At 40.8% G+C, this 133,646-nt stretch overlaps 4 protein-coding genes and 2 long non-coding RNA genes across 56 annotated transcripts; 4 read left to right on the forward strand and 2 right to left on the reverse strand.

Moving 5' to 3' along the window:
- Positions 1-2,135: 2,135 nt before the first annotated feature.
- Positions 2,136-50,632, reverse strand: cast (calpastatin). Of its 50 annotated transcripts, XM_034239621.1 has the most exons (41): positions 49,747-50,005; positions 48,971-49,057; positions 26,908-26,976; positions 25,032-25,151; positions 24,643-24,747; positions 23,559-23,657; positions 22,918-23,043; positions 22,531-22,575; positions 22,358-22,447; positions 22,179-22,259; positions 20,814-20,852; positions 19,033-19,119; positions 18,397-18,522; positions 18,222-18,308; positions 18,006-18,110; positions 17,732-17,848; positions 17,539-17,616; positions 17,331-17,423; positions 16,222-16,323; positions 15,971-16,075; positions 15,721-15,837; positions 15,524-15,601; positions 15,000-15,086; positions 13,915-14,001; positions 12,465-12,542; positions 11,941-12,027; positions 10,840-10,926; positions 8,498-8,614; positions 8,059-8,142; positions 7,810-7,914; positions 7,135-7,251; positions 6,855-6,968; positions 6,624-6,731; positions 6,404-6,526; positions 6,212-6,292; positions 5,255-5,293; positions 4,526-4,666; positions 4,024-4,110; positions 3,721-3,750; positions 3,250-3,353; positions 2,136-3,167 (listed from the first exon to the last, which is right to left on the reverse strand). In XM_034239621.1, exons 1-40 carry the CDS (start codon positions 49,774-49,776, stop codon positions 3,258-3,260), a joined length of 3,654 nt encoding a protein of 1,217 aa, XP_034095512.1. In that variant the 5' UTR covers positions 49,777-50,005; the 3' UTR covers positions 2,136-3,167; positions 3,250-3,257. The 50 variants fall into 50 exon arrangements, with proteins under 50 accessions (XP_034095512.1, XP_034095515.1, XP_034095521.1 ...); XM_034239624.1 differs by lacking the exons at positions 48,971-49,057; positions 49,747-50,005 and adding an exon at positions 50,342-50,632; XM_034239630.1 differs by lacking the exon at positions 25,032-25,151.
- Positions 42,472-49,159, forward strand: LOC117561941. The gene is made up of 4 exons (XR_004571462.1): positions 42,472-42,552; positions 47,536-47,601; positions 48,087-48,168; positions 48,950-49,159. It is a non-coding gene; the product is annotated as an uncharacterized LOC117561941 (long non-coding RNA).
- A 10,404-nt stretch (positions 50,633-61,036) lies between the features above and the next one.
- pcsk1 (proprotein convertase subtilisin/kexin type 1) lies at positions 61,037-75,795 on the forward strand. Its single transcript, XM_034239477.1, has 14 exons — positions 61,037-61,531; positions 62,684-62,788; positions 63,337-63,459; positions 66,415-66,561; positions 67,588-67,664; positions 68,245-68,333; positions 69,107-69,279; positions 69,515-69,727; positions 70,477-70,577; positions 70,674-70,907; positions 71,804-71,961; positions 72,200-72,333; positions 72,427-72,588; positions 73,645-75,795. Exons 1-14 carry the CDS (start codon positions 61,343-61,345, stop codon positions 74,047-74,049), a joined length of 2,310 nt encoding a protein of 769 aa, XP_034095368.1. The 5' UTR covers positions 61,037-61,342; the 3' UTR covers positions 74,050-75,795.
- On the reverse strand, positions 69,407-73,376 carry LOC117561896. The gene is made up of 3 exons (XR_004571459.1): positions 72,692-73,376; positions 70,640-70,861; positions 69,407-69,708 (listed from the first exon to the last, which is right to left on the reverse strand). It is a non-coding gene; the product is annotated as an uncharacterized LOC117561896 (long non-coding RNA).
- A 1,221-nt stretch (positions 75,796-77,016) lies between the features above and the next one.
- On the forward strand, positions 77,017-79,576 carry LOC117561882 (globoside alpha-1,3-N-acetylgalactosaminyltransferase 1-like). Of its 2 annotated transcripts, none has more exons than XM_034239514.1 (4): positions 77,017-77,175; positions 77,322-77,366; positions 78,029-78,091; positions 78,333-79,576. In XM_034239514.1, exons 2-4 carry the CDS (start codon positions 77,333-77,335, stop codon positions 79,256-79,258), a joined length of 1,023 nt encoding a protein of 340 aa, XP_034095405.1. In that variant the 5' UTR covers positions 77,017-77,175; positions 77,322-77,332; the 3' UTR covers positions 79,259-79,576. The 2 variants fall into 2 exon arrangements, with proteins under 2 accessions (XP_034095405.1, XP_034095404.1); XM_034239513.1 differs by having other exon boundaries at positions 77,325-77,366.
- Positions 79,577-83,703: 4,127 nt separating this feature from the next.
- Positions 83,704-102,594, forward strand: ell2 (elongation factor for RNA polymerase II 2). The gene is made up of 13 exons (XM_034239579.1): positions 83,704-83,799; positions 85,747-85,986; positions 89,431-89,478; positions 90,316-90,440; positions 90,529-90,692; positions 93,447-93,706; positions 94,617-94,741; positions 95,451-95,523; positions 95,608-96,304; positions 98,019-98,253; positions 98,568-98,739; positions 99,852-99,896; positions 100,036-102,594. Exons 1-13 carry the CDS (start codon positions 83,704-83,706, stop codon positions 100,150-100,152), a joined length of 2,397 nt encoding a protein of 798 aa, XP_034095470.1. The 3' UTR covers positions 100,153-102,594.
- The last annotated feature ends 31,052 nt before the right edge of the window (positions 102,595-133,646 follow it).

Below are 133,646 nucleotides of genomic sequence, written 5' to 3' on the forward strand. Positions count from 1 at the left end.
AACACTGGTGGTTTATTTGGAGTTAACGGCCGGAGGATTCACATCACAAGTCCAAGAGTCAGAGGTTCTGACTTCACGGTAGAGTTGCCACGTCAATTCTGGAGAGCCTCTCTCTTGCCAGCCCATCTAACTGGTTTCGCAGAGAGTAAACAACATATTTGAGAAGATAGCCTAAACAGTGTGGGAACACTGAGCTACTTGCGTCGGACACTTATGACCTCGAAGATTTCACCTTGGAGTCCACAAATACAGAGAAGGAAGTGTCCCAGTGTACCCACAACACAGACCATCTGTGACCCAGTATTGACCGGTCACAGAATGGGAACAATAACATTATTGGCTAAGCAGCCTGTGTCCTTAAAGAAGGTAAACAGACATCAAGGTTTGTCCTGTATGTTACAAATTGGCGTCTATGATAATTATTTCCATAACAGTAGACATTATTCTAATCTGAATTTTAAAGCATTACTTTAGATCCCCTCCCTCTAAATATATCAATAAACATTAGAAAATGATGCTCCTGACTACCATACAAGTTTAAGAAGATAATATTGGTTTTAAAGAATTCAAAGCTATAAATAAACAGCAACAGGCTCTTTAACCAAGGCACTGTTAGCCTAACATGTAAACTAGTTGTTCACACTAATCCTAATATTATCACTTAATATTAGCAAATTCTATTTTATTTTTTTAAAACATATTGATACACATATCGATTTGTTGTATAAATATTGCAAATCAAAACCTTTATTCACTAATAATTACCAAAAATCGTAGTTCTATCTCCTGTTATCAATGCATTCACATTGCCCGCCATGAACTTCCGGGGAACGATCCTCGTCTACATGAACCACGTGACGATAACCGTTTTTGGACTTCCGTTGTCGTAACTCTTCTATTATACGGCTCTGGGTTTGCGGCCTGCCAGTAAACCCAAAGCAGAAGAACAAGTGACGTCAGCGGCTTCATTTGCCTAATCCACCCCCAGGGACTTTTTCCAGTGTGAACGCGATCTGTACTTAAAGAGTTCACATGAACTAAGTTCACATGAACCTTTGTGGGAAAAGTACCGCAGTGTGAATGCGCCTCTTGTTTATCCCACACAGACGAGTGATGGCTCCTGGAAAACAACTGATGACCAACAGTCATGTTTGATGCAACAGCATTTTTTTTATAGTGTTGTTTTACTGTCTTATTTCAGCTTAATCACATTCATGGTCACTCCTTTTCTGCTTAAACATTTTCATTGTTTTTGATAGTTAATAAAGAAAATGTTCAGTTTATAAATACTTTCAAATATCTTCATCGTTAAAGTTTTACCTGCATTGATAACGACAATAATGCACTGCTTTCACATTTAGATCGAACTCTAATTGGAATAACTTGAAATGAAATGTCTATTCATCTGAATATTGATCATAAAACACACTGAAGTCCTGAGAATTTTAGAAGTAAGCCTAGATATGTTAATATTAAAAATGACGTTTTTTATATAATTAATTTTGCTTTTGTATATAGCCATGTGACAATTTTATTATTATTTTTTTTTAAGTAGAACGGCACCTTCCTTTACTTATAAAACAAAATATATATAACTAAAGATATAAACATAATTTGCTATTGAACATTTTAGAGTTTTATTTTTATTTAGTAAAATATTTCCCTTCAAAGTAGCATGTTTTGTAATGTCGTTGGGTTCAGAGTTATCAGACCTAGTAAAACTATTTGATTTATATATTTTTAATTGGATGTACAGTTTGTGTGAATTATCCTACTTTTTAGATTTGTTGTAACTTGAAATTTTGTACAAATAAAATATATTGTCACTCAATCAAAATTGTGTTTATATTCATGTTTATTATTTTATGTATTGTTTTTACATTTGCAACCCCATCTATCATTTACGGTCTTGGGGCATGAATATTAAGTTTTACATGAAGTTTGAGCAAATCATTTTTGTTTGTGAGCCCCTCAGAGTCAAAAGGAAGTGCATGCAGAGTGAAAAACCACAAAGTCAGGAGCAAAGAAAAGTAAAGAAAGATCGTTTTATAAGAGATGCGGTTCCCGTTCAGTGCGTATAAATGTCCTGTTGTATTTTTTCACATATTATTTCACACACCAGACTCTATACAACACCGTTTTTACATATTTTTATTTATTGAATTAGCATTCCCTCATCTAAAATACATCTCACATCTTATGACTCACACCCACACAAAACCTTTGCCATGAAAAAATTAAAACAAGGGTGCCGTATATTGATTTTGGACTTTACATTTTAAAAGCCTTTTAACTTTTACAGTGTTGTCTTTAATAGAGCAAAAACTTTTTTTTGTTTCTTTTTTTTTTTTAACAGTATACAAACAAAGGCAGTTAAAAAAAGCTTGGAGCCACCTCAGTTCACTAAGTGCACCTCTGGACACAAGCAATTATTTTTTCTACAAGGCCAAATGCATACAAAAGACCCTTCTTCTTCTTCTTCTTTTTTTAAAACAGATATTTCTCTGTAGAAATGTAAAAGTATTTGCGAGAAGCCCTAGGATATATAATTAAGCTCCTGGAAACCTCCACATATGTAAACTATGTGTTGTCCAAAATAGAAAGCAAACTAAGCTGTACATTAGTGACTAGTGTATTAATGGCATCTGATCATGATAGAAAAATGTGCTTTTCTGTGTACATCAAGATTGCACAAACATCCCGATACGATACACCCCCCTCCGCTCCAACCAACATCACAACAGTTGTAATATTAGTGTGTGAACAACTGTCAGCTGACATGTTCATCCAGGACTCTGACAGGAGGCGCCTTCCTCTCATCAGCACGCTCAAACCACCAACCAACAAAAACTAAAGATTATCACCTGACTTTCTCTCTCCTTCCCACCAGTTTCCCCCTCTGTCTTTCTCATTCTTCTATTCTCCATCTTGTTTCAACAGTCTTTTCATATTCTCCACAGAAAACCAACATCTTACATACTTAAATACATGTGAAACCAAGCAAAAGAGGCGCCACATGCAGAGTGTGTGAGTGTGTGTGTGTGTGTCTTAGTTTGTCTTTCATCCAGTATACATTCTAGGCGATTTAGAAAAAATAGAATCATTATCCAGAGAGCAGCTCCCTCACTGAAGTCCCTGTGGCCGGGGGGTCATATTGCTCTGACAACCTGCAACACATGTTCAGCAGTCAGCACTTTATCCTCAGATTTTATCAGGAGAAATCGTGCATAAGATGAGAACAATCCTTACCCAGTGGTCTAGCTCCTGCCTCCCTTCCTTGTAGATTTGGGCACGACGTCAGAGCTTGGCGGTGCTGGGAGCTGGTCAGAGTGAGGCTCCTCTGCATGGTGCTTCTGAAATATAAGATTGACGTTTTACAACAAAATATAGAAAGGAAGAGAAGACGCAGCGCCGTTGCATGCAGATTTCACAACATTATTTGACGAATTCACATCGGCTAAAGAGACAGGAGAGTACATCACATGCAGATTTCACAACATTATTTGACGAATTCACATCGGCTAAAGAGACAGGAGAGTACATCACATGCAGATTTCACAACATTATTTGACGAATTCACATCGGCTAAAGAGACAGGAGAGTACATCACATGCAGATTTCCGCAGGAATCCACCGATAGAGATTTTTTCAGAATCCTTTGTACATTATCATGCAAATCGAACGTCATTGTTTTCTTCATGCAGCGAGCAGTTTGCTTACTTTGGACTTTGACTTTGACTTGCTCTTGCCCTGTAACAAAGTTGACACCTTGGTTAGGCCCAACACTCCTCGAGCTCCATGAGGAGGAGACCTCTGATACGGTTTAATGCTATTACATGACCGACAGAGGGCGCCGTGTCACAGTGAAATCTAAAAGTGCCCAACGTCAGTGCTTATAAAATGCCATTAGTCAAAAGCAGATTGATACCATTAGATGTCAAGCTTTACATTTGGTCTCTAACATTTACTTAATCATCTGATGGAGTGATCTTACATCCTGACCTCTCACAGATCTTATTTTACCTTGGGTTTGTCTGACTTAGGTATGAACTCTGGGGCGTCTGGGAGCAGGGTGCTGGACAGGGTGTCCAGGACAGCGCCAGCCATTGGCTAGGAAAGAATGATAAATAAGGAAAATGATAAACAAACACAACAAACCAAACTAATAATACAGTTGTTTAAGATTTCTGCATAAATTAAAATCCAGCTAGCCATTTTCAATTGCTAATTTCATTCTGGAACAACTATTGCACATTATTCCCTACATTGCTTGATTTTATGAATTTTTCAATTTTTTTGATAATCCTTTATACACTTTGGAAATATTATCTTTGTAACATGTCAAAAAAGCACATTTAATTGATAAAGTTTGTATCCAAAAACAGCAGAAAATGCAAAAAGTCTGGTGCAGTACTGAAATATGACAGCACACCACATTGTACTTTAATAGCAAACATTAAGATTTCCATAGAAGGAGGAACTATAAATGTAAATATTATAAATAACAGTGTATTTCCCGTGATACCTTCAGGGGCTCTGAGTCCAGCACAGGAGGTTCCAGCTTTGTTGTGGCAGCGCCTGAAGCGACGGGTGCTACAGGTAGAGAGGCAGCAGCAGAGAAGTCACTGGACAGCAGGTCCAATGCTGTCTTATCATCCATAGACTTCTGCAGAGAGACAGGAAGTGCATGTGGTTTATACACAGTGAACTTTACACCATTTAACAGTGCTCGATTGTCTACTGTCACATTCTGAGACTGTGTGTGTTCAAGGTTCTTTATTGTCAAACTAACATAGCGACAGAGTAATTATGTCGTTGAAAATCTTAGGTCATAGGCTTCTCCAACAATGCAACACAATAATCCAGATAAGCAGACAATATTAAAATATACTATATTAAAAGTAATACAAAAAGAAAAATAGTTGAGTGGAATAGTGCAATACGAGTCTATATACAAGTTATTGGAATGATATATTAGATAATAGATAAATAATTACTAAGTAGCAGATGAATGTTATGAAGTTGTTTCAGCAGTTCAGTTGTTTAACAGTCTTATTGCCTGCGGGATGAAGCTGTCACTGAATCTGGTTGTTTTAGTCAGGATGCTGCGGTAACGCCTGCCAGGGACGGTGTGTGTGCGTGACAGATGTGTGTGTGTGTGTGTGTGTGTGTGTGTGTGTGTGTGTGTGTGTGTGTGTGTGTGTGTGTGTGTGTGTGTGTGTGTGTGTGTGTGTGTGTGTGTGTGCATTCCTACCCCCTTAGGTTTTGGTTGTGCAGGTACTTTTCCAATATCCTTTAAAACAACATTGGTAAACATTAGACTAATAGTAAAATTACTACACGCTGTAAAAATCATATATCATGCATATCAAAGTAGATATTCAAATCAACAAACCCACATAGCTCTGTTTTAAAGCAGGTAGTTAAGGTAGGGACAATGTCTCTTCTTTATTACATCCTCTATTTTATAACTAAATAATATTTCACTGTTGAAACTGTATTTCTAAAACATGCACTAATACTTTGAATTATGCTCCAGCAGCTGCTTACTTAAACCTAAATTGTTAATCAACCAGGCTGATGGGCTCTACTAAGTGGAGATTTAGTTTCTGGGATACACATGTCTGTTGAAAATGTAATGGCAAACAATCATACAGGTCTTTAGATATTTCAGTCTGGACGAAACACTCAACACTTGGCTAGAAACAAATGAAGTACGAAATTGCAACATAAAAATGACTATAGAACTCCTCAGATGCCAATATGAAACAAATTCTGGTGACTTTTTTTTTTTTAAGTCTGATCGATATAGTTTTCTAATGTTTGTGGCTTTAAAATTCTAAGTTAGCTTATTTTACTTATTCCATTTGTTAAAACAAGTAGACAAGTTATGGCCTGTCATAGAAAAGTTATTTTGTGTCTGAATTATTGTCAGTGTTTGTTACTGTAGTACCAATTGTGACCACAAGAGGCTGAAGGGCAACATTACCCATGTTCCAAATAGTAAAAATACATAGTTTTCTTACAAGTTAGGTTTTCATTTCTCCATGCATTTTAAACACAAAGTCCACATATTGTGTGAGAGCCAGTCACTACCTTTCAAACCAAGAACTATCAGGCTTGGATAGTTGATCAATACATGTTTCCCTACTGGCCTCTCAGGGCTTCCGTACTCAACAGAAACACAGGGAGATATAAGACTGTTTTTTACCCCAGTGGGTCGATACTCTGGTGGCAACGTGTCGTCTCTCTCCCCCATCTTAATCAGCCTTTCTTCTTTCAGCTTCTCCTCCTGCAAAAACAAATTGAAATACAGATTACAATCAGAACAGCTAAAGTGACTGGGCGACAAATAACAAATCATTCTCTCTCATGTTGGCTGTGCTCTTGAAGGCATTATTACATTGACGAGGTCTTTGGTAGGAACTGGGGCGGGCATAGGGACGGGTGTGATGTCCTTCAAGGTGTCTGACAGAGCATCCAGAGCATCCAGGGCCTCCAGGGCATTGTCTGCTCCTGCGGCCAGCTGAGGGCACAAACACAGACAAAAAGATTCCGATCATGTTACTGCAGGGATTAATAGAGTCCAAAAAAGGCTTGAGATGTACTCGTGCTGTGTTTACATCTGCGGAAGATTCTGTGGGAGCACATGCAGAGGACTTCACCGTCGAAGCAGCCCTGGAGGAAACAAATTCTTCCGCCAAGGCGTCCAGAGCAAAGTCTGCAGAGGGCTGAAGGAATGACAAAATATAGGGTGTTTAATTTCTATAGGACTTTTCAAATGCATAGAGGTACCTTTGCATCACATTGTATTCTTTAGAGCTACATCAACCAGTGCTGGATCCAGTGTGTACCTGTGCAGGGGGGGCTGAGGGGGTGATGACAGGAGCCTGGACCACAGGAGCTGATGAGGAGAACGCAAAGTCTCCAGATAAAAAGTCCAGAGCATCACCAGTGTTGATGGAGGGCTGCAGGACGAGGGGAAAATCAAGGAAAAAGATGATTAAAGTATGATATTGGGAGATAGATATAAGTTGAAATAAGCGTGAGATGTCTGATTTATCAATACTACCAAGGTAAAGAGTGTTAACCTATCATTAAAGAAAATATATTGCAGACATTCATTTTTCTCACCTCAGGTTTAGGAGCAGGCCTTTTTTTGCTTTCCTCCTCATTGAACCTGTATTCTGGAGGAATGGAGTCATCCCTCTCTCCTACAAACACACCCTTCTCCTTCTTGTGTTTGTCCTCCTGTGAAAACAAGTTAAAGAAACAATTGGGGACATTATTTACTACCAGGCACACACTCAATCCAGTCTGCCCATCTAAACAAAGAATTCAAAAGCATGTATGTATACAGGGAATTGTGCCAGTATGGTCCAAAGTAGGCAAGTTATGTGATTTGCACAAGAATGATTATAATTGGAGTTAACATTTAATTTTTTTACAAAATTAAATGTTTTGATTATCTGTAATTCTTTAATTTATATGTTATTTTATTTGTATCTGCACTGCAGACAGAGTGCAGATCTACCTGGACATACAATAGCAGACAATAGCAGTGTTTATAATATTCATCACATCTTTGCAATATATGTGTCTAATTTAGTATCTATCAGTAATCGGCTACCCTGGTCTCAATATTGGCATCGAACTTTCAAAAAACGTACATCTGTTGACCCCTACTATATCTACCATTGATCATGTAACACATGATAAGGGAACACAATCGTGTGGAATAAGTGAAGCAAAAACCACAGTTTGAGTTTTTTTAATGGGAGTGATTGTGTGTCTGTGAGTGTCCCATACCGAGATGATGTCCTCAGGTCTGAGTTTGGAGAGTTCAGGTTTAGGGAGGTCTTTTGGCAGCGTGTCACTGAGAGCACTGAGAGCATCCAGAGAGAAGGAGTCACCCTGAGGAGACAAGGAGAAGAGGAATATAATGAGACTGTCGTAAAAAAAATAGTGAGATAAGTAAAAGAAGATACAATTTATTTTACTTTGTATGCAGTTTAGACGCATATATAAAAATATGCATTGTAGTAATAGAAGCAATACCTTATCAGTCTTGGGTTTTGGCTCTCGTGGTTGTACATGGATGACGTCAACTTTGTTAGGGCGCTCCAGAGGACAAACCGTTCTCTACAGGAACACAGGGACATACTTTAGGACATGTAGGTGAAGCCGTGGGGTGACCCAAGGACAGGCACAAAAGACCCCGCGATACAAAATCATTTCAATTTGTCATATAAAACACACACACACACACACACACACACACACACACACACACACACACACACACACACACACACACACACACACACACACACACACACACACACACACACACACACACACACACACACACACACACACACACACACACACACACACACACACACACACACACCACACACACACACACACACACACACACACACACACACACACACCACACACACACACACACACACACACACACACACAGCTTTACCTCTGGTGTCTTTTTCTTGGTTGCAGGAGGGGCAGGTGCCTGAACTCCAGAAGCTTTGGTTGTAGACACAAAGTCTTCAGAAAGCATATCCAGAGCTGACAAGTCCTCTACTTTGGTCTGAAAAATAAAGACCACAGCTTTCAGCAACGACAAAGCAAACATATTGGTGAGATTGGTATCATTCTTTTTGTATGACTTTTTACCACAAAATGCTACAAACCCTACAGTTTCTGTATACATGACAGGATCGATGAATACAAGTGGAGGGCCCTCACACCCAATGTGTGCTCATGTGTCTGCACGAGGAGCGTTGACATCAAACTTTACATGAATGGCTATCAGTAGATGTATCTGTTTTCATATTACGCCATCATCAATTTAAAAATTGAAATATGTCCAGTTTGATCAGTAATGTCATTATCAGCCTGGTCTCTTCTTTGTGTTAATAAGCAATTGGGAGAATGCTGACATGCATTATAAACATCATGTTAGCGTTGTTAAGGTGTGCATGTTATCATGCTGATGTTAGCATTTAGCTCAAAGAGTCACTGTGCCGAATTACAGTCTCACAGAGCTGGGAGCATGACTGTAGCTAATCTACATGCTGCTCTACTGGTAGTTTTTTGATGATGTCCAAATGCATGGACATCCAGTTCACGACATGAACTTTTATCCTTAATGGATAAAACGTATAAATATGAAAAAGTGATTTGGCCAGTCTGGAAGAACTGTGGTCGCCCAGTTGACTTGCTGAGGACACACCGCATCAAAAGAAAGTACGTTGGCTTTCTAAACCAACCAACACTGACAGCAGTTGAAAAGAAAGCGTGATAATGTATTTCTTGTACAACTCGTAATTTGTTCTGCCTGTCACAGTAACAGATCCACACTGTAGCTGTAGAGCAGGGGTGTCAAACTCAAATACAAAGTGGGCCAAAATAAAAAAAATCGGTAGGCTACTAGTCGAAGGCCGGACTGGTTCAATGTTTATTGTAAAACTTTTTGAAATAAACTTATTGCACATATTAAACCTGGAACTAACAAAGCCTACATTATTGCCTATAACATCAACATTAAATAATCAGTTGCATTCATTTCTTATGGCTCTATCTGCAGCTTTTCCGGAGTCATTTCTTATGATTACATTTTTCCACAGGCCAACAACAGCTTCAAAAAAAATATTTCCCTCAAAGAAAAAATCAAACATGCCCTGTTGTCTCAAGAAAGAAAGTGCAGAAGGAAACATCTATTGAAACTCAGTTTGCTGCTCTATGATGCTAGTTCAAGCCAGATACTTGGCATCTCATCTTGGGTGCAAGTTCATCAATGTTTGGGCTCAGGCTCTGAGCGAAGGAAACCCTCAGGATGGAGTGAAGGTGTGCGTGCAATATACCGGCGCGCCAGATCTAATAGTAATTAGAAATTATCCTGCGAGCCGAAATTAAATCCACCACTGGCCTGATTTGGCCCCCGGGCCTTGAGTTTGACACATGTGCTGTACAGGAAGAGCAGGAGCCATGACAGCAGGTGGAGGGCCCTTACACACAACCAAAGTGTGCTCAATTTTCTACACCAGACAACAGAGATGACATCAAACGTCATAATAATGGATTTCATAAAAATTAACTCTGTGGATATGCCAAAAAGGCATAAACATCATATAGAGGAATTTAGCATGGGATGTTAGCAATGAGCTCTGAGAGACAGTGTTCAAAGCTACAGCCTCACTGAATCGCTAGTATGACTGTAGACTCTTTGAAGGGATAACAGATTATTTTAATTTTCTTTAATTTTCATGTATGTCCGCTGATAAGTGTTTCACACTGCAGGAACAGGAGTGTGGACAGGAGCCATGACAGCAGGTGGAGGTCCGTAACACACAACCGGTTTGTAATCAATTGGCTATACCAGACAACAGGGATGACATCAAGCCTCATACTAATGGTGTTCTGTTGCTGTATTCATTGTCTTTTTACAGATTCATCAGGTGGTCAAAATTGTAATTTGTCCAAATCTTGGTCTGTGATTAAATATGGATATCATTATCAGTCTCAGCTGTATTTTCTGATGATAAGCAAATGGTATTATGCTAACATGCTAAACTAGGACAGTTGAGGTGGCATTATAAACATCATGTTAGCGTTGTTAATGTGATTATGTTAGTATGGCAAAGTTAGCATTTAGCTCTGAGAGCCAGTGATCCAAAATACAGCCTCACAGAGTAAAGTGAGTACTAAATTACCATACAGCCGCTAGTGTGACTGTAAACTCTTATTTTATTTTAGGTTTTACATGTGAAAAGAAAATATATACTGTTATTGTTTAACAGATCCTAAGTGTACCTGTACAGGAAGACGAACAGGGGTGTCGAGAGGAGCCATGACAGGACGTGTGTAAGGTCTCTCACACATCCAAGTGGGCTCAAGTTTCTATACCAGATAACAGGGATGACATTACACTTTATATCAATTTCCATCAGTAGCTGTGTATGTTTGCTTCTTAAGCTGGTCCTCATCAGGTCAAAATTGCAATTTGTCAAAATCTTGACTTGTGATTAAAAAGTTTCAGCCATACTTTGTGATGATAAGCAAATGGTAGAATGCTGACATGCTCAACTAGGGCAGTGAATATGCCCAGTGGGCATTATACTGTAAACATCATGTTAGCATTGTTAAGGTGAGTATGTTAACATACTCACCTTAACAATGCTAACATGATGTTTTTTAGCATGGCAAAGTTAGCAAATGTAGCTCTGAGAGCCAGTGTTTAAAACTACAGCCTCACTGAGCCTGTAGTATGGGTGTAGACTCTTTAAAGGGATAGTGGATACAGTGTTTAAGTGGTATTCATAAATTGTCCGCTGTTAAGTGTAGTAGTTTCACACTGTACCTCTGCAGTAAGAGGAACAGGAGTTTCACTACGAGGAGCCATGAGAGTAGGTTCAGGTCCGTAACACACAACCGGTTTGTAATCAATTGGCTATACCAGACAACAGAGATGACATCAAGCCTCATATTAATGGTGTTCTGTTGCTGTATTCATTGTCTTTTTACAGATTCATCAGGTCAAAATTGTAATTTGTCCAAATCTTGGTCTGTGATTAAATATGGATATCATTATCAGTTTCAGCTGTATTTTCTGATGATAAGCAAATGGTATTATGCTAACATGCTAAACTAGGACACCGGATATGCCCAGAAGCAATTATAAACATCATGTTAGCATTGTGAGTGTGTTAGCATGGCAAAGTTAGCATTTAGCTCTGAGAGCCAGTGTTTCAACAGTGTTGAACAGTGTTTCAACATCTCAGAGTAAAGTGAATACTAAAGTGACCACAGTCGCTAGTATGACTGTAAACTCTTATTTTATTTTACTTTTATATGTGAAAAGAAAATGTATTTTGTTTTTATTTTTTGCCTAACAATAACAGATCCAAAGTGTACCTTTACAGGAAAAGGAACAGGGGTGTCGAGAGGCGCCTTGACAGCAGGTGGAGGTCTCTCACACATAACCAAAGTGGGCTCAAGTTTCTACACCAGACAACACGGATGACATTACACTTTATATCAATTTCTATCTGTAGCTGTGTATGTTTGCTTCTTAAGCTGGTAATCATCCGGTCAAAATGTCAATGTGCCCAATTCTTTGGTTTATGACTGAATAGGGAATATAATTCAGCTTGTGTTAATCATGGTAGAATGCTTCCATGTTTGTGTTGTCACGGTGAGCATGTTTACAAGCAAATGTTAGCATTTAGCCGCAAGAGCCACTGTTCCAAACTACAGTTTCACAAAGCCGCAAGCAGGACGGCAGAGTGTCACAAATCTGCATGCTGCTTTATTGCTTAGGTCATATACTGTAGCCACAGGTGAAACTGCAGTGGCCGAAAGAGTTAACAGTTGAAGAGATAATCTGTCATATTTTTATATTAGTGTCTGCTCTTAACAGTAACAGATCCACACTGTACCTGTGCAGGAGGAGCTGATGAGGAATCCGAGAAGCCTCCAGACAAAAAGTCCAGAGCATCAGCAGTACCCATGGTGGGCTGCATGTGGAGGGGAGGAGGGAAACATAGGAAGGAAAGACAAAATAGCTTCAAAAAAAATATTTCCCTCAAAGAAAAAAATCAAACATGCCCTGCTGTCTCAAGAAAGAAAGTGCAGAAGGAAACATCTATTGAAACTCAGTTTGCTGCTCTATGATGCTAGTTCAAGCCAGATACTTGGCATCTCATCTTGGGTGCAAGTTCATCAATGTTTGGGCTCAGGCTCTGAGCAAAGGAAACCCTCAGGATGGAGTGAAGGTGTGCGTGCAATATACCGGCGCGCCAGATCTAATAGTAATTAGAAATTATCCTGCGGGCCGAAATTAAATCCACCACTGGCCTGATTTGGCCCCCGGGCCTTGAGTTTGACTCATGTGCTGTACAGGAAGAGCAGGAGCCATGACAGCAGGTGGAGGGCCCTTACACACAACCAAAGTGTGCTCAATTTTCTACACCAGACAACAGAGATGACATCAAACGTCATAATAATGGATTTCAGTAGCTGTATTTGTTGTTATTTTACATAATCATCGGGTCAAAATTCTAATTTGTCCAAATCTTTGGTTTGTCACTGACTTTTCATATCATCATCAGCCTCAGCTGTTCTTTGTGCATAAGCAAATATGAGAATGCAAACATAAAAATTAACTCTGTGGATATGCCAAAAAGGCATAAACATCATATAGAGGAATTTAGCATGGGATGTTAGCAATGAGCTCTGAGAGACAGTGTTCAAAGCTACAGCCTCACTGAATCGCTAGTATGACTGTAGACTCTTTGAAGGGGTAACAGATTATTTTAATTTTCTTTAATTTTCATGTATGTCCGCTGATAAGTGTTTCACACTGTACCACTGCAGGAACAGGAGTGTGGACAGGAGCCATGACAGCAGGTGGAGGTCCGTAACACACAACCGGTTTGTAATCAATTGGCTATACCAGACAACAGGGATGACATCAAGCCTCATACTAATGGTGTTCTGTTGCTGTATTCATTGTCTTTTTACAGATTCATCAGGTGGTCAAAATTGTAATTTGTCCAAATCTTGGTCTGTAATTAAATATGGATATCATTATCAGTCTCAGCTGTATTTTCTGATGATAAGCAAATGGTATTATGCTAACATGCTAAACTAGGACAGTTGAGGTGGCATTATAAACATCATGTTAGCGTTGTTAAGGTGATTATGTTAGTATGGCAAAGTTAGCATTTAGCTCTGAGAGCCAGTGATCCAAAATACAGCCTCACAGAGTAAAGTGAGTACTAAATTACCATACAGCCGCTAGTGTGACTGTAAACTCTTATTTTATTTTAGGTTTTACATGTGAAAAGAAAATATATACTGTTATTGTTTAACAGATCCTAAGTGTACCTGTACAGGAAGACGAACAGGGGTGTCGAGAGGAGCCATGACAGGACGTGTGTAAGGTCTCTCACACACCCAAGTGGGCTCAAGTTTCTATACCAGATAACAGGGATGACATTACACTTTATATCAATTTCCATCAGTAGCTGTGTATGTTTGCTTCTTAAGCTGGTCCTCATCAGGTCAAAATTGCAATTTGTCAAAATCTTGACTTGTGATTAAAAAGTTTCAGCCATACTTTGTGATGATAAGCAAATGGTAGAATGCTGACATGCTCAACTAGGGCAGTGAATATGCCCAGTGGGCATTATACTGTAAACATCATGTTAGCATTGTTAAGGTGAGTATGTTAACATACTCACCTTAACAATGCTAACATGATGTTTTTTAGCATGGCAAAGTTAGCAAATGTAGCTCTGAGAGCCAGTGTTTAAAACTACAGCCTCACTGAGCCTGTAGTATGGGTGTAGACTCTTTAAAGGGATAATGGCTACAGTGTTTAAGTGGTATTCATAAATTGTCCGCTGTTAAGTGTAGTAGTTTCACACTGTACCTCTGCAGTAAGAGGAACAGGAGTTTCACTACGAGGAGCCATGAGAGTAGGTTCAGGTCCGTAACACACAACCGGTTTGTAATCAATTGGCTATACCAGACAACAGGGATGACATCAAGCCTCATATTAATGGTGTTCTGTTGCTGTATTCATTGTCTTTTTACAGATTCATCAGGTCAAAATTGTAATTTGTCCAAATCTTGGTCTGTGATTAAATATGTATATCATGATCAGTTTCAGCTGTATTTTCTGATGATAAGCAAATGGTATTATGCTAACATGCTAAACTAGGACACCGGATATGCCCAGAAGCAATTATAAACATCATGTTAGCATTGTGAGTGTGTTAGCATGGCAAAGTTAGCATTTAGCTCAGAGCCAGTGTTTCAACATATAGCCTCTCAGAGTAAAGTGAGTACTAAAGTGACCACAGTCGCTAGTATGACTGTAAACTCTTATTTTATTTTACTTTTATATGTGAAAAGAAAATGTATTTTTTTTTTATTTGTTGCCTAACAATAACAGATCCAAAGTGTACCTTTACAGGAAAAGGAACAGGGGTGTCGAGAGGCGCCTTGACAGCAGGTGGAGGTCTCTCACACATAACCAAAGTGGGCTCAAGTTTCTACACCAGACAACACGGATGACATTACACTTTATATCAATTTCTATCTGTAGCTGTGTATGTTTGCTTCTTAAGCTGGTAATCATCCGGTCAAAATGTCAATGTGCCCAATTCTTTGGTTTATGACTGAATAGGGAATATAATTCAGCTTGTGTTAATCATGGTAGAATGCTTCCATGTTTGTGTTGTCACGGTGAGCATGTTTACAAGCAAATGTTAGCATTTAGCCGCAAGAGCCACTGTTCCAAACTACAGTTTCACAAAGCCGCAAGCAGGACGGCAGAGTGTCACAAATCTGCATGCTGCTTTATTGCTTAGGTCATATACTGTAGCCACAGGTGAAACTGCAGTGGCCGAAAGAGTTGACAGTTGAAGAGATAATCTGTCATATTCTTATATTAGTGTCTGCTCTTAACAGTAACAGATCCACACTGTACCTGTGCAGGAGGAGCTGATGAGGAATCCGAGAAGCCTCCAGACAAAAAGTCCAGAGCATCAGCAGTACCCATGGTGGGCTGCATGTGGAGGGGAGGAGGGAAACATAGGAAGGAAAGACAAAATATGTATTAATAACATACTCATCACATTACGGTGAAACTATAAGAGCCGTAAACCACATTTGACTCAGTCTCACCTCAGGTTTAGGAACAGGCAGCTTTTTGTGTTCCTCCTTATTAAACCTGTATCCTGGAGCAATTGAGTCTTCCCTCTCTCCTACAAATACACCCTTCTCCTTCTTGTGTTTGCCCTCCTAAAAAAAAAAGTTGAGGAGATAATAATGCCTGTTGAGTCTTTCTGTGAGAAACTGACACAAATGCTACCGATATGCCAACAGCAGAAGGTGTCCTCAAGGCTGCGAGCTCTGAGAGTGTTTGTGCTCCTACCGAGACGATGTCCTCAGGTCTGACTTCGGGAAGTTCAGGTTTTGGCATGTCCGCTGGCAGCGTGTCACTGAGAGCGCTGAGAGCATCCAGAGAGAAGGAGTCACCCTGAGGAAAAAACAGAGATTGTGCTTTATTGATCTCTCATACACAATTTAAATATCAAAGCAAAAGGTCTCTAGCACACAAAAGGCGACTTGGAAAAACACAAAAGATGGAAATGAATTAAGGGGGAACATTTATTTTTCTCTCACCTGACCACTCTTGAGCTTGTCCTTTCCGGCAGCGGTTTTCTCTACTTCGGCTTTCTTACCAGCAGGAGGACCGCGACACACGGCAAAATTGGACTCCACTTTCTACACCAGACAAAAGGGGTGAAATCAAACTTTGTATTAATGTATTGGTTTATTACACAAAGATAACTGGGGTCAAATGTGTTCCAGCAGTGGGTGTGGCCTACATCGACAGTTAACTCAAACATTAACCCAAAAAACGTTCTAAACCTGTGTGTTTTTGGCAATGCTAACACCATGACTCTATGGATGTTTGGTGAACCCCTGACGTTTTGTTGTTGTGCAAGCAGCAGGTCAAAGGTTTACCTGATTCTGACAAATATCTCAATATCAACTGGATTGCACAACATTCTGTAAAAAATCCCAAATAATCTCTTAATTTTTCTATTTAGGACATCAGAAGTTCATTATCATTTATATTTCCTCAAATACTTCGAAAACAAAATATCATCAACCTCAACTGTACATTTTCATTAAAACCTTGAAAATGAATACATTTCGGATTTGAACGGATAAGTAGCACTATGTAAGCTTGAGAGTGTTTAGAAGTGTATTAAATATGACATTTTAGAGAAAATGCATGTGTTTGTGAAGTAATGAGAATTAAATGATACCTCTAAAGTGCACAATTAGTTTGAGAGTTTGGAAATAGATGTTTAGATATTTTTGCTGTTGCCCCCATATAGTTATATGCATCAAACCTTAAAGGCTTGAGAGAAAATATTTGTCTTCATTAATTCAAGGTATCACAGGTTGAGTAATTGGCTGGGTGAATTATTACAGAATTGTTATACCTGCTTGATAACAGCATTTTAGCGTTTCTATTGTGAGCATGATGTTATCTCCAAGAGCCACTGGGCCAGAGTACAACAAAGCTGTTTTTTGCCAATCTGCATGCTGCCTTATTGCTTCTAGTTTCTGTTTGCATGGGGAACACTTTGATACTTTCAAAAAAGTACAAATGAGCCAAAGTCTGAGTCATAACAATCCTCTTTTTCTTTGTCTTGTATCCTTGATGAACGAAGATGATCAACATTACACTGGATCAGAGATATGTGAGTGTGCTGTACCGTGGCAGTTGCAGCCTCCAGAGAGAAATCATCAGGGATTTTCTCCTGCATGAATTTGTTAGCAGGAGGACACACAGCCACAACAGGGGCTTTCTGCAACAACCAACAAAGACCACTTTAAAGAGATAATGTAAGATACTGTATTCCTGCAATATTTGTACACTACTTTACTCAAAACATATGCATGTGTGAGATATCCACACTGTACCTGTGCAGGAGGAGCTGATGAGGAGTCCATGAAGTCTCCAGACAAAAAGTCCAGAGCATCAGCAGTACCCAAGGCGGGCTGTGAGTGAGGGGGACAATGCAAAAATATATTGTAAATAAATATTCTGCGTTCACTGTATTCATATCACATTTATACTTTAAAGGCCTCAACGGCAACATCTTCCCACTCTCACCTCAGGTTTTAGAGCAGGCACTTTTTTGAGGTCCTCCTTCTTAAACCTGTATTCTGGAGCAATTGAGTCATCCCTCTCTCCTACAAACACACCCTTCTCCTTCTTGTGTTTGCCCTCCTGTAAAAGGAAAACAATAGGAAAAAGGGCATTGTTGTGTTGTCTGTGTTTAAGAAACTGCATCTGGGAGGAGATACAATTGTGTCTTGACTGTACTGTTTATTAGAGAGTCAGAGATAATATGAGGACGAGGCTGTGTTGCTGCTTGTGCTCCTACCGAGATGATGTCCTCAGGTCTGAGTTCAGGGAGATCAGGTTTTGGTAAATCTTCTGGAAGCGTGTCAACGAGAGCGCTGAGAGCATCTAGTGACATAGAGTCACCCTGGGGAGAGAAACAGAGAGGAAAGTTATGAATCTACTTAAATGTCCCTTTACGACATAAGAAGAAGGGACATGGTTTCAAACGATCCACATTAACTCCTGTTAATCTTACCCCATCCGTCTTGGGCTTGGTGTCCACTTTCTTGGTTGTTTTATCAGCAGGAGGAGCTTTCCATGAAGACACAGGAGGAGCTGCTTTCTATCAAATCCGACAAAGACAACATTGAAGAACAACAACCTTTCTGACCGGTCAAGAAGAAAGAAAAGCAGGTGTGAACATGCTGTACCGTGGCAGTAGCGGCAGGAAGGCAAGACTCCAGGGAGAAATCATCCTTCTCCATCTTGGCTTTTTTATCAGCTGGAGGAGGACATACAGACACAGTAGGAACTGTTGCAGACATTTCAGTCATTACCTGCAACAGAGACACAGCATTAGACAATAGAAGTCTTTGTTCTTTCAAACAGAGACTTCAAAGTTAATTTTACAGGATGTGGCGCAAAGTTAGCAGGACCAGCAGATGAGGCTGACGCTGTCAATAAAGTCATTTTTATTACATTACATTACATGTTACTTGTTAGACGCTTTTATCCAAAGCGACTTACATACTCAATACTGTGGACAATCCCCACAGGAGCAATTTGGGGACCCAGGGACACAACGACATGCTGACTGCAGTGGGGTTTGAACCTGTACCAAGGCTCTATCCACTGCTCCACACACCTCCATATTTTGTATGCATATTTCATTAACAAAAGAGCAATTTGTTGGACTGCCTAAAAAGCACAAAGTCTTCAATTGATACTGTCCACAGCAGACATGGCAAACTGGGAATTTTAGTTACAGACTTTTGCCATTTAGGCAACGAGGTGTAAAGGTGGAGAATGGACTAGCAGCTGAGTGCTACGTGTTTAAAGACTCTGACCTCTTGCTTCTTGGGTGCAGCTGGAGCGGCTGGAGACGTAAATCCAAATGAAAGAGAGTCCAGGGCCTCGTCCGTGCTCAGTGGTTTCTAAAATGGAAAACAGACAATGCATCACAACCAAAGAACAACACAATACCGGCAAGATTCTTTAAAATAGTGGAATAGCTCCAAATGATAGTCTATCAGTCACATGATCCTCCACTAGAGGGCATGCCTCGCCAAGTCAAATGCAAACAAAAGAGCAAAATAATAAAAACCAGACCAACAGAGTGGGAAGGAAAAGTACAGACACACCCTTTGCATTCCATGGAGACTAATAATGAAAAACCCACTTGTGACACATACAACTGTTTTGATTTAGCATCAAATATGATAAACATTTACACTAAAAACACAAAACTCACATTGGAGGAAAGTATCTTGCTGAGAACTGATCATGAAACACACAGCTAAAGAAGCCTCTGGCAATATGAAATGCGAAGTGGGAGTACGCTGTGATGCAAGACTGGGTGTGTTGATAGTGTGTAAATAGTAACCTCCATATGGGCGGATATCAAAGTGTGTGACAGATGTATCAGTGTGTGAGCTGTCGTGCGTGTTTGGGTTTGGTCGGACAAGAATCAACGAGCTTGAATAGAGAAGGTGGGTCTGAGCTGTTTGCTGAGACAACACCCGCCATTTAATGCAACATTCCCCACTCTAGAGGAACCAGGAGATCATACAGTGGAAACAGGGCTGCAGTCGAATAGTCCATTTAGCTTAGGAACCTTCCTAACCGAGTGAAATGACCCGGAAGTCCCTCAGTGGCAGCCATGATAAGAGCCGTTCGAATTCTCTAGATGATAGGAAAGGAGGTTTCAAACTTCCTTTATAACCTCCTTTAGCTTAGGAACCACTGGACCTCCCTAACCGAAAGGAGAGGAGAAAATGCTGCCCCACAATGCATTGCAGCCGCAGCATTTGCGTCACACAACAGTCGGCCGTTCACGGAAACAACCGATTATGACCGAGAAATTATATCATGAAAGTTATGGTGCTTATTAAGCATTTTAAAACGTATGTGGTAAGTTGCCAAAGTGCTTTGTTTTGAACGTTCATCAGTATTATAATCAAAAAGAGAAATATGAACGTTAGTTTTTACTGAAATGATCAAATAAAGTCAACATCTCACAGTCTTTACTGAGCTGTGTGGAGTTTGTTCAACTTTTAAAAGATGTTTGAATGGTGATATACACAGTGATAGATGTTAAGGACTAACGTTTATAATAAATACATTTATTTTAAGATATTTTCATAGTTCATACAATCATACGTATTGGGATCATTTGTATTAATGTGGACCGGAGGGAGAGGGTGACGAGCATAAGTTTCACTTTCCTTTTTTATTTCAATTCCAACTTTGGTCATGAAGAATATGTTTCTCTGTTGTCCACTGGCGCATCATAAAAACGTCGGATAGTGAAAGTGCAGTCGGATTCTCTAAAATACCGCAGTCTCTTCTCCTAAATCCTTTTGAATTCTCCTATCCACTATCCCTTAACCCCGTGACGTTTCACTCAGAGGTCAAGGAATAGGAGATAGGGTTAGAATTTAGGAGCTGATTTTTGGATTATCGGAACGCAACCCAGGGCTTCCTGAATGTGTGTGCAACGTAAGTGTTTACTCATTTGCTTAGATATGTTGGAGAAGTTTACATGAGTCTATGTCTGATCTGTAACAAAATGTGCGTAATGCAGGACGTTGTGACTCCACTAAATATGAGTTAGAAAAGATTCACTTACAGGAACATCCTTTGGCTTGTAATCTGCAGGAACTGGAGGCTAGAAGAAAAACAGAATTCATATTAGATTGGAAGATAAAAATGTAAATTCTGACATAACTCCGGGAGTCAATATTTACTGACTTAAAGGTTCAGTTCTCCAAACAAAAAAATCCTCTGAAATGATCAAATGGTCCTCAGATTGTTTTGATTTTATGTGCTTAGTATTTTAAATCTCGGCCTCTCGGGGTGAATATCATTTAAATTTAAAATGCAATACGTTTGCCAATATGTTACATGACTTTCGTTGGCTGGATAAAATAAGGTAAAATAAATCAAATGTATTTAAAAAGGTATAATATTATGTTTATTTCGAGGTCACATATCAACATGCTATAATAAAATTATTTTCCTTTTACCGTCCATATTATTATAGCTGTATTCACCCTCTGTTAGGGAATACTTTGCTTAGGTATTCAACATTTGACACAGCTCATAATTTTTTCTCTTTACTGTCTCCTTTCCCACGGCATAGGTCTACGGCCGTGGGTATTGCTGCTATCTCTCTGAAGGAGGAGCAGCTTGGGCGCATTGTTGTTGCCAGTCTATGACAGAGCACAAGCCGCCATGAGATAGTTTATTGTTCAGGGACATCTAGAAGCCCTTCTTTTTAGGAAGGTAGGTTCCCTGGCGCACATTATTTTCTATGGACGAGAGCTCTAGTTAGATTCAGGGTCCATATTTGTTTAGTCTCGCTGATGAAGAATGTTGATTATTACACTACGAACTAGTTAAAACCTCGAACTACAGAAGAGTTCCTCAGAATTGATTGTGGCATCTCAACCGTGTGGTCAAACCGTGACATGTCTTGTGAATTCTCCGGCCGAAGCTCCAAATAAACCGTCAGTGTTTGCCATCAAAGCTCCAGCTCTCCTCGTGTCTCTCTGAGTCCTGACTCCAATTGCTTCAGAAGTTTCCCCCACACCCTCTGCCTGAAACGCTCAGTTTTAGCGCCCAACTCTTTAAGACTCCATCCAATAAAATCCCAATCTGCTCTGATGTGTTGATGGGGGAAATTGCAAAGATATTTCTCAAACTGTAGATGAGATACTCAGAGGGAGGCCTGGAGCTTTTTCATTTTAGAATGAGTAAACCAGATTATGAAACTTTTGATACCATCTCTGATTTCTTGATAGTTTTTTGAAAGTGCATAATGCATATTTCGTAACCAAAAATGTACAATGTTTGACCCTTATCATCTCTGCCCAATTCAATCAAGGGGATTTGAGTTCTGTTTGGCTGCTTACAGCATTGTCTCCATTACTCTAGATAATCACAAGCTTATTAGTAAACCAGAAGACGTGATGAAGAGGATGGGACAACTGACCATATCATCAAATCTGTAGCCTGGAGGCAGCGTGCTGTCTCTTTCTCCGCATTTCAGACCCGTCTCGGAGATGATGTTATGCTGTGACACATGCAACACAGTTACTCAAAGCAGAGCCATGCTGCAGCTTCGTGTTATCATACACCTGCTCAGATTATATACACACACACGAGCTATACCTCCACGACCTCTGGCCCCGTGTATACAGGCAGGACGGGTGCAGGACCAACTGATGGCAGTATGTTGGCCAGGGCATCGAATGGATCAACCTGCACATGCAACACAATTCAGCACACTGCAGCAAGCACCATGCTTTTCAAATCAACCTCTTACTGCGTCAGTAAGTATCTACCTCTTTGGCTCCTTTAGCTGCTGCCGGAGGGATCTCCGCCTGCACCTGCAGCGAAGATTGAGAATCAGTACACAGATTGAAACAAAATAAAGCACGCAACACACAGATGTTGTTAGCTTAATGGAGACTCAACTGCAGGAGTAAGTTGTTGCAAATTGATAAATCGCAGCAGATGAAACGTCACTTTTCCTCATGATAATATAGTCCAGAAAGAAAATAAATCCCAAAGTTTGACACCAATGAAAAGTCTCACAAGGCTATGAAGTCTATTCTGTCAGACCACCATGAAAATATTTAATACAACATATCCTCTAATATTGTACTGACAGAAAATACACCAACTAAAATTCAGATAGCTTCCACCAAAGTTTATCCAGGATCGTCTACCTTGATTTCTGTCACTTCTTTCTTCCCCTGCACAGACACATTTCCAGCCGTTGCAGTTGGCTTTGATGGTCTAGCCGTATCAACTTTAGGCACCTCGGCCTTGACTGTTGTGGTCGCAGTTGCACTCTAAAATACAATACATTGCAATCTATTATAAGCCAAGTACATGTGATGTAAAACTATAGATCGACTGTATACAAAGTGTGTACAAAGTTGAATATATCCCCAAAGAAACCAATAAAACAGAGGACAGCGATGGACTGTCTCCAGCAGAAGTCCTTCAGCATTTTGATGAGACATTAGTTCAGAAGTTTGTGCAATGAAGTAGAGCGAAAGGACAAGACAACAAACTGTGTTCGTTTGGTGTTGCAAGTGGGCAAGATGTGCAATATTTTCAAATACAATAACAAGTGTAGGCATGCTGAGCAAAGGACTGCAGAAGGAATGAACAAAAGTCCTTTTTGGATGGTAAAAAGGAAGAAACTCCAAAAGTGAGTAATATCCAAAGCCAGAGTGTTCCCAGGTAAAGACAGGAACAAAAACCTGATAAGATCGCCCCACAGAGATGTTGCAGAAGGAAAGCTTTGAAAGTAAACCTCCAGGCAGTCAGGTTACAGAGTCTGAGGAGCAGTGGAGTCTACCTTAGCTGAGCCTTTGGGAGACTCTTTAGGTTTGGTCACTGCAGTGAAGCCAGCGGCAGGAGAGGTAACCGTAGCTTTGACTTGGGAGACGGCAGCAGTCTACAAACATGTCGCCAAATGATTACTCAAAAACACAAGGAGGACAGAATCACAGCACTAATAAATATAAATCCTGTAACATATTTAAAAGAAGTATGAAAGACATGTTAGTGGAAACAGAGCAGGGGAAATGCACATTGATCTCTGGTCAGAGTGCCACTGTAGTCCAACTAGAGCAAGGTTGCTGAGACTAATCTGACCATCGATCAATGTTATTGGTTAAATGATTGTGCTTTTTCATGGTTTAGAATAGATTATATAAAATAAACACATTTTACAGCACTGCTGACCTTTTTCCACACTCCGAAATCACTCACACAGAAATGTGAAGTCAGCTGCTTAGTCTTGTATTTTTATTGAAGCCCTGAGAGGCACCAAAATAATTCGATAATAATCGGATTTCTGATCTATATGATTTTTTTCTCCTGTATTTAATTTTTAAGAAAAGAGGAAAAGTAGGGATGCACTTTAGCCTATTGTGGCCAAAATGAGTATTACAACACCAAACACACAATGATCCCAACAAAAGGAAAAGAAGGACATTTACCAGTCTAAAGTTGTTTTCACAGACAAAGAAATGAAGAGTGAAAATCCCTGCAAAACGTTTCTCACCTTTTCTGAAGTCATAAACACAAGAGAGAAAATTGATCACAAGATTTTTTTTTATGTCCCTTATGGGGATCCCTTGCAACAATCGTAACAATAAGCAATCACAGGTTTCTTGAGAATCATGTGTATCACGTGGATTTACAAAGGCTGGATTTAAGCAGCTGACACATTGTGTATGTCGGAGTTTCCCACATGGCTTGACCAACAACCAAGTGTGTTTACAAGATATTACAATCTGAAACCAATCAAACTATTAAGCTTGCTACACTTTTATATATACCTGCATGCTGCTACCCAATTGGTAGAACATATATCAGTCAAATGATCAGCAGTAATGTAAATAAAGAGTAAAGCACAGATCAGAGGACACCATTACCTTAGGCATCTCTTTAGGAGCAGCCCTCGCCCCAGCTGATGTCATGTCAACAAAGGTAGACCCAGCGGACGACATGTCAATAACAGTAGCTGCCATAGTGTTAGTCTACAAACCAAGGAGCACAGGTTTAAAAGAAAGGCATGGGAGAGTTATTCAGTCATTTCCAAGCATGATGATATGAGAGCTCATTAATGTGAGACAGCAAGTGTTCAGCCTCAGAACGGTCAAGATGTGAGAGAGTTACCGCAAACAGAGAGGAGGTAAACAATGTTTCACAAAGATGAAAAGAAGATGAAGCCAGTGACGTGTAGAGGGAGGGTTCTTGTTATGTGACACCAAACAGCCAAAAAAAAACTCCACTTTTATTTAGGCATCCAGGGCCCGTCTACCTCTGCTTTGGCTTTTCCTGCTGTCCCAACTGAAGCACTTCCTCCCGCCGTCATGCCACTACGAGTGGCTCCACCCGTTGCTGTGGTAACCCCAGGCATGGCGGATCCTGACGCTGCCTTCTGCAAAGCACGACGTATGGGAAATAATCTACCTTTATCACAGCTTAATGGATGCTTGCCTTGCCAATGGATGCTTGTTTGTGGCACTTGCTCTTACTATAACTGGTAAAAAGGGACAATCCACTGATTTTACACACAATGTTATTTATTTTACTAATACTACTTCTGTAAAGAAAGGTTGTTAATGTTTTCTGTGGCTCCAAAGGCAGCTGATTAATTATTAATAATACTGATGATGACATCGCCACAACGTATTCGGGAGTATCTCGGGTTGGGCTTATACACAACACTAATGATGTGTTACATAATTAGATGTTTTCCAGGCAGGGAGCATCAAGCTAATCTATGTTATCAGTTGCATTGTGGGAAATGTAGGATCTGGTGATAGCAGTCGGACAAACTACTGGCAACGGTCATTTGATCAGTTTCCTGTGACATGGGCTTATAATCATATACTACACGGACCCCCAGATGAACGTATAAGGACACAACTTTAAAACGGAATATATCTTAGTTAGCATTAGCAACATGAAGTTAGGAGACAAACCCAGAAATGTAACAGGCCACAAGGTGAATACTGGAGACTAAAGTCAGGATATCTTTGCCTCTTCTGCTTAGATTATGAAAATGGGGCTTCAAATGACTCTCTTGTCTTTATGGAAGTGCAACATTCAAACACTGAAGTGCCACTTTAAGTTGCACCCTACATAGTGGCTGTCTCTACTGTATGCAAATACACTGCGCCACTACTTCACTCTGCCACTGATACATGAGCAGCTGAACCCCACTGTGGCAGAGCAGAGGTATGGAGGGGGCACAGAGGTCAGCTGCTAACGAGAGTCATTTAAAAGCTAAAGGTTGATCCCCGAGTAATACAATACTCTATAAATAACTTGGTTGAAAACCTACCATTGTCTCACAATGTGTTATTCTAAATACTGCAACACCTACTTTATTTCCACTTTCAAACTACAAATATCCCACCAAAGCCTTTCTCTAAAGCCAGTTCCCAAAATAGACGATGTCAAAGTGTTGGAGGCCGAGTGAAAACTCTTCAGGCCGGCCCTGCTGATTTGTCATGTCCAAACTGTCTGGCCTTAAGGAAGTTAAAGATTAGCCAAAGGACTCAGTGAAAGCCCTGTGTTTCACAGCTGTACTACTGAAGTAAGACAAGTATAATTTCTTTATAGTCACAATTCCTGAGTACCTCATTAACCTACTTTAAATCATTTTATTAGCCCACTTCCATAAAGTGAGTCTCATAACTAAATGTGTTTTAATTTATCCTCTTAAATGGCACATTTTGCACATGCAAACTTAAGAAAAATGTCTGCCTTTTGAACTCAAACATTAAGGTATATCTATTCTATTCAAGCCAACATTTAGTAACATGTGAAAAACAGCTACACATTGAACACAAAGCAACACTCACTTTGATCCATTGTTTAGGAGCAGCATTAATGGGTTAAACTGGGCGTTACCTCTCTTTGGCTTGAATAGAAGGAAAAGGAAAGTGTTTCTTGCTTGCTACTGTATTGCTTTTAGGGCACAGTTTTATTCCTCCACTCTATTTAAAACTACTAAAACATGGAACCGGAAAAGGATCTAACAATTCGTTACATTTTCCAGATAATGAGCAGGTCAGAGGTCGGTCCATCTGCTGATTGAACAGAGGAAGTTTACATTTCTCCAAGGAGAAATAAGAATAAGCGGCGCGAGAAGAGGTTAAAGGGTGTTAGAGAGGAATGTGTGATACCTCGAACTGTGCAGGCTTCCCAGTGGAGACCTGGGTGGCCAGTTTGGGTGTGGCCCGGCTAGGCTGCGACTGGAGAGAGAAAGAGACAAACAGAGAGACAGAGATAAGTTAAAATCTGACAAGAAGAAACCATCATAATCATTTCAAGACTCACACAGAGCAACATCTCAGTTTCACAACTTCAAATATTTATGGTGAAACAAAACATTCCATGCAATTCATTTCTGAATAGAGGAGGAAAACAAGCGTGTCAACACAGCTTCAAACTGTGTCTTTTAAGAGAAGGATAGATAAACACAGGAACAGTGACATGATGGAGGTAAAGATATACATCCATAGAGGTGGTTGATTCAATCGCTGTATTCCAGACTGAAGGGTGTTGATGTTGTTTGACGGCAGAAAGCAAAGAGGCCGAGTATTATTGTTTTCTGCAGGTCACCATACTGTAGTAACAAGGTCAAATCATTCAGGAGTCACATCATGTGAAGTTAACACACAGATAATTCACAACAGGCGTTAAAGAGGCCAATCATGGTTGTACATGTGTCACAAAAATGATGTAATGGTGTCAGTGGAGCTTATATTTCCTTTTGATAAGATTTGAGTTTCTGTGGACAATGCTATTTTCTGTACAGGTACAAAGGTTATCATATTAAAGATACATTTTATCTACTGATAATTTACCTAGTCATGTAATTGCTGCAAAAAACAGTATTTGAACTCAGGTGATACCCATATAAAGGAAATCATGACATATTTTATTTTTAAAATGCTACACAAAAGATGTATTAACCTTAGTCATTTTTTCAAATGTCACATTTTCCCAAGAGCCATTCTTCTGTAATATTGTTAAAGTTTACAATACATGTATTCTTGGACGTGTTCTGTAAGCTTTCTTATTTTTAAGGAAATCACAATTTGGTATAACTCCATTTACTTCTAGCCACAAATTCAATTAGAGACAAGTGGAAACAGATTAAGTGTCCATCATTTACTTTCCACCCTACTTTGGCAGACAGCATTTATTTTTATATTTAGCATGTGTTACTATACAAAACAATACAAAACCAAAGCATTTAGGACCAGGGTCTACCCTTTTATTTTATATGTATTATCTGAAGATCTCAAAAGCAATGAATGAAAACACTCATGGATGTTATTATCTTTATAATGTGAACAATAAGAGCACATTATGTTCTCTTTTAATAATATGAATAACACTGAATAAATTAAAGTTATTAAACAAAAACACAGATAAATTATGAGATAAATCCTAAACACACAACTCCAAAGTGTACTCTGCTTGGAGGATTAAGTGAAAGAAATGCATTTTTTGTTGTACACTCACAAAAAGTGTACCAAGTAAACTCCTTTTTTAAAGGCAGCAGTGCGTGCAGTTCAGTATTTTTGAGTCAGCGGTCTCCAGGTGGAGCCCAGTGTGCCTCAGAGCCCAGCCCAGTCTTTTCAGGTGGTGGGAATAAAGCACAAAGAGCCACGCCCTACTGACACCAGGACCCAAATACGGCAGTAAATTATACATCCAACCCAACACAATGATGGTGTTGAATCCAACCCAGCCAGTTAGAGCAGCGGTTCCCAACCTGGGGGGCGCCAAAGATCGCAGGGGGGGCGCCAAAGATCGCAGGGGGGGTGCCAAAGATCGCAGGGGGGGCGCCAGGCCTCAGATGATTTGAGGCCAAATATCATATTTAGACTTTTTTTTTTGTTTACATATTATTGTAACTCAATACATGATTGTCACTAAAAGCCTCGTCTCTTCATTACAATACAATATAAAAAATAATTCATTAATTCATTTGAATAAAAATTCAAGTTAGTAGCTATTAAAGGCATAAAAATACAAAAATGTATAATTTTTTCTTTGATAGAAATGTTTCTTCTGCCCATAAAGTGTCCAAATCAGGCTTTGCTGGATAAGCGCATTTTTAAAAACATAGTCATTGTCCATGCCGGTTTCAGTTGGATTATTTGTCACAGTTGCTCCGACTTATTTCCGACTTTTGAACACATCGGCAAAATCCGGCTTACTTTGAGCATGTGTTTTAAACAGTTTAATCCCTTTGTGAATTGTTTCCACTTGTGCCGTCCTTTAATTTCTTCATACAGCGGGAATCCAAATGAATTAATCCTGAGTCCAATAACCATCAAAGTCACTCCAATAGTGCTCCTTAATTACGCTTTCATCCTCCTTTAACAAAATACTTCACATTCATCCAGTTTGTGACAGTAGTTGTAGCATTTTTGAGACTTTTAAACTTTAATTACCGCTGTTGCGCGCCCCCCCCCCGTGAGTGTGTGTGTGGGGGGGGCAGCCCTTCCAACAGGAGTCATTTGGGGGGGCTCTTGGGAAAAAAGGTTGGGAACCACTGAGTTAGAGGACATTGCTCTGCTTTTCCTTCTGTTCACCAATCTTAGTTCACAGATTAGTTTTTACATCAGTTTGCATGCTTATTGTATATTTCAAACTATTCTTGAGAGGTGCTACAGAGACAAGAAACGATGTCAAGCAACTATCATTATCCTCTGTTTACATACCTGTAATCCTGTGAGTGAGAACACCTGTCAAACCAGCTGTATATTCCAGTCAGCTTCACAAATACAGAATGACTACAGTGAGTGAACAAGAACCACAGAGGTAGAAGAATTGCACCACGCTGAACCATCTGTAATCTGGGACCTCTTATGATTGCGGCTCAATGATTGCCTCACACACTGGTGTTACATTTCACACAAATAAGGTCACTACCCAGCTAAGTGTATGCATCACCTAATGTGTTGACTCTAGCTTTGCCTCAACTACAGGCCAGCTGTGAGGGTTATTGTTTCTTTAAAAACTATATTCTGTATAAGAAAGGAATTCATTTGGAGAAAAAGTGTGAAGAAAATTTGAATAAAGTAAATAAAAAAAGGGTGTTTCAAGAGAGCATAAGGAGGAAGTGGCACAAAGGAGGAAGTGAGGTCCCAAGCAGCCAGGGTATCCCCCTGCCAGGGGAAGTCATGTTGCTCCTGCCACTGCAGGAAATGTTGATTGTGTTAAACTCAAATAACATGAATAACTGAAAGAAAAGGAAGCATAGTTGTCCTGCATGCTTGGCAGGAAAGTACATGATTTGTCACATGTGATTTGCAGGTTGACCTTGCAAATAAAACAGAAACTAATATTTATATCATACAATTATTAAATATTGTTTGGTTATGTTTTGAATTGTGCCAGAGTTTGTGTGGTCCCAGGTAATGCTCAAATGTTGATAGCAGTGCTGAAATACCTGGAATAGAGTATAATAATAATAATAATAGATGTATTTTGTTAGCGCTTTTACAGGTGCTCAAAGTCCCTTTACAGAGATAGTGAAAATAAATACCAAAGAGTATCAATACCCAAATATTTACATTGAATATATAAACAGTTATAAAAACTAAGCTTTTGTTGTTAAGCAATAATGCAACATTTGAGTAAATGTGACAGTCTTTTTGCCTTAGCTTAGCTTAGCCTAGCTTAGCTAAGCATATAGACTGGAAACAAGGGATGGATGGCCTGGATAAACCCCTCCTTGGATACAGCATAATTAAAGACGCGATTGTAAGGTAATGTTATTTGATGAAAGGGATCTAGGTCACCGCAGTACGTCACCTTCTCGTCTAAACATGATGTTTCAATGGAAATAAGCACATCACTCTTCAGTGAGCGAATGAATGACATCATCACTGTGCTCTATACTTTACATACAGTGGCACACCGAAAGCTCTCAACATTTCTATCCAAAATACATTTTTAACCCGCAAAAAACTATGTGTATGTAAATCTCAGGAAGTTGCTCAAAAAGCTTTGTGACTAATTTGCCTTTCTGTCATATGAGAGCAGTCCACACACAGAGTGGAAAACCAAAGCCTTAGCAGCATGTGTTTACTTGCTGATCATGAGGTAACGACTGCGGTCAAGCCAGCCTCCTCCACTCGGGAAAACCTAGTCAAGCCAGCCCGCACGTGATATTGCGGTGCGCGAATATCCTATGCATTACGGTAGAGTCCTGGAAACACTGCCGTCAAAATAAAAGCACTTACTCGGTCAATAACATATACACCAAAATAACATACCAAACATATTAAATTAAGAAATATGTACTATATAATGTGATCAATAATGATTTAAAACAAACTACGTATAACTACCACATTATAAATGAGTGAATGTAAAACTTAAGGAGTTTCAAAATAAAAGACCTTTGAAATATCTATTGTATGAGCTATCATCCCTCTGTTTTTAGATGAGAATAAAACAAAAACTGTCCAGTATCAAAGACTCATCTCACTCCAGAGTGATAGCAGGACACCCCATCTAGTCACTCAGAAAAAATCAGGACATTCTGATGTACAGTTTCAAAATAAAAGACCTTTGAAGTCTCATATATGAGCTATCATCCCTCTGTGTTAAGATGAGAATAAAACAAAAACTGTCCAGTATCAAAGACTCATCTCACTCCAGGGTGATATCAGGACACCCCATCTAGTCACTCAGAAAAAATCAGGACATTCTGATGTAGATTTTCAAAATAAAAGACCTTTGAAATCTCTATTGTATGAGCTATCATCCCTCTGTGTTTAGATGAGAATAAAACAAAACTGTCCAGTATCAAAGACTCATCTCACTCCAGGGTGATCGCAGGACACCCCATCTAGTCACTCAGAAAAAATCAGTACATTCTGATGTACAGTTTCAAAATAAAAGACATTTGAAGTCTCATATATGAGCTATCATCCCTCTGTGTTTAGATGAGAATAAAACAAAAACTGTCCAGTATCAAAGACTCATTTCACTTCAGGGTGATAGCAGGACACCCCATCTACCCAGATACTTTTCCAAAAGGCAAACAAAAAGGCTGCTCATTTCATTCATGGGCCATTAATGGAAACAATGCATTGTAAATGAGACAGGAGGGGCAGCGTGTTTACAAGATGACTCCATCTGTCATTACTAAATCATAATAAAAATGGTTATGAGGTCTGAAATAAGGTGATGAAGTTCAGCTGGTATTTTTATTTGGCCAACATTGTTCACACACAATACAATTAATAGGCTACAAGTAATGTATTTACGTGACAGCAAGCAAAAATATTAGACTGTGAGAAGCTTTAATATTCATGATCTGCTCCTTTACTTGAAGAGTTGTATCTGTATGTCTAAAGCTAGAGACAGGGTTTGTTATGTCAGCAGACTGAAGTCTCTGCACTCACCTGAGACCCACCCAGAGGTTTGCAAAGTATGCCGTGACTCCAAACTGCAGCATTCCTACATTCCTCGTGCAGATGCTCTCTGATTATACAAAACAGACTGTCCATCCACAAAACATGAAACACAATAAACTGTTTTACTTTGATAAAACAAGCCAAAGAATTTTGCTTAGAAGAATTAGAACATGCCAATATTAAACAACGCAATAAATCTCACTAAAATGTATTATTTAAGCTTCTGTTATTTACCTTTTTTCCAATTTTACTTGGTTTTACTTGGATTGTAACTTATAAGTAATATGTTATGATAACCAGCCCTTCCTAAGAGGGTTATCCATGCAACTGCTGCAATGCCAATGCTATGCTAGCGTCAGAGTTGGTCATTCCTAAAAAATAATGCATTTCTGACGTTTGAATTTGGACAAAACGTCATTTCTAATGCCATTCCTATATAGCTTTTTTCACAAAAAAACAAGAACAGAATCTAGCCCCAAGTGGTGCCTGACTTTGGCTTTGTGTAGAGGATTTCTGCAGGACTTTTCTCACGCAACCATGACGAGTGGCCTTTCACGGGGTAGACAAAGTAACAGGAACACCATACAATCCTGAGGTAAACACAAGCTGTATGCGGCTTTTATAGTTTTGTCTACACAGTGACAGTCAATTAAATATTGCAGAATGAGATGTCACTGTGTTACGCAGCATTGTGAGGTGTTCCTGTTATTCTGTCCAGCCCTGCACACAGACAAAATCAAAGAGTGCAGACGGTAGAAATCTCACACGGCTGTACCTGGTAGACATTTTGTCGGGGTAAGGGAAGGGGTCGATACCTGCCTTGTTTCTGTTATCGGGAGGTAAACAGCTGTTTATTAGAAGATCACAGCTGACAGACAGAAACCAATAAGTACAATGAGAAATGTGAATCCACACATTCACACACATGGATGCACAGAGAGCATAATGTATATTCCAACAGTACCATTACAAGACACAGATTCCATTCAGGGGCTCATACAGACCGAGCAGTGCTTGCCTTTTGATTGTAAATTAGTCTGAAGAAAAGGTTTTCAAATTGTTGATATAATATGTCTATGAAATGCAAAAATAAATAAGATAACTGTCCGTCAAAACTTCACAAAGCTAGACTTGACGTCAAATATAGCAAACACTTTGCTCTGTTCCACCAAAAACTCCAATACCCAAAAATATTGCCGGATACCATCTAATTTAGAGGCTGGAATCAGAAAATATGGGAATTCTTCACCATTTCTGCTTAAAAAAATTACTGAAAATATAAATCTATTGCAGTCTTTACCCATAGAGCAATAAGTCAATAGTTTTAACAGTGACAGTTATCAGAAAACAGCCAAGTGTTTATGTGACTGACAGGCGGAAAGCTACTCAGATACGTTTTGAACATCTGCTAAACAGTTTTTGGATAGAGTTGACCATATCATCTCCTGTGGTGAGACACAGGACACACACACACTCACACACACCCTGCATGCTTATGGACAGATAGCTTTGACAGCGAGGACAACACTGAGCGACGGGGTTAGGAACAGGACACTGACATGAAGAGCGTGATCAAAATAGACGCATGATCCTCGAGTGTGTATGATGGCAGCAGAGCGCCATCTGAAATCACTGCTCATTTCAAACTGGCATTTGTTCAGTTTGATACGTCATCTCAGACAGAAACTCTCGGTGCGCTCAAGGTTTTGCCATTTTAGTCCTTGTGGAGTTTGAGACGGGTATAATGCCGGCAATACAGTAACATCACACCATTGTGGGACCTGATCTCTGACATGCGAAACATTTTCGTTATAGAAAAGAAACAATGCCGTATATCCAGGCCTTACCCCACAACAGCGATTCAGCCAGTAGCTTGTGCCTGTATTGAAAACTGATGACTAATGCTGGGCCCCACCCAAACAAACCACAGACACGCACATGTGAATGTGACTGGAAGCAGCTCCTTAGCTTGTGCTACGACTTCAAAATAGAACTGGCAACACCGTCTGAATGGTCAGAAGGGAGATCACCTCAGGCCAAGTGGTGCGAAAGTTGCAGTTTGCGTTACAATGGAAAAATGTGGAGCAGAAGTGCGAAAGACATTGAAACTAGCTGCTGTTTGGAGTTTCAGGGAAGAGCTGCATGAGGGTAATTGCTGTAGGGAAGATTTTGAGAGCAAACAGACAGCTGTTTAAAGTCAAGAGTTGTGTCATTTAACAAATACTGTAATTGTCTACCTGTAGGCTATCAATACTATTTATGATCATATGAAGGCATAGTAGGCCTACTTTTGATATGATCCTTTAAAAAGGAGTTTTTAAATATTGTTTATCACACTGTATTAAACTTCAATCTCTAAAGGGCGAATATATTTTCCTTATCTGTGTTTGGTTTGAATGTAATAGTTTTGTATTGCAAACTAACATGCATTGTTGACAAAATTCAAGAGGATAAAACTAAAAGCAATTGTTTCTTATTTGTCCATCACATGCAAACTAACTGACTTCATCAATAAGCATCAAACCATGTTTTCACATGTTGATGAAAAACAATGTTCAGGCCCTTATAGTATATCCATGTTATGCTACCTAATACTTTTACTTCTTTTCAATTGACAAGCAAATATTGTACTTTTCATCCCGCTACATTTATTTGATACTTCAGTTATGGTATATACTTCAGTTACAGATTATAAAGGCAAAATATAAATCAACAAATAAATGATGATGTGTTACTGTTGATGAAAGTATTTAGCAGTATACAAATGAGTTAAAATGAGACCCCTAACACTGCAACAACAAAGTGATGAACACCAAAAGGATTCTCTCATTTTAAATCCAGTAATATAATACCTATGACTCTGAAACAGGCCATTCAAGTACTTTAAGTATATTTTAATGCCAAAACGACTTTTGCCACTTTTAGACTAACAACAAAGTGTTTCTAAACTGTGGCGTTGATACTTTAACTTAAGCAAAACCTCTGAGTGCTTCGTCCTGTCTGGGTAACATTAGATACTTTTGTTTAAAGACACATTTCAAGACTTGTTGTCAGACACTGAAGACATATTAACTATTAATAAACATTGGTACATCATCCCTCAGTATGTGCAGATGATTATTTGCTGTTTATTTCATCGTTACCTTGGAGACAACTGCTCTCGGGTTCCATAAAAGCAACAATAACACAGTCATATTTACTCTTCTGCCAACATTCCTCAACTTCGCATTCAAAATTCAAGAGGCAGCCAGATCGATCCTTATCACCTGCCTCACGCTGACACAACATGGCTGTCAGATGACAACGCATGAAAAACCAGCCTGTCACTGTCAGACAGTAACCACAGCCATCAAAATGATATCGGTAGGCATCAGTCAAACAGGAAGACCCTCCACAAACAGACAAAAGGATAAAGAAGGGTAAACGCAGTCCAGTTACATACCATAAGTGTGATGCAGGCTCCTCTATACAAGATGCTGTGTATACTACGCTTCACCTTATATTCCCAATGAGGATCGCTGTATGTCAAACACACGCACACATGAATTTAACACATATAAACACACACGCCCAGAAGCGGAAAAACTTGCTGCTCCGCCTTCATGGAAGCGGCACAAAAAGCCTGATCTGACTCCACCTCCCAGCCACAAGCAGCAGAGCCGGCTACATCAGATTGGACAGCAGCAGGACACAGAGACCAACCCACTGCCAATGACTGCCAGAACAAAATAAAGAAGTCTACTTTAGGGAAACTTCATGCATAGTCAGGCCGGGCTTTTGAGAGGACGGATATTGCAGTTTGATAACAGACATGATGGCCTACATTAAGATATCTGCAGGAAGAGTTTTAGCGGAGGAAGAGTTGAAGGATGAAGCACTGACGATGAGGCAGAAGTAGATTTGCTGCAGCAGAGCTGTTGGCAGAGTTTGGGTGTGTCTGACAGACTCACTGCTTAGGAATCTAGAGCAGAGCTACTCTAACAACAGTGTGTGTGTGTGTGTGTGTGTGTGTGTGTGTGTGTGTGTGTGTGTGTGTGTGTGTGTGTGTGTGTGTGTGTGCGTGCGTGCGTGCGTGCGGAAAGAAAAGACGAGAGGGAGGGGGATTAGATCACATGAAGTGCAAAAACACAGCCAGAATAGAGAAAAATTCAAGTATGTTTAACTTGAAGAAAGACACAGTTGCACCATGAACAAGGTGACCATTGATACAAGTTCAGACATGTTTTCTCTCTGGTTGTTACAACTGGACAAAGTATCCCCTAGACACAAAGGACCAGACAGGAAACTGGACAATGGCTTACAGTTGTGAAGGAATTTAAGAAAAAACATAGCAGTGTGAACTGTACCCTCTAAGCACACGCAGAGGATTGATTTGTTGATAGTTCTCCTAAACTTGTAACTACTGCTCAGATAAAGCACGCCACATCAAAAACATGTGAAAATGGGCAGGAAGGGTTTTAGAGAAGAGCACCCCCCTGTGTTTAAAGTTACTCATAACACTTGGATGAAAATGAATGGAGGATTGTGTAGATGTTATCTGAAACTGCTGCGTGGGCTCACTGTGTCTCTGTCTCTGAACTCATGTATCACTATGTTGTGTTTGCTGCATGGATAAGACTGGCCTGCACTGTATGTGTGCCACATGTGTCTGCACTTTAATTATGCAGGAAAAAAATAATTCTTAGCATAATGTAGATTTAAGTCATCACTAATTAAAACCTCCTGTTTTTTCCTTTGCTAAACATTGTGTGTGTGTGTGTGTGTGTGTGTGTGTGTGTGTGTGTGTGTGTGTGTGTGTGTGTGTGTGTGTGTGTGTGTGTGTGTGTGTGTGTGTGTTTCCCTTTAAAACAGCTGCGGCAGCAGGTATAGGACATTAATTCATAGATCAAAGCACACTGGTTTACAGACTCTCCTGTTTTGCCAATCCGGTGCTTAAACAAATAGCTCTACGCCCCTGGTCGAAATGTCCATAAAATTAAGTCTGAGTTCGAAATATATCTCAAATAATGTATGCACTGTCATTTCCCCACGTAAACATAACAGTCTGCAATGAAAGGGTTGTCTCCTGTGTGTTCCACTTCCTCCTTGGCGCATCGGTAACTTTCTTAACAAAAAAGAATTAAGTCAGGATAACGGATTAGTTTCTCGTGCGCACGAGAAACTAATCCGTTATCCTGACTTTATTTTTTTTTCTCATATATTTTTTTTCTGTCTCTTAATCCGTTATCCCGACTTCTTTTTTTCTCTCTCTTTTTTTTTTCATGTCCCTTTAGGGCAGTGGTTCTCAAAGTGTGGGGCGCGCCCCCCTTGGGGGGCGCAGAGGCACGCCAGGGGGGGCGCGAAAGACCAGGAGGAAAAATGGTTATATAAAAAAAAAAAAAGATTTAAAAAAAAAAAAAAATCATAATTAAAAAAATTATTGATTCGAAAATAATATGATACAGTACAGTACTATTACGTCTGGGTCTCTGTGTGTGTGGAACGAGCCATTTTGTGTGCGCGCGAGAGAGCGAGAGCGCACCGGTACCGGAGATCGTTGTTCTTAGCTTCTGGTGCTAGCGAGCTACGCTAACGGATATAAGGAGTTTTTCAACAACAAAGTGGAGGAGAGTCCTCTCCTGTCAGACTGAGAGACTCAGTGAACTAAAGGACTCTTTCATTGTTATCTCAGTGGGTCTAAAACGTTTTGGTCACCATTAATGTAAACAATTATTTCCGAGGCACACATTTATATGATCATTATAGTTATACAAAAATAAGAGAATAAATGAAAAACAGGTATGAAATACTATATGATATTAAAAAAAGAATAAAGTTTAAAAAGGGTGATTTGTAAAATATCCAGAAAGAAAAAGTAAATCTGTTTACAGTTCCGTTTCATCTGGGTGTTGAGAGGTATCCATAGATCTCTTCATTTTGCTCTCAATGTGTCCACACACCACCTATAAAAATAGCACTTTACCCCTGCTTACACCTATATGCCGTGAGCTGATTATCGAGCCTTCGTTGTAACAGTTGCGGGAACACTGTGTATATGCGTGTGGAGAGTGTTGCAGTAGAAAATTCCACTGTAGCGACCGGTACATTAATGGGAAACCCTAAATGTTTGAGCACCCTCTATGAAACGTCAAGCTACCCCACAGCACCCCCAAAAGAAGTCTCTGGCGCCGCCACTGAGCCTGACTATGTGTGTTGGGGGGGCCCGACTTTTTTTTTTTCTCCAAAGGGGGGGCCTGACAGAAAAAGTTTGAGAACCACTGCTTTAGGGGCTCCGTATAAATGAACTTTGGCTGCACCATAAAAAAAAAATCATGTATTTCTTTTATGAAGCATTTCTGAACATGAATGACTTGTTTAAAGGCTTACATTTGGATAATTCAAGATAAAGGTTATCAGCTTAGTATTTTCCTTTCAAAATAAGTGTTGTTTCTAAATTCCTCTGACCCTATTGCTTAATGCAGACATCTTTAAAAAGGACAAAAGGCAAACTCATCACCTTGTTGCACAACCCCTGCCCTAGCATCTCCCTGGCAGAACTATTTGTGGCTGTTTTGTGACCTTTCATTATACATCTTCCTTGACAGCTTTGCCCCAACTGACTCCAATAACACACACCAGAGCCTTTGCTTGTGTGTCTTTGATTCTGTGTGAGTGTTTGTGTGTGTGAGACAAAGCTGGCATGTTTGATGCATGCTTGCACTGGATCCAAACGCCTTACTTGGTAACCCCTGGTTATCTTTGTTGACAACTAATGATCTAAAGCAGACACTGGACCCACCCACCCAGAGCGATGGACCAATCAGAGATGTGGAACTGGAAAAGGAGTGGGTTTCTAATCTGAATTTCTGATACTGTTTCTCGGGGCTCACAGGCAAATTCTAAGTGGGAGGCAGTACGTGTTCTAAGTCTGTGGGAAATAACTCTGGACTGGTTGTGTTTACTTTCCTGGCAAGAGATCGTAGTAAAAAAACATTTCACATTGAAAACACACTGAACTGGTCGAATTTAGATAGATGAAGGAGGTTCAAGGTTCAAGGTTCTTTATTGTCAAACTAACATAGCTACAGAGTAATTACGTCGTTGAAAATCTTAGGTCACAGGCTTCTCCAACAATGCAACACAATAATACAGATAAGCAGACAATATTAAAACAATATTAAAATATACTATATTAAAAGTAATACAAAAATAAAAATAGTTTTAAAAAAGTGGAATAGTGCAATACGATATATATATATATATATATACGATATATATACGATATATATACGATATATATATATATATATATAATATATGCAAGCTATTGGAATGATATATTAGATAAATAGATCAATAATTACTAAGTAGCAGATGAATGTTATGAAATTGTTTAAACAGTTCAGGTGTTTAACAGTCTTATTGCCTGTGGGATGAAACTGTCTCTGAATCTGGTGGTTTTTGTCCGGATGCTGCGGTAACGCCTGCCAGACGGCAGCAGACTGAACAGTTTGTGGCTGGGGTGATTGGGGTCTTTTATAATCCTGAGAGATTTCTTCCTAAGCCGCTGGGAGTAAAGGTCCTCCATGGATGGCAGCTCCGTCCTGGTGATGTTCTCTGCAGTTTTCACCACCCTCTGTAAAGGCTTACGATTAAGGGCGGTGCAGCTGCCGTACCAGGCCGTGATGCAGCCCGTCAGGATCCTCTCTATGGTGCACCTGTAGAAGTTGCAGAGTATCCTGGAATCCATTTTGAACCTCCTCAGCCTGCGGAGGAAGAAGAGCCGCTGTCGAGCTTTCTTGGTGATGGTGGTGGTGTGAAGAGTCCATGTCAGGTCCTCAGTGATGTGGACACCGATGAACCTGAAGCTGCTGACTCTCTCTACCGTAGTCCCATTGATGGCGATGGGGGCGTCTCCCTCTCCCTGCTGCTTCCTGTAATCCACAATCAGCTCCTTTGTTTTGCTGACGTTGAGATGGAGGTTGTTATCCTGGCACCAAGATGTCAGTTTTCCGACCTCCTACGCCGTCGCCGTCTGTGATCTGGCCGATGACGGTCGTGTCGTCAGCAAACTTTGCGATGGTGTTGGAGCAGTGTGTGTTCACGCAGTCGTGAGTGAACAGGGAGTAGAGGAGAGGGCTGAGCATGCAGCCTTTAGGGGCACCGGTGTTGAGGATCAGGGTGGAGGATGTGATGTTTCCCACCCGCACTGCCTGGGGTCTGTCCATCAGGAAGTTCAGGATCCAGTCACAGAGGGCGTGAATCAGGTCTGATTGACAACAGTAGCTGATTGACAACAGGTCTGATTGACAACAGTAGCAGACACTGTGTACTCTATATGAACTTATTAAAGGGAAGCTTTTAAATGATCAAAAGATAAACCTGTCACCAAATGCACTAACGCATCAAGATCATGCAGTATTGTAGATAACAGGCGGAACCAGGGTTCATTAACTTGTCAAACCAAACTACTTCTCCTTTAAGAGAGACAGTAATCACTGTAAAATAAATGTGACAGATTTATGAATATGAAAGCAGAACCTGTACGCGAGGTGAGTAGATGTTGGTATTTGAGGGATTCTAGTTTCCGTTTAACCAATCAAATGTGAACAGGCTTTGGTTGCATGTATGTAATCAGTTTGTGAGAGAGCAAGTGGAACGATGCATTGGCCAAAATGCAATCTTAGATCCCATCGGGGGTTGTCTAAACAATAAAACATTTTATTTTCTTATTTTATCTTTTAACTGGTCGTAGTAATTCAACTCCAAGACCATTCTTGCATCTTAAATTGCTAACCAGAAACATAATATTCTTTCAATAAAAAAAGAGAATGTCCTGTATTTACCTAAAAGTTACTTTCTATCACAATCTTTCTCTCCAAAATGCATAAATAATGCATTTTTAAAATATATTTGTTCTCCCTTTATTTGTTTGGTACATTCTATGGTCTACCAGTCTGATATACCTGCTATATATTTAGAGACCAGCTAGCAAATCTCTAGCACATATTCTGTATTATTTGCAGAACAAACAATAGTGTTTTTGTTCAATGTGTTTTTCTATTGTCTGGTCAGCCAGTAAAGTGTATTAATCAGCTTGTTGAGACTCGATTCTAACTTGAGCAGAGGATTCCTTTACAAAGACTGTCTTTATTTACATTTGTCAGGGGTGCCATACAGTGTAGTTATGCAATTTAAGGTGGAGGTTATTTACTTATGGTGCGTTCGAGTATAGATGAGATGGTTGTAAATCTGAGGCACGAGAGTCGGTGGGTGAACAGTACTCTGTTTATCAGAAAGCTGACCGGTGACTTCAGTTCCTCCATATCCTCAACAACAAGAGTGACAAATGAATAAAACTATCCTTCTCTTCCTCATTCCACGTGCAACTGTATAGCTGTCCTTTGTTTCTGCTGTATGTCCACGTCTTATTTTAGCACCGTACATACATTATGGCATTACCAGCAGACTGTCACTTTGAAGTACAGTATACACAGGCAATACACATTCCCCCCATTACATGACTATTGATCAAAACATTACTGTTCCGAGCTATTAAAGGGGCCCTACTATTCAAATGTCAGGTTCATATATGTATTTTTTTCTCCCAACTGTGACATGTCTCCATGCTTTAATGTTTAAAAAGCTGTTTATTTTTCTCACACTGCCTGTGCTGCAGCACCTCTTTTCACCCTCTGCCTCAAACCAGAGCCAAGTCTGCTCTGATTGGTTAGCTGCCTCTGTTGTGATTAGTCAACTACTCGGAGATGTCCCGCCCCGCAGCAGCGCAACATTACATATAGATGACACTGTTATGGAAGTAAACACAGGCGTCCAATGGAGGCGTTTCAGGCAGGAGGAGTGTGTGGGAGAGTAACGTAGGAATTTCAGCCGTTGCAGACCATTTACATGCACAAAAACCTATAATATTCCGAAATGGGGAATTCGGAAGAATAGCATAATAGGGCCTATTCTCATTTTTATATTTTCCATTTCTCGTACGTATCTTTTTACCCATTTTCGACATATGCTAATTAAATAAACCAACAACCCTATGCCTCACTTTACAGGATAGAAAGAATAAATCTTTGGTGCCACAATTACATCAATATATAGTTGAGACTTGTCAGCAATTTCAACTCATGGTTATCACAACCTTACATGTCATCATTAACTTGAGCCTACCACTTTCATGTGTTTTTGTGAAGCAATACCAAGAAGCTTACTCATCTATCACATTACAATTTCCAGTAAGCGCCAGGCAGCTGGGACTTCATTACCTGCTAGTCTAACGTGTCAGGACAAACATCATGTGGCTACTAGCATTAGCTTTTCCTGAAGTATGGCAGATGTAAACGGACTAAGTTAAGTGCTGAACAACAACGCCTCGCTGAAGCACAGGTGAGCCCAGAGGCCTTGAAACTCTGATTTTATATAACCGACATGACAGAAGCAGTGAACTCTCGTCAAGCTAACAGTGAAGTGAGAAATCTGACATGTCACGATGTGCGCTGGCAAATAACACACAGGGTGGCAACTGGATAAACACCAACATTTAAAAACAAACCTAGAAATTCTTATGTATTTATGCTAACATGTACACAACGGCTCTCCCTCTCTTTCTGGCACAAACACACAACCAGCCTGAGGGTTGTGCCACATAATGAAGCATATCATCAATACAGCTAATGTCCTGCTGCTTTAGACTATTTGAAACATTTTGTTTTTGTTTGCATTCAGAAGCGTTGATTATGTGGATCAAAATAGCAGAGTTATAGTTGAGGCTGTGTACGACATTTGAACTTGAGCATCCAGGCACCTTGTGACATTACGTCAGTAAACTGCATGACCCTGGCTCCAGCTGGTTTGCATCAGAGGGACATTGTTGAATTGTCATTTCCTGACGGTGGACTTAAACACTGTTTTCATACTGGGGTCAAACTGTGTGCTTTATGCGTAAATAATGAAAAACAAACATTATCTTTATCTATGTGTGTGCTTGAGATTCATTTTGACATACTTAAGTATTTCCTATTTATGCTAAAATATACTTTTTCCAGGGAAACATTGATTTGGCTGCTAAATGTTCTTGTTTATATTGCCGGAAAACGATTCAGAAAACAAACAGTAAGCCCACATTAGGGAGTTAGCATTAGTTCCAGTTGTAATAATGCTAATAATAAACCGATGATGTAAATAATGTTGGGCAGCAGATTTTGGGGGAAATCTCCTGCAGGCCAAAAACTATTAGCAAAACTTCTACTAGTGTCATATTGTGACATAGAAAACTATTTAACTGCTATTATACCTGCTTTAAGCAAGTCATTTTGAAATGTATTTGTAAATAACTCATTTTACACTGTGCTATTGCTACTTTAACCTAAGGAAAGGAATCTACAAATATTATAACTGCACTAAAGCAGTGTTGTTAACCAATCTAATTCAATATATAAAATGTTCTTTATACAGCCAAATATCACAAATTACACATTAGTCTTAGGGGGCTTTACAGTGTTTACAGCATAAGACACCCACTGTCCTTAGACCATCACATCAGAAAAACTCCCAAGAAAACCCCACAAATAAAGGGGAAGAAATAAAAGATACATCTGGATATGAAACCATGGAGGGACAGATGTGCAATAGAAGTTGTGCGTATACACTTAAAAGATAATGGATTGACATTCTTACAATACTGATAAGTTCAGAGATATTGGAGACTGTTTTCCGTTGGTTTTTTAATAATGTTTTAATAGTACATAATGTACATAATAAATCAATTATGAATCCACTGCAGTGTGGAAATATTTCTCAACTGTATCACAGCAACGAAAACACTAGGGTCTCAAATGTCAAAACCGATCTATAAAACAATTACTCAGCTCGTGTGCTCTCACACTTTATAATCTCCCCAACATTTTTAGACTTTACACTGCATGTCCAGCCGAATGTGTTTCCTCAGCGGTCATTTCCTGTCAGTCTCACTGTAAGTGGTGGGGGAGGCAGACTGCTGCAACCATGGGCTGAGCATTTCCAGCCCAAAACACACACAAAAAAACTCCCACCACAAATCTGAAGCCTATCTGTGCTCAGGCTTTTCCATATTAACCTTTAACACATAGTGAGTCAGAGCCAACTGACACAGCCCTGATAACAAAGCCCTGACATCAGGATGAAGGCCTGCCAAAATATCAGTCACTTTCTCTGCACGACATGAGAAAAAGTATTAAAAGATGAGGTTACAGGATATGAACTACAGCACGCTACATGCAATTCCTAGTTGTGCACAGAAAAAAAGGCTCTTAAGCTTCTCCTAGCTACACACCCTTTCATATTGCTCCATCTGTGGATTATCACAGGAGAACGGTATTTGGGTGAGACCTATGAAGTCGAAACCCCTGTCCAGAACAATAACTTCATGTTTTTGTTCATGAAAGCAAAACTAGGACACCCATACTCTTTCCCAAATCACCACATACAGTGATCTATAATTTCCCCTGTGGTTGGTACTTGTAGCAACAGGTTGTAAACAAGGTAGGCCTTGTCCCAGCCTTGGTTTAATATCTCACTACACAACTCAAACTAAACTCGCAAAGGCCGACCAGCAGCCTCACATTCCAGCAGACAGAGAGAGAGACAGAGAGGGAGAGAGCGGGAGGGAAGGTCTGACTTGGATAAGAGCCAAGACAGTTTTCCTCCTTATGTGTGTTTCCCCTATAAGTTGTGCAGCTCAAACTCGACTTGAACAACAACATAAAGCAACAACATATAGCATTTTACTTGCAGGCTGACTTACAACAACACAAAAACACACACGTGGATACTTTGGATTAGTTGTTTAGAATAACATGGCACTAACACACAGACAACACAATTGCGCGCACACACCTGCTCCTCCACGGCCACATCCTGCAGGGCCTGGCCGTCCCGTGGGCCTCGGATCCAGGTCAATATCTGGCCCATGTTGGCTGAAAGTGCCTCCGAGCGTGTGTTTGTGTGTGAGCGTTATGTCTGTCAGCCTCTGCCTTGTCTCTCAGCTTGCAGCATGTTTCCAACTCACAGGGAGAGGGAGGGTGGAGAGAGCGGAGGGGAGGCGTGGTCTGGGAGCAGAGAGGGCAGAGGGGGGGGGGGTTAGCCTCATATGTGGATATGTCACAAGAGGCCGTAACTCTCTGGGCTATAAAGGGAAGGGAGCTGACCGTGGACTGACACCCACCTGATGAGGGGCCACATCTGAGCTTCTCTAGGAAGCAGATACAAGGGCACACATGCTTAAAAATACGCCCCGTTAGGTGTGTACAACTTTTTTTTGCAGTGTATTGGGACAATTTTAGTGCTGCTTATCAACAAGCACACCCAGATGTGTGATGGTATACATGCCTTGAGCACACACAGGCATAGAGACACTTTGTGTACACACTGGCTTCTTATGTACACGCAGTTATAAAGGATTTTGCAACCACCCTCCATGGCTGCCTAATTGCCGATGAGAATAAAGGGAGGGGCCAGACTTTAGTTTTATATTACATCTGCGTCAACTGTCTTCGGAGAGAAAACAAGTCTGAGCCGAGAACTTTCAACTCTTTCTCTGTCAGATATCATCAACCCCTGACGATAATAACAGGGACATACAGACATATATTGATAAAGCCCTGGGTGTTTCAACATCTGGTCAACAGGTCAGAACTATGAACCGATAGGCACCGGGTGAGCCAATGATAGACTGTTATCTGTAGCAAATGGATGGGGATTTCGTTGTTTTATAACAGCCGGATTGGCAGCAAGACAATTATTTGTGAAACCAGAATGTAGGGAGTGTTTAAAGAAAACAACACTAATGGATTCACTGAGGCCAAAGGCTTATGGGTGTTGGCTTTCAGAACATTTATCTTTCATCCTTTATCACCAAAATGAATACTTCGGACTTTAATTGAACAACAATCTACAGAAGGGGGAATACAGCAGTATCGTCTGAACAACCGTATACACAAGAAGAATATGTGGATAAGGTATATTCAGGTGTATCCATGGCTGGCGTTTTCATGTCATTTAAAGGAAAAGCAATGCAAGTGCAAAATGCAATTCCATTCATACCTCTGCGGCTTCTTCCTCCCCAATGACTTGGGTGGATTAGAGCGGCCCTTTGGGTGGGGTGTGCCGACAATGCAGTCGTTGAGTGAGTCACTGTGATGGAATAAGTCTGATCCTTTATTCACTTAAAGGTGTTTAGTAGCACACCTCAGCAAAAAATGGAAATCATGTACTGCCGAGTAGTTTCCTCCAGCCAGACCTGACACTCCTGTTTGTGCAGCACACGTAAAAAATGGTTCATCCATCCATCTTCTCCCGCTTATCCGTGGTCGGGTCGCGGGGGTAGCAGTTCCAGCAGAGAGCCCCAAACTTTCTTTTCCCTGTTATTCCCGGTTATTATATCTAAATGTCCAAGTGGAGTGGTGTGCTCTTCCTTTATGCATGCCATATAGAAAGCTTTAAGGATGCTAAATATTATTCCTTGGAACCTCTACCATCCTTGTGCAATATGATAATGGGAGTAAATGGTTAACCCAGGCCCAGGGTTTCAAAACAATCCACTTCCACTAGCTCTGAGTTACATATTTGTTGTTATTGAACAAACCCAATTGGGAACCATTGTATATTTTTCAATTTCTAGACTTGTTTAGTTGATTTTCAGAGAATAATAAGCCTAGTTATGTGAGTGTTGGTCCAATATGCAAGGATTGTGCCAGTAGGAAAGCTTTCTTAAGCGATGGCCAAGTGCAGTGAGAACATCTCTAGGATAGCTTTCCTTAGAACCCCTTGGCGCCCTTTGGCCGCAGTCTCCTTCATAATCCACCTCAGAATCATAGGTCAGTCCAACTTGAACCCATAAACATCACACACACATCTGTCTTTACAGTCAGTAACGTAGACATTCTCAGCTTTGATGGGCTATGCAATAAATATTTTAAATCATCTCAGAAATCCTAGAAAACATTTGATTTGAATCAAACCAAACCCATTTGTGTGTGTGATAACCATCTGTACATCCAGGGGTTCGTTGTATACGGGAACTCTTATTTTACATCAAAAATGTAAACAATTAAGTTGAAGCCCAGAGCAGACTCACTGACACCATGGCAACACCCATGTATGTCTGCAAAGCAACTAAAAGTTAGAGCAGGTCATCCCAAAAATGATTTAAAACAAAGACTAATATAGGAGTTACAGAATCCGTTCATATGCTCAAAGTGATACAAGAAACGTTAGAAGGGCTCAGAATGTCAAGTGGCCCGAACACTGACGCTTTCCTCTACCCATTCATTTCCCCTATTCTGAAACCTTGTGGAAAAGCAGGCAAAACAAGTTGTCTTTGTTTTGTCTTAGGAGGCCCCCGTTTATAGACTTCAAAACCTTGTCTCTGTACCATCTGATCAACGCACAGCAAAGGAAGTAAGTCATACAAGTTTTCTTTGCATTGCCTATCTTTACCTAATGAATAGAAAAAGACAAACAAAGCATGTACAGCACACATTTGAAAAGGCTCATGCTTGCACATGTGTGTACACATGCATACAAGCATACATGCCTCCACATCATGGCACACCCTCTGTCAGACGGACACACCTTTCCCTATCTGAAGTACCACATGACCCAACCTGTAAAACTAGCTTGTGCACCTTGGGAAAGATATGTCTGCTAATAGAAACACCTACAGGAACTAGTATGACTAATATCAGATTTTCACAAAAATAATCTTCTTCTTTAGTGACAAGAACAGCTGATAGTGCAAGCTCAACATTTCAAATAGCAAACCTGAGAGAAGAAAATTAAATATGAATGGAAATGCCAGATGTTTCATAAACATGTATGGAGTGTCAGAGTGAGCATATGTAACTGGACTCCTCTGCTAATCTGTCCCTCTTCTATATATTTAGACCCATGTCGTCCTACAGTCACTACTATCTTCACTACAGCAGTGCAGACATCTACACAAACTGCCCATCACCCCCTCACACGGTACGTCCACTGTTATCAGATTACTAGAGAGATTACATAGTTTCTGCACTAGACAGACAGGTATGAAAGATTAGGAACTCTTTAGCCATTTGCACATAAAACCCAAAGACATCACTACATTAACATAACAGGTCAGACGAAAGTTGGCTCTCACAGGGAAAGTGTGAAAATAATCTGTGAAAAAGTAGGGAGAAGTAGAGCATTCCTTGTAAAGACACACACGTTTACTAATAAAGATAAAAAGCAGCTCAGGAGTTTTTGCAAGAGCAAATAAGAGTCACAGTATTGCAAAAATGTTCCAAGTGCACCAAAAATAAAGGGTTATGCAATAGTTTCCATATGATTACTACGGCAACTAAACGAACAATGTTCACAGACATTTTGATAGCAGAGACCAGGCTTAAAAAAGATCAGGAATGTTAACAGTGTGGGTTAACAGCACCTCCTTGTCAGCACAAGCAACTTCCTCAGGATTTGCACTCAGCAGAGGGAGACAAACACAATACTTCCTTCACATGTACAGCGTTCAATCCAGCAATGAGCATTTACTTCAGAATGGTACGCACTCTCATTTACTACAAAGCAGGTTTTTAACAACGTTCTTCCTTTTCTGACCTGTGGTCCCATTTTTGGGTCCGAAATCCTCAACCATAGACATAAGAAAGTTTGTTTAGCAGCCATTTTGAATTAAACGAAAAAGTAACATTAACATTGTGTCACATAACTGAGTGAGTAATAGTTCCCTTTTATATTGAATTTTGAGAGATTCATCCTTCTACAGCAGGAGGAGGGGAGTCAGTACCTTGCCATAGTAGGACCCTGCAGTGGAATAGGAGTTTGAAGACCTGCCGCTATGATGGATCTGTGGGGAGGCAGGAGCCTCTCCTTTCTACACACAAAAAACACACAAAATAAACACCAGATTGTGCATGCCAAATGATCTGTTGCCAATAAATTCAATGGAAGTTCTGCACAGGATGCCATGACTTTAGACTATTGTGTTGGTAGTTTATTCATACAACATCTGATGAAAAGTATTTCATGTTCAGTCAAATTGCAAATCAAGTCAAATTGTTGCTATTCATGCTTTTTAGTGTAAATCTAATGCTACCAAATACATCTCATTTACAGCAAATGTGTCATTTTATTATATTTGGTAGAACTGTTAGCAATAAAAACTGCATGTCATTCAAATAAATGTCTTACAAAAATCTTACAACATGTGCAACATTAGATTGAAATTTGTTTTGTAGCCAGAATGCTGCATTACATTTAGATCTGATCAGAAATGCATGTCAAAGCCTATCTCAGTTTAAACAGTCACACACCCTGGTATATAAAAACTGCGTGTGTGACAGAATATGGGCAAAGCAATCAATATGATTAACTTATATTCAAAGGGATATCTAGTGCAGCCTATGACATGTTTTAACGCGCATTCAGCAGCAGATTCAATTTCAGACAAGTTTTGCTGGTTTACGACAATAAAAAGAAAGCAGCCGCGTCTCTTTTGGTGCCAATGGATTAGAGAAAATTGCCAGAGGGTCAAAAAGAGAGAGAAGTAGCAGATGTACTCACAAGGCTCATCCAGTATGCTGCATACGCCATGAGAGATCAGGAGGAGAAACTCTGAAAGAAGTTTGTTCCACCCTGCTCTGCCCCTCTCTCCTCACCGCATGCAGGATATTTTCACTCATGCCTCCTCAAACAGCCACTCCCCACATTGATCTGATGATTACCACACATGGCTGTCTGGAGCCCTCTCCTGGACCTGGCTCTTCCGAATAACAATAGAGAATCAAGTCCACCTGCAGATAAACTCCCCCTCCTCACTTCCATGACCACTCACATACAACGTTTAAAGTGACATAGTTGTATCTTTGTTTGGCGATGTGGGCATGCAAACAACCGAAACACGACCATCAATATGTTCAAACACTGCCAACAGATTGATCGATGCTGACTTCAAGACCAGGTTAATCGATGCTGCTGATTCATGTCGCACACACTCAAAAAGCACAGAAAATGTGACGCTTGTGAATTGCAAATTACTTGCAGCAATCATATGGAAAATATTGCGGAGTTATCTGAAGTTATTTGGGTGTTTTGGAAAGAATGTGCATCCATAAACACTTTCAACTTGATACGTCGTGCAGTAAAAGAGAACACTTACTTCTTTCGCCTCCTTGTGGTCTTTATCGTGACCATGGCCTTTCTTCTTGCTCTTGTGTGGCATCTTGAAAACACGGGTGGATCGACGATTTTAATTGTGCTTCTGCGTCCTTTGTTGTGCACTGTTGTGGAATCTGATTATTCACGCGGATCTGCCCCTTGGAACAAAATTCAGTGGCCCCACCTGCTGAGAAAGCTTTCGGCTCAGATGATTGATCGAAGTGAAAGCTGGCACCAGCAAATGTTTTCGCGTTTGTATGTAGGCCAATTAAACATGGAGCTGCAGCAAGTAAAGTATTTTTTCTACTTGATGTTCACAGAACTTGGTGGTACTAGTTCAGACAAGACGAGGGAAATGCTGAAATACAGATGTGATCATGTGAAGGATGTTGGATCGAAGGGTCTTTACAAACTGAAGTTACTGTGTGATTCAATGCATGTGAAGCAACAATATTAAACCAACATGAAACACAGGAAGAACACACACAACCACACGTACACACTGTTTTGGGGCATGACGGACACGCCCCACAGTCCGAGGAACAGTTGACTCACTGCTGATGTTATCCTCTTCCTCTCAAAGAGCTGGAGCCTTTATTTAGAACAACACTGCCCTCTGGTGGCCAACAAAGGGACTGCCAGCAGGCACAATAAAGAGGAACAGGACACCGTATAATGTAAACCAGGGGTGGGGCACCTCCGGCCCCCGGGCCGTATACGGCCCGCGAGACCATTTGGTGTGGCCCTCGAGGTAATTTATAAACACACGCAAAAAAGAAAAAAAATTAAAGAAATCTAGACCGCAAAATAATTAAACAAGTGAGTGCCTGTTTTTCCTGGCCAAGGTCAGGGTCCTTGAACACAACACAAGCCTAACGTGTCATCACGTGGTATATGTCTCGTCTGACAGGGGTGTAGTGCTGACGGAGAGCAGTGAGCACCAGAACGCCGCTCCGCTCCGGCACTTCCAAAAATGTCAGTACCCATAAGGAGCCGTACACATGCTGCAGTTTTTGCGTGGCTGTGTCTTAGTTGAAAGCCCAGTGGCGATCTGTTCATCTGTCATACTGATCATACAGTCAATAACTTTGTTGTTATTAGCATCTGGTTAGCTAGCTATGCTAACGAATATAAGAAGCTTTTTCTACAACCAGTGAGGTAAAGGCACATCTTTATATGATCATTATAGTTATAAAACAAATAAGAGAACAAAGTAAACAGGTATAAAATACTATATGACAGTAAAAAAAAGTTGTTATTAATAAACAAGAATGCAGTTTGAAAGGAGAGTGATTTGTAAAATACCCATAAAGAAAAAGAAAATCTGTTTACAGTTCTGTTTCATCTGGGTGTTGAGAGATGTATCCATAGATCTCCTAATGTTGCTCTCAAAGTGCACCAGATTGATGCTTTTAACTTAAACATTTAAAAAAACAAATCTTCCCGGGGGAGCATGCCCCCCGGACCCCCCTAGAGGAGGTTAGGCCCCCCCCCACTTAAATCATGTTCACATGGATAGGAGTCTAAATACATTTGCACACATCTTGTGTCCATATTAGTGCTGTCAAAATTATCGCGTTAACGGCGGTAATTAATTTTTTGAATGAATTGCGTTAAAATATTTAACGCATGTGCAGAATGGCCCGCCCCATACGTGCCACCAGTGGCAGCGCCAGGGTATGGCTGGGGTAGGCTACACCCATACCAAGAAATGGCTTAGCCCCACCATGAAAAATGATGTTAAAGTAAGCAAAATAAAGTCTGCCAACTCGCGCGGAGTAAATTGCACAGACAGCAGTTAGTAAGATTGATTTCAGTAGCCACGGTTTTGAAAACTTTTGTCAAGTAGTGATCGTCTTCTCAATAGAACATCTTTGATAACGGCGTGGTGTTGTTGCAGGAAGTCCCGACGGAGAATACTTTTGCTGTAGTACAGGGGTGCACATAACTGGTACGCAGGTTATGTGCAGTGCTGGAATTGGGCCGGTACTCACCGGTACGCAGTACCGGCACTTCTGGTTCTGACCCATGGAGTACCGGCACTTCTTGCTCAGTACCGGCATGCTGGCGGTACTCCGGTACTCATGCACCGTGCCAGTACTCAACACTCTCCCGCCGTTCTTATTATACATCCATATATATATATACAGCCGCCCGGTACTCAGTAGATGCGTCATGAGGTGCCGAACGGACATTCTCATCGCTCTAACCGCTGGAGTTTCACAGCGGCTGTCAGCTGTTTACTCCTGTCATTCAAACAGAACGTGCTGGAGAGGGGGCGGGGCTTATCTTCTCCATGTAAATACTGTGGTGGAAACGACTATGTCAAAATTAACCTATTTGACCGTGATTTAATAGTAATACACGTTTCAAAATAATAATAATAATAATAATGCCGAAGTAACAACATACTGAAAACTGTTAGTAAAACCATGTTTTAATGCTTTACAATTTACATACCTAGATGCACGTGTGTTGTGTTTATGCAGTGCAACTCCCACCCAGTGGGTGGCTATGTAGAGTGATAGAACAGAGCAGGCACGCCCCCGAGAGAAGGAAAGCAAGTCACGTCACAAATTAGCATTTCTAAAATGTTAGCGTGGATTAATAAAAGTGCAAAAAGACAGCGGTTGTCGCCGGAAGAAACTTCAAATACAGAGAATGCTGTGCCTGTGTTGGAAATTGTGTCTGATGGGGAGCTTTCTTTGGTTGATCCTCTTGCTCCAAGTTCTAGTGCATTAGCATTAGCACTAGCTCCGCCGCCTCCTCCAGAGCCTCTAACGTTAGCTGCTGCTGGCTCAACTGCCACCACCAACACCGGGCAAAGCGATGCACCTGACTGCTGGACAACGGACCAGGTGCAATATTTTTGCAAGACCAATGCATGGCTCCTTCTTAAAGATAAGAAGCTAGGATGTCGGATATGCAGAGATGTCAAATCTTTGGGAATACACACTGGACAAGGACTGAAACTGTCAACTGAATGGGGTGAGTGTGCAGTGTCTCATTTCGGTGTTGACAAGGGCAAACAACAAGCTAGCCTGAGAAAAAAAATCAAAGAACATAAAGAATCACAAGCCCATGTAAAAGCTGCTGACATCCTTACATCTGCTTCACGTGAAACTATTCAACATCAAGTGCAGTCTATGCATACATCTGAATTAGACACCACTATCAGAGTTTTTCGAACGGCATATAAAATTGGCAAACATAGCCGGCCATTCACAGACATGCCAATTGATTTGAATGTACAGAAACTGAATGGGCTGAACGTGGGCAGGGTTTTGCACTCCAATAAAACCTGTGGCGAAATCATCGACCACATAGCTCATGAGCTGAAGAAAAAAATGGCAAAAGACATTACAGAAAACCAAAGAAAACTCTGTGTTTTGGTCGATGAATCTACCACTATTAGTGGTAAAACGGTGCTTGTTGTGTGTCTACGCTCAGCATTAGCTGATGCTGAGCCCGAAACGTTTTTTTGGGAGCTGATCGAGTTGGATGGAACAACGGCTGATGACATCACAAAGGCGTTAATGGAGTGTCTTGGAAGAGATTTTAACGAGGACTTTTTAGGTCAGTGTTTCGTTTCTTTTGCATGTGATGGGGCTTCAGTCATGCTAGGGAAGAGAACAGGCGTTGCTACCCAGTTGTGTAGTAAATTCCCAAGCCTGTTTGTGTGGCACTGCTCCAATCATCGTCTAGAGCTGGCAGTTGGGGATGTGGTCAAGGAGGTCTCAGGGCTCAATCATTTCCAGATCTTTTTTGACAAACTCTATTCCTTGTTCCATGCCTCCCCCAAAAATCAGAGGCAGTTAGCGCAGTGTGCGCAAGCAGTCGGACAGCGTCTCCTGGTGATAGGGCGTGTTTTGTCCATCCGCTGGGTGGCTTCAAGTGAAAGGAGCGTCATAGCAGTCTGGGAAAACTACCGAGTGCTTCATGATCACTTCACAAATGCTGCAAACGACACGAGCAGGGATTCCAGAGACAGAGCAAAGTACAAGGGCCTGGATGATGTGCTCACATCTGCAACGTTTGTCAGCAATCTGGGACTGATGTACGATGCGCTCACAGAGCTCAGCGACCTCTCTCGGCAACTCCAAAAAAGAGAGATGACACTGCCTACAGCAGATAGGCTCTTAACTCGAGAAATACGAGTTTTTGAATCCATGGTCACCATGCCTGGCCCACACATGACTACAGTTCATACAGCTCTAGCTGAGAAGTCCTTCAAGGGTGTTGCCCTGCGTGAGAATGGCAGGCTTGTACAGATTCATGCAGGTCAGTTTTTCCGCAGTATGGTAGAGAATCTGAGACACAGAATGACTTCCACAACCTCCTCTCATGTCAGCACAAGAGAAATCCCATTACATGGCCGGGAGGCCCGGGACAATCAGCTAATCCAGGACATGAAAGTTATCCATCCTGGAAGTTGGCCTGAAGAGGAGTTAGACGTACAGTATGGGGACGTAGAAGTGCTACGTTTGTGCGAAGTGCTGAAAGTGGACAGAAGAGAGACTGTTCAGGGCTTTCTCGAATACAAGGAAACCAGGGCATCCCGTACACCTGCTGCCATGGAGCCTCTACTGAAAGCAGTCCGAACCATCGCTGTCTCCACTAGTGAGTGTGAGCGGGCATTCAGCTGCATGAACGATATCCTTACTGCAAAAAGGAATGCTCTCTCTGTCAGCCGACTGTCCAGCCTGGTTTTCATTAAATGTAATGGACCATCACTAGGACAGTTCAATCCGGAACAGTATGTGAGGTCCTGGCTGGCAAAGGGAAGGAGAAGTGCTGATGAAAGAGCCTGTCCAGCTCCAGCCCCTGATACTGATGTCCCCAAGGCCTTCTGGAGCCTTTTCTAACAATGTGAAGTATATTGCAAAGCAGCTCACCCAGTGAGAAGACTTTTGGCATAATGTGCCGATTTGTACAGATCCTGGAGATAGAAGGACTTCAGACCAACCAGGGAGTTATCTGATCAGCTTAGTGTTCAATGTAACTCTTTACCATGGCTCAGACTTTGTTACTTGCAGTTACAGTTTCTCATTTTAGATTGTGCAAATTTTGCATTTGTTTTTACATGTTCTTTGTTCATGCTCTTTATCATTTTTCTGAGTTGGAAAGTTAGATTGCATCATAGTTTACTTTATACATATTTGTATTCTTCAGTGGTGAAGTATATTGCAAAGCAGCTCAGCCATGTGAGAAGACTTTTGGCACTTTTTCGTTTTTCGTTTTCTGAGTTGGAAAGTTAGATTGCATTCAAAATGTACAGAAATACTTAATTTTGTTAAAGCTTTTTATAAAAAATGCTTCTGACCAGAGCTTTGTTTCCTTGTCATTAATGTTGAACACCACCAGAGGGGCTCTCACCTGAAAGGTCTCTGCTTCATGTGTCTTCAGCAGAAGATCTAGACTTTGATTGCTATATTTTCAGTTAATATTGACCTTATTGAGCTTTAGCCATATCCGCTGCCTATCATAAAAAATGTTAAGTACAGTGAACCTTTCTAAAATATACAGTAGTAAAGAGACAAACCCACCAGCATTATAGTAGCCAAATTCTTGTTTGTGGGCTGTATATATAAAATTGACTTGAAAAAGTTGCTGATTTTAGAGTACTGGCACCTTTTTCATTCCAATTCAAGCACTGGTTATGTGCGTAATCTGAAATGCGTACTGTCACTTGTGTCACAAAGCGCATTTGCGTACCGACGTACTTGTGAAGCTTTTCCAGAAGGCGGTTAGATCACCGGACGACAGAGTCGGTCTCTGTGTGCACAGACAGGGCTGCTGTTAACGTCGGTCTGTACAACGGAATTGTGCCAAAACTACGCCAACCGGCTGCGGAGGGAGACTCCCCCCCTTCACTGGAGAACTGCGCTAAAACAGCTGATCACAACGTTCACACTGTGGTCACGAAGTACTCCACGAGCCGCCGCCGCCCCCCCCTCTGTCGACTTTCCTGAAGTACTTGATAGAAATCAACACACTGAATTAAGACCCCACGGTTTGATGATTGATAGGTGTGTGGGTTGTCTTTCATTTTGACACGCAGAAAATGTTATAATAAACATAGATACTGTATGTTAAATGGATATATCCGCCATCTTTCCATACCCACAACAATATACATAAATAAATGGCATATTTTGGAAAATAGTTCGAATGGTGATTAATCATGATTAATTAATTTTTAAGCTGTGATTAATCTGATTAAAAATTGTAATCGTTTGACAGCCCTAGTCCATATCTTTCTGTTTTGGTGGTCATGCCACAACCGTGCACGTGCATGCGTGAGTCATGGCAAGATATCTGGATTAAGAGGTTGCTTTTTCTTTGCACAGCATGAAAGAAAGGTGAAATTAGTGGGCTGTGATTTTAGTATTTTTAAGCAGAGGTCAATAATTTGTACGGCCCTCGGAGGATGTTGAAAACATTGAAATGGCCCTTGAGAGGAAAAAGGTTCCCCACCCCTGATGTAAACACAGTCTATGGTAAACACCAAAATAATGGAACAAGCTCCATATTGAAAAGAAAATCCAAACCTATTTATATTAACTGATATTAAATCATGGGACTACTTTCTCATGGCTGACATCGTTTTTTATGATCTTCTTTTTATAGCAAGCATTATTTTTCTCTGTGCACATCAATTAATATGATATATATATGGGGGATTTCTAATGTTGGTTCTTGGACTACAGTGTACTGTCATAAGCTCTTACTGTCGTGTTTATTGACCTTTGGCATCTGTTTTATCAGTATTTCTGCACACATTTTAGAAACTATAAAACAAATATGTGATTTAACAAATCTTGACCACTGTATGACAGACATGATACATTTCAACAAATGTATCCATCTGTTTCTTACTGGAGCAGTTTTTTTCTATGAGACAATATCTATGAGATTTTAGACCATATGGTTGTTTGCTAAAAGGAAAGCAGACTTCAGAATAACAACACCGAATTGAGTGACATGTAAATTGATCTGTATCAAGGCAGGATATGAGAGCCAACTGATTACACACAATAATAATAATAAATGCAGCACACTTCCTGTCAGATTGGTGCACTTCCTGTGGGTCCATTGTCCTTTATCTCTGTCTTCAGTGGTGGATGAACGTGAGGTCTTGTATGTCTGAGCATCGACCTGTCGCTCTGATGCCCTTCAGAGACACAGTCCGTCTGACCTTCACACCTCCTGATAACTCTGTGAACCCTGTCACGTCTCCCCAGAGAGGAACAGTCTATCACCTGCAAAGTGATGCCAATCGGACTGACACCAGGACGACATCTTTACAGCAGCTTCTGATAACAGATGACATTTGTAACACTGCTCGAGCGTTGTGGACATGAATGAATAAAATATCTGTAACCTTTGCTCGTTCTGTTTATAGCCTTACTCATACAACAGCTGAAACATTTACACAGGGAGTTATTAAACAAACAATGTGACTTCTGCTTCTTCTCTATATTAACTAACTTCACTTCTCAATGACAGCAGGTAGTCCTTTAACAATGATTAAACAATTTGTTGTCTTACTTCTTAGCAGCTTTTGTAATATATATTATTGATGTATTCCTTACCATTGTATGTGTCAATGTCAATATAAGTGTATTTTTATTTCCTTCTTTTCTACTTTTGTTGTTTTACTATTTACTGTTCTCCTTGTCTTCCCCACCATTTATGTTTTTTCCACCATAAAATACAGCCTTTTACATTCCTATAATATGTAACACAGCAAAAAAAACACGCACAAAATCCACATTGACACTAAACAAAAAAGAGAGAAAATTACACCTTTTTTGTAATGCACTTGAATTGTTTAGTGTTGAAAGTTGCTATATAAATAAACGTGCCTTGCCTTGCCTAATAATTATTAACGGAAATAATGTAAATCGTTAATAGAAAAGAAAGGGCCTCCATAAATGTCCTGTTTAGCCTTTAATAGGAAAGTTATCCAATCTAATGAGAGGCTGGAAAACACCCGTTCATCCATTAGGAGATAATCAGGCAAAGTAATTGAACCTCAGTGTACTGCATCATATATGACAGTAACTCTTGTTTGGAGAGATGTGGCGCAGTGGATAGAGCCTTGGTATTCGGATCAGGGGGTCACAGGTTCAAACCCCACTGCAGTCAGCATTTCGTTGTGTCCCTTGGCAAGACACTTCACCCCAAATTGCTCCTGTGGGCATTGCCCACAGTATTGAGTATGTAAATTGCTTTGGATAAAAGCGTCTAACAAGTAACATGTAATGTAATTTCTCACACAGTTTCTGTCTGATGGCCACAACGACAACAAAGATGACAAAAGGAGGAGGTTGGCATGGCAACAATGAGTCCTTGTTGAGTGTCACAGGCAGCCGATTTCACGGGGTCGACGGGTGACATGGAGTCCAATCAACTGCTGTTGTGTGTCTGATAATGAGTTGTTTCAGCATAAATTACTTTGAATATATGAAACAATTTCAACATCACTTTTAAAAATCTTGCAAAAAACTGTATGTAGTATACACTCAAGTAGTAGTAGTATTACTCGTTGAGTAATTGTGAAAAAGCTATATAACACTGTTATCGTCACTGGACCATATAGTGCTCTGAGATGAGCAGGAAGTGCAGTCGAGGTCCTCACATATTTGCCACACTTAATTGGTTTTGGTTGAGTTACCGTCTGTCGAGGTGGCAGCTTCATCTGCGTCATCCTCCTCCAGCTAAAAGCCAGGACTTTCCTTCACATTCTGGAAAGATAATTAGCCCCAGCTCAGACCTCTGACCTCATTTGAGTGAAATAATGTGTGTGTGTTTCTGTGCGTTGGTGTGTTTGTCCTCACAGTGCATGATCAGCCTGTAGGGAAACACACACCCTCACAGCTCAGAGATAAAGACAGAGGCAGCCGAGAATCAATGAAAGTCAAAGATTCACTCCTCTGTAATGAAACCATGCCCACCTGCAACAAAGAGTGTCCATCTTAGCTTATATTTCTGTGGCTCATCAGCCGTGTGTTTCTGTGTGACGGAGTGAGTGCCTCAGTGTAAAGCAAACAGTTGTTGCTAGGTAAACGTGGATTATACTGCAGATCTGGTGCAGACCTGTTTGCACACAGCCAGGTGAATGAACGTATCGGCCATTATCGGTCCTGGCAAGTTCACCTCACAGTGACTAACAAGCTCACTGTATTTTTAGACAAACATTGTTCATCTGAATTAAACTGGAGAGTCCATTTGATTATGTGGCTCTTATTGTTGTGTTTGTTTGAGTCTGATGTCTACAGTCTGTCTGCATGAACCCCACCTACACAACCTCCATTGTGTTTGAGAGGGGGGGAAATAACATCCACTCTTACAACATGTTTATTTCTGGACCATTGTGCACTGTTCAGTCAACAGCTTGAACAGAGTCTGTTGTCATGAAAACAACATTAAAAACAACTGGTAGCAAACACTGGTGGATTTAGGTTGGTGAAATAAAAGAAGGACATATTTGGACAGTCATTTTACAATAAATATGCAATGTACCTTAAATGCAGATAGTATTTTTGAATGAAAGACAGAAAATATATTATGTTTGCTTTAGTAAAAGTAAGCTTGTTGTCTTTCTTAGCAACTAGGGTTTTTTACTTTCTCAGTATTTGGGAATTTTTTTCCCTCTAGTATTCCTACTTGTTTTCTATTCATTCATCCTTTTACATATCAGTATTGCATCTCCACACCAATCGTTTGATAACAGCTTTACAGCTTTTTTAGAGATCTTCTTTTATAACATTAGGGTTTACTAATTTACAAGTGAACATTAACCAATCCCTATGCCTTTACCTGAGATATTATAAAAACATATAAAATAAAGAGTGAGCTATTAGATGCCTAAGAGTAAAATAAACGACATGTTTTATGTTAATTTGATTCTGTAAACTACAGTCTGACTTCACAGGTTTAATCTACTGGTTCTAAGTCTAATACAAATATTTCTGGAATTAAAAGGAAATTGACAACATAATTTTTTATGTTTTTTCATACATTATATCCAATAATAAGATAAGATAAGATGGTACTTTATTGATCCCAATTTGGGAAATAGTTTTTGTTGCAGCAGCATAATATTCTTATTTTAGTACACAATATGAATATAATACAGGTCTCCCTTGAAAAAGAGATCAATGATCTCAATGGGATACACCTGCAAGGTTTGAAATGAAATGAATACTGCTTGCCTGCAAATGAATTACGTAATTGCAAATTTCTCTAATTATTATTCTCTTTTGTGCAGTTTCCTGGCTGGGACCCATTTCCACTCACATCCCAGTGCTTGGTTTCAGTTTCATCCCCTGATGAGGATCTGTGGCGTGGGAGAGGAGCTGTCCGCGGTGGAGCTGTCCCCCCCCCCCCCCCCCTCTAGCCGTCATGTATTATTGATTGAGACCAATTCCTCTAATCGATAAACTGTGGCACAAACATCAGTCGAGCTTTGATTTATCGCACAGATTGTCTCTCACAGTGAATGAACGCTGCAGCCAGATGATAAACATCATAAGTAAGCAGGATTCATTTTATTATTGTGTTTCTTCCCAATGTCTCCTCCTCCTCTCCCCTCTTCTTCAGGGACAAACAGAGGGTTATTTTTAGTCGAATCTCCTCATCCTCCTCCCGTTCAGAGTTTCTCCTCCAGGGACTCTAACTCACATCTTAGCAAAGGTAGACGCCAAACTGACGTCAGAGCAGCCGTTATTTGACGTGTGTGCACCCCCCATCGAGACCACACACACGCACAGACCAGCCCTCCTTATCCTCAGTGTTTCCTCTCCTTGGCGGACCAATAACGCGCAGATCCTCCTTCCATCCATCTCTCAGCAAGCGGTTTCTTACGGAACAAGAAGGGAAACAAACAAGGAGATCTCTTTATTATCTTGACAAAATATCTCGGGTTTGGCTGCTTTCTTGGGAAGCTGTTTGTACATATATATTATTTTATTTATCTGGTTGAATTTCCTCTGAGATGGAAGTGAGATGCCGTCCAGCGATGATGTGTTGTGTTTTCGCCGTCCTCTTCTCCGTGGTTCCCCGGTCTCTGGAGTCCTCTCTCGCGGACAGGCAGTACCTGAACGAGTGGGCAGTGGAGATCCCCGGAGGACTGGACGCAGCAGAGTCGATCGCCAAAGAGCTGGACTACAAACTGGTCCGACAGGTAGGCACCAAAATGTCCAACACCGGCTACACTTTCACTGAAAAAGCTTTAAATGATCCTAAAATGAAGGTGTGTGCTGGCAGTTTGAATGAATATCAGTGATTTGGCGTGTTGTCAAAGCAAACTGGGACCTGAATAATGTGTCATTTTAATATAAAACGTCTGATTTAACAGCAGAAACCATAAAAGCAAAATGAATCATGAAATGTTAATAAAGCCTGCAGCCTACAAAATCAGCAGGCAATAGCTCCATCAATTATTCTGCTGTGTTTGAAAAGGCCATTATAATGGAAACTCATTGCTTTTATTATAGCCCAAAAGCACACTGATAAATGAAAGCAGGAGGATTCAATCAATCCATGACTCACTGTTTACACACTCCTGATAACTCTGGTTTCTAATTTCCCCTGTTCTTTACATCCCTGTGTTTCCAGTCATTTGAGACTGACTCGTGCCGCTTTTCCTTATACAAACACATTATAGGGAATCTTAAGGACATTAATGTGAAACCTGTAGCTCTGAGCCGCAGCGGTCAATGATTAACTCAGCTGTCATGGATACTGAGGCAAACTTCAATCTTCTCCTTCTTCTGCTCTGTCAGTAACATAATCACACATATATCTGTGTCTATATTATCCCACATGTGTTTAAAAGACACTTCAGTCAAGACTAAAACATCAGCGTAAAAGTATATTTAAACATTATTTTAAAAAAACAGTGTGTGCATATTCAAGATATTTTTCTGTTCGTCCATGGCAATAATGTTGATAATAATTGCTCTACGTTTGCCAAAGATGCACATTAAGCCTGCATCCTCAGAAAAGCATACACACATAGACCTTGTGCTTTGCTTGTTTCCAATGGGATTGAATTAAAATAAAACCTGAAAATAATCTCTCTTCTAGAAATGTAATATCCAACTCATGGCATCACTCAAAATGCCCCACATATGAAGATGTAACCCTGTGGTGAACTGATTCTTTCTGTCTGATTATTCTTTGTTGCTCTCCCATACAACTGAATACCTGGAGATTTCTTTTTGAGAGATAATAATGTTTTCAGACCTGTGCGACTGGCTTCCTAGACCAGATGGCTGGTTTTATGTCATTTTCTATCAAATATTCAGACTGTCTCGTGCCTTTGTCTCCGCAGATCGGGGCCCTGGAAGACCATTTCTTGTTCAAACATCGCAATCATCCTAGCAGAATGAAACGAAGCGCCAACCACATCACCAGGCGGCTGTCGGAGGATGATCGGGTGAGTGGCCACTTTTAGCTATCAGCTCGTCCATGCTTAGTCTGTGCACAACCTGTTGTTACATTTAAAAAATATTAAAGGGGACATCGTCTCGAAAAAGATTCTCTTTCAGTTATTGTCCACATACATTTGGGTATATCCAGTGCCAACCAGCCCACACATTTTAAATTAGGTTCAATTATTCCGTTCTTGGGGTTCTTGTTATAAAATATAGGATTCACTCAGATTTGGCTCCCCTTCACATGCAGGCTAATTTCAATATACGATCCACCAGTAGCTAAACTTGAGAACCTTTTCCAAGGTGCGTCAAATTGTTCTCACTAGCCAATCAGAGAAGACGGGGCTGTTTCTGGAAGGTGCTACATTAATGAAACCTAAGAAGGGGAATACAACCTCATTAAAACAGACAGAATGAGAAAAATGTTGGTTTTCTTTTAAACATTTAACATGTTAATATGTTCTAGTAGAAATCTAACGTATGTATGATTCTGAAAATGATCATATTTTGTCCCCTTTAAAGTAAAGTGTCACCTGTTGTCTGTGTGTAGGTGCTTTGGGCAGAGCAGCAGTACGAGAAACGTCGCAACAAGAGAGCGTCCCTCGGGGGGTGCAGGGACTGCCCGGTGGACAAGCTGTTCGATGATCCTATGTGGAACCAGCAGTGGTACCTGGTGAGTCTGCAATAATGCTTGAATGTCACACAACACAAAGCTGGACTGGAAATTCAACAAGTGGTTCAATAATTGACATGGTTCTTGCTAGTTTAAAGAAGTTGGTTGGCTTATCTTATCTTGGTTCCCATTTTAAAAATAGTTGAAAACTTTCCAGATCTCTAAAAAACAGATTTAGTTTAATATCCAGCCTTCTGTTCATGTGTTGTACTTCTGTTGTGTCTGGTTGAGCCTTCTGCCTGCATGCAGCTGGTCTGTTCTCCCCTGAGACTCCCTGAAGCGCTGAGAGAGCTGGACAGCTCCACACAGCAGGCCATTGAGAGAGTGTGTGTGTGTGTGCAGTATGTGTGTGTGAGCACTGTATGTGCATTTCAGTCAGCAATTGAATGCTTGCATGTGTGCAGAAAATCAACAAAACAATGAAACATAGCATGCCATCAAGCAGTCCAAGCCAAAAGAGCCATTTGCTTAATTGGTGAGAGAGGAGAGGAGGGAGAGCCGGTAATCCTGCAGGATGGAGCAGAGCCTGGCATTAGGTCCCGATGCACCCTGAATGACAGGGTTGTCAGACCTTAGAGGCTAAGTGGTAGCAGTGATCTGTAGATTGTCAGAGCTCTGCATCATCTTCCAGATCCTTTACTAACACTTTCACTTCATCCTGACCTCTTTTGTTTTCCACTGTGAATGATATCTTTAATGGTTTTGATCCATAAGCCTAAAATAAACTGGTGACTGAGCTGTTGACCACAGCACTACTACATATATTTGGATGCTGTTTATATTTATTAAAGTCAAGTTTCTCCATTTGGGCTGCAACTAACAATTAGATTCATAATTCATCTATGTGCAGAATTATATTTAGATTAAATGAAAAATGATTTGATTAATTGCTTTTCATAAAACAGTGAAAATAGTGGATTAAAAGCTATTTAATTAACAATAACATAAAACGGGAAAAAAGATGTGTTAAAAAAAATAAAAAGTATGAATTATTACAATATATATACTAACATACAACAAGGACCAGCAACCTTGTTTTTTTTAAGCCAAGCCATTTAAAACAAAAAAACTCAATGCAAAACTCATATGTAATATAAATACAGCAGTAAAACACATTTAAGAAAGCTTTAAGAACCATACATCATCATGTACAATACAAATAATTTAGATTTAGTGAGGATGTTAATGTGTGTTGCATCACTGTTTGTGTTTGTGTGTGCTTTCTGGAGAGAGCTTCACATATTCTATCATCTTCCACTTCTCCGCACCTGCGCTAGCCGAGCATGAGTCACAGGCTTGCGGGGAATAAGAAAACAAATTGAGATGAATCATTTTTGCCTATGAGGGATGATGACACTAATGGAATTGGCCTTAAAGTGCCGTTTAGTGTATTTCCACATCAGCCTGTGTCACTGCTAGAGCCTCGTGACTCATCCTCCTCGTCTGACCAGGAAGGACAAAGCCATTTAGAAAAATACTGGAAAGAGATAAAAGGTTTTTTATATCTGACATTATGCTGTGATGTTATTTTCCTACCTCTAGTATTTCACAAATGATAATGAGGGAAAGGGGTGGAGGTGAGAAGGTAGTGACGCTGGCAGATGTGATGATGAGAGTGAGGGTGGAGCTGTGTGACGGAGGCAGAGGATGTGTGTCGTTATCCATCAGGAGTGGGAGCCTGATAATTTAATCCGGGAGTGACTCATACTTGGAGCTAGAAATTCCTCTTGCTTGGATTGCAGTGTGTGTGTGTGTGTGTGTGTGTGTGTGTGTGTGTGTGTGTGTGTGTGTGTGTGTGTGTGTGTGTGTGTGTGTGTGTGTGTGTGTGTGTGTGTGTGTGTGTGTGTGTGTGTGTGTGTGTGTGTGTGTGTGTGTGTGTGTGTGTGTGTGTGTGTGTGCGTGCATGCGTATGTGAGCGTGCGCATACGTGTGTATGGGTTTGTGTGTGTAAAAGACAAAGTGTGTCAGTCCGTGTTAATGGTGCATTAGGGGATCTCATTGTGCTTGAATGTGTGCGAAAGCTGCAGAGAGACTTGCATAAGCTGCTGTGTGTGTGTGTGTGTGTGTGTGTGTGTGTGTGTGTGTGTGTGTGTGTGTGTGTGTGTGTGTGTGTGTGTGTGTGTGTGTGTGTGTGTGTGTGTGTGTGTGTGTGTGTGTGTGTGTGTGTTTTTTTGGTGTAACATTAAAATATCTATCCTTGTACTACTGCCAGCATCAACAAGTGAGTCATTTGGTCACAGCAAAACAGTGGAGATGCAGATCTGTGCTGGTCGGGAGTCAAATCCTCTCTAGAAAATAGCCATTGAAACACATTGTATTAAAGTGTGACATCTGTGGTGTATTTACATTGAGGTTTTAATCAGCTGGAAGTGATACTGTCCAAAGAGAAAGAGAGGTACTGACAGGAAGCTTTAGTGAGACAATGGGTTGAAGACGGGGCGATAAAGTGGTTGGGGGGGGGGGGGGGAGATACATCACAGAGATGAGTCATGTATTGGTGTGGCACTCTGCAGTGTCTGTGCATAATGCGCAGAAGTCTTTTTTTAGTCTTAGCTTTTTCCACACACTCTTCCCAAAGCAGGCAGGCCTCTTCCCTTTTCACTCTCCCTCTCCTTGTTGATTTTCCATTTTAAACAGGCCCCTCCAGGAAAGCCAGGAAATTGTGTGGCTTGAACTGCATCTTTTCATCTTGCGGGTTAAATGAATTGGAGCACAAGCCTGTATAATTACGACCCTCTGGTAGCAATCTACCTACAAGTAGGACTCAACAATGAAGGGATGAATTTAGGTAAAGGTCAGTGGAGGAACTGAGGTAACTGGAGGACTGCCGCTGACCTTTCAAACGAATATAAGAATATTTAAAGTGCCTTTTTAGATGAAGCACTCTGAGGTAATCTGTATACACTTTAGATTGAATTACAGAGGATTCATCTTTCGAAATGTTTTATCTTCCAGCAAGACACACGCACTTCCTCCTCGCTGCCGAAGCTCGACCTGCATGTGATCCCCGTGTGGCAGAAAGGCATCACAGGGAAAGGAGTGGTCATCACCGTGCTGGATGACGGCCTGGAGTGGAACCACACAGACATCTACTCCAACTACGTAAGACACCGTTTCCATGGAGACAGCCTCCGTCGTCTGGGTCTGCCGTTACCATAGCAACGCTGCTGGTGACACCTTACAAGGCGATTCATAAATACTTGTAATAGATCTTCTGTGTGATAATGTCCTCCTTCAAAGGGGGTTTATGCCTTTTAATTCCTGGATGCATTTAGCATTTTTTGATGCACATTTAGCTGTGAATGAATCCTTTTTATGGCCTGAAAGCAGCATATGTACATAATTACAAGCAAATGAAAGCGAGATTGACTTGAGGTTTGACTTCGGGATGGTTTCTCCTGTTGACAGGAACGCTAAAAGCCTTAAAAAGCCCCATCTGTGGTTTAGTTTCAAACATCGCTGGTGCTGTTAAAAGCTGCTGCCTCGCCTGTGCAAATGAGCGGAAGAGGGAAAAAAGGGATTTAAGGAGGGAGGGGGCGGGGAATAATGTGTGACAACAAGGCTGATGGAAACAACTCCCACTGTAATTAAGTTAAAGCTGATTAATCAAAGAAGCTCAATCAACCGCGACGCTCGTCCTTAAAATCAAAGGCGTTCATTTGCATAACTTAATAGCAGTCATTCTGACAGTCACAACCATCTCATTTAAATTGGATACTGAGTTTGACTGTGAACCAGAAACTTACGGATGCAATCATTCTGATTTCCTCTTTGATTAAAACCTAATTGGCGCATTTAATCACATTTTATAGTGCAAGGAAATGATGGGAATGACAAAAGAGATTGTCACACCAAATATTATTAATACTCCCACGGTTTGTTGAAGTAGGACACGAGCCTGAGGCAAAAACTGCATTTATAAGCAATTTGAATGGTTTGAAAGATTGTTGTAGATAAGTGCCCCTTCGTGTGAGGATTTCATTATAGAAACATCCATCTCTCCCCTTGTCACCTTTCATAATGGTCTCCATGACAGCAGATTGGCCCTGACAGATGTGCGCTTGAAGCCTTTCTCACTGGCGTACACTGACGTCACCCCTGATGGTTTTCTGTGTGTTGTTTTTAAAGGACGCAGCAGCTAGCTATGACTTCAACGACAACGACCCCGACCCTTTCCCCAGATACGACTCCACCAATGAAAACAAGTGAGTTAACAGTTGAGATATGATACTGGAACATTACCTGGTCATATTGAGGCTTGGTTATTACCATGAAATTGTAAAAAAAAAAACACTAAGTGGACACAAATTAATAGAATATGGCAGAAGTTAAGGACTGGGAGCTTACTGCCCTTTCCTTTTCTGCTCTTATAATTATCTCACCATACCTGAAGTGAATGACTCACCCTCTGCCTGCTGACACACACACACACACACACACACACACACACACACACACACACACACACACACACACACACACACACACACACACACACACACACACACACACACACACACACACACACACACACACACGTCATATGGAGTTAAAGTGGCCTTTTGTGATGAGTTTAGCATTCTATAGAATAGTAAGGGTAGGTCAAACAGTTAAAAATAACCTCTGGGAAAACATTTAAATTATTGAAAAACGGAGCACATGATAAATTGTGTATACTGTTCTACAAACTCACAATTTTTTACTTAAAGGATTGAGAGAATTGGTGCAGGATTAGTGATGCAAACGTAAGTGAATGCTTTAATTAATATGTTTTTTTTTTCTCAGGCATGGAACCAGGTGCGCTGGTGAGATTGCTATGCAGGCAGACAACAATAAATGTGGTGTTGGAGTGGCATACAACTCCAAGGTTGGAGGTAAGAGTTTATTTTTATTGTTGTTGTAAATATGTATTTGTATATATACAGCTCATTAAAGGTGGGGTAGGTAAGTTTGAGAAACCGGCTCGAGATACACTTTTTGTTATATTCCATGGAATGCTCTTAACATCCCGATAGCAATGAATATCTTAAGTGCTTTGACAAAAGATCCATGAAAAAATGTCATCTGTGGAAGCCGTAGTGCTGTAAAAAGCACGACCAATCATTTGAGCCGGCCCGGCTAAAATGATTGGATGGCCTACCTGCCTGTCAGCTTTCCATCTGTGCGCAAACTTATCTCGTGCCCTCATTGGTCACGTTCGTGTGTGTTGGAGGACGGGCTCTGTAAGGAAGTGGCAGATTTTCTCCAGTTGTGTATTTTCAAATTCTACCACACTCGAGCTGGTTTCTCCAACATTACCTACCCCACCTTTAATTGTCATTCATATCAATTTCTGTGTGTGGCAGAGAGTCACTTTCCAAAATTGATTGGCTCCTATCTAACTATACCATACTTAGGGCTACAACCACGAAGGGGAGCAAGCTGGTCCTTAGTGCATCTTAAATTATGAATCACAAATCTTGCTACCCTAAAACAAAACCATTATTATCATAACATTCAAATTAAGGGTGTTTTCTCCTTAAATAAGCCACCTGCTTAAAATGTGGCCATAAATTGAGGATATGTCCATGAGTTTCAATCCCAGTATTTAATTACAGTAGTGACCAAAAGGATAACTGGTCACTGACATTCCTGCTTCTCTGCTCAGGGATCCGTATGCTGGATGGGATCGTGACAGATGCCATCGAGGCCAGCTCTATTGGGTTCAATCCAAACCATGTGGACATCTACAGTGCCAGCTGGGGACCAAACGATGATGGCAAGACCGTGGAGGGCCCAGGCCGCCTGGCACAGAAGGCATTTGAATACGGTATCCAGAAGGTAAATGATTATATTCACACTCGGCTGGTGTGATCTCAGACTGAGGCTCCTAATGGGAGCTGTTATCTGCTGCAGTGACGTGAATCAGATTGAACAGAATCAATAAGGACAATTTAATCCGTAAAGATTTACCTTGGACCCTTTATTTGTAATGCTGTAGTAGAACTTAGTATATGCAGTAAGATTTGTAGTGTTTCTTGTCGACTTCATCTCTCTCTCTCTTCGTCTCCTGCAGGGCCGTGGTGGGAAAGGCTCTATCTTTGTTTGGGCTTCAGGTAATGGTGGGCGCCAGGGCGATAACTGTGACTGTGATGGTTACACAGACAGCATATACACCATCTCAATCAGCAGTGCCTCCCAGCAGGGTCTGTCCCCCTGGTACGCAGAGAAGTGCTCCTCCACCCTGGCTACAGCCTACAGCAGTGGAGACTACACCGACCAGAGGATTGTAAGAAATACGGCTGTTATGTCAATTTATAATGTTTACATTTTATGTCAAGCAATGTTTGGTCACATTAGACAGTTTGCATGTTTTGATCAAAATGCAGGCAGTCGATGATGGTCCAGTTTGGAGGAACAGGCAGAAGTCATGACACAGAAGCAAAGCCATGTATTGCTGTGGCAGGGGGCACTAAACACTTTTTTTATCCACCTCAAAAAGGCCCTCAAATGAATGTCAGATTTAAGGATTCATAAAAAACATTTTTTATTCTTTCTTGGGAACATGGGAGTTTATTGTCTACTGCTGTCTCGATTAGTTCGTTTTTTCCTGTTATAGTATGACTTTAGTGAAGTCACACAATAACACAAAACAATCTAAAGACATCAGCAATTTCCTATTGTAATTAAATAAAGCAAATGAAATGGAGTATGTTGGCTATCGAGAAAGCGAAGATGATGGATTCCTTCTGATGTTGAAAAAGGCTGTCTGACTGCAAGGTAATGCTGTAAAAAAAATCTAAATATAGCATTCACTTAAACTGCTTTGATATTTTGTAGGTGGCTAAAAGATGCCCACAGCTGTGCATTGCTTTGCTTCTGTGCCGGTGCTCTATTTCACAGACTGGGGGCGTGCCAACTGCCATGAACTGTACTATAGATAATACAGTGACTGTGGATAAGTACCTCAAACAAGCCCACTTCAAACAATCCATTTAATGCATTAATTAATTTTTAATGTTGTATGTTTGCTTTCAGATTAGTGCTGATCTGCACAATGAGTGCACTCAGACTCACACGGGAACGTCGGCCTCTGCCCCACTGGCTGCTGGAATATTTGCTCTGGCACTGGAACAAAAGTATGCACCACTGCAAATCAAATGCAATCTTACACTCTATATAAATATCAGTAAATACTCACTGGTCTCCCTCCATGTCTATCTTCCCTCCTTCAGTCCAGAACTTACCTGGAGAGACCTGCAGCACATTGTGGTCTGGACCTCAGAGTTCGATCCTCTGGCCAATAACCCGGGCTGGAAGAGGAACGGAGCGGGGCTAATGGTCAACAGCCGCTTCGGCTTCGGCCTTCTCAACGCCAAAGCCCTGGTGGACCTCGCTGACCCGGCGGTGTGGAAGCATGCGCCTGAAAAGAAGCAATGCATCGTCAGGGATGACTCTTTCCAGCCCAGGTATGTGTCAGCTGCTCTCATCTAGTTAGATTTGTTTTGCTTTGCCTATGGCCCAGGAGTAATTGCCATCATTGGTTAATCTTGTACATCATCAAATGGGTTTATCATCAGATGCACATTCAGGGTTATGTTTGTGACCCAATGCAATCATCATTCCTCGTGATCACTGTTGAGAACATTTACATTTGATGTCAATCATCAGCTCTGAATACTCATAATGCTAATTGTTTAACAATAGGATTACATATCTTAATCCAGAAACTGCCACCCAAGGACAGAAAGTCAGGGGAAATAATCCCCCCTCCTGTTGTCTCAACAGATGTTCCGTTTGCATTCCTTCATGGATTACAGGCCCAAGAGCGTCCAGGGCTAACGCTTAGCAGCCATTCTTTGTCCTTGAAACATCCATTTAATTTCACCAGCAGACAACAGCTACGGTTATTTTCCTTCAAGTGTCCATCTTGAAAAAATAAATAAATACATTTAAAAAAAGTGTCCATCTTGCAATTTGTTTTGGATTATGATGCTCCATACCACCGACACCCAGTTTCCCCATTACCTTACTACATCCCTGTCTAATCCCGAGGATTTGGCTCGCTTCCGCCAGTGCTAAATGGACTACAACCCCCTCCTTCATGTCTGGGAGAGTTTGGGATTAACGTTTTTTTGCAAATGAATGACCAAAATCGGTCTTTGCTTATTAAACACGCCTGTGATGTGCTAAATATTTCCTAAATGTGGGACTATCATTGAACTATCAGGCAAAAATAGGACATTTGCGCAGTACTGTATAGGTGTGTCCCACCCTGTTGCTGTTGCTGAAAAGCCATGAGAACACGTCAGGTGTTGCTGCTGTTTGTGTGTCTCACTCCCTGCTATTTTAATGCATCCCTCAGGGAGATAAAAGCAGCGGGGGAGATCACAATAGAGGTGCCAACCAAAGCCTGTGCCGGGCAGGAGAACGCAGTCCAATCCCTGGAGCACGTGCAGGTGGAGGCCAGCATCGAATACACCAGGAGAGGGGACCTACACATAACACTCACCTCCCCAGCCGGTAAGAAGACTCACACACACACACACACACACACACACACACACACACACACACACACACACACACACACACACACACACACACACACACACACACACACACACACACACACACACACACACACACACACACACACACACACACACACACACACACACACACACACACACACACACACACACACTTGAGTAAAATAACAAAGTGGTAATTTGATCTAACCCTCTGTGTTTCCTCTCAGGTACCAGTACAGTGCTGCTGGCTGAGCGAGAGAGGGACACCTCCGCTAATGGCTTCAGAAACTGGGACTTCATGTCTGTGCATACATGGGGAGAAGACCCTACTGGTACATGGACCCTGAAGATCACAGATACAGTAAGTTATACACACTTTTTTTTAATGAAGGAGCCTATTTGGCTGGTTTGTGTAGCTTCCTGAGATCTGACCCACATTGTTTCCCCCTCACAGTCGGGCCGTATGCAGAACGAGGGTCGGATTATGAGCTGGAAGCTAATTCTTCATGGGACGTCGGAGAAGCCAGAGCACATGAAGAAAGCTAGAGTGTATGTTCCCTACAACGCCGTGCAGAACGACCGCCGTGGTGTGGAACATATGGTCGACATGTTGGAGGTAGATGCAACGCAACACGGCTAAGGGTTAATGAGCATGATACAAAAAGCACAGGGGTTAGTTAGTTCATAAACCACAGTATGCAACACATTGAAATATGTACCTGTTGATGGTGCTTGAGGAAAGGCTAGGTTCACCAAGTGGTTGCAATAGCTGTAGAAATATGTGAATGTGCACAAAGGTTAATGACAGTGTATCAGTTGCTAAGGTATCTCAGTTTCAATCAAAGGGTCTGGATACATTTGAATGCCCGAAGATGTAATTTATGCTGACCCAAAGAGGTTTAATCACTCGCTGGAGTCATGTCAAGTGTACTACATGGTGTGTAGTACTCTCAGACATCACTGTTGGGTGTGTTTACAGGCACAACAAAGCCTCCACAGTAGCATATAACAAGAATATCAAGTACAATTGACAGACATTATTCATAAGGAAGGGTCTCTATGTAGGCGGATAATTGTTTTATATTGCAAAGACCTGACATTAACCTTGTTTTGGTCTGATCGGTAACGTTACATTTAAGGGACCCAATGTCCCTCCCACACATGCAAAAAAATGGTCATTCAAAATCTCAATATTGTCCTTTTTAAATCATATTCAAGGACATAGCAATAGGACGGAAAACTGAAACAAATACAATGTGGTGTTACTATAGTGTGCATTGCGAGATTATAATGTTTCTAGCCATTGATTGTCATTTGAAATGAAAACATGACTAAGTGTTGACTTTCAGTTCACATTTGAGACTCTTTACAACCATATTTGGAGAAAGAAATTGCAGTACTGTGCATCAACAGAATGTTTGCAGTCATTTTTGTCAGATCATTTTAGATTTATTGTGCAAAGCCCACTCACTTTAAAATAGCTCACTGTCCAGGGCCTTTGGGACTGCATCTTTTAATACATTACCAAACTGTAATGTGATACCAAAATAAACAGAATAGAACAGAATTATAGCGTCTATCTTTAGATGCTCACATTGTGGATCTTTTGTTATCTAACAATTTGCGTCACATATCAATAATCTGCCTCCTCTCTGTCTGTCCGGTGACACAGGAGGATCCCACAAAGGTACCTCCACCTCCAAAGACTCCAGAGACTGCACAAGCTGAAACTGAAAAGGAGCCCAGAAATCCCTCAAACCCACCTTACTCCCCCTCCCTGGCCCTACTGCGCCTCCTTCAGACGGCCTTCAACAGGCAGACCCCGGCCCTGCAGCAGCCCCAGTCTGCACCCGCCTGGAGGAAGAAGGAGCCGAGCCGGAGCCTCTCTCCTCCCGCAACACGGCTCCCCCCTCAGACGCTGTACCAGGCTCTGGACCTGATCAACAAGTACCGAGGCCCCGAGGACAGTGTCTACAGCGACTACTCTGATGGCTTCTACAGCAACAAGCCGTACAGGCACAGAGACGACCGACTGCTGCAGGCCCTGTTTGAGATGATAGATAATAATCGCAAGTGAAGGAGAAGGGAGGAGGGGAAGAAGAAAGAGGCGAAGAAATATATACGATCAGAGAGGAGCAAAGGGACAGGAGGAGGGGGAGAAGGAAGTAGAAGGATGAGATCGGGCAATGGAGGAGGCGATGAAGAGAAGAAACACAGAAAATAAAACTCTTCCACTTAGTTCTTTTTTCCCCCAAAATGCTGCATATCTGATCTTTTTACTTTTCATTTGCCAATCAACATTCATTAATTTATTCTTTCATGTAAAATGTTAAGTCCACAGTTAATTCAAAACAGACTTGCTTCAGGCCTCTCTGCTACAAACTGTATCTCCATGTTGTGAAAGTATTTAAATCATAAGAAAGGAGGGGTAGGCCTCGTCTTTCTCCTCTTCAATGCCTGCTCAAGCATGCCACTTTTAGAATATACGTTTTGTATTAGTATCTATATATAATACAAAGACAATGATTGTAATTTGGTTTTGAAAACAATTGACATCTCTATTTTCCCTTTCAAATACCTTTTGTTTCTTTTCATACTTATATGTCCTACATAGTTTTATTTTTCAGTTTTTTCACACTATTATGTGAAACATACTCATTTTAATCACTTTATGAGAACAAATTCATCCTTTAACAACTGACACAAAGTCATGAAATTAGAGTTAACATACATTCAAAATTCAAATAATTTGATTTGAAATCTCAAAAGTTTAAAATGATTTGGCAAGGATGTATTCTCAGGGTGTCAACAACAAAAACATAATCTAGACTCTACTAAGTGTAGAATTATAAAAGAATAAGTGTGAAAGATTATATAGTATGAAAGTATGCAGATGAGACAATAAACTTGTACCAAAACACTATTAAAAAGAGAAAACCTAACCAATAATTCGACACATGAAAGTTGGAGTAGCGATACATTCAAAATGAGAAACAGATTAATCTTCTTCTTGTGCCGTTAATTTATTTTGTATAAGTACAATGCTGCATTAAATGAAATATTTTTCTAAGGATCCTCATAGTTTATGGAAATAATATATAATATACAGTATCAAACCCTTGAATAGTTTATTTTCTTGTGACGTTGTTCACTCAACAACTACACAAGTCAGTGTAGTAATCAAAACTACAAACAAACACTGCCAAAATGTTTGCTGTCAAAAAGCTTCTGTGTATTTCAGTGAATGTGCAAATGGCATGTTGTTTGATAATCGTCTGCAATATGCCAACTATTAACAGTTCCTTAAATCATGGGGAGATAATTTTATTAATATGACTTTTCTGGTGATATTTATTTGACATTAATGGACCTAACACTCTTCAGAAACGGACCAGACACTCTGTAGAATAGGGGCTCTGCACCTACAACTTTCAAGCACACTCATCTTGAACGCCTTAATATATGCTGTAATAAATGTGCATTCTCATCTCCCCGTGGTGTAGATCAATTTACAGATGCTCGTCTTTGTGTTTATGACATGAATAGTTATGAATCCTCTCTATGCAGAGTCTCTATCCTCCAATCTGGAACTGCCTGCCCCGCTTCTCTTCAAACAAGGTGACAGGGAAAACGATGTTTGGGACAACGCTTCACCCGCATCCTGTCATTTATCCATTGTTTAGTGTTTCCCCCATGCTGTTTTCTTTATGTTTTGACTGGTGCTTCAGTCCAATGTTGTTCACACAAACCAATATATGTTGCAATTGCTGTATGGATATACATAAAAAATAATGAGATTTATCGTAATAAACTGCAAAGTGATCTCTTGAGTCTGTGTGAGTCTCTGTCAGCAGACACACATTCATTGTTGGAGTTGATAGCAGCTGTGAGTAAAGTAATAACCTGTGGCAGATAAATGAGAACATGGCCTACGACTTTGTGAACATTTCAATTAATTTGAATTACACATAAATGTTATGTTCTGTTGGACTACAGAGCCAACTCAATAAACAATACATAGTGCAGTATACTGTGAATACATTGTCAAGAAACAGCAGACTTTCAGTTTCTGTCTGTTTTTAAGCTTCAGATTTTCCTCTAGCACCAACATCAGGTCCATATGTTGCCCGACTTTGGTATATGACCCACATTCCCATCTGTACCATCCGTTCGAGAAGGGTCTATCTGCAGTCTCATAGACTACTAGACCACCAACACAGGCCCCCTGAGATATGTGCTCGTATTGTCATATTGATATTCTGTACAAACTGTGAAACGGGCTATATAAATAAACATTGATTGATTGATTGATTGATTGATCAATATAGGCTACCTGTTTCATCCCAAACCATGATGTTTTCCTCATCCTAACCATGTTTTCTTGCCTTAAGCTATAGTAGTTGTAGTACCTTTAGGTTTGGCGCCTAGGTAACACAGCACTCTGGGGATATATATCCCTAAGCTTGAAAAACGGTAGAATTTAATATTTTGTCAACTGGCCCAACATTATTGAGACACAAGATCTGTTAAACAATAAACACAGCACCGTCACTGTGTATCTAACTGGTCACATGAGTTCAGGAACAATGAAACATTAGTTTATTGTCTTTTAATATCCTTTTAATTATAATGTCTAATAAAAATGTGTTGCTTTATAATAGATATTATCTCTAAGTATGTTGTCTCATAATGTTTCAACTTTGCATTTCCTATTGAGTGCCTCCACCTTGTGGACAGAAATAATACAACACCCTGCTGACGTGAACTGCTGCCTGGTCGCTACTTGATACTGACTCTTATCTTTACAGCATGAATAACCCCTTGAGTTGTGTAAAGTATGATTGTTTTTCAGGAGAATGGCTTTTACTGAGGTTCCCCCAAGAGTTTTTTTTAGTTACCACCGTTACCACCCATTGTCTAAGGTTCATTGTCATACTTTAAACATGAGTAGGAAAGAATGTGAAAATCCTCTTTCCCCTTGACTGTATATTATTTCTACCATGTTTTATCCTCCACTCCTTAGCCCCTCCCATTAGCCCAGATTCCCCACACATCTGGTAGCTTTGGTTTTTCTTCAAAAGAGAATACTGCAAAAGTCTGAGGAAGTAAGTGAGAAGGGGGGCGATAAAGAAGATATGTGAACAAAAGGGAGTGGAAAATATTACTAAAACAACAACGTCAAGAGTTAGAAAGAGGGAGCAAGGTAAGAAAATAACCATCGGTGGAAAAACTGCACATTTCAAGGAAGAGGCAGAGTGAGCAGAAGAGAGACAGAGAGAGAAAAAAAGCACAGATTTGTTTTGTCAAAAATAGTGGCCTCAGACAAAAGTGTGTGTGTTTATCCACCAGCAGGTCACAATATGGCGCTGTTCCCATTCTGCAAGACGCCTGCAGGTCAGTACAACCTCAGCCACTGTTCCACCTCTTCTGCTCGTGTCAGGATGTTTTACCCTAATTCATACACGCTCAGTTAAAATGAACTTGCTTTAAAGACTAGCAGATTTGGATTGAGCCTGACAGATTGAAGTGCAAAGACCGTTTAAAGCTGGAGCTATGTGTTTTCCCTTTTGTAATTTGATCCTGAAAATATGTCCAGGAAAGCAACATAAGTCTTTTTTTAATAAAATAACTTTTGTGCATTTGTCCAAAATCTATTGGCAGATGAAAGAGCATGCACATGAGGGGACTGCATGGGGAAAATATAAAAATAGACATACAGCCAATCACATGTGCTTCGACGTAAGTTTAAGCCCATGCAACGTGTAACTTTTGTTCTACCCTGTGTATATTTCTGTTGGCTCAGCATCACAGATAAAGATCAAGCAAGTTATATATTGTACAGCCTTAGAAATTACATACAGTTTATCGGAGAAGTATTATATAGCACATGATGGGATATTTGCGTTTCAACACATTCTTTTGATTCGAGCTTCTTTCAGTCTCTCAGAGTCTCTTACAGAATTCAAGGGAATATTTGTAGGTGAAATGTGCTTACTAGAAGAGCATTGTAGTTTCCTGTAATTGAATGTCCATGTGTGTTTTTGTCTTTCAAACAGGGTCAGTTAGAGTGAGCAGGATACAATTGGTCCTGTACTGTTTTCTCCTGTCTCTTATCATATGTGAGTATAAACCATGATTTTCTTAAGAGAATGTATAAACACTACGGTATAGGCATAACCATTTCCAGACACAGCCATATAGTGAAAGGTGAATTGTAAAAAAAGTCACTAAATGTCAATAAAATATGAATTGCTAAATAAGTTTGATAAGTTCAGTTGTGACCTCCAAGCTTTACGAATCTTAATATGTACTTCTCATAAAGTGTCCGTGACTACCATTTTGCCATGTTTTCCCCCTCAGACCTCCTCTATGAACGTAAAGCCGGTGTCGGTGTGAAGTCACCTCATCCTATATTTCATGCATTGGGAATGGACAGGGGAAAAGTAATGACAGATATGAATGTCATCAAGGCAACAGAGCCACAAACTCCTCTGGAGACACCATGGGGTGATCCTATAGTGTGGGGAGACAATCGAAAGTCAGCTAAGCGCAGGGCTAAATTTGCACATCAGGGAATCCGTACAGGTCTTCTTGCCCTCGTGGTGGGAACTTACGCTCGGTTCGTGCATCGTTTCCTCTCTTCGGCTGAGACCCACTTCCTCCCCGGTCAGATGGTCACCTACTACATTCTCACGGACAATCCCAACTGTCTGGACCCCCCCATCCGGTTGGGACCTAACCGAGAGCTGAAGGTGGTTCCTATCGCAGAGCTGCCTGGATGGGACAGGTTGGCCCGTCGTCGCATGGCCCTTTTGGTTGAAGCCATCAGGAACCCTATCGGTAGAGAGGTTGATTACATCTTCTGTGCTGACATCGATCAGGAGTTTGTGGCCCCTGTGGGAGAGGAAATCCTCGGAGACCTGGTGGCTACTTTGCACCCAGAGCTCTATGAGATGCCACGAAATGCGTTTCCATACGAAACTGAAGAGGTGTCGTCTGCTTGCGTGGACGACGATGAAGGAGACTATTACTACACCTCTGAGTTGTATGGAGGTTTGGTTTCTGAGATACACAAACTGGCCCGAGCCTGTTCTTTGCTCATTCTGCAGGATCACGCTAACGGGGTAACGGCCAAGGGCCTTGAGGAGAGCTACCTGAACAGATACCTGATCGACCACAGGCCCACATGTGTGCTGTCCCCAGAGTACAGCTGGTGGGACTCAGGCCTGGCTCCTGAAGTGCCTGTGCAGAGGATAGTGTCTCTAGGAAGGCAACGAGAGACTTAAGAAAACCAGATAAGTGAATCAAGGGTTCTGTTGGCTGAACCCATTGAAACATGGATGTAGATCTCATTTCCACACGAAGTCTACGTTTAAAAATGTAGTGATATGATATAAAGAGAAAGCACATATTCTAATAATCTTTATTCAATTAATTATTCATAATTTCCATTTCTTGTTCTGCCCTGTTAACCAATACCCTGCAATCACACAGTAGCAAACTCCAAAATCTGCTCTCACTTAAAGACCCATTATTGTGAACATTGTCTCCGTGTGCTATCTCTTCCACAGCCGACAAAAAATAAATTGACCTGTCTCTTTAAATGAAGCTCTGTGCTCTCCATTAATGTCACCCTCGGAGATGCTGCTCCAGTGGCTTTGTGGTCAGCAGCGATAAGAGTCAACAGTGTAAGTGCACACTTTCCCCGCATTGGCCAATCATTAACTGGAAGAGCTGCTGTTTCAAGGTCTTTAAATACCAGGTGGGGGAAATATGGATAAAGCGGGATGCTGTTTTTCCAGCATGTTTAAACTTTGACTAAAACTATAAAACTTTGGAAATTGGTGAAACGTTTCCATCAGAAACTGTAACGTTACCTATTATGTGTTAAAGTAAAAGGTATAATCAAATGACCTGTGTTGGCAGGCATATTATGTTTTTCGTGAGGCTGCCTATCTATCTCCCCCACATACACAAACTTACTTCCACGTTCACACTCCACTTTCTCTCTCTTGTGTGCTGTGTTTTAATGGCAGGGTTAAACAGCAGCAGATGGCTTTTTCTCACTGCCAACAAAATCTGTCCTCAGGGCCAGATCGCCACGTTGAGTGAAGTTGGAGGTAAACTATAGATAATCCTTTTAGTTGCAGAAACATTTTCAGTTATTTCACGATTATCAACATTTCCAATGCTTTCCACACAGATGTGTAATGTGGACTCATATTCATCTCAATTCAGATATTTAACACTTTAAACTAAGTTTGTCTGTAGCTTTCTGTCAAATATAACTACATTTCACAACAACATTCCCATTTAACACAATATGGTGCGAAAATGCTCCTAATATCTATATGTCAATTAATATAGTTTGTTTTCATTATTATATATAAAGGCTCTTTTTTATGTAGGCTACCTGATCCATGCTAACTACCCTTTTCATGGCATAAAGCAAAGCAGTTTAAAGAATTATTGTGTTAATCCCTGTCATGTGATTTACTGGTGACCATGAGCCTATATTGAGAGCATCATATCCTAAGGCAAAGAAAAGGGAAGAATAGAAATCCCATAAAAGCCCACACAGCTTCTATGATTAGTGATGATGTGTTAAAAGATTACATGTATAAATGTCACTTGTGCAGATTAAAGGTGGAGTTGGTAATTCACTTCAGAAACACTTTTTGTTATATTCCATGGAATGCTCTTAACATCCCGATAGCAATGAATAAATTAAATGCTTTGACAATAAATACATAAAGAAATGTCATCTGTGGAAGCCGTAGCACTGTAAAAAGCATGACCAATCATTTTAGCCGGCCCGGCTAAAATAACTGGATGGCCTACCTGCCTGTCAGCCTTCCATCTGTGCACAAACTTATCTCGGGCCCTCATTGGTCATGTGCGCGTTCGTGTGTGTTGGAGGAGGGGCTCTGTGAGGAAGTCTGAAGGAAGGGGCAGATTTTTTCCGGTTGTGTACTTTCAAATTCTAGCGCACTCGAGCTGGTTTCTCCATTCTTACCTACCCTACCTTTAAGGAGATACACAGGCATATATGTTGGAGGAATGATGTGGAAGTGTCTAAATGCAAACACTACAAACCATAATTTTCTGTCTTGAGTATCCAGTCAAAAGTGTATATACACAAGGCCTACATTTTAATCTAAATTTACTTTGATATTAGTCAGCAGCTCTATGTCTGTGGCCTTCGCCCTTTAGACATTTTTAGTCTTTAATTTGATAGCATCTTTTATTTTGTGATGATTTAGCATGTCTCTTTAAATACAATGATGACTATTAATGATAACCCCCTTGCCCATTACCTCCCCTGCTGACACTTTGACATGTGCCTAACTGCATATACACTATAGCTAATCAACTAAATTAATTCAGATGCTAATATGTATGGGGGAGGAATCCAGCAAATACATTTGAATTGTGATACAGATTATAAAGTGTGGGTGTTTGTTGTCTAAGGTTATGGTTATATACAGTATACATAACTTGTTCTTTATTTTACTTTTCGTTAAGAAAATGCTTTTTATATATTTAGAATCCTTAATTATTTTCATCTGGGCATGGCAGGTATTGGGACACTTTGCACAGGAAGTCAGTTTGGAGCAGGTAAGGTAAGATTGAAATGGAAGTAAAGACAGTGGCGTTGGGACAACTGACATTCAATTAAAGGTGGGGTATGTAATTTATTTCAGAAACACTTTTTGTTATATTCCATGGAATGCTCTTAACATCCCGATAGCAATGAATAAATTAAATGCTTTGACAATAAATACATACAAACATTCATCTGTGGAAGCCGTAGCACTCTGTGCACAAATGTATCTCGTGCCCTCATTGGTCATGTGCGTGTTTGTGTGTGTTGGAGGAGGGGCTTTCTAAAGAAATGGCAGATTTTTCCGGTTGTGTATTTTCAAATGATAGCGCACTCGAGCTGGTTTCTCCAAAAATGACCCACCCCACCTTTAAGGAAACCTAGTCCAATATTGCATTTTAACAAAACAACAAATGCAACAGGTGTTTTTCTTTTGGCTCGTGGCTCACCATTCAGTTTTAGTTTTGACAAAACATTAATGCTGCATTAATCCACATTTCTCTGTTAATCTGCTTGTAATCAATGATGTTTATTGTAAGCCAATGGACACCTATGCTACCTACCTATGAACAATAAACTCAAAATAAAATACAATTACTAATTTACAAGTTTGATTAGGTCCTTTATCCACGGACACATGTGTCAATGTACTAAAGGAAGAAGCAGCATCTGGATAAGTTCCAACCCAGGATGTTGCTGTGAGGCAACACTTGCTAATGAGCTGCTGTGCAACTGCCACTGCCATGCCTGCTTATTAATGTCAATTACAGGTCACTAACAGTTAAACTGCTGGAGCCTTTTTGATGATGGTGCAATTACTCACTCCTGAGTAAGTGTTGATCATTTAATTCCCCTTGACTCTGGTTGTGGTAAACTATGCCTGATCATTTAGCTACATTACATTATTGTAAATGTTTTGCATATCTGCAAATGTTATCCCACATCTAAATGCAAAGACACTTTTATTAAATTTGAATAATATGCCGACAGGCCTATTTATACTTTTGGATAAAACCTTTGACTTTTAGCCGAGCTGCCATTGATTACCTTGCTTTGAATGTACAATAAATGTAGAAAACAAATAAAATCATTATTTCCAATCATTAGCAATATCTACAACGTGTGAATAGAGCAATGTGTTTGTGTTCATGGCCGCTGTTTTTCCTTCAAATTAATGCATAGCAAACCTTTGAGTATTTATTGGTGATAAACCCTTTAGTGGATGTTGGTAGCACTAATTGTTAAAGATTACCTCATTAGCATAGTAAAGGATCACATGGTAAGAAGAAATACAATTCTTACTTTAAATGTAAACCCTTTGATCTAACAAAACAAGAGGAGCATCTTTCATACTGAAGGCTCCAGATTCCTGCATGTGCCTCTGATTATCACCAACATTGGAGCCCGGCCAAATGATACAACTATCAATCATTAACCTAGATGTTTCTCAGAATTGCATAAGGTAGAAGGTTATCCCAGGCATAAACACAGAACTATGAAAAGTAATTTAGGGGGAATAAAATGTGGTGATGAAGGAGGATGTAACTGTGTTGAGAAGAAAATGAGACAATGAATTGAAAGATAAGTGTCTCTGGTCAATCATCATAGCAAGCTGGTAATACAATTAAGGGGGGACTTCACAGTCAATTAATCCATAGTCTCCTAATGTTTAGCCTTAAGCAAAGGGTGTTTAATTTTTAAGTATTCTTCATACTGTACTCTTGAGCTTCTATCAGGTGACACCTTCAGGGCCTCTGTAAACAAAACATCTCTACAATCAATCCAGCCCAAAGGCTTTATTTAATTGTTTGCACAGCAGGTGACCTGTCAGACAAACCAGAACACAGAGCACCTCTGGAATTAAACAGACTTAAAATCTGTGTGTATTCAAACCAAGAGAAGTTTTAATATAGGTACTGTAATGCTCTGAAGCAAAGTTTGTCAACCCAATAAGGCTTATGTGTAACTGTTGTTGAGTAGAAGAAGGGTACTATCAATGATGTTATTGATTTTAAGGGCGAATAATATTGTTTCAGATTTACATTTCACACATTAACTAATATTTTCTGTGTGTTTTTCAGGTAAAAATAATAACTAATTTGTACGTGTGTGTGACTTGTTAGGGGGATGGGTGGGGTTAAGAGCTATGGTAATCTGCTGGATTCACACCGGCCTTTCCCCACCCTGCATGGCTTGCTCTACAACATGCTGCCCTATCACCAGGTCAAGGGGACTGACACTGAGAGATAGCGGAGGAGCAGCTCACTCGGGGACACGCTTGTGCCCATTGTGCTGATGTCACATACAGTCTATCACATATCATTAAAGAAAACCACCCGAAAGATCATTACAGCCCAAAATTCATTATTCACTATAGTTTTTGGCATTGAAAAACTGTCCTGGTTGACAATGCCATAATACAAGAATTTTGTCAGAATGTATCTGTACAGTTCTTAAAGTAATGAAACAATCAAAAGCATAGCACTTGGTTTTACTATTAAGCATTACATATTAGTACATTCACCTCAGAATTCTAGGCAGTTTATTTGTTTAATTAGTAGGCTAGATGCAAACATAGTCCGAGAAGTCCTTTAGTACATTTTTTAAGCTGGTATGTATTATAATGACAGCTAAAACTGTATTTAAACAAACCGGAGTTCACACTGAAGTATAGTCTACAAAAGCTACCTTTAACAGTTTCACCGGGCTAGAATTAGTTCTAGCGTGTCAGCAAAAACACAGCAGGCAGGGGCAGTTTAGCCAAGAGGTAACTAATGTGTGTGTGTGTGTGTGTGTGTGTGTGTGTGTGTGTGTGTGTGTGTGTGTGTGTGTGTGTGTGTGTGTGTGTGTGTATGTGTGTGCGCATGTGTGTGTGTGTGTGTGTGTTTGAGAGACAGGCTGTGCCCTTACAGAGAAAGGGATACTAGCAACTAGAATGTTTCCTCCAATGAGGCTTTAAAAGAGCAAAATATGACAGCAGTCTGGATTCTGTAAATGGAGTTTAAAGCTAAATAAATCATGGTACACTTGTTATGTGTGAAATCATGAAGGCCTAAAGCAAATATTGGAAGATATTTTACTTATAAAGTGGCAGAACCTCTCTGTAGAAATACTATTTTACATGTTAAAGTAGGCTACAAAGTAACACAGGCCCAGTGATGAATAGTAACAAAGTACATTACCTGAGTATACCTAAGTACAATTTTGAGTTACTTGAATATACTACCTGAGTATTGTCAGTTTATGCTACTAATTCTACTCCACTACATTTTAGACGCCAATATTGTACTTTTTACTCCACTACATTTATTTGACAGCCTTTGTTACTAGTTACTTTTTAGGTTTGGATTATTAGCTGATACAACATTTAAATAACTTATTAACTAAACGTATATCAAGTTATTCAAACTAGCTCTACATTTGTGATAAAAACACATGAATACTCATAATAGAAACCCAGTAACTCAATATAGGATTCTGAAATGCACCATTACACATAAGGAGTACTTTTACTTTTGGTACTTTAAGGATATTTTTTGATTGATTGTACTTTTACTTAAGTACAATTTTGAATGCAGGACTTTTAAAGTACTTTTTAAACTTAGTATTGCTACTTTTACTAAGGTAACAAATCTGAGTACATCTTCAACCAATGAAATATGTAAGAAGGCTACAGTAGTTAATGAAATGTTTTGAATTACTTTCCACCATAGCGTCCTAATACCAAATGCAAATAGTATTACTAGCAGCTTGACATACTTTGTACACTGCAGGGTAGCTTTTGAATGTTCCTCAAACTAAAGTCCTTTTTAAGTGTTGTTTAAATGTCACATTATTAATCCAAATCTGCAAAGTATCTTAACGTATTAATCAAATGTAGTGATGTAAAAGTAAACTATTTACCTCTGAATTGTAGTGGGGTAGAAATACAAAGTAGAAACAAATTGAAATACTAAAGTAAAGTAGGCCTACAAAATTGTACTTTAGTACAGTACTTGAGTAAATCTACTTAGTTACTTTACACCACTGGCAGTATACCATAGTTAAATACATGTTTTTGAATTACTTTCCACCATAGCCTTAAGCAGAATGATATATGATTTATTGTGAGTTTACTGTAGTTGGAAAGTGAAAAACTTACGAGCAAGCAAGTCAAGACCAATCCACTAGTGTCAGCCTGAAGACAGCAGCAGCTGTAGTCCCTCCCCGGGCCAGAGAGAGCACCTCGGCTGCTCAACGCTCCAGCCTCAAAGGGACGATGGTGGAGGGCTGGTAAAGATGGCGGCGCTCTCCGAGGATGGGAGGTACGGATTGAATTGTGGCCGACAGAGCGCTGATAGAGTCACCGTATTACATGTCAAATTGACCGAGACAGCGCTGAAAGCCATAGAGAGCCTCCAACATTGTAAGGTGAGTGAAACGACCGGTTATTCCCGTTAAAATGAGCCATCACTGCGGGGCTGACACAGCTCGTCTCAGCTGGGAAGCACCAACTGCCACGCACAGCTAAAGCTACAAAGTTAGCTAAGCTGTTGACAGAGCGACTTTCTTCTTGTTTTTTTCACTGATTTTGTCGTGTGTCGATACATTTACCAACTGGATGGTTTTAATGAGGGTTTCGCCTAATGCTCTAGCCGGGTTTTACGAACTGACAAGTGTTATTTAGTCTAGAAAACCTGTTGGTAAAGTTGGACACTGATTAGCCAGCTAGCTACTTTAGTTTGAATCCTCTGTACAGGCTGATCCATTTTTCTCTTGGCAAACTAGCATTACTTTGACCAAATCAAGAAAGTTGTAATTTAATATCGACCAATAGACTTTTCGCTTGCCAAGTTTGATAAACTAAACGCTCACCCACTCATACAAACTTATCTTAGTTAACTATCATGAACTTTTTTTTTTCTTTTTTTTTCTCCTTTTATTCAAGAAAATATATATGTGAATCACACATTTTATACATCCAACACATTGACCTCAGGGATATATAGGTACATATACAGTAACAATATGTAATATAAAGAAATGCATATAATTAAGAAAATAGTGAAAACAGCTAACATTTCAAGTAAAAAGTTGTAATACACATTTAGTCTTGATGTCTTCTTATTGTTAATAGTGGTGATATATTGTTGTAATTCAAAGTTCAAATGTGCTAAATTTGGTTTAGTCATTCCATTTCCAGTTGTATAGTTTGTCCTGTTTTACTTTTGAGAAAATACTGAACATCAGATAAAAAACATTTGAGAGTACAAACGGTGATAGATTAACTTTCATTCGACAAGGTAGTAACATTATTTCTGTGTCCGGATGGAAATCTGCAGATCAATGAAGGCCAAAGTAACTAGTTAGTGGTTGTGTGAGCGTTTCTATGACTGGTCATCTTAGCATATGGTGAGAAGTTTAACCCATTTGGACAACGTCACATCACAACCTGCAGAGATATGAAACTCCCAGCAGGGCTCATCCAGCTATTTCAGTTTTTTATAAACTGTTTCAGTCAAACAAGCTTGCCACATTGTAACTACAGGATGCTTAAAGCTAATGCATGTTTAGGCCTCAAAGGTGTACACTGGACACACATTTAATATGGGTTTGTTTGCAAAATTGTTGAAATGGTTTTACATACTTTACTTCAAGCTGCCCGAGAGGGCAATTGTCACATAGTATCTGAGAGCGACAAACCTAGATAAAAAAAGATAATAGGAAAATGGCTCTTGCTATCAGTGACATTTATTTTAAATAGACTTTATTTGTGTACTTGTAGCTCTCATCAAACTACCTCATGACATGTACTGCATTTCACCCCCGAGCTTGACGCCATCTGTCATTGTGAAGCTTTTAAAACTGAGTGTGCTAATAAGTCATTTGCATACCTGTGCAAATAAATATAACTTGAATGAACTGTACACATGGTGTAATCTTGTTGAGGTGCCACACATACTAATCTGGACCTTTTACGGTCTTGACTTGCGGAGACCTAGAAGCCGAGTTACCTGACCTTAAGTCAGCCAACAACAACGCTGTTACATAACACCCTGACTGACTGGGCCTAGGTCTCTGCTTAAGGCAGATGCACTGTAGCTTAGCGCTAGGCTGTAGTGTTCAGAGGTCTCTATGTGACTGCTTTTTATGGCACATGGTGTGTGTGTTTCAGTATGTATGCCACTCACTGATCACACGCCTGTATGTGAAACCATGGCTCTCTTTGAGACCTGTATAATAAATTCAAATGTGGATCAATAGCACAATTTAAAATGAGTTTGGGACATCTGGCAAACCAAGTCATCACTAAGTTGAAGGAATTATTTTGTGACAACCCATGCTACAACCTTATTGGATGGTAATGTTGGTCTGACGCTGCATTGAACGGCAGCCTGCCATCTCTTGCTGACTGAGCAGCCAAAACTGCCTGCTTTTTGTTCCTCTCTCCCTCTCAGTAACGTGTGATGTAGCTCAACCAGTCATCGAACTATGGAAGCTGGCTATCTTTGTCTTTCTGTGGTGATGTGAAATGTGATCAGAACGGTGTGTGTGAGGACTGGTTGGTGTGAGTGTATGGATGGTGGGTGGGGGAGGGAGTCAGTCAGTGGCTTGGAGTAGCTTAGCTTTAACAACCATGACATGGTTCTTTCAGTCTGGAAAAAAAAAGAACACATTTGATCTAAGATCTGCATCTTGTTTCATGTTGAGTAAGCAAGCCTATTTTCATGTACAACAATGCAAAGAAACTGTTGTTGATAAAATGCACATTCCACTCAAACCAAAGGATGCAACTTTAAATAAATGTATATTCAGGCCAACTGGTTTCTCGGCCTCAGATGTGTAAAGTAGAAGAAGCCGTTCCTGTGCTTTCCCTTCCCAACTGCCCCAGAGCAACCACTGCATATTTGTGGTTGTCCACTCCATTTCAAGTAGCCATCAAACTCAAACCTGTAAACTTACACAAAGAGAGACATTTCAGAAATACTTACTCCAAATATTTGCTGTATTTGAGTTTTGTCCAGGTTCCACATGCTTGTGTGCAGATAAAACACTTTCACCTACCACCCACCTCTTAACCTCTTAAGAAGATGCAGGTAAAGTTGACTCACAAGGTTTCTATTTAGAGACCTAGCCATCTGACTTCATTAAGTATTTTCGGCTGACAGTTACCATTGTTTCTGCAGCCGGACCTTTATGTCAGATGATCAACGACAAAACACTATTTTGGGGATTTTATTTTATTTTTGTCAAGATTGTAATGTTTTTCTGCCAAATGCCCAACATGTTCTAGCCTGAGCCGCTCGTATGTGAAGGTCCGCGACTTTTTTCTGTGATTGTAAAAGGAATGTATTACATTGTTAGACTGGTTGTCACACAACAAGCAGTTGGACATCACATTGGATTTAGCATTTTTACTATTTTCAGACATTTTATTGAACATGAAAATGAATCCATTGTTTGATTGAATTGTCTTCAGATTAATCAGTGATGAAAATACATCTTTGTTGCTGCCCTAAATCAGAAATACTCTCAATTCATAAAACTAGCACAGCACAACACTTTTAACAAACAGACAGGCATTTAAGGCATTTGCATGTTATCCACCAGCTATCTGTGCTCTGTATTTACATGTTCAAATGTAACATTTACTAGATGTGTTGTGCTGTGCTAGGACCCCAAGGCTCTGCTGTTTCTACAACCAAATGTTTGTATTGTCAATCAAATAGCGTGGCATGTTCTGCAGGTTCTTCACCAATGTGTCTTTTTGTATCTATTTGTTGCTTCTTACCTAACTGGTATTTCTCTGCCAATACCACTTTACATTTTCAAAGTGATGCTATCAGTAAAAATGTTGTTTCTCTTTACTTACAGAATGTACCTTCTCAGCGGCCCACAATACAATTCAAGGGACTCCAAGGGGTAAGGCCCGTCTCGCTAACAGCTGTCTGCTGTCTGTGCATCTTGCGCTCTCTCTCTCCCTTTTTTTCTTCTTAACCAAACACTTCTCCACACACAGTTTGCACACACTTTTAAATTAACTATATCAACAAACCATATTTTTTCACCTGGTGTGGTGAGTCAAAATAGTGAACAACAAATCTGTGTTGTAATCGACAAAATAGCTAATTAGCGTTAGCCGCTGTGTGAGGTTTTCCTTTAATGACAAGTTATTCATGTTTATTAATCCTTCACATTTGTTAGTGGCATGTGCTGATTTGTATCGAGACGTCCCTACGCTTGGAGCCAGTAAACCTACTGACTTGTTCTGACTTGTCTAGTTAATCAGATGCTCAACTACTGCTCGGCTTACACTTATTAAAACACCACTATTGTACATTATTTGTAATACTAGTGTACATAATATTTAAAAGCCAGTGTAGTAGCTTTGTAGGACTACTTTTAATGTGGTTATTAATTTATATTTGTTAATATAAACCCTATCCTCTATGCAAACTGTCTGCTGAACTATTCAGAGGCACCCATTTGAGACCCTTATGAAGTCTATGTACACTGTTTTGACTCAAATACGGCCTCCTCCTAGCTGCTGAGACCTCGGAGACCTTCCTGTGTCATGCTAGCGAAAGGGTATTAATATATGCATACACTAAGGTGAAAGCCTAGGGAAGAGTTGAAGGTGGTTTGTCATATATGGCAGTTTTATAGACCATACTGTTTGTATGAATGTCATTCTCCCATCATTTAATAATCATCCCAGGTGTGAATAGATGGTATAACTTGTCTTTTTCTCCCTTACAGCGCATTAAAATTCCCAAGAATGATTCCTCCCCAGACCCTTTCAACAGTTTTGATTTCTACCTGTCTAATGTGGGCAAAGACAACCCTCAGGGAAGCTTTGAGTGCATCCATCAGTATGTTGCGAGGTAACGTTAGTCAGCTGAATCCACTGTTACTGGAAGGTAATCTCTCCCTTCCTCCCAGTTCTCTCTCACGCTCCCTCTTTGTCTCCAGCTCAGGGGCCTCACACCTGGCAATGTTGGCCACAGTACAGGACAAAGTCACCGTGTGTGCCACTAATGACTCCTACCAGGTGACCCGGGAACGCATGACCCAGGCCGCGGAAGACACTCGTGAACGTGGGACCAAAGTCATCAAGCCTGGGGGCCAGTACAGAGGTAAGGCCCCTTTCTACCCTCAGATGCCAAGTCTGATCCCTGGACACCAGCACGGATTTACATCCTATCAACACCTCTCATGTCTTTTCAAACTTGGGGGGGGGGACTTTGAGGGACTGAATGGGTGAAAGCTGACGGCCTGGCTCCATTCAAAGCCATTATTACAACTGAGTAGGCAATTTTGCTGTCTCAGTCTTTTCCAGATTAGCAGTCTGACTGATAAGGGCCAAAGGTTGCTTCTGAAGCTATTTCAGTTTTTTTTTTTCAGCACATAGCCTGCCAACATTTATACTGAAAGTGTTCCAGGACAGGCAACAAGTGCTGTTGTGATCAGCTCCATGCAGGACTTAACTTGTATTTCCCTTTTATACTTGTCACCATGCAGGGTTACTTGCTTTTTGAATCTCAAGCGCAAGCTCATATGGTAAAAACAGAGCAGGCCACAGAGAAGGAGAAGCGTCACTCTGCTCTCTTATCGTGTGAAAATGGTATCGCTATCAAAGGTCTAACAAACCACAGGGAAACACTGGAGGAAAATAAATGTGGTGGTATTTGTTAAACACTGCTAGTAAATGAGTAAACAGGTTTCTGTTAATAACATGGAGGTACTGTTAGTTCTTTTTTTATTTAGCTTTTGGAAGTGATTTTATACCCTGTTAAAACATCATGTAATCTCCGGTAAAGAGCTCCACTGTGCTCCTTTTGAAAAATAGCAGACCCTCTGAACTTTAGATACAGGTAGCTATTTTAACTTCTTAAATAATGTCCTAAATATCATATGAATGTGATATTAACAAGAAAATTATGATTTGATAAATATTTCAAGATACTCCATTTAATGGCTCTCTTGTCATTTATGTATACAGTAGGTTGAGTGGTGGGATAACCTCATCAAACAATGGTGTGAAAAAAACAATATTATACATTAGGGATGTAACGATACCAAAAACTAACGGTACGATATTTATCGCGATATTGAAAAATAAAGAAAATAAATGTGAATTTTTTTTTATTTTTTTACTTGAATATTGTTTTCCTTATTAAATAATAAATCTGATTTGTACAGCATTTTAGTAGTATAGTAGTATTTTAAAGTGTCAACAATATAATAATCAGACCCTGCAATAGAATAAATCAAGTTTCACTTTAGTTTTTCAAGTAACTCAACTCTAACTCACTCACTCGGCATCATCAAGGTTATCTTTTAGGAATATGAGCATGTCCACATTTCCAGGTAGAAGCTGGGATGTTTGGGCGTTTACAAATATCCCCTGCTGTGGAAAAAAACTCTCTTGCTTGGTACTGATGTTGCTGGGACAGAGAGATATGCTTTGGCCATGGGTGACAGCAGTGGGTAAAACTGCGCATTGTCTCTCCACCACTTCAAAAACAATACAGTGTTTGCCAAGAAGGTGAGGCTTGTTGACAGGGCGAGATATAAATATACTGTTGGTACTTGTCAATGTCTCTAGGTATGTAAATGTAGCCCTGTAAATACGATGTCCTTTTGTGTTATCTATTGTTTTATGTTCATGTTGTAACCTACTTGCTGCCATGTTGGACAGGTCTCCCTTGAAAAAGAGATCGATGATCTCAATGGGACCATCTGGTTAAATAAAGGTTTTTAAAAAAAAAAAATTGTTTAATCGCGGTAGATTTTGTCAGTTTCTTTTATTTACCGCAATATCCGATATATCGTTACATCCCTATTATACATACTGTTACGCCTAACTTGGGTTCAGTAAGAAATGTTTCAGTTGTATCCACCATTTTAGCCATGAATGCATGTTTGGAGTCAATGAGTATGTTAGATCTGAGCATTTGTCAAAGATGTCCTTGTTTTAACTCGAATCAAAAGTGTAACTCAGTCCTCAAACCTGCTACAACTAAAACCTCATCGGGCCTGTTTCTCTGGGCCCCGGGGAAACATTTGCATAAGCTGTAGTGGCCCAGATAGAAACTGGGAAACGAGAGGCGGCCGAGGGAACGGGTGTGACAGGAGCATGTAGCAGCTGGTCGGGAGTCTGCACCCTATTTACTAATGCAAAAGGGACCATTAGCTTCTTATTTTCACAGGCTGTAAATTACTATACTCTTGTTCTGCATACGTTTTCTATGTATAGAATGATTTTTTCCGAAAGAGGAAATATCGTTACATAAGCTTTCCACCTGCAGCACCCTGTCATTATACTTTGCAGAGTGTGTAACCTCTCTAAATGGATCCTGATCCCTTTTTGTCACGTATAGGGGTCTTTCAAAACCTTCGCCATAGGACAAACAACTATGACCAAGACTCTCAAGCTATACTTAGTTGATACAGTGATTTTCAATCGAGTAACAGTGTCCATTATTGGTGTCCTTATTTCTTGGTAACTGCCATTTAAATGGGACTTCTTTGTTGTAAACACTGAAAGTAGTAATGGTTATTGGTGCCATAAAAGCACGCAGTGTCTGCCCGAACTTAGATATGAGGAACGACCCGTAATTTCACCTTGTGTAACCTTCATATCTAGTTTCCAAGGTTCAAGTATATGTTTTGTTTGGCCATCTGAAAAAAATAAAATAATAATAACTTCTTAAAGCTTAGTGCCACATGTTTTTAGGTTCATTTGAGGCTTTTGGCTTCAGTAACTGAGTTGAAGATGATAGAAAGGTGTATTGTTGAGGGAAAATATGACGGCATATTAATGTACGATGATGAACTTCCATGCAGAAAAAAAAAAACGTTTCAAATTGTATTTTCTTTCCCTCTAGGAAAGCAAGTCCATATCCGTAAGCCAGCACTATCGGGCCATGACGTGGTCCCCGAGCGCAAACGCTCCACACCCATCAACCCAGCCAACACTATTCGTAAGTGCCTTTCCAATAACCCCGTGTCCCAGCGATCCTTCAAGGACCGCCTCATCCACCTGATGGCGCTCCGGCCCTACAAGAAGCTGGAAGTGCTCGCACGTTTGCAGCGGGACGGAATCAACCAGAAGGACCGAACCTCATTAGGAACCACCCTGCAACAGGTACTGTAAGGTGTCTGCCACAATATCAGGGTGTCCGCGGGATCTTAAAAGTTGATAAATCAATTTAGCGAAAATTAAGGCTATTAAAAAAAGTATTAAACGGCATTTTCCAAGGTATTACGTTTTGTAGCTTGTTTTCAATAAGTATATCAATTGTCCAAAGAGGTTGTATTCTACAGTCTGCCTGAATGTAATCATTGCGTAGGTGTGTAGTGTGATTCTGTGTAGTTTATTTATGGCATCCTGTTGGGTTTGACGTCATCTGAACAGGACATCGCACGCTCACTGCTTGATAGCACGCGAAGCTCCGTTTACGCCGGTTGTTAAACAACTTCGTTATGGGGAAATGCAAGTCTGCGTCCAAATGGTTGGAAGATAAGGAGGAAGGACAATCAATACTGTATATAGTCAATGTGAGGTAAAGTGTGTCGCCAATGTAACCGGTTGAAACTCGAAGTGGCGATGAGGTCTTAAAACGTATGGAAAGGGTCTTAAAAAAGATTCCTGCATATACCCTGAATATGATTATTAGCATCAACATGTCCTCCATTTTAGAGTTTCAAGAATCATATATTGTTGTTTTGCAACACAGGTTTGCACAACGAAATGTAACTACATTAATGCTTCACAGAAAAAAGCATGACAAAGCAAAAATGTAAGTGTATTCCTGTTGATTAAAATCCAGAAGTAGTCACTTCTGTTTTTATAAAATATGACATTTAGTAATTTCACCCTAATTGTTGTGTCCAAAAGATCACCTTCCCCCCATTAAACACAAGATCAAACAAAAAGCAAGACACTGTATTGGTCAATTTGCATGCACAGATGGCCAGCACAGGAAGTGTGAAGTTTCTGTACATGTATCATGCTGTCAGTTTAACCGTCCTGTGTTCCTGTGTGCTCCAAACAGGTGGCCAACCTGAACCCCAAAGACAACACATTCTCACTGAAGGACTTTATTTATCGAGACATCCAGCGCGACTGGCCGGGCTACTCTGAAGATGAGAAGACCCAGGTGGACCGGATCGTGGCTCGGTACTGATGTGGCCTATTTAGCATTTTATTTTCCCTCTGACTCTAAATACATACCTGTCTGAACTAATAAAGCATCTGCATCCCATGGTGTTGAACCACACTTAAGTACTAGTTGAAACCCCCTGCAGGCGGCGGCTAGGTAAAGCTGGCTGTCAGGTAAACAGTGCTGTGTGAAGGAAAAGCAGCAACTGTAGTGTAGGCTGCTGTGGATCCCAATGTTTGTTTTGGAATGATTTTGTTTTTGTTTGCTCAGTGTTCTGTGTTGTAAACGTGCCATCGTCAGGGCCAGAGCTGACATGAATTCACCACTAGCAACCTTCAGTCCGTATGTTAAAGGAATGGCTCAACTTTAAAGTATTATAATAGCTCATGTAGCACACCATCAGGTTTAGTTTTTACACTTATCATTTTCCTTATTTTGGACAAGTGTTCATGTTATTTAGTCTTAGCACTTCAGCAGTTATTATTGTGTTAATTATATGACAATGTAATTGCATTAGCACTAAATGAGCACTTGTAATGCTTTACAGACTTTCTGATAATTTCTTGTAAAGTATTGTAAGCTGTCTTAGTGTTACTCACCAGCCCAGCATTAGGTGAAACCTTAAGACCCGACAAACATGTCAAATATTTTCCTTCCTAAAACTTTTTCTAATGTGTCCTGTCTGGTCTGTTTCGCCACACTAACCACGTTGTCTTTCTCTAACAGAAAATTGGGTCTTCCTCTGGAGACCCTCTCCTCAAGCAGTCCTTCCAAAGACAGCGTCCCCACGTCCCCGCAGGTATCTGAGCAAATGCACACTGACACACACCTCTACGGTAAACCATGCACTTTCTTAGCTTCATCCTGTATGTTTGACTTGTAGAAGCTCCAGCCAGACTTTGACTTCATCGACCCTCTGGCCCCCAAGAAAGCCCGGATCTCCCACCTCAGCAGCCGGGGGCCCGCCGCCTCCTCCTCCGACCGCCACGAGGGAAGCCCCAACTCCAAGCGCTCGTCCCTCCCCTCCAACGTCGCCTCGGGCCCCCCCGCCCATCTCCCTGTCCCGTCCCACCCCCCCGCCCCGTCTCACCAGCAGCCCAGCCCGGCCTCCCACTCCAACTCCCCCAGCACCCCCGAGGGCTGCGGCACCCAGGACCTGCCCATGGACCAGAGCTCCTCCTGCAGGGACCCCTCGCCCAGCCCCTTCTCCTCTGACAGGACCCCGCAGGACCGCTACCGGACCCCCGTCCCCAGACCGGCCGCCTCCCCCAGCCCTCCTCCTCCTCCTCCTCCTCCTCTTCCCCCCTCCTCTTGCACCTCCCTCACAGTCACCTCCACTGTCATCAGCAGCCCCCCCTCGTCCAGCAGCGCCAACAAGAAGGTGAAGAAGAAATCCAAGAAGCACAAAGATAAGGATCGAGAGCGGGACAAAGGGAAGCGGACGGACAAAGGTAGCAGGAGTCCGCCCGGCACCGCTGAGCCCGCCGTAGACTGTCGCAAAGCCAAAAGGAAGCGCAACGCCGAGGAAGAGACACGAACTCGAGAAGAAGTCATCAACAAGGTCCCTCACAAAGAACAAGGTGTGTTTCTGTCGTCACTATTAATCATCAGACTCACTGAACCAAAAGTTTTAAGACATTGTCTATCAGCCTTTTTGATGCTTTACACACACTTCAAAGTACTGTCACTTACTGTTTGTGGGAATTTAGTTGGGAAGAGATCTTCAAAAGTGTATTTATCCAAAAAGAGCAGTAATATTGACACTGCATTAGATTAAGTACATGTTATGGAACAGGGCTTGTTTCTTGTGTCACACCCACAGAATGAGCATCATTTCCAGATAGCATTTCAAACCCACACATTTCTATAAAAACAAGCTTTGATTAACACAATGTGCACCACTCCCTTTTCAAAAAGCAGACAAAGTGGACAACCTCAGGTTACTAGCTGCTAAATCAGGATTTTCTCAAGTTTGTACGGACCAAAGCAAAAAATGATTGTGGAAATACATTTTTTTTATTACCTGTGAAATAACCTGACAGGGTGTCCGCGGGGTCTTAAAAAGTATTAAAAGTTGATCAATTTAGGCTATTAAAAAGTATTAAACAGCATTTTCCAAGGTATTACATGTTGTAGCTTGTTTTCAATAAGTATATAAATTGTCCAAAGAGGTTGTATTCTACAGTCGGCCTGAATGTAATCATTGCGTAGGTGTGCAGTGTGATTCTGTAGTTTATTTATGGCATCCCGTTGGATTTGACGTCATCTGAACAGGACATCGCACGCTCACTGCTTGATAGCGAGCGAAGCTCCGTTTACGCCGGTTGTTAAACAACATCGTTATGGAGAAATGCAAGTCTGCGTCCAAATGGTTGGAAGATAAGGAGGAAGGACAATCAATACTGTATATAGTAAATGTGAGGTAAAGTGTGTCGCCAATGTAACCGGTTAAAACTTGAAGTGGAGATGAGGTCTTCAAATGTATGGAAAGGGTCTTAAAGGGTCTTAAAAAGTATTACATTTGACTTCAGGGTTCCTGCATGTACCCTGCCTGAGAAACCTGTGCGTTTCCCATCATGACGACTTTAAATGTCCGTTGTGTAAAAGAGAAAACATTGGTGGGGTGATTTTCCTGTCTACATTTTTCAATATGACTTGCGGCATTAGAAAGAAACTATCATTTTAAGATAATTGTTTTCATTTGAATAATTGTATTAAAACGATAATGGTGTGATTTCTTCTTCAAACAGATCTTTTTTCTTTTTTTTTAATATGTAGAATTCTCCAGTTATACTGCCAGCTCGTTTTGGATTTGCACTGCCTCCTAGTGTCCACAAATCAAAACGTGTGTAATGTGTGTACTGTCCTCATTAGTTCTGCTTTACCTGATCTTGCAAATGTTGTGGTTGTTATTTCAGAGACTATTTTCTTTTTAAAGAGAATGCTAATGCAGGTCATATACGCAAGTAGCGCTTATTTGATGTATTCCCTGTACAGGAATTCATCATTTGCAGTTTATTCCTTATATGTGACGGATTATTTGGCAAAGATAGCAGACCAAAGCAACTCTACCAATACAAAGGATCATTTGTGATGTTTTTCAGTCATTCTTCACATGTTAACCCTGTACCATGGATTATCAGTGCAGTATATATTTTTGCAATATACTTTATGGACATTTCTGTACATGCATCCCCTATCACTTGTTCTGCTTATTTACTTTTTAGCTCCTATAACGAGTACGTTTCCACGGTATCTTATCTGAGAGTCTCAAACGTTCCTCTCTTTCTTCAGACTCTTCAGATAAAGACAAGCCAGAGAAGACGGAGAAACCGGAGAAGACGGAGAAACCGGAGAAGACGGAGAAGACGGAGAAGACGGAGAAGACGGAGAAGACGGAGAAGATGGAGAAGACGGAGAAACCGGAGAAGACGGAGAAGACGGAGAAGACGGAGAAACCAGGGAAGACTGAGAAGACAGACCAGCCCACCAAGTTCTCCTCTACAATTGAGATGCCCGACTATGTTGTGTGAGTCACCTCGACCTCTTTACCCTTCAGCCCTCTCATTTCACAGTTCAAAACATTTCTGTTCCTAAGAATTAGGACACAGAAAACCCAGAAACAAACACAGATGTGATTCATTTTCTTTCTTTGCTGCACGTTAAATGTTTTGCACTTTCCACCTCATTGGTAAAAAGTCTATATTATTCACTGCACAGATAGACAATCTCAACAGGATCTCACCTTTCAGTAAAGATCACGACCTTTAGCGAGGTGTATTCAAAACAAGGAAAGTCAGGGGAGCTTTGAACACACTGAAATGACCTTCTGTGTGTCTACAGGAAGTACATGCCCATGGTGTCCATCGACCAGCGGCAAAGCTACAAGGATGACTTCAACGCAGAGTACGATGAGTATCGCCTCCTACACGCCCGCGTGGAGAACATCACCCGCCGCTTCACCCAGCTGGACGCCAAGTGCCGGAAGATGACACCGGGCACCAAAGAATACCAGGTCAGACCAGTCGGCGTGAAACATTTCTACATGCCAGTTTCTTTAAAGCCACTTACTGTGTAATCCTTATCGAGCATTTATGGTGGGTTTGTGTCGTTCTAAATGGCAAGGTCGGATAAACTCAGTAAAAAGTAGCGGACCCCTTTCCTATAAGCACTACAGAGATTGTTGAGTCTCCTCCAGAGGGGTTATTATATTGTCCATTCCTTGTAGCAGTTAACATGATGATTTACTTTTTATTCTAAGATTTAAGTGTTTTGTAGATATCTTTTTAACTAAACACCATTAGACCAGGGGTGTCAAACTCAAGGCCCGGGGGCCAAATCCGGCCTGTGACTTCACTTTGTGCGGCCCCGCAAGAGCTTGCAAAGAATAAAATACGTTTTTTATACGGTTACATGATGCTTTACAGAAGCTCGTTGCCCATAAACTACATGTCCCACAATGCATCTTAAATTTGTCTTTTTCTCAGAATCTGACTTTTTTTCAAAATGTCCATTTTTCTTTTTTCTTTGACTTTTTTTTTCAGAATTTCACTTTTCTTTTTAAATCATTTTGTGACATTTTCACTGAAGAGACTTGCAATGATTTGCCCTAGACTTCTGCTTTCAGACGTAGTTAATTATGAAGTTATTACCCTATCCCATAATAATCCAATGCAGAGGCAATCATGTAATATAATACATTATTTTATATATAGTAAATATTTATATATGTATTTTTATATAGTCTTATATATATATATATATATATATATATATATATATATATAAAACTGGCCCTTTTGAGTGCAACCATGATGCTAATGTGGCCCGAGATGAAATTGAGTTTGACACCCCTGGCTTAGACTGTTTGGTCATATATTTGAATACACAGGAAGGAAGAAGTGATGTCTTTTTGTTTGTATTTTAAATGAATAAGTATATATTATTATTATTTACTAAATCGGTCTCCATAATTGTTTCTAGGTGCTGCTTTTGTGCCATGTTATCACACGGATATCACTTTAGAGTTTGGATTTCTATATCAGCTAAATGTATACGCGTTGTCCTTTTACAATGAATGTAATTGTACTGTTCAAATGCATTAAAAGTGATTTTTCCTTTTTACAGAAGGTGCAAGAAGAAGTGTTGAAAGAGTACAAAAAGATGAAACACGTGAGTGCTTCTACACTTCTGTCTGTTTTTTCTAAACACTAACAAAACACTTGCTTGTTGTTTCTCATGTTAATTCTGCTTGCTGTCCTTCTGTCTAGCGCAGCAGGAGTCTGATATTATTTGTGCGTTTGCTTTACAGCACAGCCCCAACTACCACGAGGAGAAGCAGCGCTGCGAGTATCTGCACAACAAGCTGGCCCACATCAAGCGGCTCATCGCTGACTTCGACCAGCGCAGATCCACGGCCTGGTGCTGAGCACATGCCTCCACTGTCAGTATTGAGAGAGGAGCGTGGACCCAGGAGGGGGTGTCCGACCGGCTGTTATTTATTAACACCCCTTCAGTTACTGCCTCCACATCCACCAGTCTTCCTTCTCCCATCATCCTTTTTTCCTTCATTCCTTACCTCTTTTCCCATCTTTGATTCCACTGGCTTCGTTGTTGCCTGCAATCTTTAAAAAAACTTACTTTGACTTTACCTTCCGTCTTTTTGCTTTCTCCTTTGTTTATTTCTCAAAGAGCTCCTGTGGAATTTCAAACCACCGGTTCAGTGGAAGGGGCTGCCTGCATGTGTGAAGGGGTTGGTGGGGGGAAATCTTCTAACCTTTTTTTTGAAGGACTTTATCTTCAGGCAAAAAAAAAGAACAAAAAAAGTATTTTTGAGCATCAGAGAAAATATGAACTTGTATTTAAGTAAAAAAAAAAAAAAAGAGGGAGATCTTATTTATTTTTTATTTTGGGACTCGTAGTGCAAAGAAGAGTCTGCAGATGATATATTGTTTAACTTTTGTTGACAACAATGCAAAAAGAAATACCGCAGGCCTTATGTGTTTTGACTTTGTGAAGCCATTTTGCACGTGAGATCCATTGTCATCTAATTTGGGACAGACGTCTCTCCTGCCTCATTTCCTCTCCTTTCATAAAACTGTACTGGATAACCTCGCTGACTTTGAGGATGAAGGGGAAAGGAAACGAGACGGCAGGAGGGCTCTGACCTGAATGAGAAGCAACAACAGTATGTGTGCATGGATTGTACATTTAGTTGTAATGGCCACATGGGGTGGAGAGGGTTGGGAAACTAAAGGAGTGCGACTCCCTGTCGGTGAGGGGAAGTACTCCCTGCACCATCAGTGTTTAGTGTTCACATTGCATTATGGGTGCCTTAAGGTGTTTACACTCGGAAAACGTCGAGTCTGGCGACCCTTAGGGGGGCTACACAAAGGAACTATAACTGCCTGGAAACAGGTTGTGTGTGTCTGTGCGCATGTCGGAGCGGTGAAGGAAGAAAGTTTAGTCTGGAAGGAGTGTTACAAATTGTATGTGTGTGTGTGTCCGTACGGATGTGACAGGTGTAAGGAAAAAACTAGAAATGTGGAGAAAAAGTGATAAACGTGAAAAACAAAAAAAAGCTGCTATATAGTGTTTGACCAGCCAGAGCACTCGGGATCAACCTGGCTGACGTCGCCGATCTTAATCGAAGAGATTTAGAAGATCCTTATTTTCCGTAACGGCGCAGAGCCTGGGAAAGGAGCGCGCCGAACCTCTTCAGCTTTACCCGGCGGAAAACCCTTTCTGTTCCTAGAAAGAAGCAAAACACATCCACCAGAGAACAAATCTCTATTAGGATTTCAAATGTATTTGATTCTCAGTTTGAGTTCTGCAGAGTAGTGGAAGATTTTTTTTTTTGTCAACATTGATAGGTTTAGTTCAATGGATGGCTTCTATGAAAAGTCTTTATTTCAACAAGGGAAAATGTGTTTACAAACCTGTGTTAGACTGTTTGCCAAAAATTAAATACTTCTTTGGTTCTGCATCACTGGAGTAAAATGTATGATTGGGGATTAATTTAAAGAGACACAAATACTGGAATATGTGTCTCGTTACATTTGGGGATGTAGAGAGGAGTCACTGTGCCCGAGATCACAACTGAAGGTGTTGACTATCTGCCTTTTTGAAGTGGTTCGCTCCTTCTCGGCTAGTCAGCTGCTCCTGTGTTAGGGAGAATATGTAGCCCCATGTTATCCCCACAAATTGATATTTAAGTAGCATTGGCTGGATCTATTTGAAATATATTTTGGGTTGTGGCATTCTGTCAAAGAGTCAGTCTCTGCAGCAGACTGGCTGTTTTGTTCGGCTGTCAGAATCAATTTAATCTAAAAACAGACCTGGCTTATTTATTTTTGTCTCAAGTTGATATTGACAGAAAATCAGCACTTGTATCTTGGATGTGTCGCATTAAAACAAAGACAACGCAGATTAAAATTGTTCAAGATTTCAGGCTCTACTTGAGATGTACTCTTACTTCGGTCGCGGGCTGCAGGGTCAGTGTATTATTATTATTTTGATCCCCTTGAATCGGTCATTCCCCAAAATATAAAGCATAAAATGCCATTTCAGCAAATGTATGATGGGCTAGACCTTCAGGGTGTCCTCCATCATGTGTCCTCTTCCTCCGAACATTTCTGTCTTTATCAAATACAGATGCTTAAATTGGGTCTGAGCAACATGAATAATGTGACTCATTGTTGTGGGAGGGAAGAGGTTTGATCAAGAGTCTTAATGAGGAAGTAACAAGGTTAAAAACCCCTGGCAGTGTTTAGATGTGAGAAACCACTGGAAATGAAGTGACGTCTTATCCTGCCCAGCCGAAAATGTACAAGACATTTCAATAAAAATCAATTTAGTTTTACCTGGAAAATGGCTTTTGTTGTTCTTTCTACTCTCCTTTTCAGCCTTCGAAATGTTTGCATGTCTAAAATGTGGATGACTTTTGTGAACCTACGGTTATCGAGAAACTGTTATTAAAGATGCAAATAATAGTTGTTATTAGAGCCACATCTGAATGTATGAACATCTGCTTTCCATGTTTCAAGATAAATATGACGGCTGCATATATGCCCTCAGTCTACTTACAGTTTACTTCAGCACAATGAAAAACTGTTGCAGTTGGTTTAAATAGGTGCCACTAGATTCAAAATGTCAACTTTAATTTGATATTATAAAGCTGTTCTTCTCATATAACAAATTGCTCAATGTAAGGGTTTTAGTTACCGAGAACAGGGTTAAATGATGTTGAGATTACAGAACATTTCAGAGTTGTGTGTGTTAAAGTTTGTTGGATGACGGTATAAGAGCAACAACTGAGAACCTATTTACTACCACTACTAGTTACGTGTGTATTTGTACATTTCAGGTCACAAAAATGCTTTGATTTGCAAACCAGTCTACTAATGAAAGTTCTCATATGCTTAGATTTTAGAGCAACAGTTGCTGCAATAAGGAGCTAAATGTATTTACCCAACTGTATCAGAAATGTAACCATCTGCATTTTGCATATCAGTGTACTGTATGTGAATTAGGGCTGAACGATTAATCGATTTTAAATCGAAATCGCGATTTTTAAATGATGCAATTATCAAATCGCAAAGCCTGCGTTTTAATTTAAAAATGTACCAGTCATTGTTAACCAATCAGAAGTGGCCCATGATAGAAGGTGATAGACAGATTGATCCAATCACCTGCCAAGTATTTTTGAAAGTGCCTGCCCCTTTCCAAATGGCTTCCAATTGAGCTTTACTAGATCGTTTGGTGAAACAAACCATCTGAGTCGGGTTAGTAATGCTCCATCCAGGGCCGGCCCTTCCCACTGGCGAACTAGGCGGTCGCCTAGGGCGCCAGATCTGGAGGGGCGCTGCGCTGGGAGAAAAAAAAAAATTAATACTTTTTTTTTTTTTAATGTTTTTTTTTTTTATTCTGCCTAATTGTATGCCCTTGATGTAATACGTTTACATTAATAATTGAATAAAGTAAACACCCTTTGCACCCAGGGCCGGCGGCAACATTTTACATTTGCCCTGTACCATGGGCGCTGTAACTGAAAGCAGTGCTGGAATTGGGCCGGTACTCACCGGTACGCAGTACCGGCACTTCTGGTTCTGACCCATGGAGTACCGGCACTTCTTGCTCAGTACCGGCATGCTGGCGGTACTCCGGTACTCATGCACCGTGCCAGTACTCAACACTCTCCCGCCGTTCTTATTATACATCCATATATATATATATATACAGCCGCCCGGTACTCAGTAGATGCGTCATGAGGTGTCGAACGGACATTCTCATCGCTCTAACCGCTGGAGTTTCACAGCGGCTGTCAGCTGTTTACTCCTGTCATTCAAACAGAACGTGCTGGAGAGGGGGCGGGGCTTATCTTCTCCATGTAAATACTGTGGTGGAAACGACTATGTCAAAATTAACCTATTTGACCGTGATTTAATAGTAATACACGTTTCAAAATAATAATAATAATAATAATGCCGAAGTAACAACATACTGAAAACTGTTAGTAAAACCATGTTTTAATGCTTTACAATTTACATACCTAGATGCACATGTGTTGTGTTTATGCAGTGCAACTCCCACCCAGTGGGTGGCTATGTAGAGTGATAGAACAGAGCAGGCACGCCCCCGAGAGAAGGAAAGCAAGTCACGTCACAAATTAGCATTTCTAAAATGTTAGCATGGATTAATAAAAAAGTGCAAAAAGACAGCGGTTGTCGCCGGAAGAAACTTCAAATACAGAGAATGCTGTGCCTGTGTTGGAAATTGTGTCTGATGGGGAGCTTTCTTTGGTTGATCCTCCTGCTCCAAGTTCTAGTGCATTAGCATTAGCACTAGCTCCGCCGCCTCCTCCAGAGCCTCTAACGTTAGCTGCTGCTGGCTCAACTGCCACCACCAACACCGGGCAAAGCGATGCACCTGACTGCTGGACAACGGACCAGGTGCAATATTTTTGCAAGACCAATGCATGGCTCCTTCTTAAAGATAAGAAGCTAGGATGTCGGATATGCAGAGATGTCAAATCTTTGGGAATACACACTGGACAAGGACTGAAACTGTCAACTGAATGGGGTGAGTGTGCAGTGTCTCATTTCGGTGTTGACAAGGGCAAACAACAAGCTAGCCTGAGAAAAAAAATCAAAGAACATAAAGAATCACAAGCCCATGTAAAAGCTGCTGACATCCTTACATCTGCTTCATGTGAAACTATTCAACATCAAGTGCAGTCTATGCATAAATCTGAATTAGACACCACTATCAGAGTTTTTCGAACGGCACATAGCCGGCCATTCACAGACATGCCAATTGATTTGAATGTACAGAAACTGAATGGGCTGAACGTGGGCAGGGTTTTGCACTCCAATAAAACCTGTGGCGAAATCATCGACCACATAGCTCATGAGCTGAAGAAAAAAATGGCAAAAGACATTACAAAAAACCAAAGAAAACTCTGTGTTTTGGTCGATGAATCTACCACTATTAGTGGTAAAACGGTGCTTGTTGTGTGTCTACGCTCAGCATTAGCTGATGCTGAGCCCGAAACGTTTTTTTGGGAGCTGATCGAGTTGGATGGAACAACGGCTGATGACATCACAAAGGCGTTAATGGAGTCTTGGAAGAGATTTTAACGAGGACTTTTTAGGTCAGTGTTTCGTTTATTTTGCATGTGATGGGGCTTCAGTCATGCTAGGGAAGAGAACAGGCGTTGCTACCCAGTTGTGTAGTAAATTTCCAAGCCTGTTTGTGTGGCACTGCTCCAATCATCGTCTAGAGCTGGCAGTTGGGGATGTGGTCAAGGAGGTCTCAGGGCTCAATCATTTCCAGATCTTTTTTGACAAACTCTATTCCTTGTTCCATGCCTCCCCCAAAAATCAGAGGCAGTTAGCGCAGTGTGCGCAAGCAGTCGGACAGCGTCTCCTGGTGATAGGGCGTGTTTTGTCCATCCGCTGGGTGGCTTCAAGTGAAAGGAGCGTCAGAGCAGTCTGGGAAAACTACCGAGTGCTTCATGATCACTTCACAAATGCTGCAAACGACACGAGCAGGGATTCCAGAGACAGAGCAAAGTACAAGGGCCTGGATGATGTGCTCACATCTGCAACGTTTGTCAGCAATCTGGGACTGATGTACGATGCGCTCACAGAGCTCAGCGACCTCTCTCGGCAACTCCAAAAAAGAGAGATGACACTGCCTACAGCAGATAGGCTCTTAACTCGAGAAATACGAGTTTTTGAATCCATGGTCACCATGCCTGGCCCACACATGACTACAGTTCATACAGCTCTAGCTGAGAAGTCCTTCAAGGGTGTTGCCCTGCGTGAGAATGGCAGGCTTGTACAGATTCATGCAGGTCAGTTTTTCCGCAGTATGGTAGAGAATCTGAGACACAGAATGACTTCCACAACCTCCTCTCATGTCAGCACAAGAGAAATCCCATTACATGGCCGGGAGGCCCGGGACAATCAGCTAATCCAGGACATGAAAGTTATCCATCCTGGAAGTTGGCCTGAAGAGGAGTTAGACGTACAGTATGGGGACGTAGAGGTGCTACGTTTGTGCGAAGTGCTGAAAGTGGACAGAAGAGAGACTGTTCAGGGCTTTCGCGAATACAAGGAAACCAGGGCATCCCGTACACCTGCTGCCATGGAGCCTCTACTGAAAGCAGTCCGAACCATCGCCGTCTCCACTAGTGAGTGTGAGCGGGCATTCAGCTGCATGAACGATATCCTTACTGCAAAAAGGAATGCTCTCTCTGTCAGCCGACTGTCCAGCCTGGTTTTCATTAAATGTAATGGACCATCACTAGGACAGTTCAATCCGGAACAGTATGTGAGGTCCTGGCTGGCAAAGGGAAGGAGAAGTGCTGATGAAAGAGCCTGTCCAGCTCCAGCCCCTGATACTGATGTCCCCAAGGCCTTCTGGAGCCTTTTCTAACAATGTGAAGTATATTGCAAAGCAGCTCACCCAGTGAGAAGACTTTTGGCATAATGTGCCGATTTGTACAGATCCAGGAGATAGAAGGACTTCAGACCAACCAGGGAGTTATCTGATCAGCTTGGTGTTCAATGTAACTCTTTACCATGGCTCAGACTTTGTTACTTGCAGTTACAGTTTCTCATTTTAGATTGTGCAAATTTTGCATTTGTTTTTACATGTTCTTTGTTCATGCTCTTTATCATTTTTCTGAGTTGGAAAGTTAGATTGCATCATAGTTTACTTTATACATATTTGTATTCTTCAGTGGTGAAGTATATTGCAAAGCAGCTCAGCCATGTGAGAAGACTTTTGGCACTTTTTCGTTTTTCGTTTTCTGAGTTGGAAAGTTAGATTGCATTCAAAATGTACAGAAATACTTAATTTTGTTAAAGCTTTTTATAAAAAATGCTTCTGACCAGAGCTTTGTTTCCTTGTCATTAATGTTGAACACCACCAGAGGGGCTCTCACCTGAAAGGTCTCTGCTTCATGTGTCTTCAGCAGAAGATCTAGACTTTGATTGCTATATTTTCAGTTAATATTGACCTTACTGAGCTTTAGCCATATCCGCTGCCTATCATAAAAAATGTTAAGTACAGTGAACCTTTCTAAAATATACAGTAGTAAAGAGACAAACCCACCAGCATTATAGTAGCCAAATTCTTGTTTGTGGGCTGTATATATAAAATTGACTTGAAAAAGTTGCTGATTTTAGAGTACTGGCACCTTTGTCATTCCAATTCAAGCACTGACTGTAAGTGATGAAAGGGGGGGATGGTCGCTTATCTGGCACCCACGGGCCGCGGCTCACAGCCAAAGTGACGCGGCAGCTCCAGCTGAAAGTGTCGGAGATTGCAATGATGCAACAGCAAGAGGCAAACAAGTAGAAAGATGAAAAGGTCCAAGCCTTCAGGGGCAACGGGAAGGAAACGGAAAAAAGAACAGGAGGAATCGAAAGTCAAAGACAGAGGTACGTCGGCTTGTGTAAAAAAGAAAAAAGTCAGTATGTACTGTACCGTTAGACATTTGATTTTAAGCTAGCTAGCTAGCTAAGGAGGTAGCCTGCCCACGATACAGCTTTGATGCCATGCTAGCCGCGAGCCTCTGATACAGAATGATAAATACAAATGATTTAAAGTTTTTATTTATGTGTTATTATTCTTATATCATCTTTTTGTAAATAATATACTACTTTTCTATTGTGATAGCTGTAAATTGATCCTCCAATAGTGTTTAATTGGTCAGATAGTTTATTTTCACGGTCAACTTGTGTGTATATAAAAATATATATATTATATATTTATTTATTTTTCTATTATATTTTATAATTTGTTTATGTTCTGCTCTTTTTAATGTCTAATTATTGTGCAATGCTTTGTTTTATATGCATCTGTAACGAAATAATGTGAATGTTAGCCAGAAGAAAGCTATCTGGATAACTGCTCCTTTGTATAAAGTGAGGCTGGCCAACAAATATGGGCATGTGTTATTATTTACATTACATGTCATTTGTTAGACGCATTTATCCAAAGCGACTTACATACATTCAGTACTGTGGACAATCCCCACAGGAGCCATTTGGGGTGAAGTGTCTTGCCCAGGGACCAGTGTTGGGAGTAACGCCGTTACCTTTGGCAGTAACTAGCAGGCCCGGACTGGCCATCGGGAGGACCGAGAGGTTTCCCGATGGCCTGGCCTGTTAAGTGGCCTGCTGGCCTGCTGGCCTGAGGATTTTTTTTTTGTATGTATGTATTGTGAACGCAACGCTGCGCAAATGTGGGTCTGACTCTGCCTCACAGAGGGTGACTGGCTGTCTACATGATGTGGCCTGCCGACATGGCCACTTTCATACAGATCATACACTAAAGCCCTCGATTGGTCTCGCATTCAAGCTCGGGAGGGTGTGAATGTGTGGCGGGCGCGAGTTTGCGCGAGAGAAAGCGCGCGCACCGGTTACGTGTTTTGTTGTTGTTAGCATCTGGTGCTAGCGAGCGGCGCGAATGGATATAATGAGCTGACTGTCAACAAGGTGGAGGAGAGTCCTCTCCTGTCAGACTGAGAGACTGATAACTACAGCTCAGGTGAGGTAAAGGACTCTGAGTGTTTAGATAGTTAACTTAGTCTGAGTTATCTCTGTGGGTCTCAAACGGTTTGGTCACCATTTATGTAAACACATATTTCCATTTGAAGGGGGAGTGATTAGTAAAATATGCATGAATAATAATTTAAAAAAATTAACTAGGTGAAAAAAGGTAAGATAAACTTTAAAAACTTGTTGAGAGCTAAAACTAGTCTTTGCTGCTGCCTCAAAGAGGGGGAGAGGGGGGAGACAGGTGAGGCTGGTTCAGGAGCACAGACACACTCACAACTATAAATGAACCAAAAACAAATAAATAAACAAGTTTCAGTGTTTTTTCATATTGGATATGGTGTTCTTATGATTTTATGATTATTTAAATGTATACTGTTCTGTTTCATATGGGTGTAGTCAGGCGCTGGTGTAGTCTCTTTATTTCCCCCTCAAAGTGCACCAGATTGATGCATTTAAGTCCAACATTTAAAAAAATAAAAAAAATCTTACCGGGGGGGGGCATGCCCCCGGACCCCCCTAGAGGAATTGAGGTCCACCTCCACTTAAAATATGTTCACATGGAGGTTCCTAAATAGATTTGCAAATTTTTTTTAAATAGTAACCCATGTCCATATGTCTATTCTGGGGTAGTAGATTTAAAGTTTAGGGCTATCACTATGGGCAGCAAGGCTGTAAATATTGACAAATAAATCCAGGAAAATGGCACAAAAGAAAACTGGTAGTGGCCTGGCTGGGTGTATAATTCCCGGCCTGACTTATTGTCCCAGTCCGGCCCTGGTAACTAGTACTCTAACGCATTACTTTTTAAATTCAGTAACGCAGTTACCATTACTACATTGTGCGTTACTCCGTTAGTTTTTTTATATAGTCAACAGCCAGGCGAACAGAGATGAGAACTGTACTTAAGTACAGCACTTGAGTAAATGTACTTAGATACTTCCTGTGTCACATGCGGAGATGGGCTGTGGGCGTGTTTGTGTTGTTTACTAACAAGACTATCATGGCGGCGGCGGAGCTCAAGTCTAGTTTCTCCACCTGGAGATATTCTCACTATTTCACTTTTGTCGAGCACAAAGAAAAGAACGTTTTAGTTAAATGTAAGTTGTGTCTTGGCGGGTCAAAGAGCCTATCTACTGCCCAAACCAGTCATTCAAATATCTTAAAACATCTGCAAAAACAACATGCTGGGACGAAGCTAGTAGCTAAGACCACAGAGACTCAGCCGACGCCACTCCACCTCCACCTAAGCAACAGCGGCTGGATTTTAACCAAAGGACTGCTAGCCAGGGAAAAGTCGATAAAGCCATTGCACGGTATGTTGTAGAGCACATGCAGGCTATAGCTACAGTGGAGTCACCCGCTTTCAGGTAGCTAGTTAGCATGATAGCATGTCCGGGCGGCACACTTTTTCCAACTACCTGGAGAAAGAATATACAAAAATGGAAAGCCAGCTAATATCGATGCAATCCAGATTGCATATAATGCATGTCAAGTTGATCAACAGATTGTATTATTTCAAGTAACGAAAACGTTACTTTTCACAGTAACGCATTACTTTTGGATGTAAGTAACTAGTAAAGTAACTGAGTTACTTTTGCCATGAAGTAACTAGTAATGGTAACTAGTTACTGGTTTTCAGTAACTAGCACAACACTGCCAGGGACACAACGACATGCTGACTGCAGTGGGACTCGAACTTGCTACCCCCTGATTCAAAGTCCAGACCTAACTTTTATATAGGCTAGTTGTGAACTTGCATATAGCTGAGGCAGATTGCAGCAGTTATTTTTGCCTGACTGTATATACATGTTTTTGCTTGTAATGTGCTAATATCTACCCTATAATTTTCCAGCTGCACTTGAGAAATACCTCAAAAAGCCCCCAGTTGCTGGAGAAGGAACATCTGATCTCCCATGTACATCACACTCTGAAGAATGTAAGTTTTGCCAAACATTTATGGTCTCTGTGTAATCGTTAATACACTACTTTTGTCATTTTTATTATTGTTATTATTATGATAAATAATGAAAACTGAAGCATGAATAACTTCTTTGCATGTTTGGATTGCCTGCCTGCAGGTGAAGGAATAACGAGCACAGTATGTGAGTCCACCATTGCAGCCCCCTCAGATCCTGCTGACTGCCCAGGCCCATCTGAGTCCAACATTGCAGTCCCCTCAGATCCTGCTGACTGGCCAGCACTGAGTGATACAGTGAGAAAAGCCATGTGAACATCACATTGAAATCATGGTCTGATACCAGATGGGAGAGTCGGATCAACAGCATAGAGGCTGTAACGTATCAGGCTGCAGAAGTCAGAGATGCACTTCTAGAGGTGAGGGATAAAGCTACAGATGGAGTTGTAAAAATTGAGGCACAATCTTTGGCTGAAGAGGTTGGATCATACCGCTTTGCAATATGCACTGTGGTATGGTATGACATCCTGACCAACATCAAACATGTCAGCAAAATGTTGCAATCAGTGTCAATGCAGCTGGATATTGCTGTTGACCTCCTGAGAAAAACAGAGGTTTCTTTGGTCAGCTACAGAAGCAATGGATTTGCTTCTGCCCAAGCATCTGCCAAAGACATCTGTGGCCAAATGAATGTGGAAGCTGTTCTCAAGCAGAAGAGACTGAGAACAACCAAGAGACAGTTCTCCTATGAGTCCCCGGAGGAGCAAGTGAGTGATGCACTATAGAAACTCAAAGTTTCTTTTTTCAATATGGTCGTGGATGTTTCCATTGCATCACTGCAGGACAGATTCAAGGCCTTAGGTGAAGTAGAGGAAAAGTTTGGGGTGCTACTCAACTTCCCTGACCTGCCAAAGGAAGATCTGACGAAGCAGTGTGAAACACTCAGCAACACTCTGAGCTGGGGTGGACAGTCAGACCTGGATAAGAGGGAACTTGCACTGGAGATGCAGAATTTCCCAGCTTTGCCAAAAGCCAACATGACCACCCTGGAACTTCTGACTTTCCTACAGGAGAAGAAAATGAACGAAGTGTATCCAAATATGTGGGTGGCCCTCAGGATCGCTGTCATTATTCCAGTGACAGTTGCTGCTGGGGAGAGGAGCTTCTCCAAATTGAAGCTCATTAAAACATACCTGAGGTCGTCAATGGCTCAAGAACGCCTCAATACATTAGCTTTAATAAGCATCAATCGCAAGGTTTCGGGGGAAATATCATTTGACGATACAATAAATGAATTTGCAGCAAGGAAGTCGAGACGTGTCCGACTTTAAGGATGTGGACTAATTAAAGGACACAATAACATAGCAGAGACTTGTTGTTCTGATTGCCTGTTTCATTTGATTTATAGTGTGTGTAATGTTGTTCGTTATCTTAATTTATTTGCAATAACCTCAGTTGTAAGAGCTCCGTTGGCTATATTTGTGTCCACGTTTGCACTTTCTTTTCTTAAAGTTTTAAGAGAAGCTGCTTTTGTTTGATGAGTGATTTTCATTTAATAACTACAATATTAATAATAAGGATAAAATAAATAAATATGTTACATTTATTTGTTATTGGCTGTGGGTTATTGGTTATGTTCACATACTTATTTGGTTATTAAAATGTAAACCGATCTTTTTCATATGGGTGTTTTAGAGTTGTACCTCCTATCAGGTCTCTAGTAATTGTGTGCTCAAAGTGCACCAGATTGAAGCATTTTACTTTAAAATGTTTAAAAAAAATCTTTCCGGGGGGGCATAGGGACCCCTCTAGAGCAGGGGTGCCCAACCTTTTTTGAACCGAGAGCTACTTTTAAAGTTGCCAGTCTGCTGAGATCTACCAGTCCAAATAGAGAGGCGTAGCCATTACTACCAGGTAAATACACACTTCTACTTGAATAAAACTGACCTTTGTACGATTAATACTTCATAAAATACTGCAGATCCTTTATCTTACCTCTTTCTAATCTACACACATACAAGTATTTAACTGAAGTTACACAACAGTGTTGTTGATACGGAGTTGGAGTTTATTCACACGTCACATACTACAAGTGGGTAATGTTTTCAAGAAACATTGAACAGTGCTGCCACATATGACACAGGAAAAAAGGAAAGACTCTGAACCCTTTCTTTGCCATTATATAAAAATAGTGTTGCTACAAAAGTATAAATTAGGCTTACTAATAAGACAACTCAGATCTGAAGCTACACAGGAATCTGCTGCCAAAGTGCAATAAAAAAGACAAAATTATTAGAATCAAACCCTTTTTTTGTTGCATTTTAGTAGATTATAAAAATAAATGCCTTTAAAATAGGATGCAAGCAACACTAGCTTCTTAACCTGAATTGATAATAGACTATAATCAATTTAAGTTTGCATTCTTATACCATTTTGTACAATAATTATAATGAATAAGTTCAAACAAACTAAAACTTACAGCTGATTAATAACGGTATCTAACTTGAGTTTTTATTATATCAAAAACCTGTTGAAATGCTACTGTTATTTTTACTGTCCCCCAAAAGCGCGTCAGCAGCCTCCAGGCAGGAATGTTTCTTTCACAACTTCGCCGTCTTTGAAAGACTTCATGTGTTTCGCAAGAACGTGACTGACACGATAAGATGCTATGGTAGCAGCCTTGCTCTTGTTGTTGGGCCTGGTGAAAATGGACTGCTGTGCATTTAGCTGCCCTTTCAGGCCCCTCACCTTTTGGAGCGTAGGGCAGAATTAGGAGGGAATTCCGTCTCGTAGCGTTTGTGCACTGTTTTGAAATGCCGCTCCTAAATTACCCTTCTTCGATAAAGCCACACTCGCATTGCAGATGAGACAGATGGACTTTGAATTGGAATAGATACAAAAATAATCATCCTCCCACTCGGAGTGAAAATTATATATTTTGGGCTTTTTTGCTTCTGCCATAATTGCGGTCTTGTGTGTGTGCGGACTGTCACTCCGACACGGACAACATCAGCGAAATAGTGCCCACTGCCCAACAGCCACGCCCAGACACATGGGGTCACGCCGGCCAATCACAAAGCTTTGATGCGATCAAGTACATTATTCTGGCACAGGAAGATTATGTTATAGGACATTAACGATAAAACAGAATATTGTTGTTCTATTTTTAGACACATCTCGCGATCGACTGGGAATCTCCCCGCGATCGACCGGTCGATCGCGATCGACTGGTTGGGCACCCCTGCTCTAGAGGATGTGACATCCACCCCCCAATTAAAACATGTTCATACAATAATGAATACATTTGAAACCTTTATGTATATTACCTATGTCAATACGTTTCTGTTTTTGTAGTGTATTGGTCTTTTGTAGAGATTTTTCATTTATTCTTTATATATTCTATTGAGTATTGCTTGGAGGGGCGGGGGCACCAAATCATAATCTCGCCTAGGGCACCAAAATGTCTAGGGCCGGCCCTGGCTCCATCACATGTGTTACATCTATTACAGGGTGAATCTTAAACTGAAGCTTCAACCCAACGGAAGTTTAATGTAAGTTTAGTTATTTGCGGGGGTGCTAGAGACGGGAGCACGTTGATACAACCTTCCTAGCCGGAGATATGGCCGCATTTTACAATAAACTTCCGTTGGGTCGCTTAAAAACAAATATCCAATCGCAATCGCAATATCTGTCAGAAAAATCTCAATTACATTATTTCCCCAAATCGTGCAGCCCTAATGTGAATTCATGCAAGTACTTTCTTGCTATAGTAATACCTTTACTACCAAATGTGACCCGCGGACCATTTTGAATCAGCCCTTAGCAAATTCAAAATATATAATGCAGTATGGCCCTCAAATTAAACTTGTGCTTGCCTTTCACTTCTTAAATCTATATGTAACATATATTACACAGTAGTATTCATGTGTTAATAAGCCCACTTTTCAAATACATCCAGTCAATTACAGCTGAAAACATTTTCTAAAAAAGCTCTAACTTATTTTCATAACCTTGAAATATACCCTTCATATTTCCTCTTATAAGCAATCTGACGCTTCTGTTGTAAGGAATGAGGTACCAACAAAATAATTGAAACCCTAACGGCCTGTCCACACAGCGGCGTGCGTTGACGCTTCACCATTCACTTTGAATGGGGTGACGTCACTTTTCGCCGAACTGCATTGTGGGAAGCGACGCGGAGCGTTGCTCGCTGCAAAAGTTGAGCAATGTTCAACTTTTGAAGCCTCGGCAGAAGCGTCAGCCAATCGAATCATATGCCAGTACAAGCTCTAGCCAATCAAACCGCTGCTTGTGTGTCAGGGGCGGGAGATTCATGTGATTGGTTGTTGGTCGAGTTTCAGACACGCCCGCCGGCAAGCTTCAACACACGCCGCTGTGTGGACGGGCCGTAAGGAGAGCTGTGATGTACGCTGATTAAGCATCCTTTACTTACATTTGATTGATTTTGCCGACTTATAACTTAAAATTGACCTATCATGCTATATTTGAATAATATATTGTAGGGCCATACCTATATAAAACATGTCCGTGAGGTTTTTTTTTTTCAAAATACCAAACCGATCATGCATTTTAGCCATGCCTCATTTCGCTCTATTTGCTCTATTCCAGCCCTGTCTTCACAAGGGCTGATTCTGTGGCAAATGAGCTGCAGCTGACCACGCCCCCCTGCAAAGGAGGGGGGCGAGGCACGAGCGTCATGTTACCATGCTGTTACCATGCCACGCAACCTCTCATTCCCCTGATAGGTGGAGAGTTGCCCATATAGGCGGAGCTCCTCGTTTCTGACGTCAGAGATATTTCAAATCTGGATCAGTCTGTATCCGATCCGTTGCAGCCCCGTTTTTAGAGATTTGGGTATGGAGGAAAAGAGAGAGGGTTGTGTTTTCTGACACTTGGTGAGTTCCCTGACACACCGGGGACACATATTCATGTATAAAAGACGTACAAAAGTGCATTTTGCATGATAGGTCCCCTTTAACTTATGAGGCAATATACATCACCTCTAGTGAGGGACCCAGTATATTTTTCTCTATGTGGCCCTCGGTGAAAAAAGTTTGGACACCCCTGCTTTAAACAGTCACTGCTCAACATGGAAAACGAAACGTACTTTAAGTCTTCACTCTATCCTCTTTAACACATTTTATTGGTGAACCAGGACAGGTTTTTACCTTCAAAACAAGTCTTTACTAGGTGACTAAAATAATATGTATCTTCACTTACCTTTGCTTGTACCAGCTTGAGCTGCATCCCACATTTTGTATCTTTCAGTCTCTCCTGAATTAGGGCCGGAGTGGCTGAATGCCTGAGGGCCCCTAAAACCCCCAGGTTCCTGCATGGTCATATGATTAATAAAGATTTGCTAGGGAATTTGTTCTCCTTCAGTGCTTTATCACTGTAGGCCAGATTTGGAACAATGGCTAATCTGGTGTGACCCTTTCCCGTGTCAAATAGTTTATTTGAGTTTACATTGTCCTCACATGCATTCAACATGGGTCAGAAGTTTGGAGGTTATGAACTCATAAACTGGTATCCTAAGCCTTGGTAGTATTATTAAGTAGTATATCTCACTTTATCACTTTACTATGCTCGAATCTGATTGGTCAATTTGGAAATTCCGGGTTGTTACTTTTAGTTAACAGAGAGTTGCTAACGAGAACATGACCGTTGCTAAGGAGGATAAGGGACTGTGTGCATACATCAATCCGCAGAAAGAATTCTGTTAAATGTAACGTCAGCTGTGCACAATTATTATTCATTTATATTTGTGGAGAGCAAAACACTTTAGATTCATGGTGTCTAAAAGGTCTGCAGTAAAGAGAAGAAAAACAGTGCAAGAGAAGTAAAGAGGATCAAAGAAAGTGCTTGATGTCAGAGAAATCAAAATAAATAGACTGACAGGAAGTCAACACTAATGGGTTTGGGCTCTTGACTTGTTGACAGTTTGATGGAAAATAAACTGTGAACAGACTTGGACAGTTACAGAAACCCTCGATCAGTGCTGCCCCCATTTTAAGACGCTGTCGCCGCAATTCCAGCCACTTCTACACAGCTGTACTGTCATTTTTTATTATGAAAATAATTTTTAATCAATATTTTCAGTCAAGTCGTTGGTCTATTTTGAATACACAGCCATGTAATAATAAACCTTCATGGTGATGGATCACCATGTTGGAGTTGTTTTTCATTAACGGCCGCCTTGCTACACATTAATCCTTACTTAGTGGTGCAAGAAGTACTCAGATATTTGACTTCAGTAAAAATTGAAATATTACAGTGTAAAAATACTCGATTACAAGTAAAAGTCCTGCATTTAAGATCTTACTTAAAAGTCCAAAAGTATTGGCATTAAAATATATACACAAGTAGGCTACCAAAAGTAGAAGTACTTGTTATGCATAATGTCCCATTTTAGAATCACATATATTAAATTCAACCCGATATCACGGCAAGACGTAAACATGTGACGATTTACCATGCTGGGAGACGTGAAGATGTCACGATTTCGTCCCTTCAAACGTGACAGTTACACGGTATTGTATGTTAACCCATGTTAACCAGTGGAGAAATAACCGGAAATGTCAAGCAAATAGAGAGGCGAAGTCACGCCCATCTACTTCCGGTCCATGGGACCCCGGAAGCGAAAAATTATACATTGAATTCAATGGAGAGAGAAAACGTATCTTTTGATCCCGTTTGAATTGTGCCACGAACTACACATATGATGTTTGTCAATCTTAAACAATCATTTCCATGTAAAAAAAGTCACATTTTGTCGTAAAGCTGTTGAAATATAAGACTATGAAAAATACGCGACTACAAATCCCAAATCCCATTCTGGGTCGCGTAAGTGATGTCACAGGCGATAATGCTCCAAGTGGTTGGTTCACTTTTACAATTGATTGATTGATTGATTGATTGAAAAGTTTATTAACAGCTTGTATATTGGGTACAGTACAGTAAAGCTCAAAACATACAATTGTTAAGGGGATGCAGACCAGAGAAAGACTTTCGTCTTGTTTACATCAGGGTCCCCCATTTCCAATTCATCATGTCATTTAAGACATATAAGACATATTTGACATACAGATGTCTTATTTACAATTTACATACAGGTGTTTTTTTTTACATACAGATTGCTTGTTTACAATTTTCATTTTATATTTCGTTCTAATACATCCTAACCGGACATTTAAGACATACCAAGTCTACAGATATACAGTTAAAAAGTTTAGAGAGTCTAAAATGCGAGTATATACATAGATGGGGGGGGGGGGGGGGGAAGCTGTCCATTGAACGACAGGTTGAGATTTGTACCATTACCGGGGCCAGTTTTGCAATGCTCTCCCCCGAAGGTGCTCTTTAAGAGAGGTTTTGAAGGTAAGTATAGTTTTACTTTCCTTTACAGTTGTGGGAAGAGCGTTCCACCTTGATGTGGCATAATTGCGAAACGTGTATTCCCCCTTTTTTGTGCCAAATCTGGGTTTCACATGATTTGTGGAGCTCCCTCTGGTGTTATGATCATGGTATTCCTTGACCTTTGGGAAGAATTTTGACATGTACATGGGTACCATAGAGGTGTAGTGGATCTTGTAGACCAGGCCCATTGCAAGTAGCTGTACTCTGTCGTCTACTCTAAGCCATCCTAGGTTGTCAAAGTGGGCAGAGGTGAGGTGGGTTCTAGATGAAAGGTCAAGCAGTAGTCTGACTAGTTTATTTTGCGATGTTTGAAGTTTTATTTTTAGCGCCTTGGAGGTGCTATGGTACCATGACGTGCAAGCATAGTCATAGTACCCTTGAATGAGTGCTCCTGCCAGAGTTTTCAGGGTGTTTTTGTTTACCAGAGAGGAGATCCGGTATAGGAATCTAGTTCTTTGATTGACTTTTTTTATTACATTGGATGCCATTTTGTCACAGGAGAGGTTTGCCTCAAGAATAGATCCTAGGTATGTAATTTCCTTCTTACTTGTGACAATAATGTCGCCCACTGCAACTGAGAAGTCGTCGGATTTGCTGAGATTATGTTTCGAACCGAAGAGAATGGACTCTGTTTTACCCAGGTGTAATGATAATTTATTATCGGCGAGCCAGGTGCAGATTCTGCCGAGCTCGGAGCTGAGGGTTTTTTCAACCTGCAACCTGTTCCTGTCAGAGACCAGCAGGGCTGAGTCGTCCGCGAACAGGAACAAGTTGCAGTCACATGCTGATGACATGTCATTTACATAAATTAGGAACAGTAACGGACCTAATATGCTTCCTTGTGGAACACCACAGCTCACTGGGAGGGGGGGGGACAGAGTACCGTTTACCTCCACCATCTGTTCTCTCCCCTCCAGGTAGGATTGCATCCAGCTCACCGATAAAGATGCCTGTGTGCTTTGTACCAGGTTGTAATCACAAAAGTGATCATACCACTTGCTCGTTCTATCGCTTCCCGTCTGATGAAAGGACCAGGAGTCGCTGGATCAGACATATCAGGTAATATCATAGGTATCATGTTATGCATGGAACATAGTCAAGTTAGCTACCTAGCTAGTAGCGACGAGTAGCGAGCACGTTAGTTAGCATTACATTACTTAGCCTTGTCATTTTTAGTAGCCTTACCATGAAGTTATTATTTTTATTACATGAAGTAAACCAAAATGTTAAACAGTAACCAAACATGATGGTAAGTATTTCGTGAAACTTTTGAAGAGTAGCCTACTGCGCCCTCCACCGGGTGCTAAGGAAGCAGTTCAGGGAGAGTCGAAGGCAGGCATGGAGCTTTGCATGACATTCTTCTGGACGTGTTTCATTGTGATGACAGTGAGGGTGAGTCAATCTGTTTGTTGGAAAGACAGTCGTTGTGTGCTTATTGAGAGAAAATTGTTAGAAGAGATAATTATTCAAAGTGTTGTTACTTTAAAGTGTTGTTACTGACCTTTTTCTCTTTTATTTTCTTTACCTCACCTGTAACTGCTGAGACGTTGAGGAACATGCACACTGACCTTCTCTGGCATTTGGTTATGGTATATTATTTATATACATCAAAGGCACAATGCACCCCCCAGAGACACACATGTATTGAGTGTGATATTTTGCATAGGTCATGTGAAATCATCTTTACATACCAGGGCCGGACTGGGACAATAAGTCAGGCCGGGAATTATACACCCAACCAGGCCACTACCAGTTTTATTTTGTGTAATTTTGCTGGATTTATTTGTCAATATTTACAGCGTTGCTGCCCATAGTGATAGCCCTAAACTTTAAAACTACCCCAGAATAAATATATGGACATGGGTTACTATTTTCTTTTAAAAGTGCAAATCTATTTAGGAACCTATCCATGTGAACATATTTTAAGTGGAGGTGGACCTCAAATCCTATAGGGGGGTCCGGGGGCATGCTCCCCGCGGAAGTTTTTTTTTTTTAAATGTTGGACTTAAATGCATCAATCTGGTGCACTTTGAGGGGGAAATAAAGAGACTACACCCATATGAAACAGAACTGTATACATTTAAATAATCATAAGAACATGGCCATAACCAATAACATACCATATCCAATATGGAAAAACATTGAAACTTGTTTATTTATTTGTTTTTGGTTCATTTATAGTTAGCATGGCATAGTGTGTCTGTGCTCCTGAACCAGCCTCTCCTGTCTCCCTCCTCTCCCCCTGCTCCTCTTTGAGGCAGCAGCAAAGACTAGTTTTAGCTCTCAACAAGTTTTTAAAGTTTGTCCTACCTTTTTTCACCTAGTTAACTTTTTTTTTTGTATTATTCATCTATATTTTACTAATCACTCCCCCTTCAAATGGAAATATGTGTTTACATAAATGGTGACCAAACCGTTTGAGACCCACAGTGAACTTAGACTAAGTTAACTATCTAAGCACTCAGAGAGTCCTTTACCTCACCTGAGCTGTAGTTATCAGCCTCTCAGTCTGACAGCAGAGGACTCTCCTCCACCTTGTTGACAGCTCATTCCGTTAGCGCCGCTAGCTAGCACCGGATGCTAACAACAACAATACACGTAACCAGTGCACGCGCTTTCTCTCTCGCTTGCTCGCGCCACACATACATACCCTCCCGAGCTTGAATGACACGAGACCAATCAAGGGCATTAGTGTATGATCTGTATGAAAGTGGCCATGTCGGCAGGCCACATCATGAAGACAGCCAGTCACCCTCTGTGAGGCAGAGTCAGACCCACATTTGCGCAGCGTTGCGTTCACAATACATAAAAAAGATTCCTCAGGCCAGCAGGCCACTTAACAGGCCAGGCCATCGGGAAACCTCCCGGTCCTCCCGATGGCCAGTACGGGCCTGTTACATACTAGAAAACTGTAGGAGCGGCAACTTGTTTTGAAATTGAATTTTTAATATCCGATAATAAAGTTGATCTGTTTTCTTTATTCTTCTCTCTTCCCAGCTCCATCCATCACCATTCTCTGTTCCTGCAGGTCCTGCTTGCTAATCAATGCTCATATTTTTGTACACAATTACAAATAAAGTCATTGTATTGTATGACATGAAGTTGTGCTTCATTCGGAGTCAATAATAAATTCATTCTGCCTTCAACTGCACAATGATTGTGGACTGCACCGACATCCATGTAGCTGCCCCCCAGTAAGATGAACCAAGCAAAGAGGGTCACCATCATGCCCAAGGACATCCAGCTGGCCCGCCGCATCCGCGGAGAGAGGGCTTAGACTGACCTGAGACCAGCACACCCAAACACAACGGCTCTTTTAAGAGCCACCTACAGTTTCAAAGAGTTGCAATCCTACGTTATTATAATGATTAAACTGGTTCATGTATCACTTAGTTTACTGAACCGTGATGAATGAAAGAAATTAGTGAGGTAGTGGTTTACTGAAGTTACAAAGACATTAATATATGAGTAACAGGTCAGTGTAAACACAAGCTTCTGTCAATTATGGATCATTCAAACTATTTATATAAAAATATGTAATAAAGTTCTCAAACAAGTATTCGGTATATTCCTTGATAGCTTTTGGAGAAGGTTTTTTTTAAGTTTACTAAAATCTATCGTTTCAACTGTTTCACTTTATAAAAAGGGAACAGGTGAGTAGAGCATCATTGAGTTTCTTATTCTGTCAGTAAATTATCCAAATGAAATGTTTTTCATTATTTTAGTCAACCCTAAACAAATTGATTGTACCTTTTAATAATGACCTTACATGGTCGGCAAAGTTAAATTAACTTCAGAAAATCAAATCTGTTCTGAGAAAAAACTAATAAATGTTTAAAGATAGGAACTTGCCATCCCACTGAAAAACAGTCCGTAGAGATTTAAAGGCGTAGTTGTAGTTCAGTCCAACGTTTCATTTGGATTCATTTGACAAGTCAACTATTTTCCTAAAAAAAAATAAAAATTTCAAAGTCAACTTTATTGTCAATCTTACTCAGTTTGTGTTTATAGACAGATCAAAAAGACGTTTAAATAAAATTATACAATTTACAGATATGTATACAAATATATATATCCTATATACACCATCATGTATAATGATGGTGTATGATGTAGAATAGGAGTGCCCAACCTTTTTTGAACCGAGAGCTACTTTTAAAGTTGCCAGTCTGCCGAGATCTACCAGTCCAAGCGTCCAGGCGTAGCCATTACTGACAGCCTACTACCAGGTAAATACACACTTCTACTTGTGTAAAACTGAGTAGTGTTGCTACAAAAGTATAAATTAGACTTACTAATAAGACAACTCAGATCTGAAGCTACACAGGAATCTGCTGCCAAAGTGCAATAAAAAAGACAAAATTAATAGAATCAAACCCTTTTTTTGTTGCATTTAGTAGAGTATACAAATAAATGCCTTTAAAATAGGATGCAAGCAACACTAGTTTCTTAACTTAACCTGAATTGATAATAGACTATAACCTTTATCTTATACCATTTTGTACAATAATTATAATTAATAAGTTCAAACAAACAAAAACTTACAGCTGATTAATAACGGTATCTAACTTGAGTTTTTATTATATCAAAAACCTGTTGAAATGCTACTGTTATTTTTACTGTCCCCAAAAAGCGCGTCGGCAGCCTCCAGGAATGCTTCTTTCACAACTTCGCCGTCTTTGAAAGACTCGGGCCTGGCGCCACGAGGGGGCAAAAGGGGGCATTGCCCCCTAAGTTGTTTTATTTGCCCCCTCACTTTGAGCATCATTCAGCCATCGAAAAGTTAAATAAATGTCACAATTATTAAATAACTTTAAATAATTATTTTCCCCAACACACGTTACTATATTTAGATCAGATATGTGGGCAGGCAGTCAAGCAACGTGTAAACAAGCCTCAACCCCAAGTGAGCTTGTAGTCTTAATTAATGTTAGCATGTGTGATTAGCTGTAAACACAGTCGGATGGGGGACCAAAACGTCCCTGTTTTCCGGGCAAAGTCCCCATTTTCGGAATGTGCGTTAAAAAATATAGAGCAAGGTGAAATAAAATGTTACATGTCAGTAAAAACAGAGTGACAGTGTTGTGCCTGTTTGTAGCGTTAGTGTATTTCTTTTTCTAATACTTCTTCTTCTTCTACCTCTACTTCTTCTTCTTCCTCTACTTCTTCTTCTTCTACCTCTATTTCTTCTTCTTCTACCTCTACTTCTTCTACCTCTACTTCTTCTTCTTCTACCCATGGATGTATAATAAGAAGCTTCTAATTCAATGTACCTTCCCGCAAAATATTGGACAAAAGAAAGTCGGCTAGTAGTGTCAACTAAATCCATAGTATTAGAACAAAAGTGATTTAAACGAGGTAAATTACGAATGTATGTTCTCAATCGCCAAGTGTGGGATTGAATATTAAATTAGTTTAGATTAGATTTATTGTCCCCAGGGGGAAATTCATTTCCACAGCTCTGTGAAAACAAGATGAAATCGACAAAAAATAAGACAACTACAGATAGCACCACACATGATGCTTACCTGTTATTATTTAGGGCTGCCTGTATGGATCAGGTTTTTGCCAAAGCGAGCCCTTTTACTATAATAATAATATGTTATTATATAATGCACTGCGTGCTAATAGAACTGTCCTTAGGGCAGCAGAGCGGAAATGGTGGAAATCCAAACACCGTGACGACCTCCTAACCTATCAGGCTCTCCTCTCCTCTTTCTCTGCTTCGATCTCTCAGGCAAAAAGCACTTTCTTTCAAGATAAGATCCAATCTTCCTATTCCAATCCTAAAAAACTATTTTCCATCTTCTCCACCCTCTTGGACCCTCCAAAAGCTCCTCCCCCCTCCTCACTTCTGTCAAGCGACTTTGTTACCCACTTTGAAAAAAAGGTTGATGATATTCGCTCTTCTTTTTCTGACTCACCGCTGGGTCACCAGACCCTCCTTCCACCAACACAGTTACCTCCTTTTCCCCTCTCTCTCCAAGTGAGGTTCTTACCCTCATTACCTCTGCCCGCCCTACCACCTGTCCTCTGGACCCTATCCCTTCAAACCTCCTTCAGACTATCGCTCCTGATATTCTACCGTTTCTCACCCATTTCATCAACACTTCTCTAACTTCTGGTCACTTTCCAAACAGTCTCAAGGAGGCAAAAGTAAACCCTCTCCTAAAGAAACCCACTCTCAACCCGTCTGATGTTATAAACTACAGGCCTGTCTCTCTCCTCCCGTTCCTGTCTAAATCACTTGAACGCGCTGTCTTTAAACAACTCTCCTGTTATCTCAATCAGAACAACCTTCTGGATCCACACCAGTCTGGTTTCAAGGCAGGTCACTCCACAGAAACTGCTCTCATTGCTGTCACGGAGGAACTGCACACTGCCAAAACTGCATCCCTCTCCTCTGTCATCATCCTATTGGACCTGTCCGCTGCATTTGACACGGTGAATCATCAGATCCTCCTTCGCACTCTCCAAAAACTTGGAGTTTCAGGCTCTGCACTTTCCCTCCTCACCTCATACCTGAAAGACCGTACCTACAGGGTGACTTGGAGAGGGTCTGAGTCCGACCCTTGTCAATTAACTACGGGGGTCCCTCAGGGCTCTGTTCTTGGTCCCCTCCTCTTCTCCGTGTACACAAACTCGCTCGGATCAGTCATTAGCCCACATGGTTTTTCTTACCACTGCTACGCTGATGACACCCAATTAATTCTGTCCTTTCCCCGCTCAGAGACCCAGGTCGTTGCACGCATCTCTGCTTGTCTAGCTGACATCTCTCAGTGGATGTCTGCTCACCACCTCAAGCTCAACCTTGACAAGACTGAGCTGCTCTTCCTCCCGGGAAAAGATTGTCCCACTCTTGACCTAACAATCAACATCGGCACCTCAGTTGTTTCCCCGACTCAGACTGCAAGGAATCTGGGTGTGACCCTAGATAACAAACTGTCCTTCACTGCAAACATCGCTGCTACAACCCGTTGCTGCAGATACACGCTTTACAACATCAGGAAGATACGTCCCCAGCTGACTCAGAAAGCGACTCAGGTTCTGGTCCAGGCTCTCGTCATTTCACGCCTAGACTACTGCAACTCCCTCCTGGCTGGTCTACCTGCATGTGCCATCCGACCTCTGCAGCTCATCCAGAATGCAGCGGCTCGTCTGGTCTTCAACCTTCCTAAATTCTCCCACACCATCCGCTCCTCCGCTCCCTTCACTGGCTTCCGGTAACTGCTAGAATCCACTTCAAGAAACTGGTACTTGCTTACCATGCTGCGAATGGATCTGGCCCTTCCTACATCCAGGACATGGTTAAACCGTACACCCCAGCGCGTGCACTACGCTCTGCATCAGCCAAACGACTCGTTGCGCCCTCGCTGCGAGGGGGACCCAAGTTCCCATCGGCGAAAACACGTGGGTTTGCTGTCCTGGCTCCAAGATGGTGGAATGAGCTCCCCATTGACATCAGGACGGCAGATAGCTTGCACATCTTCCGGCGCAAACTGAAAACTCATCTCTTTCGACTCCACTTCGAGCGTTAGAACTATTAACGAAGCACTTTTATACTAATAAAGGACTGGCTTACCTAAAGCCAATGGAGTAGCACTTGAAATGTTTGGCTCTATGAAACCTGATGTACTTATATGATTCTGTTTTCTTCAAGGTTGTGTCTTCCTGGTCGAATGTACTTATTGTAAGTCGCTTTGGATAAAAGCGTCAGCTAAATGCAATGTAATGTACAGGGTTTCCCACACATAGACTATACTTGGGCGGGCCGCCCAGGTATATTAACGGCCGCCCAAGTATATTTCGCGACCCATTTAGGTTTTTTGTTTTTTTTGTTTTTTTTATACGTCCGTGACCATGACGCCATCTGCGATCGATTAACTTGTAGACAATGATCCCTCGCTCCCTTGCTCTGATCTCGCCTCCTTCTGGCCTGTTAAGTGGCCTGCCTCACACAGGGTGACTGGCTGTCCACATGATGTGGCCTGCCGACATGGCCACTGTCATACAGATCATAAATCAAAGCCCTTGATTGGTCTCTGTGTGTCATTCAAGCTCGGGATAACCTCAGCTCAGGTGAGGTAAAGCACTCTCTGAGTGTTTAGATAGTTAACTTAGTCTAAGTTCTCAGTGGGTCTCAAACGGTGTGGTCACCATTTATGTAAACACATATTTCCATTTGAGAGGGTAGTGATTGGTCTAATGGAGAGTGAGGTGGGCTGAAGATCGGAAGGCTGTGAGTTCAAATCCCGCCAGGAACACCACCACTAGTGTGCCCTTGAGTAAGGCACTTAGCCCTTAGTTACTCCAGGGAGAATGTCCCTGTAATCGGTCATTATAAGTCGCTTTGGATAAAAGCGTCAGCTAAATGAAATGTAATGTGATTAGTAAAATATGCATGAATAAATAAATAAAAAGTTAACTAGGTGAAAAAAGGTAAGATACACTTTTAAAACTTGTTGAGAGAAAACTAGTCTTTGCTGCTGCCTCAAAGAGGAGCAGGGGGAGAGGATGGAGAGGGGGGAGAGGAGGGAGACAGGAGAGGCTGATTCAGGAGCACAGACACACTCACAACTATAAATGAACCAAAAATAAATTAATAAACAAGTTTCAGTGTTTTTTTCATATTGGAAATGGTATGTTGTTGGTTATGGCCATGATTTTATGATTATTGAAATGTATACAGTTCTGTTTAATATAGGTGTTTCCATAGATCTAGTCTCTTTATTTTCCACTCAAAATGTACCAGATTGATGCATTTAACTCCAAAATAAAAAATTAAATCTTACCGGGGGGGCATGCCCCTGGACACCCCCTAGAGGATTTGAGGTCGAGCCCCACTAAAAATCACATGGATAGGTTCCTAAATACATTAATAAATACATTAATTTTTTTAAATAGTAACCCATTTCCATATGTTCATGTGTGGGCAGTAGATTTAAACTATAGGGCTATCATTATGGGCCCTGCCTGTACCTGTACCTGTTCGCTCTGCCATCGCGTGAAGGGTCTGCTAACAAGCGACCAACAGAAAGGTTAATGTTAATGTTGTTGCACGTCACCTCAACCCCCCCCCCCCCCCCCCGCTACCACCACCCCCTAAAGTATATTTCAGATCTGTGGGAAACACTGGCAGTTAATGGACCAGCACCAGAGGCGTTCCCATACACACAGGCGTTGGAGCTGTTCTTCATGAAATCCCAGAAGGATGAAGTGCTCTGACAAACAGTGCCATCTTTGCGCAAAATGATTATACCGGAATGAAAAGTCAATAAATAAACATGTTGTTAAAACTTTTTTTTTTCTTTTTTTTCGCGCACCCCCCCCCGCCTGCTGCCACCACCCGCCCAAGTATATTTCATATCTGTGGGAAACACTGATGTAATATAAACCATATTGGTACAATGAGCGACATCTAGTGACGGATTATTAATCTGTGTCTGTCCATTTGGTGTTGTATTTGATCCAATATTACATTTGGTTTATATATTAGTCACTTTCTTATGGAATGCCAGGTTTTAGGTCTTGGTTTGAACATTCAATCCTGAAAATAAAAAATCAACCAGATTAATTTGTCTTTAATCCTGACATGACTAGAGTAGATAGTAAGTAAATAAATCTGTATAGGAAGACGAGTTAAGGGATAGAGGAGAAAAGGTTATGGTATAATTACAAAGCCTGTCCATTTATAAATTGAGGAAATCAATGTTAGTCTGTTAACGTGAATAACAAAGTGCAGGCATCTAATAATGTACTATCTATTATTAAAGATCAGAGGAAAAGAACAGAATGAGAGGGGTCAATCCGGAATACAAATAAAGAAGCAAAGAGATTGTAGAGCAGTGAGAATGAAAACAACTTGGTGTGTCAATTCATTACATTGCCAGTATTTTTCGTTGTTGTGAAAAAACAGTCGCCCCCTAGGATTTTTGAACAGCCCCCTCAGTCATTTCAGCCTGGAAAGACTTCATGTGTTTCGCAAGAACGTGACTGACACCATAAGATGCTATGGTAGCAGCCTTGCTCTTGTTGTTGGGCCTGGTGAAAATGGACTGCTGTGCATTTAGCTGTCCTCTCAGGTCCCTCACCTTTTGGGAGCGTAGGGCAGAATTAGGAGGGAATTCCGTCGTAAATGCCGCTCCTAAATTACCCTTCTTCGATAAAGCCACGCTCGCATTGCAGATGAGACAGATGGACTTTGAATTGGAATAGATACAAAAATAATCATCCTCCCACTCGGAGTAAAAATTATATATGTTGGGCTTTTTTGCTTCTGCCATAATTGCGGTCTTGTGTGTGTGCGGACTGGCACTCCTGTTGACACGGACAACGTCAGCGAAATAGTGCCCACTGCTCACCAGCCACGCCCCGACGCGTCTATCGTTATTCCAACCCAGTTTAGATTTTGCTTCCGCATTACGCAAGAACGTAGCTCTACGCGATAGCGTCATAGCCTTCTTCTTCGGCTGTTATGCTTCGGCTGTTATAGCGGTCGCAGAAGGATGAATAGTTGTTTTTTGTATTTCCAAAGGATTTGTTGACTGAAAGTAAACGATCCTGTAATCAAAGCCATATCGAAGATTCCTGAGATTGTATTACTGGTGTTTTATCATCTATAAATAGCCTGTGTGTATTCTCAAATGTCGTTTTCAGGACAAACAAAAGACGTTTTAAATATCTTATCTTATCAGCAGAATATTGAATATAACCTTGACTATTACTGTGCACTTCATTTATTTGACAGCATTATTTAATGATACTATTTTATATATATATATATTTAATGATACTATTTTATATATACATTTATTCATATACACACACACTTATATGTACTCACACATGTATTTATTCATAAATATACACAGATGTATTCATTCATTTATACACACACAGCATTATTTAATGATACTGTTTTATATATATATACACACATTTATTCATTTATAAACATATAAACACACACTTATATGTACTCACACATGTATACACACAGATGTATTTCTACACTCTGGTACTTGTACCTTTACTCAAGTACAGTACAAGATCTTATCACTTCTTACACCTCTGGTAAGCACTTTTATGTAAAGGAATACATTTTTATAAATGTCCCAACATTTCATTTTTATATTTTACAAACGTTTATATGTTATTAATGTCAAATGTTATATGTTGTATTATATAACAAAATAGACATTAAATAAAATATTAAATAGATACCTTTACATCCTAAACAGAAGGTCAAAACGTTAATATGTTACATGACAAACAAAAAAACGAAACATTATATAGGCTATATATACAGATGTTTGCTAATGTATCCCTCTTATATCCATCAGGAATTAATATTAAATGATGAATTAACATTACCTCAGCACTGCATAAGTGTGGTCGTCAGTCATATTGACAAAGAAGCACTATTATATTATTATAATTATAATTATGGGCGTTTAAAAGGACGGTATTTCGCTTGTCAGATTCATATTTGCCGCCCATAGAGATGTAACGCCAGGTTGCTATAACAGCCGAAGAAGAAGGCTATGACGCTATCGCGTAGAGCTACGTTCTTGCGTAATGCGGAAGCAAAATCTAAACTGGGTTGGAATAACGATAGACGCGCCAGGTTGCTATAACAGCCGAAGAAGAAGGCTATGACGCTATCGCGTAGAGCTACGTTCTTGCGTAATGCGGAAGCAAAATCTAAACTGGGTTGGAATAACGATAGACGCCGCCCCGACACATGGGGTCACGCCGGCCAATCACAAAGCTTTGATGCGTTCAAGTGCATTATTCTGGCACAGGAAGATTATGTTATAGGACATTAACGATAAAACAGAATATTGTTGTTCTATTTTCAGACACATATCGCGATCGACTGGGAATCTCCCCGCGATCGACCGGTCGATCGCGATCGACTGGTTGGGCACCCCTGATGTAGAAGGAAGTGTGGTAGATAACAAGTAAATATAGAGTTACATACAGATCCATGTTACAGCAAAAGATGGAATAACTAAGAAGCACGCAGTATAATCAGGGGTGCACATAACTTTTTTGCCCTGGTTCTCAAAGGAGCACCTGGAGATGTTGCTTGGTGCTCATCCTTAAAATGAAATAAATAAACCGGTCTTTATTTGTCAGACACACGGCCAGTGCTTGAAATGGAATGAAAAAGGTGCCAGTACTCTAAAATCAGCAACTTTTTCAAGTCAATTTTATATATACAGCCCACAAACAAGAATTTGGCTACTATAATGCTGGTGGGTTTGTCTCTTTACTACTGTATATTTTAGAAAGGTTCACTGTACTTAACATTTTTTATGATAGGCAGCGGATATGGCTAAAGCTCAGTAAGGTCAATATTAACTGAAAATATAGCAATCAAAGTCTAGATCTTCTGCTGAAGACACATGAAGCAGAGACCTTTCAGGTGAGAGCCCCTCTGGTGGTGTTCAACATTAATGACAAGGAAACAAAGCTCTGGTCAGAAGCATTTTTTATAAAAAGCTTTAACAAAATTAAGTATGTCTGTACATTTTGAATGCAATCTAACTTTCCAACTCAGAAAACGAAAAACGAAAAAGTGCCAAAAGTCTTCTCACATGGCTGAGCTGCTTTGCAATATACTTCACCACTGAAGAATACAAATATGTATAAAGTAAACTATGATGCAATCTAACTTTCCAACTCAGAAAAATGATAAAGAGCATGAACAAAGAACATGTAAAAACAAATGCAAAATTTGCACAATCTAAAATGAGAAACTGTAACTGCAAGTAACAAAGTCTGAGCCATGGTAAAGAGTTACATTGAACACCAAGCTGATCAGATAACTCCCTGGTTGGTCTGAAGTCCTTCTATCTCCTGGATCTGTACAAATCGGCACATTATGCCAAAAGTCTTCTCACTGGGTGAGCTGCTTTGCAATATACTTCACATTGTTAGAAAAGGCTCCAGAAGGCCTTGGGGACATCAGTATCAGGGGCTGGAGCTGGACAGGCTCTTTCATCAGCACTTCTCCTTCCCTTTGCCAGCCAGGACCTCACATACTGTTCCGGATTGAACTGTCCTAGTGATGGTCCATTACATTTAATGAAAACCAGGCTGGACAGTCGGCTGACAGAGAGAGCATTCCTTTTTGCAGTAAGGATATCGTTCATGCAGCTGAATGCCCGCTCACACTCACTAGTGGAGACGGCGATGGTTCGGACTGCTTTCAGTAGAGGCTCCATGGCAGCAGGTGTACGGGATGCCCTGGTTTCCTTGTATTCGCGAAAGCCCTGAACAGTCTCTCTTCTGTCCACTTTCAGCACTTCGCACAAACGTAGCACCTCTACGTCCCCATACTGTACGTCTAACTTCTCTTCAGGCCAACTTCCAGGATGGATAACTTTCATGTCCTGGATTAGCTGATTGTCCCGGGCCTCCCGGCCATGTAATGGGATTTCTCTTGTGCTGACATGAGAGGAGGTTGTGGAAGTCATTCTGTGTCTCAGATTCTCTACCATACTGCGGAAAAACTGACCTGCATGAATCTGTACAAGCCTGCCATTCTCACGCAGGGCAACACCCTTGAAGGACTTCTCAGCTAGAGCTGTATGAACTGTAGTCATGTGTGGGCCAGGCATGGTGACCATGGATTCAAAAACTCGTATTTCTCGAGTTAAGAGCCTATCTGCTGTAGGCAGTGTCATCTCTCTTTTTTGGAGTTGCCGAGAGAGGTCGCTGAGCTCTGTGAGCGCATCGTACATCAGTCCCAGATTGCTGACAAACGTTGCAGATGTGAGCACATCATCCAGGCCCTTGTACTTTGCTCTGTCTCTGGAATCCCTGCTCGTGTCGTTTGCAGCATTTGTGAAGTGATCATGAAGCACTCGGTAGTTTTCCCAGACTGCTCTGACGCTCCTTTCACTTGAAGCCACCCAGCGGATGGACAAAACACGCCCTATCACCAGGAGACGCTGTCCGACTGCTTGCGCACACTGCGCTAACTGCCTCTGATTTTTGGGGGAGGCATGGAACAAGGAATAGAGTTTGTCAAAAAAGATCTGGAAATGATTGAGCCCTGAGACCTCCTTGACCACATCCCCAACTGCCAGCTCTAGATGATGATTGGAGCAGTGCCACACAAACAGGCTTGGAAATTTACTACACAACTGGGTAGCAACGCCTGTTCTCTTCCCTAGCATGACTGAAGCCCCATCACATGCAAAAGAAACGAAACACTGACCTAAAAAGTCCTCGTTAAAATCTCTTCCAAGACTCCATTAACGCCTTTGTGATGTCATCAGCCGTTGTTCCATCCAACTCGATCAGCTCCCAAAAAAACGTTTCGGGCTCAGCATCAGCTAATGCTGAGCGTAGACACACAACAAGCACCGTTTTACCACTAATAGTGGTAGATTCATCGACCAAAACACAGAGTTTTCTTTGGTTTTCTGTAATGTCTTTTGCCATTTTTTTTTCTTCAGCTCATGAGCTATGTGGTCGATGATTTCGCCACAGGTTTTATTGGAGTGCAAAACCCTGCCCACGTTCAGCCCATTCAGTTTCTGTACATTCAAATCAATTGGCATGTCTGTGAATGGCCGGCTATGTTTGCCAATTTTATATGCCGTTCGAAAAACTCTGATAGTGGTGTCTAATTCAGATGTATGCATAGACTGCACTTGATGTTGAATAGTTTCACGTGAAGCAGATGTAAGGATGTCAGCAGCTTTTACATGGGCTTGTGATTCTTTATGTTCTTTGATTTTTTTTCTCAGGCTAGCTTGTTGTTTGCCCTTGTCAACACCGAAATGAGACACTGCACACTCACCCCATTCAGTTGACAGTTTCAGTCCTTGTCCAGTGTGTATTCCCAAAGATTTGACATCTCTGCATATCCGACATCCTAGCTTCTTATCTTTAAGAAGGAGCCATGCATTGGTCTTGCAAACATATTTGCCCGGTGTTGGTGGTGGCAGTTGCGCCAGCAGCAGCTAACGTTAGAGGCTCTGGAGGAGGCGGCGGAGCTAGTGCTAATGCTAATGCACTAGAACTTGGAGCAGGAGGATCAACCAAAGAAAGCTCCCCATCAGACACAATTTCCAACACAGGCACAGCATTCTCTGTATTTGAAGTTTCTTCCGGCGACAACCGCTGTCTTTTTGCACTTTTTTATTAATCCATGCTAACATTTTAGAAATGCTAATTTGTGACGTGACTTGCTTTCCTTCTCTCGGGGGCGTGCCTGCTCTGTTCTATCACTCTACATAGCCACCCACTGGGTGGGAGTTGCACTGCATAAACACAACACACGTGCATCTAGGTATGTAAATTGTAAAGCATTAAAACATGGTTTTACTAACAGTTTTCAGTATGTTGTTACTTCGGCATTATTATTATTATTATTATTATTTTGAAACGTGTATTACTATTAAATCACGGTCAAATAGGTTAATTTTGACATAGTCGTTTCCACCACAGTATTTACATGGAGAAGATAAGCCCCGCCCC

Source organism: Gymnodraco acuticeps, unplaced genomic scaffold, assembly GCF_902827175.1.
Source record: "Gymnodraco acuticeps unplaced genomic scaffold, fGymAcu1.1, whole genome shotgun sequence".
Lineage (NCBI taxonomy): Eukaryota > Metazoa > Chordata > Actinopteri > Perciformes > Bathydraconidae > Gymnodraco > Gymnodraco acuticeps.

Coding starts and splice junctions, on each gene's coding strand:
- ell2 (XM_034239579.1), top strand. CDS start 83,704: ATGGGTGGGGTTAAGAGCTATGGTAATCTGCTGGATTCACACCGGCCT. Junction 85,987..89,430: donor AGAGCCTCCAACATTGTAAG/GTGAGTGAAACG, acceptor CTTTACTTACAG/AATGTACCTTCTCAGCGGCC. Junction 98,740..99,851: donor CGGGCACCAAAGAATACCAG/GTCAGACCAGTC, acceptor TCCTTTTTACAG/AAGGTGCAAGAAGAAGTGTT.
- pcsk1 (XM_034239477.1), top strand. CDS start 61,343: ATGGAAGTGAGATGCCGTCCAGCGATGATGTGTTGTGTTTTCGCCGTC. Junction 68,334..69,106: donor ATACAACTCCAAGGTTGGAG/GTAAGAGTTTAT, acceptor TTCTCTGCTCAG/GGATCCGTATGCTGGATGGG. Junction 72,334..72,426: donor CCCTGAAGATCACAGATACA/GTAAGTTATACA, acceptor TCCCCCTCACAG/TCGGGCCGTATGCAGAACGA.
- LOC117561882 (XM_034239514.1), top strand. CDS start 77,333: ATGGCGCTGTTCCCATTCTGCAAGACGCCTGCAG. Junction 77,367..78,028: donor ATTCTGCAAGACGCCTGCAG/GTCAGTACAACC, acceptor TCTTTCAAACAG/GGTCAGTTAGAGTGAGCAGG. Junction 78,092..78,332: donor TCTCCTGTCTCTTATCATAT/GTGAGTATAAAC, acceptor TTTCCCCCTCAG/ACCTCCTCTATGAACGTAAA.
- cast (XM_034239621.1), bottom strand. CDS start 49,776: ATGGCGTATGCAGCATACTGGATGAGCCTT. Junction 23,658..24,642: donor CTCCTAAAGAGATGCCTAAG/GTAATGGTGTCC, acceptor ACATGTTTGTAG/ACTGCTGCCGTCTCCCAAGT. Junction 8,615..10,839: donor CTGTTCGTCTTCCTGTACAG/GTACACTTAGGA, acceptor TTTATTTTTCAG/ACCAAAGTAGAGGACTTGTC.